General features: G+C 42.3%; 1 protein-coding gene across 1 annotated transcript; it reads left to right on the top strand.

The window, feature by feature from the left end:
- The first annotated feature begins 35426 nt into the window (after positions 1-35426).
- On the top strand, positions 35427-133638 carry LOC126195336 (origin recognition complex subunit 6). The gene is made up of 7 exons (XM_049933910.1): positions 35427-35564; positions 36438-36576; positions 72325-72488; positions 79104-79178; positions 106656-106825; positions 121091-121269; positions 133330-133638. Exons 1-6 carry the CDS (start codon positions 35494-35496, stop codon positions 121204-121206), a joined length of 735 nt encoding a protein of 244 aa, XP_049789867.1. The 5' UTR covers positions 35427-35493; the 3' UTR covers positions 121207-121269; positions 133330-133638.
- Positions 133639-144179: the final 10541 nt, after the last annotated feature.

The raw sequence follows: 144179 nt of genomic DNA, 5'->3' as shown, positions 1-144179 counted from the left end.
ACTATAGTACCATGTTCAAACTCACTTAAATCTTGATAATCTGCCATTGTAGCAGCAGTAACCGATCCAACAACTGGGCCAGACACTTGTTGTCTCATATGGGCGTTGCCGACAGCAGCTCCGTATTCTTCCTGTTTATATATCTCTGTATTTGAATACGCATACCTATACTAGTTTCTTTGGCGCTTCAGTATTTGATTATTGATCGCTCTTAGAGGCCCCATGTGCCACGTCAGTTTGTCCATGTTTTCTTGAGTCGCCCTGTGCATACTCTATGGTCTGTGTCCGGTGTGGCTGCTGCCCCCCGACCGCACGCGGCGCGTGGTCTGTGACATCCGGCAGGCAGGACGCCAGAAGAGTATAGCCGACCTCTGTGTTGACGTGGTCCGGCTGCTCGACAATTTCAGTCGGCTCTCGAATTTTGCGTTGCCGCTTCCACGACTCTTTCGCCAGCACGAGGGCTTCCTGGAACAAGACATGCTGTCCACAGCCACGGTGGCGTTGTGCTATGGCTGATTTATTACGCTGTGCTATTCGCACATAGCGGTCATGTTACGCTATTCGTGTGCCAACTGGACTACCTGTTTCCCCTATGTAGCTCCGCACTCACAACATAGTTCATGTACTCCTGCAGTATTTAGCTTGTTGACTGCACCCTAAGTGGAACCTTCCATATTATAGATCCTGTGGCTGCTGCGGAAATCGGTTTCAAACCTTGTCGGCGGAGGACGTTGCCTAGACGTTCACTGACGGCCTTCACATACGGTATCCGCACGAGCGGAACCTTCTCTTCCTTGTCCGCTTGTTTTATTTCTGTCGGCCCTGGTGGCCTACTCCACCACACCAGACGCAGCCGTCTGTGTTGTGGCGTTAACAGTAGCCCATACGTCGGACGGTAATTCCACTGTCCAGCTGCTGTTAGACTCCAACCAACAGCGCAGGATGAGGCAGAACGTTGCAGGGAGTCTGTTACTTGTTTCCGTATGACAGGTGCTGATATGACAGTGCTGCGATGTGTGTGGTGCACAGTATGATGATCCTCCCTTGTGGCCGTCACATATGGTCGACCAGAAAACTGCTGACGAGTACGTGTGCCCTCGAGTCAATATGCAGTCTAACATCGGGCCACTGCCACATCCGAATGCCCCACAAATCTGGATACTGATGATCTGACCGGTCGGCCAAATGAAGATCCACAATGAGGCCGCTTTCAAACTCTACCAGGGCAATATCGAATGGCGCAAAGCGTTCCAAATTCTGAGAAAAGTAGGGCTAACCTACAGACAAAGGCGCCAACGGGCCTGCCGCAGTGGTAACACAGGTTCCCGTCAGATCACCGAAGTTAAGCGCTGTCGGGCTGGGCTAGCACTTGGATGGGTGACCATCCGGTCTGCTGACCGCTGTTGGCAAGCAGGGTGCACTCAGCCCTTTGATCGAAAACTAGCGGCTCCGGTCTCGGAAACCGACGTACGGCAGGGAGAGCGGTGTGCTGACCCCGTGCCCCTCCGTATCCGCATCCAGTGACGCCTATGATCTGAGGATGACACGGCGGCCGGTCAGTAGCGTTGGACCTTCATGGACTGTTCCGGAGCAGTTTAGTTTTTTGTAGACAAAGACGGGAAAAATATAATATGTACAAGGACCGAGGGGGAAGAATAAGTTTGGAAGACGAAGAACAAAGAGGCCGATTAAAAAGGACATAAGAATTGGATGCAATCTTTCGCCCATATTGTTCTGTCTACACATCGAAGAAGCAGTGACGAAAATTAAAAAAAGGTTCAAGAATGGGACTACAATTCAGTGTTAAAGAATATCTATGTTAAGACCCGCTGATGATATTGCTATCCTCAGTGAAAGTGAAGAAGGCTTCAGGAACAGTAAAGGGAATGAAGAATCTAATGAGTGCAGAATGTGAAATGAGGGTAAACTGGAAAAAGGAAAAGATACGGGAAGTAGAAGAAACGGAAGAGCGAGAAACTTAACGTCAGAGTTTGTGATCACGAAGTAGACGACGTTAAGAAATTGTGCTTCCTGGGAAGCAAAATAACTTATGACGGACAAACCAAGGAGAACATAGAAAGTGGGCTATAACAAGCAAAGAGGGCATTCCTGTTCAAGAGAACTCTACCGGTATCAAACAAAGTCCTTAATTTGAGGAAGAAATTTGTGAGAACGTACTGCGCGTTTCGAGAGCGGATTGTATGGTACTGAATCACGGGCAGTGGGAAAACCGGAGGAGAAGAGAGTCGAAGCGTTTGTGATGTGGTAATGCAGGAGAATTTTGAGAATTAAGTGTCAATAGTATAAGGAGTTAGCAGGTACTTCGAAGAATACGCGAAGAAATAAAGATACGGAAAACACTGACAAGAAGAAGGGACAGGATAACAGGACGTGTGTTGGACATCAGGGAATAATAATTCAGGACGCAGAGTGCAAGTGCTACTCTGAGATGAAGGGGTTGGAACAGAAGAGGAAACCATGGCGTGCCGCAGCGTCAAACCACTCAGAAGACTGACGACAGAGAGAGAGAGAAAAAAAAGTTGACTTTCGTTAGGGGTTGGGTTGTTTTTTGGGGAAGGAGACCAAACAGCGAGGTCATCGGTCTCATCGGATTAGGGAAGAATGTGGAAGGAAGTCGGCCGTGCCCTTTGAAATGAACCATCCCGGCATTTGCCAGGAGCGATTTAAGGAAATCATGGGAAACCTCAATCAGGATGGCCGGACGCGGGATGAACCGTCGTCCTCCCGAATGCGAGTCCAGTGTCTAACCACTGCGCCACCTCGCTCGGTGACTTTCGTTAGGAAACAGAGCTCTGAGAGGGTGTTAAGCGTCACCGAGGATTATGAACATTATAGCATGATATGTATAGTGGAGAATCTTCTACGTTGAGAATGCATGTTTTCTGCTTGCTTATTGTTTTGGCTCTGCCTAATGGCATATTAAAGTTAAGGTATTTAATACTAGACGAAAATGTAGAGAGAAATTAAATTCATTTTATAATTTTATGTGTAATAATGTGAAGTAATGATTTCCATGTTTTCCATGTTTTATAGAACTTGATAATGGCTGCATGTCGTCGCGAAACATCTTCTGTCAGACAGACCACATGTTTGGACAATTGGTGGGTATTACCGATCTCGTGATATTGTCTGCTATGGCTATGTGGGATAAAGCAGCACTACGCAGTTCTTCACAAGGTGTCTTTCGTAATTCAGTAACATTGTACCGGTCTAATACACAAAAATAAGTGGAATTTGGGTTCCTCTCTGATTAGATATGTACCTTGCGGTGAAGATTTTGTCATAGTCAGGGCTGATTTATCAGATATTCGTTTCTCCCTGTAAGTAACGTATTTGATTCCTGTTCGGGAGTAATAGGAAAATGCTTCCATTTCATTTCATCACCTCACCCCATAAGAGCGGGGATCGAGCTGTTGGCCGTACAAACATCCTGCTCTTCACTCACACGTTTTTAAAATACTTGAACATGGTGTAACACAATTTAAAAGCAGGAACAGATTACATGTGGTTCTAAATGTATTAAAAGTGTTTGATTGACTGAGGTCTTTAAAATGAAGTAGAGCACATTCACTATATAAAAAAAAAGAGGAGAAGCTGCATTCCGAACAGCGTTAGGGGAGAAAAGGTCGTAGGTTCTTTAGGACCTGAAAGTAGCAAATGGGGTGTAACGTAAAGAAAATGAGAGTAGATAGTGACAGGTAGCTGTTTTATGACTTCTGGTTCCTTATGTTATTGATACAACCACACTTGGGAGTCGGTCTGGGGTGTTCCTTTGAAAGGGCAGGCCGATTTCCTTCCCCATCCTACCTTAATCCGATGGGATCGATGACCCTGCTGTTTGGTCCCCTCCCCCAAACCGACCAACCAACCCATCCCTTCCCACCCTTCCCTCTGGGCCAAATGAGTGTGAAGCACCCCATCCTCCTCCTGCGCTACAAAATACCCACTTAGAGACAGAGTTGATAAAGCCTGTAGGACATCCAAACCCTCGAAGTTAAACGTATAAGGTGTAACTGCAAACACGACGCTAGCAATGGCCTAGAGAAGACCAGTAATTGTACGTGTTATTATCTCCGTCGTGGTGGCTGACACTGCTCCTGTATTAGTTCTAGTCAGGGATCTCCTGCCTTGGGTAATAACGGCAAACAGATCCAAACATGATGCTTGCCCAACACTACCCACAACTTCTTCCCAGACATGGTAGAGGAATGTACACAATGTGTGCGTAGTCACCTCCAATGTCGTGGATGGCACAAATGAATCTGTCATTCAGGGAAGCAGCACCGCCGGCCGGGGTGGCCGAGCGGTTCTAGGCGCTACAGTCTGGAATCGCGAGACCGCTACGGTCGCAGGTTCGAATCCTGCCTCGGGCATTGATGTGTGTGATGTCCTTAGGTTAGTTAGGTTTAAGTAGTTCTAAGTTCTAGGGGACTGATGACCACAGAAGTTAAGTCCCATAGTGCTCAGAGCCATTTGAACCATGTTTGAGACGGCACCACCACCTATGCAAGCCAGTCGTAACTCGCAGAGAGGTACGCGCTCGCCAGAGGAAAACTGTGGACCCATTCACGAATAGACGTTGCCAGCAGATTAAGTGTCCAGCATTTCCCTCCTCTCCACTCTTTCTCTCTATACCAAACAAATGAAAAATCACCCTCCTCCCCCAACTATCTTGCATTCCAGAGATAGCATGGGTGACGCCGCTTACAACCAGGCAGTACTTGCAGATGGAATGAAGACATCTAATTATAATTCCGATATCTAAACAAAGTAAACCCTGCAATATTATTAGTGTGTGTCAATGCTGTAAGAGTTGTAAGTACAATTTGCTAGAACACTGACTGTCGACGAGATCCTTAAGGATTTCCAGGCAGAATAGAGAGACGTGTAACTCAAGGAACATTAATGTGCAACGTCGATATAAGACTCGTTAACAGGTGTGGAGCTACTCCTAAACATGTACGCCCTCGCCACACACAGACGAGGGTGAGCAGTGGCCACAGTGCAGTAAAAATAAACTCTTACCTACATACAAATTATGGGTGTCACTACACCAATCTCTCTTCGCTATGAAAGACGCGATCTTAGACATTCAGCAGTGTCCGTTGATAAACACATTGTCCAAAGACCAATTAACCTTCCACCAACGTAATTGAAATTCGGAACAACACACGACCAGTGACTGCTGGAAAAACATACTGCACAGGCCTGATAACAGTACAACAGTACAATCATCAATGACGAAATGCTGTGCGTCTTTGTCGACGCTACCGACACCGGACCGCAGGCGGTGACTCCTGGAGTGGAAACCGACAGCGACGTCCATCACCGCTCCTGCTTGTCTCAGGGGAAGAGCCTTCTCATTGGCTCCAAGTATCCACTGGAAAATCACCGAACGGAAACTGATAAATGAGGGAAATCACCGACCTGTGGTCCGGCCAGCTAATTTCCCTTCTCATCTGTGGTCAGGGCAGCCAGAATACTGAGGTGGCAACGTATTCGTAATACCTGAGCAGCGCCCCACTCTAGCGTCGGCGCCCGCAGTCGCCAGAGACCGTTTGGATGAGGCTACCACAGTGTTGGGAGGTGAAACCTGTAACGACAAAAGCATTATAATATTAACCTTGTTACACGTCTTTGAATTGCTGGATTTATCCATACAGACCTACTAACAAAAATGCAATACTTAGTAGCAAAACACATGCTATTTGTATTGGTTGCAATATTATCACCATGTGTATACTGACGCACTTGAAGATTTTACGACGAGTCCCCTTCTCGCCCGGTTCCCATGCATTGTTACAGCTACGACATCATGCCGTAAGTATTGTCGTCGAATATAAATCGCAAAATGAGGTAATATCGGAGTCAAATTCACTATTTGATTCTTGTGAGAGAGGAGCAGACTATAAAAAGTATTTTTCGTTCTCTTCTATGACAGTAAATGCGACAACTCATTTGAAGAAATGCTCATAATCCTTGCTTGTAATGTATTCCTCACATACGACTCTGCTGGATAATTTGTTCGTGCATCATACATTAAACATATGGTGCATGATACATGATAAATTCCACACCTACCAAGCCAATGTGGTAGGGGTCTCAGACTAACGAGGAAATCCCGCAATGTGGTCTTATAACTTGCTCACCACACTTCACAGCAACGAATCGTTTGTAACACACAACTTACTATCTAGAAGACTTTATCCTAAAAAATAAAAAAAAAGAAAGGAAGAAACCAATAACGTAACGCTGGACTTGGTACCAATCAATACACTAGCATCATGTAATCTCTTCGCGAAAAACACTGTTGGCAAGTGACATCTGTAGCCAGTGTAAATTTCGCGCAAGATTAGAGAAATTAGGAGTCGGTGGACGTGTTGCTTTCAAAATCGTTTTTTTTGTCAGTGGCACAAGATCCATACCATGAGCCATCTGAAGAGAGAAATCATGTTCACGTGATCCTCTGATAAGCATAAGCGACCTGGAGTTCAGATAAGCACTTAAAAAACATGACGAATCTGCGTCTAACATTTGTTCAGAATTATACGTATGCAAGTACTCAACCATCAGTAAAATAGGCTTCTACAACAGTAGTTCTCGCGATAATTATAGATGGTACCTGTCCCAGACTATCGATCAAATCTCGTATTTTGTCGTAACAAACCACGAAAATGCTAAACATCTTACGTATGTGGTAAATAATTTTTGATTCCAAGACCACTCGTGGGTATTTATTTACAACACCATACTGATAATAGCATGGCTTATTGGAACCATGAAACATCCGGAAAAACAATGTTTCTGCCATAATAATAGAGCTATTTTGCCAGTCTTGGTTCTGTAGGGAGTGACGTGGGCAGACGATATGATTTCAGCCCTCAGGCGAACTAACTCTGAATTCCACCATCAGATTACGTACAAAATAGGCAGACGTGGGCAGACGAGATGATTTCAGCCCTCAGGCGAACTAACTCTGAATTCCACTATCAGATTACGTACAAAATAGCTACCAGTATCGTTGTATTTGTGTAATTGATTTCCACGTTAAAATTATAGGCGTACGGCTCATAGATTAATAAACTATTATAGGTCCTGATTGTCTCTTTTAAAGTATAGTATCGAGGTATTACATCCTGTCATTACAGAATAATCCATTCAAACTACAGTCTTCCAGAGCACGTACACATCCAACTAAAAATATAACACGTTTTCCAATTTGAGGAGTCATAACTGTAAAAAGATGTCATGATCAACAACATCTCATACAGAGTTACTATCCCAGTAGGCAAGTTGCTGAACGGCCTTAGGATTATATACACGAAAACTTTTATAGGTAATGGTCTAAGTCTGCCAAAAGCACGCTGTATCCTTTACGTATCAGAAAGGCATAATTTATTCCATACCTCTGCCAGCAAAGCAGTCAGACACTATCGAGATGTATTGTTGGCCTCTCCATTCTCATATTTATGGTCACTAGAATTTTTCATGTTCTTGACGCAAAAAAAGAACTCTGGGAAGATATTTATTTTTATTTATTTATTTATTTATTGTTCCGTGGGACCAAATTAAGGAGAAGTCTCCATGGTCATGGAACGAGTCGTTGTTGTTGTTGTGGTCTTCAGTCCTGAGACTGGTTTGATGCAGCTCTCCATGCTACTCTATACTGTACAAGCCTCTTCATCTCCCAGTACCTACCGCAACCTATATCCCTCTGAATCTGCTTAGTGTATTCATCTCTTGGTCTCCCTCACCGATTTTTACCCTCCACGCTGCCCTCCAATACTAAATTGGTGATCCCTTGATGCCTCAGAACATGTCCTACCAACCGATCCCTTTTTCTAGTCAAGTTGTGCCACAAACATCTCTTCTCCCCAATTCTATTCAATACCTCCACATTAGTTATGTGATCTACCCATCTAAACTTCAGCATTCTTCTGTAGCACCACATTTCAAAAGCTTCTATTCTCTTCTTGTCTAAACTATTTATCGTCCATGTTTCACTTCCATACATGGCTACACTCCATACAAATACTTTCAGAAACGACTTCCTGACACTTAAATCTATACTCGATGTTAACAAATTTCTCTTCTTCAGAAACGCTTTCCTTGCCATTGCCAGTCTACATTTTATATCCTCTCTACATTGTCCATCATCAGTTATTTTGCTCCCCAAATAGCAAAACTCCTTTACTACTTTAAGTGTCTCATTTCCTAATCTAATTCCCTCAGCATCACCCGACTTAATTCGACTACATTCCATTATCCTCGTTTTGCCTTTGTTGATGCTCATCCTATATCCCCCCTTCGAGACACTATCCATTCCGTTCAACTGCTCTTCCAAGTCCTTTGCTGTCTCTGACAGAATTACGATGTCATCGGCGAACCTCAAAGCTTTTATTTCTTCTCTATGGATTTTAATACCTACATACATGAAATTATAACACGATAGTAGAAACAGATAAAATGAAATATAAGGACTTTGCTTAATTTCTCAGCTCTTCCAGGACCTCCTCGACAGAATAGAAGGAGTGAGCCATGAGGAAACTCTTCAGTTTAGACTTAAAAGTGTTTGGGCTACCGCTAAGATTTTTGAGTTCTTGTGGTAGCTTATTGAAAATGGATGCGGCAGAATACTGCAGTCCTTTCTGCACAAGAGTCAAGGAAGTGCATTCCATATGCAGATTTGATTTCTGCCTAGTATTAACTGAGTGATAGCTGCTAACTCTTGGGAATAAGCTAATATTGCTACCAACAAACGACATTAAAGAAAATATGTACTGTGAGGGCAATGTCATAATTCCCAGACTATTGAATAGGGGTCGACAAGAGGTTCTCTATCTTACACCACACATAGCTCGAACAGCCCGTTTTTGAGCCAAAAATACCCTTTTTGAATCAGAAGAATTACCTCAAAAAATAATACCATATGACATAAGCGTATGAAAATATGCGAAGTAGACTACTTTTCGTGTTGAACTGTCACTTATTTTAGACACTGTTCTAATGGTAAATAAAGCAGCATTTAGTTTCTGAACAAGATCCTGAAAATGGGCTTTCCACAACAGCTTACTATCTATCCGAACGCCTAGGAACTTGAACTGTTCCGTCTCGCTTATAATATGCCCATTCTGTCTGATCAAAATATCGGTTCTTGCTGAATTGTGAGTTAGAAACTGTAAAAACTGAGCCTTACTGTGATTTAGCTTCAAATTATTTTCCACAAACCACGAACTTATTTCATGAACTACATTATTTGATACTGTTTCAATATTACACACAAGATCCTTCACTACCAAGCTGGTGTCATCAGCAAACAGAAGTATTTTTGAATCACCTGTAATACTAGAAGGCATATAATTTATATAAATAAGACACAGCAGTGGCCCCAGCACTGACCCTTGGGGAATGCCCCACTTAACAGTGCCCCATTGGGACTGAACATCACTACCACTCTCAATATTGCGGGCAATTACCTTCTGCTTTCTGTTCTTAAAGTAAGAGGCGAACCAATTGTAAGCTACTCCCCTTACTCCATAATGGTCCAACTTCTGCAGTAATATTTTGTGGTCAACACAGTCAAAAGCCTTCGTTAAATCAAAGAAGCCTTTTATTTAATCCGTCTAAAACCTCACAGAGAAAAGAGAATATAGCATTTTCAGTTGTTAAACCATTTCTAAAACCAAACTGTACATTTGACAGCAAATTATGTGAATTTAAATGCTCCAGTAACCTTGTATATACAACCCTCTCGATAACTTTAGCAAACACCGATGGTATAGAAATAGGTCTATAATATGTCAACATTATCCCTGTCTCCCTATTTATAAAATGGCTTCACTACCGAGTACTTTAATCGGTCGGAAACCGACCACTCCTAAAGGAAAAGTTACAGATATGGCTAAGTAATGGGCTAACATGGAACAATACTTCAGTATTCTGCTAGATACCCCGTCATATCCATGAGAGTTCTTGGTCTTTAGTGATTTAATTACTAACTCAATCTCCCTCTTGTAAGTATCATGGAGGAGCATTTCAGGTAACAGTCTCGGAACACTTTTTTCTACGAGCGCTATATGATTCCCTGTTGGGACTAGGTTTCTATTTAGTTCACCTGCTATATTCAGAAAGTGATTATTAAATACTGTACATATCGTACGCCATATTGGTTTGCTTATGACGAATGAATCCAGCCTACATACAGACCACAGCAGAACTGTAAGCATCACTGTTTGTTGGCTCATGTAATCAGTTTCCAGGTTCAATAATTATAGTACAGAGCGTAGGTTTAAAATCGATTATCGGACCTCATTACATGGGATGTGTGCGCAACCACACAAGTCCACAGTATTTACTTTAATTCTCCTGCAGATGCCGGTTTAGACCTCACGTCAGTTTACTTTAGCGTTCGTAAAAGTGTAGGACAAACACTGGAGTGCGTCATAGCATGACAGTATGAACACGAACAGCAAATGATTTATGATTGTTGAGTGCAGTAGCAAAAAATAATCATGGGGTAAAGAGCATGATGGCAACACTTCCAGTCACGTGATTGAACTTTCGCTATACTGCATGTGCCGTGATGTGGATACACAGCCAGAGCCATGTGGTGGGGAGCGCTAAGTCCAGCAACGACAAGCAACATACGAGGAGCTTTCAACAAGTAATGCAACATTTTTTTTTCCTCGGCCAATTTCGGTTGAAAATATGCGGAATTTGTTGTGTGACATCGAGGAATATTCCCGTTTCAGCTCCTATACTTTTTTGAAGTCCCGATAGGTGTCGGCGCAATACGTAGCCAGCCTTCAAAACGGCGTCTGTAATGGGGTGGGTTCCAAGCAGAGCGCTGTTATCGAGTTTCTTTTGACGGAAAACCTGAGTATCGCAGTTATTCATAGGCGCTTCCACAATGCCTACGGAGACCTGGCAGTGAACAGAAGCACGGCGAGTCGTTGGGCGAGGTGTCTGCCATCATCGCAACAATGTTGCGCAACCCTGTCCGGTCTGCCGCATGCCGGCAGGCCGCGCACAGCTGTGACACCTACAGCGTTGGAACTGCGGACACTCCCATTCGAGGTGATCGACGGAGCACAATCAAATACCTCAGTGCCCAACTGGACATCTTTGTTGGTAGTGTTGACCCACTCGTCCACCAGCTGGTGTACTCCAATGTGCGTACCCGCTGGGTTCCTCGCCGTCGAACAGAAGACCGTAAAGAGCAACGAAGGAGTTGGATGCGCGTTACGAGGCTATTAGTTTATTGCCGAACATTGTCACGGGCGATGAAATCTGCGTTCATCTCTTCGAACCGGAAACAAAACAGCCATCCGTGGAGTGGCATCTCCTGCGAAAAAAAAGTTCAAACCCTCACCCTCAGCTGGTAATGTCATGGCGACGGTCTTCGGGATTGTTATGTTTGATGTCCTCCCTTACGATGCAATGATCAACTCTGAAGTGTACTGTGCTACCCTCACGAAACTGAAGAAAAGACTTCAAGTGTGTTCGTCACCACAAAAATGCAAAGCAACTTCTCATTCTCCATCACAACGTAAGGCGTCACAGAAGCCTGCACACCCGAGTACAGCTCACAAAACTTCATTGTAATGTTCTTCCTTATCCCCCTACAGCGAGGATATCTCACTTTCTGACTTCCACCGTGTGGTCCAACGAAGGATTCGCCCTGTGACAAGTACTACATGGATGACGGGGAGATTACAGGTGCAGCAAAACGTTGTCTCCGACGTAGACAAGTAGAGTAATAGCATGCGGCCATACGGGCCCTCCCAGTGAGGTGGGGTAACATTTACCGGAGATTATGTTGAAAAATGGGGTTTTGTAGCCAAAAGCATGACGAGTAGTGTGGTTATTGGAATCGTGAATAAAACCAACCTGCTTTCAGAGAAAAAATGTGTTGCCATAGTTACTGATCGCCCCTCGCACATAGTTCAAATGGTTCAAGTGGCTCTGAGCGCTATGGGACTTAACTTCTGAGGTCATCAGTCCCCTAGAACTTAGAACTACTTAAACTTAACTAACCTAAGGACATCACACACATCCATGCCCGAGGCACGATTCGAACCTGCGACCGTAGCGGTCGCGCGGTTCCAGATTGTAGCGCCTAGAACCTCTCGGCCACCCCCGCCGACTCGCACATAGTGCCACTCTGCACACCAAAATCGAACACTTAGCGGTGTACATTTATTAAAGTAGTGGCCCGATGTCAATAAGGAAAGACACATATTTTGATAAAGTAATGTGCATTTCTATACGAAAGTACACCAACATCACGAATTTGCATAACTAATTACGAGCACATGCCAACAGCATGATTTTGCGCAATCGCTTTCCACGGTAAACATATAAAAATTATAAACAGCTACATAATATTTTGCGTTAGATCCTCACTGGTCAAACAAAGTTAAGTTGATGAGGAGCATAAAACATAAGGGTACAGGCGCAACATGACAAAACTTTCGGGTCGTACCTTTCAAATGCGGCTGTATTTATACTATTTTATGCTCATGGCGAGAGATGGATTCTGTAGCGTTGCTCTTGGGGGACGAAAATAAAAAGAATTGTTTTTTTTTTAATGTCGAAAAAGTGGATATTTTGGTGGGCCACTTGGCAACAGAATCAGGGATTGATTACACTATTATAATAACATACGTTGAGCATTAAATACCTGAACGAGAGAAACATTATCATTTCTGTTCATTTTTATATTCGCGATGTAGTCATACCCGGAACAACACTAAGGGACCAGAAGATTTATGGACTTTAAAAGAAATGCAACACTACACAATTTAAAAAAAAATTGGCTCAGAAATAATAGGAAATCGATAATGTTCCTTCTGCCTCATGCTTCGTTCGGTCCATCAGCGTGATCGTAATTTCTGGTGATGAACTTTTCATATTAAATTACAATAGATGACCATTGTGGTTAAATACTTTATACATAACACTCAAAATGTCCTCTTGATGCTGTCTGTTCGTAATGAGTTACAAGAAACTACATGTTTTCTGATTGAAAAAAAAAAAATAACATTTAGCATATTCACTCAATATTTTCACATAAAATATAAAATACAGTTGCGGAACGCAGCAAGTCCGCGTCCGCCTTTCATAGAATACAAACAATAAAAGGTGAGGCGCCAAAAGCCTCATTTGCCTTGAAACAACAGAATTCTTTCTTATACCGTTAATCGATACATGTACATAGAGATATACAGGCACCTCGCAAGAACGGCAAAGATAAAGAATAATAGACTCTGTCGGTGCTATGCGATGGTTCATTTCTTTTACTTTACAATTGTTCGATAACTTTAGGCCATCAGGCGTTTACTATTGAGCGTATATTAATGTTTGTGAGGCGAAAATTACTATTACAATTCCTAGTAAAATCTTAACGTCCAGTACTACACACCTAATGATATTATTGTAATTAAAATGAGTAGAGCGCGTTATTATTACCAAGTATTGCACTTTTTAATAAGACTGTATGGACAAATCCAGCAATTCAAAGACGTGTAACAAGGTTAGTATTAGAATTCTTTTATCGTTACAGTTTCGGACTCGTGACACTGTGGTAGCCTCATCCAAACGGTCTCTGGCGACTGCAGGCGCAGACGCCAGTGTCGGCCGCTGCTCAGGTATCGCTTCTTTACGGACACGTTGCAACCCCAGTATTCTGGATGCCCTGGCCACAGGTGACAAGAGAAATTAGCTGGCTGGACCCAGAGGTCGGTGATTCCCCTCATTTATCAGTTCCCTTTGAGTGATTTTCCCGTGGATACTTGGAGCCAATAAGGCTCTTCCCCTGGGACAAGCGGGAGCCGGCCGCTGTGGTCGAGCGGTTCTAGGTGCTTCAGTCCGGAACCACGTAGCTGCTACGGCCGCAAGTTCGAATCCTGCCTCGGGCATGGATGTGTGTGATGTGCTTAGGTTAGTTAGGCTTAAGTAGTTCTGATGACCTCAGATGTTAAGTACCTTTAGTGCTTAGAGTCATTTGAGCCATTTTGACAAGCAGGAGAGGTGATGGACGTCGCTGTCGGTTTCCACTCCAGGAGTCACCGCCTGCGGTCCGGTGTCGGTAGCGTCGACAAAGACGCACAGCATTTCGTCATTGATGATTGTACTGTTGTACTGTTATCAGGCATGTGCAGTATGTTTTCCAACAGTCATTCTTAGTTTGTTGTTCGGAATTTCAATCACGTTGGTGGAAGGTTAATTGGTCTTTGGAGAATGTGATTATCAACGGACACTGCTGAATGTCTAAGCTCGCATTTTTCATAGCGTAGCGAGGTTGGTGTAGTGACACCGATCATTTGTATGTAGGTAAGAGTTTATTTTTACTGCACTGTGACCACTGCTCACCCTCGTCTGTGTGTGGCGAGGGCGTACATGTTTAGGAGCAGCTCCACACCTGTTAACGAGTCTTATATCGACGTTGCACATTAATGTTCCTTGAGTTACACGTCTCTCTATTCTGCCTGGAAATCCTGAAGGATCTCGTCGACAGGCAGTGTTCTAGCAAATTGAACTTACAAGTCTTACAGCATTGACACACACTAATAATATTGCAGGGTTTACTTTGTTTAGATATCAGAATTCTAATTACATGTCTTCATTTCATCTGCAAATGTTTTTCTTTCCCATCATCTCGTACAGGATTTTGGATGTAAATCGCCCTAGTGGGATGGTGACCGTAATTATTTCCTTTTCGTTCATTAGTGTAACTTTTGGATTCATGTTCAGTGGTACCCCTTTTCCGTCCGGAGTTGTTCGTGAGTGAATGCACAAAATAACTTTCATTTTTCCAAATTGTAGCCCTGTTCGGTTTAATTACTTTTTAATTTTAGTAGACTTTTCCATCAGAAATATCGGTTGTACACTTTCCCCCTACTTGTCGGTATTACTTCTTCGAGAAAGATAGCCTTATCCAATTAGAAAAATTCCAGTAGGTATACACGCGATCCACGGTCATATTTTATATCTCAAGCAGGATAGGCCGATTAGTAAGGGGGAGGTTACACGTGGTGACGCAGGTGACAGGACAATATCAGTTTGGTATTGTTCTGGGCACGAATTTGCATTGTGCAGTTTTGTAGCGAATAATAACTTGTTGCTACAAACAAAGTCGCTCAAGTACAGTAACAGTAAGTGGCAGAAATAAGCCGCACATTTAAATTTCACAGTAATCAGCAAACTGGGCAACATGAATAAATTAGGCGAAACGAGTAATTTGTTTGTACCAAATGCGGAACAATCGGTCGACCAATGAACGACCCAGGAAGCGGGACCATTCAAAATTTGGTGGCTAGCATCACAGACGCTGCTGCTAAAAATTGACGGATGACGGATACGAGGAAGCTATTAAGACAGAACCGGAGTTTCAAACTGTGATTTCCGGAAATGTAAAAGACTTGTTCAGTTTGTTAATCAGTAGAATGGATGACCAGAATAAAGCAATTAAAACTGTTAACGGTAATATTGGAATTGTTAACACAAAGGTAGATAAAACTGGAGCAGAAGTATTAACATTCAGTACCGAAATCGGTAATCTGAAGCATGATATGGAGGAAGCCCAAACAAAGTTAGGAGACATAAATAAGCACAAACAATGTTAGGAGACATATATAGTCGTTTCGAATCTGAAGTAGGGAGGATCGAACAGAACTGGTAGAGACTGTTGGTCCCACAATAGAACAAGGTAGCTGAAAAAGTGAAAGTAGCTCGAGAAGAGGATGTAGGGAAAATAACGAGTTCACAGTCTTTAGTATCAGACATAGGTGCTAAAGTAAATAGAAAATCGGGTGTGTGTAATGAAAAGAAGCAGTATTGAATTAGTTAAAATAGGTGTACCACAGGGATCTGTACTGGGGCCTTGCATGTTTCTAATAATGATTAATGATCTGCCATCATTCATCAAGTCCATGACTGTACTATATGCAGAACATACAACTTTCCTTCATTGTAGTAATTATTTCAGTAGCCTAAAATCTTGTGTTAAAGAGATGATGGCTCAAGCATCCTATTGGTTTAAAGCAAATAGCTTCGTACTGAACGATAACAAAATGCAGCAGATGGTGTTTAGTCTAAAAGACTTGCATTCCACTGTATCGCTACCGTCGGTTTTCTTGAATGATCCCTCTAGATATCTGAAACTCTTGCATGGAAGTGTGAGTGCATCTTGGTGCTGGATGACAATCCTAATGTCATCGTTCTCGTTAAATGTGGTTGAAGCATAAGGTTTATGAGAGAAGTATTCCTGGCGTATAATTCTCTCATCATACTCTACCGGACTGGTTATATTGAGTAAGGAAGTCATTGCACGATTTCAAGCCAACTGATTTAAGAAACTCATAGTTCACACATGTTATCTCTTTGATGTTCTGTAGTGAACTGACATGCTGTGGTTTGTGTGCACTTGTTTTATTCTGTACACCCCTCCTGCCTTAGATGTAATAGTATGTAATTGTATTGGTATGTTGAATTTGTTTCTAACAAACTTAAGAAGATCAGTATTTGTGAGTGGTGGATCTGGTATTACCGCTAATGGGCTTCTTTTTCTTTGTGAATAGACAAAGCCCTTTCCTGTACATTTTCAAGTATAGTCCTTTTCCAATGGCTGCGGCTTCCATCATATGGTTGTCTTCTTACCTCTTCCAACTGCGCTTGGGAATTTTGCGAGTTCTTGACTGTTCGAACGATAACTGCAGCACCACCAGCGAGGGAACCTACCGCCGAGAACGCGGAGAAGGTCGGGATGAGAAATGGAAGAAAACCGTCAGACGTCTTGGGTATTGGTAGAGCTCGAGGTGCTTTAGCCGATCCTCCTCCTATTCTTCTTCTTCCAGTATCTTTCTGCTTCAGTGCGTTTTTAGCTGCATACATCACTTTCAGGATACAGTTCTTCAAACAGCTCTGCTTCCCACCCTTTCCTCCTTGCTTAGTGCACAACGTGCAGCATTCACAATTCGCTTGAAATTCATCACTCCTAAGCCCAACTTAATTTTTCCTCGCATGGTTTTATCAACTGCAAATGCTGCGATGCATTGACTTCCACGACACATGTATATACACAAACATAAAGAAAACTGAGAAAACGCTCCCCAAATGCGGAGGTGGCTGGATACAATTGAGCACAGTGCTATGCTACGCCTCCAGATCAGTGAATCTGGACTGAGCTATACTGGCTATACGTACTATTACTGCCCCTTTAAGTGTATCTTTCTATATATGCCACCTACTTGTCACTACCTGGCGTAGTTAGTATCATGGCAGGATGAGTGAAACATCCTCGTCACAAGGACTTTGTTGTCGGTGACTGGTCGTGTGAAGATGCAAAAGAAGACCTGAAGAAGAAGAAGAATGGAATTCTCCTTTCTGATAATATACGAGCCATTATTGTAGGTCCATCCAATTGCGGAAAGACTGATGTCCTTATGACGCTGGTAACACATGTAGATGGAGTCCGATTTGAACATGTTTTGTATTCTCAAAAACACTGTTTTAACCCAAAAACAGCTATTGAGATATTGTGCGGTGTAGATGGTGTTACATACACGACATTCGGTGAAAGCGGTAATATCCCTCCACCTAGAAAGGCAAAGCCAAACACTGTCTTCATATTTGATGATGTTGCTATGGAAAACCAAGACCAAATTCTAAAATATTTCTTTTTCTGTTGTCATATGGGTACTGATGTATTTTATCTAAGCCAAACATATTCAAGAATCCCGAAACAGTTGGTTAGGGTTAATGCAAACCTAATTATAGCCTTCAAGCAAGACAATCTGAATTTAAAACACATTTACCAGGCACATGTCGGAACTGACATGTCGTTCAATGATTACATGTTCAATGATTTTGTAAAGATATGTGCTGATTGCTGGAATCATTCACAGTATGGGTTTCTGGTTATTGATATAACTAGAAAACTGAGTGATGGTAGGTACAGGCGAAACTTTCGAGAGTTTCTGCATATATAGCACGGTAAGAGAGGATAGTACATCAGTATACACTGCACCATGGACAGATTCGCGCGTATGTCTAGCTCTCAACCCGAGAGAATGGGTGTACACAGACAGAACATTCGCCTGTACACGGATGCGAAATTTCAGGCTATTGTGCATAAAGTTGGAGGTATGCGCAGGGAACTAAAGACGTATTACCAGACTCTTCTGAGAATGATGAATGCGTTAAATGAGTTAGTTAATGAAGTCGGTAAGAAAGTAGCCGACTTAACTGAAAAGGTCGAGGCTGTTGTTGTTGTGGTCTTCAGTCCTGAGACTGGTTTGATGCAGCTCTCCATGCTACTCTATCCTGTGCAAGCTTTTTCATCTCCCAGTACCTACTGCAACCTACATCCTGATGCTAAAATGGAGACTTTCACGGCCGGAAATACCATGTCCATTATTATTATCCGGGCTGTTATGCCGTGGTCGGCTGATGAATTCTGTGTCCATTCCCAACGTTTCGTCTCCGACTGCGGGAAACATCTTCAAGGGGGTCCGTAGCTCGATGGAAGGTGCAACGCACCCACTGGCTCGCTACTGACTGTCAGTCTTCGGAAACCTTGTGAGCTGTGGATGTGCCCGCTTCCTTGGAGGGACACGCTGTTACGGTCTTGCGAAGTGATGGTCTGGCATCTTCGCAGAATCCCTCCGGCATCAAGACATCCAGTTAAGTACTCTAATTACTAAGAGAGCTTAGTTAACTGTGATTGCGACCGCTATTAGTACAGTAAGATGTTGCCGGACACGTGATGTTATGTGTATTCGATTTCATTTGATGCCTCTTATTCAGCGTGTGCTCTGCTTCCGCATAATATTGATGTACTTGCAGAATTTTATTTCACTGGCTGTTATTAGCAAGTGTTTAATTTGCTTACGATATCAGTTAATCCATGTCAATATGTCCTCTGCGGGCAAACTGAGTTTTTATTTCTAAAGGTTACCGTGTTGAGCTTTGCAGGCCCACTTAATGTGGCCAATATGTGTGTCATTAAGTTCTCGTGAGTCAGTTCATTTCCCAATCTTAGCGTTTATCAGGTACTGTTTCAATTTAAGAAAGGATTTGCGAGTGAAGTTAGTGTTGTTGAGCCTTGATTTTATAGTGTTAATTTACTGGTCAATCTTGAAAAAAGTATTTTTGGCTTCCTATTGTCGGGTGTTGTCTGTGTTTCAGTGAGCTGAGGCAGTGGGCAATCTAAGCTCAGGGTTTCCCTTTAGATTACTAGTTTGGCTTACGGGCGGTGGACTTCGCCTGAGCTCGTGTGTTCCTCTTCGGTAGCGTTTGCATGGTTCACACTTCGGTGGCCTACTCGACGTGGGGTTGCAAACGGAGCCACGTCTTGGTTCGAAGTTAAGTATTACGTCCCTCAGTCGGTTCCACTGTTCGTGGTTAAACTTCGGCCTTACAAACTTGGGCCTTACTTCTGTTATTACACATTTGTGATTCTACAAAGTTGTAACTTTATATGCCCTAAAAGCCCATCTTACAAGCCAATGGGCATTTGAATAATTTCGTGGTTCGCTCTTCAAGGTTCTCTAGTCTAGTAATTTGCAAGATTGCCCAAGTTACATTTTAATAAATATGTTCTAAGTATTCGTGTTAAAATTTAAGCTGTGTGTACACTATTATTTTACATGTACCGAGCGAGGTGGCGCAGTGGTTAGCACACTGGACTCGCATTCGGGAGGACGACGGTTCAATCCCGTCTCCAGCCATCCTGATTTAGGTTTTCCGTGATTTCCCTAAATCGTTTCAGGCAAATGCCGGGATGGTTCCTTTGAAAGGGCACGGCCGATTTCCTTCCCAATCCTTCCCTGACCCCGAGCTTGCGCTCCGTCTCTAATGACCTCGTTGTCGACGGGACGTTAAACACTAACCACCACCACTTTTACATGTAATATTAAAGTATTGGAATTGAAAGGATCTTAAATAACGTGTCTTAACTAGAGTTGTTTTGTTAAAGTTATGGTCAAATTCAGCCTTAGTGGCTTCTGTCAATATTTATATGAGATCGTTGCTAATGGTTTATTAGTTTATTAATGATTTTATGCAATGGAAGTTTCTTAAGTATTTTGCCTGAGTGGCGTTTCTCAATGTTTATGGGATATCGTTGGCTAATGATTTATTAACTCGCTTATGATTTTATGTAATGAGTGTTTCGTAAATAATCTTGCCTGAGTGGCGTCTGTCAATTTTTATGTGAGATTGTTTTTGGTAGTTAATAAACACATTGGAATTGAAATGTTCCCTTATTGGGTCAGCCCTTCCACTCTCTTTAGACTGGAAGGTTAAACAAAGCAGGTGTTAAGTAGAAACGTTCGATTGGGTACACATCCTACAACTGTAACTGATGACACAATACAGATTGGTGATAAGTGATTTGAGAGAACACCTTAACGAATCTTATTTTCCTAACCTACGAAAAACCTATAAATTATGCAGTTAATGATAGGGAAACATACTGTGAAATGCTGCACATGACTGATGTACATTAGATCGCGAAAAGCCTGAGCAACAAGAAATATAAAACCATTATAAAACCAATACTTGAAGGTGAAAACATCAACAACGGCGGCGGCAGCGGTGATGGTATTGACATTGAGAATAAAGCAGTGAACAATCGAATCCCTCGGTATATATATCATGGCGACCCCAACGAACTAATAGATCGACTACGGCTGCTCATGGCATCAGCTGCTACAGGTAATACAGCCCATTCGAAGGAGGTTGCTTCCATGATGTCGGAGCTTCGAGAGAGAGGTATGATCGAATAAGTATGGAGACTGCACAAGCCAGCACGCAAAACATACCCTCGTAGGCATGTTATGTTTAAAGGCTTGGATTACTTATGGCAAGCTGATCTTGTAGATATGAGGGAATATTCACATGAGAATAACGGATTCAAATATATATAAATGATTATTGATACATACTCCAAATTTACCTGTCAAAACAAAAACGGGTAGAAATGTCGCGGATGTTTTTGAACGTTTGTTACAGACAGGGACGAATCGATGCCCAGACAACCTCCAAACCGATCACAGCGGAGAGTTTAAAATAGGTATTTCAAGACAGTGATGCAGAGATATGGAATATATCACTACTCAACATTCACTCACCTGAAGGCAAGTATAGTGGAGCGTCTGAACAGAACAATAAAAGGTCGAATGTGGATGCATTATAACTTTCATGGCTCATACGAATGGACAGATATCATCCCAGAAATAATTACTCAGTATAATCGAACCAAACATAACACAATAGAAATTAGACCAATCGATGTTCGTGATAATGGACTGATGAATATGGTGCACTGTCGCACTAAAATGCTGGATCCACGCAGACAGAAATTTAATGTAGGGGATTTGGTGCGTATCTCAAAACACAAGACGTCGTTTGAGAAATCATACCTACCAAACTGGTGAACAGAGATATTTACAGTTTTAAAGGTGCAGAGAACGAATCCTAGAATTTATATATTGAAGGATAGTAAAGGTGAAGAAATTGCAGGCTGATTCTACACCGAGAAGTTGCAGAAAAACTCTGAACTGGACGTTTTCCTCGTGGAGAGAGTCATAAGACGTCGTGGAAATAAAGCACTAGTCAAATGGCTTCGTTTTCCTGCTACACAAAACAGTTGGATTGATGCCGACAATTTGCTATATAATGGGGGCGCATAGTTCACACTAGCATAACATGCATACTAGGAGTCGCATTAGAGGAGGTGGTGGTATTCTAGACAAACTGCCAGTGGAATTATACATCCCTTGGTATAACTACTCTGGACCTGGGACAAAGCTTCAAAAACGCTTGGCACGGGGTGATAAGGGAGATAATCAGCTCGACGAAGAGTGTATGGAACATGGCACTGCATACACTGCAAATAAAGATCTATCAAGTCGTTACATTGCGATAGAATTTTAGCTGATAAGGCTAAGACGATACAGAGAAGAAAGGATATTGCTATAGGTCAACGCAGCACAGCATATGCAGTTGATAAAACCATGCGAGGAAAAGTTAAGTTGGGTTTAGGAGTGATGAATTTCAAGCGAGTTATGAATGCTCCACATTGTGCACTAAACGAGAAGGACAAGGGCGGGAAGCAGAGCTGTTTGAAGAACTGTATCCTGACAGCGGTGTTGTTGTTGTGGTCTTCAGTCTAGAGACTGGTTTGATGCAGCTCTCCATGCTACTCTATCCTGTGGGAGCTTCTTCATCTCCCAGTACCTACTGCAACCTACATCCTTCTGAATCTGTTTAGTGTATTCATCTCTTGGTCTCCTTCTACGATTTTTACCCTCCACACTGCCCTCCAGTACTAAATTGGTGATCCCTTGATGCCTCAGAACATGTTCAACCAACCGATCCCTTCTTCTAGTCAAGTTGTGCCACAAATTTCTCTTCTCCCCAGTTCTAGTCAATACCTCCTCATTAGTTATGTGATCTACCCATCTAATCTTCAGCATTCTTTTGTTGCACCACATTTCGAAAGCTTCTATTCTCTTCTTGTCTAAATTATTATCGTCCATGTTTCACTTCCATACGTGGCTACACCCCATACAAATACTTTCACAAACGACTTCCTAACACTTAAATCTCTACTCGATGTTAACAAATTTCTCTTCTTCAGAAACGCTTTCCTTGCCATTGCCAGTCTACATTTTATATCCTCTCTACTTCGACCATCATCAGTTATTTTGCTCCCCAAATAGCAAAACTCCTTTACTACTTTAAGTGTCTCATTTCCTAATCTAATTCCCTCAGCATCATCCGACTTAATTAGACTACATTCCGTTATCCTCGTTTTGCATTTGTTGATGTTCATCTCATATCCTCCTTTCAAGACACTGTCCATTCCGTTCAACTGCTCTTCCAAGTCCTTTGCTGTCTCTGACAGAATTACAATGTCATCGGCGAACCTCAAAGTTTTTATTTCTTCTCCATGGATTTTAATACCTACTCCGAACTTTTCTTTTGTTTCCTTTACTGCTTGCTCAATATACAGATTGAATAGCATTGGGGAGAGGCTACAACCCTGTCTCACTCCCTTCCTAACTACTGCCTCCCTTTCATGCCCCTCGACTCTTATAACTGCCATCTGCTTTCTGTGCAAATCGTAAATAGCCTTTCGCTCCCTGTATTTTACCCCTGCCACCTTCAGAATTTGAAAGAGAGTATTCCAGTCAACATTGTCAAAAGCTTTCTCTAAGTCTACAAATGCTAGAAACGTAGGTTTGCCTTTCCTTAATCTATCTTCTAAGAAAGTCGTAGGGTCAGTATTGCCTCATGTGTTCCAATATTTTTACGGAATCCAAACTGATCTTCCCTGAGGTCGGCTTCTACCAGTTTTTCCATTCATCTGTAAAGAATTCGCGTTAATATTTTGCAGCTGTGACTTATTAAACTGATAGTTCGGTAATTTTCACATCTGTCATCACCTGCTTTCTTTGGGATTGGAATTATTATATTCTTCTTGAAGTCTGAGGATATTTCGCCTGTTTCATACATCTTGCTCACCAGATGGTAGAGTTTTGTCAGGACTGGCTCTCCCAAGGCTTGTAGTAGTTCTAACGGAATATTGTCTACTGCCGTGGCCTTGTTTCAACTTAGATCTTTCAGTGCTCTGTCAAACTCTTCACGCAGTATCATGTCTCCTATTTCATCTTCATCTACATCCTCTTCCATTTACATAATATTGTCCTCATATACATCGCCGTTGTATGGACCCTCTATATACTCCTTCCACCCTTCTGCAAACCTCTTTGCTTAGAAATGGGTTTCCATCTGAGCTCTTGATATTCGTACAAGTGGTTCTCTTTTCTCCAAAGGTCTCTTTAATTTTCCTGTATGCAGTATCTATCTTACCCCTAGTGATATATTGCGCTACATTCTTACATTTGTCCTTGACCCATCTCTGCTTAGCCACTTTGCACTTCCTGTCGATCTCATTTTTGAGACGTTTCTATTCCTTTTTGCCTGCTTCATTTACTGCATTTTTGTGTTTTCTCCTTTCATTAATTAAATTCAATATTTCTTCTGTTACCCAAGGATTTCTATTAGACATCGTCTTTTTACCTACTTGATCATCTGGAATACAATAAAAACAAACTTTTAGGCATTAACAGTCCCCCATTAAATATTAGGACAGATGGGGAAATGCTGACACCCTGTCGATATTGCCCCATAATGGGATGTTGGCATTACCCTGGAGGGACAAGATGGCGGATACCTTACCCTACAGACTACTACACACTTTGAAATGTTACAACTACTGTACCAACATGCTTGTTAAAATATGTAATATCTAGCTGTATATGTTGTATTTTAGTGACACAAATAATCGGAGTATTACTTTAACTTGTTCAGAAGTCCTTCTTTACACCGAAAACTATAAAATTTTAAGATAAAATACCACAAAACTACTGGCATGCGTAGAAGTCAGAAACACACTGAGCGCTAGTTGTGGTGTCGTCCGCAAGGGCGCAGCACTACGCAGCAGATCAAAATACAACTAAAACATATCGTGTCGATATTGCCCCAGGTGTCGGCATTGCCCTGGTCTACCCTACTAACTTCACTTGTATGTTAGATGCAGTGTTATTCTACATTACAGAATATGTAAACATTTAGGGAAACTATACAGACTGTGATATGTCATTGTACTGTATTTGGAAATAGGATACTACCAAAGGAATAACGCAAAGTGCTACAATGCAGTGCAGAAAGTTTATATGCAGGGGTATCAGAGTACCTGTTGCTAGTTTTCTGATGTCGTAGAGGACAAGCATAGAATATCTTCTATGAAGTCTGTAGTTTCTGGTATTAAAATACATAACATTGTTTTTCTATGAAAGCAGCAAAACACAAATATCCTAATTACAGAACTATCACAAAACATTAAATTTGCTGTCTCTGGCACGTAATTTTTTCTGAGCACATTATATAAAGTTTATAAACAGTGTTTGCAATTGCTTTAATTGTAGGAATCTGTTAACCAGAGGATGTAAAGCACTTCTCTCACTGCAGACAACAAGCCATATTTTGTCATTGTTGGATGAAGCTGAAAAATATGTAAAGAAATTAAGCCTGGGTGTAAATACTCGTCTGTCTTCTAAAGAAATTGGAAAGACTCGTTTTCTTAGTTTTAATGTGTCAATTCTGAGTCTAAGAAGATTATAAGTTTCTCTGATAAACAGCCCTACTCCAAAACTTAAGTTCTTTCTGGCACATTATTTGTTACAAGACCGCATTGAGATGTTTTCCAGTTTGACCAGGATGTATGATGGTGATAACAACAGTCCCACTGCTAATCAGTTCAAAGCTCCCTACAAAATATTACTCTTTCATCAGCAGTTAATAGGTTCAGATTTTGCAACTCATTTGGGCACCAAAGAGTTCAAATGGCTCTGAGCACTATGGGACTTGACTGCTGAGGTCATCAGTCCCCTAGAACTTAGAACTGCTTAAACCTAACTAACCTAAGGACATCACACACATCCATGCCTGAGGCAGGATTCGAACCTGTGACTGTAGCGCCTAGAACCGCTCGGCCACTTCCGCCGGCGCACTAAAGAGTATTATATTCTGAATATATTTTCAGCACTAAGTGTAGTACAGACAAACCCATTTGTTTCGTGTATTAATTTTAATGTTGAAGTTCCAGATGTTAAAACAGTGTCTTATGGTAACTTATAGTATTCTTTCTGTCTAGATTAAAACCGTGTGCCAAATGGAGACAGGAACTTGGGAATTTGAGACTCAACATGGCACACAGTTTTAATCTGCCAGGAAGTTTCATATCATCTCGCACTGCACTGCAGAGTGAAAATTCATTATACAGGGTGGTCCATTGATAGTGACTGGGCCAAATATCTCACGAAATAAGCATCAAACGAAAAAACTACAAAGAACGAAACTCTTCTAGCTTGAAGGGGGAAACCAGATGGCGTTATGGTTGGCCCGCTAGATGAGGCTGCCATAGGTCAAACGGATATCAACTGCATTTTTTTAAATAGGAACCCCCATTTTTTATTACATATTCCTGTAGTATGTAAAGAAATATGAATGTTTTAGTTGGACCACTTTTTTCACTTTGGTGGTGGTGGTGGTTAGTGTTTAACGTCCCGTCGACGAGGTCATTAGAGACGGAGCGCAAGCTCGGGTTAGGGAAGGATTGGGAAGGAAATCGGCCGTGCCCTTTCAAAGGAACCATCCCGGCATTTGCCTGAAACGATTTAGGGAAATCACGGAACACCTAAATCAGGATGGCTGGAGACGGGATTGAACCGTCGTCCTCCCGAATGCGAGTCCAGTGTGCTAACCACTGCGCCACCTCGCTCGGTATGTAATAGTCACAAACGTATAAGTACGTAACATTCCTCCAGTGCGGACGGTATTTACTTCGTGATACATGACCCGTGTTAAAATGAACCGTTTACCAATTGCGGAAAAGGTCGATATCTTGTTGATGTATGGCTATTGTGATCAAAATGCTCAACAGGCGTGTGCTACATATGCTGTTCAGTATCCTGGACGACATCATCCAAGTGCCCGACCGTTCGCCGGATACTTGATGTTATTTAAGGAAACAAGAAGTGTTCAGCCACATGTGAAACGTCAACCACGACCTGCATCAAATGATGATGCCCAAGTAGGTGTTTTAGCTGCTGTAGCGGCTAATCCGCACATCAGTAGCAGACAAATTGCGCGAGAATCGGGAATTTTAAAAACGTCGGTGTTGAGAATAATACATCAACATCGATTGCAGCCGTACCATATTTCTATGCACCAGGAATTGCATGGCGACGACTTTGGACGTCGTGTACAGTTCTGCCACTGGGCACAAGAGAAATTACGGGACGATGACAGATTTTTTGCACGCGTTCTATTTAGCGACGAAGCGTCATTCACCAACAGTGGTAACGTAAACCGGCATAATATGCACTATTGGGCAACGGAAAACCCACGATGGCTGCGACAAGTGGAACATCAGCGACCTTGGCGGGTTAATGTATATTGCGGCATTATGGGAGGAAGAATAATTGGCCTCCATCTAAATGCTGCAATGTAGGCTGATTTCCTACGTAATGTTCTACCGATGTTACTACAAGATGTTTCACTGCATGACATAATGGAGATGTACATCCAGCATGATGGATGTCTGGCACATAGCTCGCGTGCGGTTGAAGCGGTATTGAGTTGCATATTACATGACAGGTGGTTTGGTCGTCGAAGCACCATACGATAGCCCGCACGTTCACCGGATCTGACGTTCCCGGATTTCTTTCTGTGAGGAAAGTTGAAGGATATTTGCTATCGTGATCCACCGACAACGCCTGACAACATGCGTCAGCGCACTGTCAATGCATGTGCGAACATTACGGAAGGCGAACTACTCGCTGTTGAGAGGAATGTCGTTACACGTATTGCCAAATGCATTGAGGTTGACGGATATAATTTTGAGCATTTATTGCATTAATGTGGTATTTACAGGTAATCACACTGTAGCAGCATGCGTTCTCAGAAATGATAAGTTCACAAAGGTACATGTATCACATTGGAACAACCGAAACAAAATGTTCAGACGTACCTACGTTCTGTATTTTAATTAGAAAACCTACCTGTTACCAACTGTTCATCTAAAATTGTGAGCCATATGTTTGTGACTACTACAGCGCCATCTATCACAAAGCGAAAAAAGTGGTCCAACTAAAACATTCATATTTCTTTACGTACTTCACGAATATGTAATAAAAAATTGGGGTTCCTATTTTAAAAAACGCAGTTGATATCCGTTTGAACTATGGCAGCGCCATCTAGTGGGCCAACCATAGCGCCATCTGGTTTCTCCCTTCAAGCTAGACAAGTTTCGTTCTTTGTAATTTTTTCGTTTGATGCTTATTTCGTAAGATATTTGGCCCGGTCACGATCAATGAAGCTTTCGAAATGTGGTGCTACAGAAGAATGCTGAAGATTAGATGGGTAGATCACATAACTAATGAGGAGGTATTGAATAGAATTGGGGAGAAGAGGAGTTTGTGGCACAACTTGACAAGAAGAAGGGATCGGTTGGTAGGACATGTTCTGAAGAATCAAGGGATCACAAATTTAGTACTGGAGGGCAGCGTAGAGGGAGACCAAGAGATGAATACACTAAGCAGATTCAGAAGGATGTAGGCTGCAGTAAGTACTGGGAGATGAAGAAGCTTGCACAGGATAGAGTAGCATGGAGAGCTGCATCAAACCAGTCTCAGGACTGAAGACCACAACAACAACAACGGTCTGCACAGACTTTTTTGTTTGTTTTTCTTTAATCGGATTTTTATGTTGTTCACAAACTGCAACACCTTCTACACTTTTCTTGTTAATTAAGACCAGACGTCAGGATCTTCCTCAAATGTACATCAGGCCAAAAAGCAATTCTGGTAGCTTGAGTACAAGGATTCTGTTAATCATGCCTCTTGCATCCTTGCAGTGATATTTCCATTGCAACTTCCATTCCCTTACACACATTTCTTTATATAGCTTAAAACTTTTTTACTATAACAACATAATTTCTTAATAACGTTCATACACTATTTCACCCCTTAGCGATTAAATTTCCAAAACAGTGGAACACTTTTTTTAAAAAAAAATGTATAACAGAGAAGCCAAATACAAATTTTTATAGATTTATCTTTGAAAATACATTCATACTAAAATAATTTCACAAAACGTTTCATTCCCTAGTGGGCTGAATTTCCAAAACCAATGAAAGACATACGTCTTAATTTCTAATGGAGAAACCAAATACTTTCCAAAGACTTAGATTTAAAAATATTTTCACTAGAACCATTTTCATAAAACATTTCAGCCCCTATTTCAGCTCCTTAGTTGTTGAATTTTAAAAAGCAGTTAAATGCAATTTTTTGTTTCTAACAGGGAAGCCAAATACAAATTTTCATAGCTTTAGCTTCAAAATTGGTTATATAATGAAATATTACCATAAAAACTTTCATTCCCGATTTCACCCTCAAAGAGGTTGAATTTTCACAAAACAGTGAACACATATTTTTTATTTCTAACTGAGAAGCCAAATTCAAATGTTCAGATTTAGCTTTAAAAATGCTTTCATAATGAAACATTTTATTCCCTTTTGCATCCCTTAGGGGTTGAATTTCCAAAAATACTGAAACATGCATTTTTTTATTTGTAACTGAGAAGTCAAATACCAGTATTCATAGATGTAGCTTGAAAAATATGTAGTAGTTCTTTGATAATGAAATATTTCCAAAAAAAGCTTTCGCCCATTATTTCATCCCCATAGGGGTTAAATTCCAAAAATGATGAAACAAGTATTTCTTTATTTTTCATCGACAAACTTAAAGTTTTTGGGGGTCTTGTTTCAAATAGTTTCAAAATTGCCTTAATAGTGACTACTTTTCAGAAAACCTTTCATCCTGTATTTCACTCCAGGGTGAAATTTTGAAAAATCCCTTCTTAAACAACACCTGCAGTGTAAAACAAATGCTGTTTCTAAATTTCAAGTTTCTATCCTTAGCAGTCTGGGCTGGACAATGACGAGTCATTGAGTGAGTCAGGCAGTCGGAACATTGCCTTTTATATGTAGTGGAAATGTATCGACAGGTAATTGCAAAGACAAAGCTGTTTAGAAATGATAACATAATAAGGATGCCAGGCAACAAATCGAAATCTGTGTGGGCTATTGTAAAAAGTGAAACAGGGTTGATACTTGAATAGCAGGAAATTTCTCTTACAAATGTTGTTGATATCAATACTGAAAAAAAAAGACCCTTCCAAATTACATAAAGGATTACATTATAATGGCTTTTTAGAAACTTAGCTTAGATTTCGCTAATCAGGATAAATTTAGGTTTTACACTCCAGCATACAGTATGAGGTTAAGTTCAGCTAGTGAGCATGAAGTAGTAAAGATTATTAAAAGCCTTAGACAATATTCCTGTGTCATTTATAATACAACACATGCTGCTCCACAAATTGCGAAACTCTTAACTCATATTGTTAATTTATTGTTCACTGAGGGTGTGCTCCCCAAAAGATTAAAAATATCAAAAGTGATACCTTTATGTACACAGGAATAAAGTTGAAAATTACTAGCCCATTTCAGTCCTCTTGGCAACTAACTAAGAGATGAATGAAACAACATGTTTCCATGTACTTAGATAACCAGAGCCTACAGAATAACAGCCAGCATAGTTTCTGAACTGGTACCAGTAGAGAAACAGAGATAAATGATTACACCAACAAAATAATCAGAAATTTGGATAACAACAACAGTGTTGCCAGAGTTAATTTAGATCTTTATAAAGCTTTCAATACTGTTAGTCATGAAATCCTTTTAGATAAGTTGGATGCAACAGGGATAAAGGAATAGTAAACAAGTTGGGCCAATCATACATATTTGGAAAATAAGTTACAGGTGTTGCAACTCACATCAGCTCATGCTAATCATAAAATCAGATTAGTATCTGATGCATGAAGAGTTGAGATAGGTGTACCCCAGGGTAATGTGTTATGCCCCTACTGTTTCTTACTTATAAAATGATATATACACCTCTGATACTGCTGCAAAGATCATGGTGTTAACAGATGACACTAGTGTAATAGTGAGTGACATTAGGGAATCTCTGGCCACTACAACTGATGAAGTCGGTTAAGTTCTTGCACTCACAGTTCAATGCCAACAGGTGGACCCTAAATGTGAAGAAAACAAATTATATACAGTTTGGGAAAACAAGTCTAATCCAAGACCTGGGCAGAAATGAGTTAAAAATGGTACTTTTAGGAATGCATGTCAACTATGACTTAAACTGGAAAGACCATGTAACTAATCTCTCCTAGAAACTCAGTTCTGCTTATTTTTGCCTGAGAATTATTTCTAAAGTTTGGTCCCCCGGTGTTGCTAGAGTGACTTTTTGTCTTTACTTCCAGTCCCTTCTACCTTATGGAATAGTTTTCTAGAATAAAATTAATAATCAATTAAATGAATTTTTTACATTACAGAAAAGAGCTATTCAAATTTGTCACAGAGCTCAGCTAGGGCTCACTGCAAGCCCATATTTAAAAAGTTGTGTTTGCCTACTGTCCCCTTCTTGAACATGTACAAATGTATGTTGATGAAAACCAACTCTGACACCACAGTTATAACTGTGCAACAGTTATTCCCTCCATACTGAACAAGTTAGGATAGCCTGCACTCAAAAACATGTGAGCTACTTTAGTGCTATTCTCTATAATGTGCTGCCAACATACATAAAGATTTTGGAGAGGAAAAGGTTTTTAGAGTTCAGTTAAAACCATTTATTGTTGAGAAGTGTTTTTACAACATAAATGAATAAGTTAGCTTACAGGACTACAAGATCCTCATTCATTCTTGGGTTCTTTTGATTCTGTTAATTGATGAAACATCGGTGCTGCATTTGTTTTTGCAAAGAATATTTGTGCTCTTTCAATTAAAACTTCCATGCTGAGAGGCTGTGGAAGAAGTATAAAACTGCTTCCTGACATTCATTTCCAGCTGCAGGTGATATTTTCCAATGTAAAACAGCTACTGCCACAGAAGATGTTCTTGCAGTTGGAGACAAAACATCAGGAAGCAGTTTTATACATTGACCATGGCCTCTTAGTCCTGAAGTTTTAACTGAAAAAGACACTAGCCATGAAAGCCTACATTGAAAGTTTCTTCCATTAGTCAGATGCACTGTGACACACCTCTGCTGAGGAAGGATCCAATGCTAAACCCATCATATGGGTTACAGTTTTGGCAGTTTTTTGCGTGCTTGTGCTTCATACATTACAGCAGTGCTATGTAATATGCTCTTGTGATTTATTTTATGAGGGGTATTTTTAATTAGTTCCATGTTTCACTCACATAATTGACTTATTATCCACATTGAATTTTTCTGCAGTTTCATGGACACACATCAAAAAAAGTTTTGCATAAACCCGTTTCCCAGAAGTCCTGAAGATAGACGTTGACTGTGGATATTGTATCACAGACACAGTTCCTTTGCCTGTTCAGAGATGTCACTAAACCCGCCCAAAGATGTAAACAACCATGCATGAGCAGTGCCTATTAGAGGGAGGGGGTCCGACAGCTGATCAGTTCCATTCATTCCACCAGGAAGGAGGTACATGGCTGATGTTGTCTGTAGTTCAGCCATGCCTAGATGGTCAGTACTGTGGTTCGATTGCGTCCGCATTGTTACTTTGCGTCAGGAAGTGCTCTCAGCATGGAAAGTGTCCAAGCATTTTGGAGTGAATCAAAGCGATGGAGGAGATACAGAGAGACGGGAACTGTCGATGACATGCCTCACTCAGGCTGCCCAAGGGCTACTGCTGCAGTGGATGACCACTACCTACGGATTATGGCTCGGAGGAACACTGACAGCAAAGCAACCATGTTGAATAATGCCTTTTGTGCAGCCACAGGACATCGTGTTACGACTCAAACTGTGTTTGAAGGCAACCCGGTCAGGCTGAGCGCCTTAGACCCACTGTCCAGCGAGTGCAGCAGGGTGGAGGTTCCCTGCTGTTTTGGGGTGGCATTATGTGGGGCCAACATACGCCGCTGGTGCTCACGGAAGGTGCAGTAACGGCGCTACGATACCTGAATGCCATCCTCCGACCGATAGTGCAACCGTATCGGCAGCATATTGGCGAGGCATTCGCCTTCATGGACGACAATCCGGGCCTCCGTCGTGCACATCTTGTGAATGGCGTCCTTCGATATAGCGACATCGTTCAACTAGTTCTCCAGACATGAAACCTATCGAACAAGCCTGGGATAGATTGAAAAGAGCTGTTTATGGAGGACGTGACTCACCAACCACTCTGAGGGATCTATGCTGAATCCCATTTAGGAGTGGGACAATCTGGACCAACAGTGCCTTGATGAACTTGTGAACAGTATGCCACGACGAATACAGGCATGCATCAATGCAAGAGGACATGCTGCTGGGTATTAGAGGTACCGGTGTGTACAGCAGTCTGGACCACCACCTCTGAAGGTCTCGCTGTATGGTGGTACAACATGCTGTGTGTGGTTTTCATGTGTAATAAAACTGTTGGAAATGATGTTTATGTTGATCTCTACTCCAATTAAATGTACAGGTTCTGGAACTCTCGAAACCGAAGTGATCCAAAAATTTTTTGATTTGTTAATTTAGACACATGTTTTCACTTTTTCAGTAGTGTTATTATTTTTCATTTATTTACTTATTGAGTATGTTGCATTCAGAATGTAGATGATGTATTTTGTTATTCCCCTTATAATCATATATGAGCAAAGTTGACTACTCCAGTCTTAATATAGGGGACTCGTCTTTTGAAGATTGTTGCTTAAGCCGGGTTCACACAAGCAACAAAAGTATCGCCACTGCTAATGGCGAACTGCAGTTGCTTTGTAGCTGCATGTGTGAACTCCTAGTTTTCGGTAGCGCCATTTAAGAAGCGCAACTTCTGTCACGCCACAAAAAGTTGAACTTGGTTCTACTTTGTTGCGCCATTTTGCCTTCTCCCCAATCGGATAACGTCATTCGATTGCTACCTCGCGGCTGGATTCGAACTCTTCTAGTGCGTATTCGTTCGCAGATAGTGCTTTTGTTTCTGCATTTGTTATTAATATGTCGAAAAGGTGGTCAACAGCGACAATTATGAGATTCTTTGAGGTGTATCTAGAACGAGAATGCCTTTGGAACCACAAAAACGAATCATACAGAGACAGAAATTTGAGAGATGCTGCATTAATTGAAATAGTAAACAGTATGCGTGAATATGTACCTGGAATTGATGTAGCTACAACAAACTTAAAAATTCGAAGCATTCGAAATGCTTACATGAATGAACATAAAAAAAGTACTGAAATCACTCAAGAGTGGTGCGTCTACAGACGGTATTTATAAACCCAGCCTTGCTTGGTTTGAAGCTGCAGACCGGTTCTTAAAACATGTAGTCGAGACAAGAGAGACGAGAAACACTTTGGTAAGTAATATTTTACATTTATTATGTTTCCAAAACATCTTATTTAGTAATATGTACAGCCGTTTAATCAGGTGAGGCAGTTGACCTTATTTTGCAAACTGCGCAACTACGAAGAATTTGTGGCGTCCTGTGTGAACGGTAGCTCACGGCGCCACTTCAGAATGACTTGACTTGTGGCGATACTTTCGTTGCGTGTGTGAACCCAGCTTTAGGTAAATTCTGTGATGGTTCCTTTATTTCGGCCATGGTCGATTTCCTGCTCTATCGTCACCTTATCATGTCCTATTTTTGAAATGTTTTTTACTTTATTTTTATTTATTGATCAGCTTATGATGTACACCTATGAAGCATGTCCAAATACATATTTGCATCGTCAGTTTTACATTACAAAACATTACTTCTACTGAATCAAACTGCTTTGCTTAGATAACTTATAAATTTTAGCCACAATACTTCTGTAAATTTACATAATTGTTGAGCAATTGTAGATGAAGTAAGAAAAATAGATTTTATGAGGCAGGCATATTTTCAGTACATAAATGAATGGACATTTAATTGCAGTAATTTGATACCATATCATTTTATATATAATTCGTAAGACAGTCACATAGCTCATACATATTTTAGCTCCAGTTTTGCTTAAATTAATACAAAAATTTAAAAGCAATACCGGTAATACTTGTACTGAAGTTATATTTAGATACTATAATGTTGTTAAGAGGTTATCTCTTTTTACTTTTACTGTTTCTCTCTTCCTGAATACTTTTTTTATACTACGGCTGGTTACTGCTGTTATTTTCGTGTGAAAGAAATTCTGTGACTGAATATAAAGGAGTTTCTAATAGCAGCTGTTTGATCAAATGTTTAAATTTTACTTTCGATTTGACATTAGTGATACGTGTTGGTAAAAAGTTGTACAACTCTACTGTTATGTAATCAATGCTTCCCTCAGCTTGAGTTCTGTTATCTTGTGGAATTCTTAATTTCATGCATTTTTTAGTGTGGTACTTTCGTATATCCTCATTTTCGTTGAATTGGTCTTCATGATCCCAAGCAAGGAGCTGTAATTTGCACTCGTGCAAACTGTAGAAAGTTATAAACTTATATTTTACATGTTGTCTTCTTTGTTTATCTGCCTCCTTTTTTAGCAGTTGCAGGAATACAGGCTGTGTAGGTTAATTAACTTATACTTTTCTGAATAGAGGATTGCAGCTGTCTCTGTATATATTATACCTGTATGTTTCTGTCAAGTCCGATAGTATTGTAACAAATGGTACACGGATGAATAAATAAATAAATACGCCTAATATTTAGGTATCGATGGCCGAATGACTGACATGACATATAGAGAAATTTTCGCATTCGCTTACATTACTAGAGTCTTGAGAGTGGAAAGACTTTGGAATGCGCGGGAAATAAAGTTTGTTTACTTTCTTGGATAATGAGAAATTACTAATGGCTTTCCAAAACGCGTTTTTGAAGTCGTTACTTCCGAAACTCGGAATAGAAGACGATAAAGTTCTTAAGTAAGTAGCGAATTATTTATGAGTAGTTGGCATCGCAAGAAGAGTAATTCATGGCAAAAAGAAACCTGGTGTCTAACTAGAGCGACGTGGACCATCGGTTTTGAGTGATTTTCCAAAATGATCCTTACCCAAGAAACTGTTTTCGTCATGTATAAGGAAAAGCCATATAGAAACTCAGATAATCGTGAATGTTTTTTTATGTTAGTGTGTCAGTACCAAGTGAAAGGAAACTTTACGTACCCCATTCAGCAACTCATTGTAGTAGGTCATCCAAGCAAGAACGAAATAAGGTGTAACGAATGTGTGTGCCATGATGTTTTAAATGTTGATAATTGCATGGCGGATTTAGTTCGCAGACAACGGAAACTGAAAACTGAGTTCCGTGATACCGTGCTGCAGTGCTGCACGCAACTGTTATTGCCACGACACTCTTGCCGAGGAAGAATTAGATGACTTTTTTTTCCCTTGACCCTTATTTAATCAGAATTGTTTAAGTTCCTTACTGAAATAGTCCAGTCAGTGTAATTTTTTTTATAAGTATTCAGTAAATAATTTTCTTGATTTTGTGGCACCATTTATATGCTTCTATGTTTATGTAGACATTGATGTAGTGTTTTGCCCAAGAGTTAGATTTGTTCGCTGAAAGAATAATGGGCCGTTATAAGTAGCGATATTGTCTTGGTTACTAAAAGTGTATTACCAAAATCTGAGGTTTTCTTAGCAACCCCTTTCTTTCATATACCTTGTACATTGTGCTGTAAAGCAATAGGCTGCTGTAATCAATAAAATCCACTCTTTCATTTCAAACAGAAGTACAATCAAAATTAAAAACAAGAACATCATATGCTTTACAAATATTTTTGTATCTTTCAGGAAGGCTTCAGAGCTGCAGCGCATACTAGACTTGAAAATATCATCTGGAGGTGCCAAAAATTTAAAACTAAGTGAAAGCGCAAAGGCAGTGATGTGTGCTGATCTAGCAGCTGTACATTTTGGCATAACTTGTGAAAGGGTATAGTATTTCTGAGACATTTCTTCAATAGGCATGTGTTAGTACTTCTTTAGAGCATACTGATATACTCTCAGAGCTGTAACCAACTGTTCTTAATGTTCATTCTTACTTCTTCAGCACTATTGGAACATTGGTTTATTATTATTTTACTGCGAGTTGAACAATCAGATGTCAGCATTGACCTGTGATGAAATGATGATACAGTGTGTTGTAATACATGCACATATAGTTACAGAACAGAAAACTGACAACCTAATTGGTGATTCTGTATTACTTTTGGGAATGAAGATTTCAGGGTTTTGTTGAGAGATTTGTCTGTAGTGTAGCTCATGGTCTATTTGAAGCTGGTGATGCATTGATCTGTAGCTTAGTGTGAGGTCTACATGTGGTAGGATGACAGTTTAGTTGTGCATTGGTAAACCAACAAAAGTGATAGGCCTATCAGAAGAATAAATATAATTCATGTTATGGTGGGATTTTACTTAGATTTATTTAACTGTATCAGATTCAACTTTCTCTTACATTTGTTTATCTATCTATCTATGTATTTATTCATATATGTGCCATCCATGTAACTATAAGTTTTTGGACATTGATATAAGTTAAACATTTACACACACACACACACACAAGCTGGTCACCCGCTGCTTCAATCGCGTACACTGTATGTCCTGCAGAATTTTTTGTTTGTTTTTAATCGATTTTATATTGTTCACAAATTTCAACACCTTCTAAGCTTGTAGTGCTAACTAAAGCCAAATAAGCATGGTCTTTTCTGAATGTGCTTCTGACCATAAAGCTGTTCTGGTAGCTGTGGCCCAAAGTTTTTATTAATCATGTCTTTTGCGTTCTTGTGGAGATATTTCCATAGTAACTTTCATCCCCTAACGACTGTTTCTTTATATCTAACTGAGAAGTGAAATACCAATTTTCATAAATTTACCTTTAATTTTTCTATAATTTAACAAAATATTTTCTTAAAAATTTTCATCCCCTATTCCATTCCCTCTTGGGCTGAATTTTCAGAAACAAAGAAACATGTATTCTTTTTTTAATTTCTGACTGAGAAGTCAAATACCAACTGTCATAGATGTAGCCTTAAAAATCCTTTAGCACTTTTTATTTTTGAAAAAAAATTCACCCTTTTTTTTTACCCCTTAGTGGTTGAATTTCCAAAAAGGCTGAAACACGTATGTTTCATTTTGTGACTTAGAAACCAAATACCAGTTTGCGTAGTTCTAGCTTGAAAATGCCCTTAATATTGACATACTTTCAAAAAACCTTTCATTCCGTATTTCACCCCCTTAGGAGCAGAATTTCGTCCAATCTCTTCAATGATGGCTACAGTATAAGGTCCACACACTCTCCAAACTTCAAGTTTCTTTCCATAGCGGGGGGCCTCACAATGTGGAAGAACTCATCCAACTGCAGGGAAGACGTACTACTAAAGGCATGATAATGAACATCGTGAGATAAAGATTTTCATTGTTTTTGTTTTCAAAATGTACACTTACAAAAGAGCCTGCTTTGTTTTGTAATGATTTTTTGTAACGAAACAAATTAATTCTTGTTTTCAGAAGGAATTATGTTTATTTCATTAATAAGGTATTACAAACTTCAATGGGTGTGCTATAAGAAATCATTGTTGTAAACTCTATGATATTCCAAACTTTTGTTGAGGTGTATATACACACACACACACACACACACACACACACACACACACACACACGAGCGAAAGAAACTGGTACATCTGCCTAATATTGTATAGGGCCCCGGCGAGAACGTAGAAGTGCTGCAACATGACGTGACATGGACTCAACTAATGTCTGCAGTAGTGCTGGAGGGAATTGACACCATGAATCCTGCAGGGCTGGCCGTAAATCTGTTAGAGTACAAGTGCGTGGAGATCTCTTCTGAACAGCATGTTGCAATGCTTCCCAGATGTGCTCAATAAGGTTCATGTCTGGGGAGTTTGGTCGCCAGCAGGAATGTTTAAACTCACGAGAGCCACTTGTAGCAATTCTGGGCATGTGGGGTGTCACATTTTCTGCTGGAATTGCCCAAGTCTGTTGGAATGTACAATGGACATGAGTGGCTGCAGGTGATCAGACAGGATGCTGACACCTGTCAAAGTCATATTTAGATGTATCGGAGGTCCCATAACTCTACAACTGCACATGCTCCACACCATTACAGAGTCTCCACCAGCTTTAACAGTCCCCTGCTGACATGCAGGGTCCATGGATTCATGAGGTTGTCTCCATACCCGTACACATTCATCTGCTCGATACAATTTGACAAGAGACTTGTCTGACCAGGCAACATGTTTCCAATCATAAACAGTCCAATGTTAGTGTTTAGAGGCCCAGGCGAGGTGTAAAGCTTTGTGTCATGCAGTCATCAAGGGTACATGAGTGTGCCTTTGGCTCTGAAAGCCCATATTGATGATGATCCGTTGAATGGTTTGCACGCTGACACTTGTTGATGGTCCAGCATTGAAATCTGCAGCAATTTATGGAAGGGCTGCACTTCTGTCATGTTGAACGATTCTCTTCAGTAGTCATGGACCCATTCTTGCAGGTTCTTTCTCTGGCCTCAGTGAGGTCAGAGATTTGATGTTTTACTGGATTCCTGATATTTATGGTACACTCATGAAATGGACATAAAGGAAAATCCCCACTTCGTCACTACCTAGGAGATGCTGTGTCCCAGCACTTGTTCACCGACTATAACACCACATTCAAACTTACTTAAATCTTGATAACCTACCATTGTAGCAGCAGTAACCGATCTAACAACTACACCAGACACTTGGCATCTTATACAGGCTGAGGCATTTAAAACTGTTTGTAGGAATATTTGTCGAAATAAACATCAGGTCAAAAAAAGTGGTAATAAACATTGTTCATCTCGAAGAGGGACATTCATTAACATGATGCTCGGCCCCTCTGCAGCACCCCTGGAAGTGGGAGGGGAGGTGACTTTGAAATCTTAAATAGGATCACCTATTTTTTCTTGAAGATTTGGATTCTCTGTGAAAAAACTTTTGTAGGAAACATTTCTTTTGTTTCATTATAGGTGGCACTGTAATCAGCAGACATGGAAGTGAAGTGACAGTTGTTGCAAAATGGTACAATCTCAAATGAATACACATCCGATAAAGACATTTGAAGTACTTTTTTGATATTTTTGATGATGCTATCATGTGACACCTCCCACAGTCAAATGAAGCACAGACCATGATCATTTGCTCAGTCCACAGTCAGACTGTGAATGTTACTTCAATGATTCAGACTGTACACATCTCGTCAGAAATTTTGACGAAACTCTTCAAAGGTATGCTACTCTGTTCTTCGATAGGAATGATCTGTCTGTAACTTCATTTCGCTGTATTTCCCACCTGTTTCCTGAAATGATAAGTGCTAAACCTAGAGAAAGAGTCTGACCACAGCCTGTGGCAAACGAAAATAACACATTGAATGTTTTAGCTGCGGTTGCTGCAAATCCTCACATTAGTTCTCGGCAAAAATGCATACCGCATGCACACAAATTGCATCCATTTCATTTATCACTGCAACAAGCACTGCATGGTGACAATTTTCACAGACACTATAATTTCTGCAACTGTATACAGGAACAACAGGAAGTCATTGATAATATCATTTCACAGATACTTTTCTCCAGTGAAACAAATTTTATGAATTGTGGTCAAGTGAATCGACATAATATGCATTATTGGTCAGTTGAGAATCCCCATTGGATAAGGGAAGTTGAACATGAATGCCTGTGGGGTGTTTGGTATTTCAGGTATGCAGGTAATTGGCCCTTACTTCATAGGAGGTTATGTCACTGGTCAAATGTATAGTGGCATCGTGGATAATGTTTTTCATATACTAATGGATGATGTTCCACTCTAAAGAAGACTGGATATGTGGTTTCAGCATGATGGATGCCCAGTACATTAATCGTGACTAGCTCAAGAAGTTTTGAATCGAAACTATCCGGTTTGAAGGATTGGACGAGGAGAGGAGGTGGTCCTCAAATGTGGCCCACACGAGAGTTTACGTGGATGTATGGCAACGAATTTGCAATGATGTGGAAATGTTAGTGCAGAGACACTAATCTGTGTCGTATTATCATTCAGACACAGAGTTGCAATGTGGATTACAAACAACTGACAGCATTTCCAACATTTGCTGCAGTGAAACACTTTTGAGAGACAAGGGGACTCACAGTAATCAAGCACCCTTGCATAGTGAGAGGCAAGGGGACTCCCAAAATCAAGCACGCTGAAGGGAACATGTTGCTACTGCGTCCACGTCATCGTTCTTGGGTAATGCTAAATGTTGTCTAAGAATGCATTGCAGAAGGGTAATGGTGTCATATGATAGCATTTTCCCAAATATCAAATAATGTACTTTGATTTTCCTAACCGGATGTGTATTTTTGTGAGATATTACTGTTTTGCAACAATTGTCATCCCATATTAATGTGTATCAGTTACAGCACCTTCTATCATGAAACTAAAGAAATGTTTCATATAAAAGTTACATGTTTTTTCACAGAGATAATTTGCAATGAAAATAGGGGTTTCTATTTAAGATTTTAAAGTCACCCACCTCCGTGGTGGTGCAGGGGGATCGAGCGTTATGTTAATGGATGTCCCTCTTCAAGGTGAACAACATTTGTTATCACTTCTTTTAATCCAATGTGTATTTTGCCAAATATTCTAACAAACAGTTTTAAATGCTTCATCCTATATAGGCGTTGCCAATCGCAGTGCTACATTGTCTGTCTGTTTACATATATCTGTATTTGAATACGCATACCTGTACCAGTTTCTTTGGCACTTCAGTGTGCTATATTGTATATTTTTATGTGCTGTACTTGTTTTTATCAGAAATTATGTATTTTACATTTTTGACTAAAAGTTAAATAATGTGTGTTTGAGAATGATGTATTGATTAGCAAATAGAGTAAGTGAGTAAATAAAATTGTTAATGTGAACAATTACATTCTTAAAAAAATGTGGATCACCTTGTATAAGAGATGTGTTATTGAATGATGCAATATGTGCTTTTTGATCTGTTACATTGTCTCCGTGATGTTCTGCCTTCAGGGACTCATAACTCTTTTGTGAGTATGCACATGGGGAGCATGGGCCCCCTAGCCATTGCAGTACTTCTTCCTTTCCTGTGCTGCAGTTTTTCTCCAGCGTATCTTTTTTGTGACTTATTCTCTAGAACAGATTCCTTACTGACAACATAGCTCACCAATCGGATGTTGATTCTCACCCACTTTGTTCTCTTCTTTTACATCACATACTTCTGTTAACTTATTTCAGTCCCCCCCATCTGGCTTGGAATTTCACTTTTCCCCAAATTTCTATAAATTTTGCAGGCCATGTGGGGAAGTTTGCCCGATACCCAATATGGTAGCCAGTCCATATTTGGGAGGGGGTGGGGGGTGCTAGTGAGATACCCATACCCATATGGTAGTAGGCCCCTCACCATGCAGAGATTGCACTATTAATGCTTGAACTGTCATCTCCCCATGGACGCTAAGGATTCAGAGCCTTTCCATAAGGGCATTTGGACCCTGGACCCTTGGACCCTGGCTATCACATCAGATGGTCTTTGCTCTGGCTGTGTAGCACCCAGAGTCCTCATAGGTGGCTTCGTGGTGGATATTTGGTACCATGAAGTGACCAAAGTTATCAGACTGTGGCTGTGAGGTCCCGAAAGGGCTCTTCAGGCAGACAGCAATTTGCTCCCAATCACAATGACCCGCGCAGTTATTCCCCCCAGTTCCTGGTTTGCAACCAAACAGATTGCATGTTCTTTTTCTCTACTAAACCAATGGTGTTTTTTTTTTTTTTTGTGAAGAATATTGGAAACACGCAAACTCTTCCCTTTCTTCCCTGCTCATCTTAATTAGGATGGCATATTGTATCCACTCCTGGTTGTTACTCTCTTGCAAATTAGTTGGTGGTGTACATGTTACCATCACACTTCAATATCCCCCCCCCCCCCCCCCCCCCCCCCCCCCCCCCCCCCAGGGGATCCACAACTCTTTTGTGGATACATGCGTAGCGAGCACGGGACCCCGAGCTAATGCGGCCTTCCTTCCTTTCCGGGTTGCATACCTTTCCTTTCCGCATCCTTCCCCATCCCCATCCCCATCTTCACCCCCCCCCCCCCCCCCTCCCTCTCACCTCCGCCTCTTTCCTTCTCTTTCTCCCCCTCTGGGAGTATGTTTTGTGCCTACGTCTGGAGACGGACGCTCGGAACTGTAACACATTCTTTGCTTTCTCCGCTTGCAAGTCTTCGTCCTTCCTTTGTCATTCTCTTTTCCTTACCTCTTCTCTTTGCCCTTTTCTCCGCTGTGGCATTTGAGACCTCTCTTCCTTCCTTTCCCTTTGTTTTTTTCCTTTCTCTTTTTTCCTCCCTGTGAGTGTCTGAATGCCGACCCACGCATTTCCATGCGTAGCCGGTGACAGGGTACCGCGTAATTCCCCGCCCCGGGTAGACAGGTAGGACACATACGTACCCTGTGGTAACGGCCAGGCCCAGGGAGGGGTGATTACCCGACCTGATATCTTCCGAAAGTGCCGATTGGTCCCTCCGTCCGTTTGTCGGGAGGTGTGACCTGAGGTGTGAACAATCACCTAAGGCGGGAGTGCCCTCAGAGAGGGCCCCCACAAGGGAGGAGCGCGCCATCGGAGACGCCGGTAATCATGGGGGATACTTTCGCAATGGTTTCCTCTTCTTCTACTATGTCTGCTCACAAGCGTAAGTTCAATGAGTCTCAGCCACAGACAGTCCTTCCATCATTGCCACAGTTCCTTGTTGTTTCTCGGTCTGACGAAGGTCACGACTTCTCCACGGTCAACCCTTTCATTATTCAGAAAGGTGTCTACGCAATTGCAGGTCCTGTAAAAGTCTTGTTCCAGATTACGAAATGGTACCTTGTTGTTAGAAATAGTCAGTGCCCTCCAGGCACAAGAATTGCTGCGTTCTTCACTGCTACACACCTCCCCTGTCCGTGTGGAACCGCACTGTACTTTAAATTCATCACGTGGGGTCGTTTATACACGCTCCCTCGACAGATTGTCCGACGAGGAAATTCAACACTACCTGTCTGACCAGGGCGTAACGGCTGTTCATAGAGTCATGAAAAGGGTTGACACGAACATCATTCCTATACGTACTGTCTCCTTGACATTTGACAAAGTTCAACTCCCATCGAAAATCAAAGCAGGCTATGAGATAATTTCCGTTCACCCTTACATCCCAAACCCTTGCTATCGGTGTCAGCGGTTCAATCACACCAGCCAGTCCTGTTCCAATCCGGCCAAATGTGTTCGTGTGGCAAGGATGCCCATTAGGGTGCTTGTCCACCTCCATCCCCTCGTTGCATCAACTGTATGGGTGACCACGCTGCTTCCTCTGGAGATTGCCCCATTTTTAAGGACGAAAAGCTCATTCAGGAAATCAGAGTGAAGGAAAAGGTGTCGACCTTTGCTGCTCGAAAATTATTCGCCAGTCGACAGCCCACCGTGCCTCAGACAGGAGAATACAGCACTGTCCTTGCCTCTCCTCGGCCAACGAAGGAGGCGGCCACACAGACTTGTGACCTCACCTTTAGTGCCACGGTCGTCAGATCAGCCAGCGCAAAGATCGCCCGTCCAACCTCCCCACTTTCGCCTGCCCCTCTCTGTGGCTCACCCTTCATTGGGTTCTGCTAAATCTCTAGCCCAAAAGTCAGACAGCAAGACTTCGAAAAAAGAGAATACTCATGAAGATTTTTTACGTGCCCCAACTTCACAACCATCCGTTCCTCCTTCATCTAAACATCATGTTTCCAAGAAGGCTAATAAGAAACCCACTTCATCTCCTTCTCCGCCAAGGCGTGTCTCATCTACAGCACCACCTGGCGGTAATCGCCCTCGGCAGTCTTCTGTGTCGCCGAGGCGCACTGCTGGCAGCCGATCAACCGGCCGATCGCTGGTGGCAGGAGCTGCTCCTGAACAACCTATGGATCAGGATCTTCTGCCTTCGGCTGAATGCCATTCCATGCTGTCAGTCGCAAGCTTTGAGCAGTCGTTGAGTTGACGACAACCTTGGTCACATTCCTCCATTTTCTGTTCACCCTATGTCCATTACCCACTGGAATGTCTGCGGCATTCGAGCCAATCGGGGTGAATTGTCGATCCTCTTACGATCCTACTCGCCGGTCATCTTCTGTCTTCAGGAAACAAAGCTGCGTCCCCATGACCGCTTTGTTCACCCCCCTTTTCGGTCCGTCTGATTTGATCTCCCCTCTGTTGAAGGCACTCCAGCACATGGAGGACTCACAATTCTTCTCCATGATACTCTCCATTATCACCCAATCCCCTTAAACAATTCCTTCCAAGCTGTCGCTGTCCGTCTTTCCCTTTCTGGATATACCTTTTCTCTTTGTACTGTATATATTCCATTGTCCACACCAATGACACGAGCTGATCTCCTTCATCTTCTTGGTCAGCTTCCACCCCCCTATTTGCTGGTTGGGGACTTCAATGCCCACCACCCGCTTTGGGGATCTCCACATCCTTGTCCACATGGCTCACTATTCCTTGGCATCTTTCACCAAGTGGATCTAGTTTGCCTCAACACTGGGGACCCTACATTTTTGTCTGCCTCCACGACAAATTTCTCTCATTTGGACCTTTCAGTCGGTACTGTTCCGCTAGCTCGGCGCTTCGAATGGTTCGCCCTTGATGATACACACTCGAGTGACCACTTTCCATGTGTCCTTAGACTGCAGCCTCAACTGCCATATATGCGCCCGCGACGCTGGAAGTTTGCCCATGCCGATTGGACACTTTTTTCGTCTCTAAAGACATTCGATGAGTGTCACTTTCCTAGCGTCGACGATGAGGTCACACATATTACAGACGTTATTCTTACAGCTGTGGAACGTTCAATACGACGCACCTCCGAATTGCCCCGGCGCCCCCCAGTTCCTTGGTGGAACGAGGCATGCCGTGACGCAATATGTGAGCGGTGACGTGCTCTTCGCGTTTTCCACCACCATCCTACTTTAGCCAGCTGTATCCGCTATAAGCAGCTCCGTGCGCGATGCCGTCGCGTCATCCGCGATAGCAAGAAGGCAAGCTGGCAATTCTTTATTAGCTCCTTTAACACCTTCACTCCCTCCTCGGAAGTTTGGAGTCGGCTTCGACGGTTCTCAGGCGCGCCTAGTTTCTCCCCGGTCTCTGGGCTCACTGTCGCGCATGATACCTTAGTGGACCCCGTCGCAATTTCTAACTCATTGGGTCAGCACTTTGCTGAGGTCTCGAGCTCTTCAAATTACCCGCCAGCGTTTCTCCCGAAGAAACGTGCAGCGGAAGTGCGACATCTTGCTTTCTCCTCTCAAAATCACGAACGCTACAATGCTGTTTTCTCCATGCGGGAACTCCAACATGCCCTTTCTTCTTCTCGCTCCTCCGCCCCAGGATCGGATGGTATCCATGTCCAAATGTTGATGCATTTATCAACCCATAGTCTGCGTTACCTCCTTCGCCTTTATAATCGAATTTGGACCGACAGTACTTTTCCCAGACGATGGCGGGAAGCTATCGTCGTTCCCATTCCGAAACCTGGAAAGGTCAAACATCTCCCCTCTAGCTATCGCCCCATTTCTCTTACGAGTAGTGTCTGTAAGATTTTGGAGCACATGGTGAATTACCGTTTAGCTTGGTGGCTGGAATCACGCGATCTTTTAACACCTGCCCAATGCGGATTCCGAAAGCATCGCTCTGCAGTTGACCATCTTGTTGCTCTCTCCACTTATATCATGAACAATTTTCTCCGGAAACGCCAAACGGTAGCAATATTTTTTGATCTGGAGAGAGCATACGATACCTGTTGGAGGACAGGCATCCTCCACACACTGTTCTCTTGGGGCTTTCGAGGCCGGCTGCCCCTTTTTCTTCGCGAATTTATGGCAGAGCGAACATTTAGGGTGCGGGTGAACACTACTCTCTCCCGTACTTTCTCTCAAGAAAACGGGGTACCCCAGGGCTCCGTGCTGAGTGTTGTCCTGTTTGCCATCGCTATAAATCCAATTATGGATTGTCTCCTTCCTGACGTCTCGGGCTCCCTCTTTGTGGACGATTTTGCGATCTACTACAGCTCTCAACGGACCAGCCTTCTTGAACGACGTCTTCAAGGATGTCTCGATCGCCTCCACTCTTGGAGCCTCGAAACCGGCTTCCGTTTTTCTCCCAGTAAGACCGTTTGTATTAATTTTTGGCGACGTAAGGAGTTTAATCCGCCCTCCTTACATCTAGGTCCTGTCAACCTTCCGTTTTCAGACGTCACTAAATTCTTGGGTCTTATGTTTGACAGAAAACTGTGCTGGTCCTCCCACGTTTCCTATCTTTCGGCTCGCTGTCTGCGAACGCTCAACACCCTCCGTGTCCTGAATGGTACCTCCTGGGGAGCGGACCGAGTGGTCCTTCTCCGCCTCTATCGCGCCTTAGTGCGCTCGAAATTGGACTATGGAAGCATAGTCTACTCCTCTGCTCGGCCGTCTATTCTTCGGCGTCTTGACTCTATCCACCACCGTGGATTACGTTTAGCGTCTGGAGCTTTTTACACTAGCCCTGTGGAAAGCCTTTATGCTGAGACTGCTGAACCTCCGCTGTCCAATCGGCGAGCGGTCCTTCTGAGCCGTTATGCTAGCCATCTGTCTTCCATGCCTGCTAATCCAGCCCATGACCCTTTTTTCGACGCCTCCTTTGATGTAGGGTATGCAGGCCGCTCCTCCTCCCTACTACCCCCGGGAGTCCGCTTCCGTCAACTGCTCCATTCTCTTTCCTTCCGCTTTCCTAAAACCTTCTTGACAACTTGGGGTACAGCACCGCCCTGGCTCCGTCCCCGGATCTGTCTGCTCCGTGATCTTTGTCAATTTCCCAAGGATGGTGCACCTTCACTTGTTTATCGTCGGGCATTTGCTGCTCTATGTGCACAACTGACGGACGCCACCTTTATTTACACCGACGGCTCGAAAACATCGTTGGGTGTAGGGAGTGCCTATATTGTTGGCGACGCCCCAAATCACTTTCGGCTTCCCGACCAGTGTTCGGTTTATACTGCGGAGCTTTTCGCTGTTCTCCAGGCTGTCCACTACATCCGCCGCCATCAGCGGATACAGTACGTAATCTGCTCAGATTCTCTCAGCTCTCTCCTCAGTCTCAAAGCTCTTTACCCTGTGCACCCTCTGGTCCACCGGATTCAGGACTGTCTGCGCTTGCTCCACCTGGGGGCGTCTCGGTGGCGTTCCTCTGGCTCCCGGGACACGCTGGTATCTGTGGGAATGAGGCGGCTGATATAGCAGCCAAGGCTGCAGTTTCTCTTCCTCGGCCAGCTATTCAGTCGCTTCCCTTCACCGATCTACGGAGCGATTTATGTCGCAAAGTTGCTCATTTATGGCATGCGCATTGGTCAACACTTCCCCGCAATAAATTGCGGGAAGTGAAAGCCCTTCCTTGCGCTTGGACCTCTTCCTCCCGAACGCGTCGTCGGGAGGAGGTAATTTTAGCTAGACTCCGGATAGGGCACTGTCTTTTTAGCCATCGACATATTTTAAGCGGCGATCCTCCCCCACTCTGTCCCCACTGCTCTCAGCTGTGGACGGTCAGACACCTTTTAATTGAATGCCCCTATTTTAATCCGTTACGCTCCCGTCTACAGCTATCGCCTGATCTATCGTTGATTTTAGCAGATGACACGCGCTCAGCCGACCGCGTTCTCCAGTTTATTAGTGACAGTGAAATGACGTCAGTCATTTGAAGTTTTATCGGGGGACCATCAAGCCCTCTCTGTAGTGGACTTTTAAGCCTTGTTTCTGCTTTTAGTGTCTCCAATTCTTTGAGTTTGGTTCCCATTTTTGCTGTTTTCCATTTTCGGCTTTTATTATTTCCTCAGTCACGGACCGGGCGCTAATGACCATAGCAGTTTTGCGCCCTAAAACCACAAAAAAAAAAAAAAAAAAAAAAAAAAAACATATTACAGACGTTATTCTTACAGCTGTGGAACGTTCAATACGACGCACCTCCGAATTGCCCCGGCGCCCCCCAGTTCCTTGGTGGAACGAGGCATGCCGTGACGCAATACGTGAGCGGTGACGTGCTCTTCGCGTTTTCCGCCACCATCCTACTTTAGCCAGCTGTATCTGCTATAAGCAGTTCCGTGCGCGATGCCGTCACATCATCCGCGATAGTAAGAAGGCAAGCTGGAAATTCTTTACTAGCTCATTTAACACCTTCACTCCCTCCTCGGAAGTTTGGAGTCGGCTTCGACGGTTCTCAGGCGCGCCTAGTTTCTCCCCGGTCTCTGGGCTCACTGTCGCGCATGATACATTAGTGGACCCCGTCGCAATTTCTAACTCATTGGGTCAACACTTTCCTGAGATTTCGAGCTCTTCAAATTACCCGCCAGTGTTTCTCCTGAAGAAACGTGCAGCGGAAGTGCAACCTCTTGCTTTCTCCTCTCAAAATCACGAAAGCTATAATACTGTTTTCTCCATGCGGGAACTCCAACATGCACTCTCTTCTTCTCGCTCCTCCGCCCCAGGACCGGATGGTACCCACATCCAAATGTTGCTGCATTTATCAACCCATAGTATGCGTTACCTCCTTCGCCTTTATAATCGAATTTGGACCAACAGTACTTTTCCCAGACGATGGCGGGAAGCTATCGTCGTTCCTGTTCCGAAACCTGGAAAGGACAAACATCTCCCCACTAGCTATCGCCCCATTTCTCTCACGAGTAGTGTCTGTAAGGTTTTGGAGCGTATGATGAATTGCCGTTTAGCTTGGTGGCTGGAGTCCCGCAGTCTTTTAACACCTGCCCAATGTGGTTTCCGAAAGCATCGCTCTGCAGTTGACCATCTTGTTGCTCTCTCCACTTATATCATGAACAATTTTCTCCGGAAACGCCAAACGGTAGCAATATTTTTTGATCTGGAGAGAGCATACGATACCTGTTGGAGGACAGGCATCCTCCGCACACTGTTCTCTTGGGGCTTTCGAGGTCGGCTGCCCCTTTTTCTTCGCGAATTTATGGCAGAGCACACATTTAGAGTGCGGGTGAACACTACTCTCTCCCGTACTTTCTCCCAAGAAAACGGGGTACCCCAGGGCTCCGTGTTAAGTGTTGTACTGTTTGCCATTGCCATCAATCCAATTATGGATTGTCTCCTTCCTGATGTCTCGGGCTCCCTCTTTGTGGCCGATTTTGTGATCTACCACAGCTCTCAACGGGCCAGCCTTCTTGAACGATGTCTTCAAGGATGTCTCGATCGCCTCCACTCTTGGAGCATTGAAACCGGCTTCCGTTTTTCTCCCAGTAAGATCGTTTGTGTTAATTTTTGGCGACGTAAGGTGTTTCTTCCATCCTCCTTACATCTAGGACCTGTCAACCTTCCGTTTTCGGATGTCGCTAAATTCTTGGGTCTTATGTTTGACAGAAAACTATGCTGGTCCTCCCACGTTTCCTATCTTTCGGCTCGCTGTCTGCGATCCCTCAACACCCTCCGTGTCCTGAATGGTACCTCCTGGGGAGCAGACCGAGTGGTCCTTCTTCGCCTCTATCGCGCCTTAGTGCGCTCGAAATTGGACTATGGAAGCATAGTTTACTACTCTGCTCGGCCGTCTATTCTTCGGCGTATCGACTCTATCCACCACCGTGGATTACGTTTAGTGTCTGGAGCTTTATACGCTAGCCCTGTGGAAAGCCTTTATGCTGAGACTGCTGAACCTCTGCTGTCCAATCGGCGAACTGTCCTTCTGAGTCGTTATGCTAGCCATCTGTCTTCCATGCCTGCTAATCCGGCCCATGACATTTTTTTTGACGCCTCCTCTGATGTAGGGTATGCAGGCCGCCCTTCCTCCCTACTACCACCGGGAGTCCGCTTCCGTCAACTGCTCCATTCTCTTTCCTTCCGCTTTCCTAAAACCTTCTTGACAACTTGGGGTACAGCACCCCCTTGGCTCTGTCCCCGGATCTGCCTGCTCCGTAACATTTGTCAATTTGCCAAGGATGGTACCCCTTCACTTGTTTATCGTCGGGCATTTGCTGCTGTATGTGCACAAATGAAGGAAGCCAAATTTATTTTCACTGATGGCTCGAAAACATCGTTAGCTGTAGGGACTACCTATATTTTTGGCGACACCACAAATCAATTTCGGCTTCCCGGCCAGTGTTTGGTTTATACTGCGGAGCTTTACGCTGTTCTCTAGGCTGTCCACTACATCCGCCGCCATCAGCGGGTACAGTATGTTATCTGCTCAGATTCTCTCAGCTCTCTCCTCAGTCTCCAAGCTCTCTACCCTGTCCACCCTCTGGTCCACCGGATTCAGGACTGTCTGCGCTTGCTCCATTTGGGGGGCGTCTCGGTGGCGTTCCTCTGGCTCCCAGGACACATTGGTATCTGTGGAAATGAGGCGGCCGATATAGCGGCCAAGGCAGCAGTCTCTCTTCTTCGGCCAACTGTTCGCATGATTCCCTTCGCCGATCTACGGAGTGTTTTATGTCGTCGTGTTGTTCTTTTATGGCACGCACATTGGTCGACACTTCCCCATAATAAATTGCGGCACGTGAAAGCTCTTCCCTGTGCTTGGACCTCTTCCTCCCGAACGCGTCGTCGGGAGGAGGTAATTTTAACTAGACTCCGGATAGGGCACTGTCTTTTTAGCCATTGACATCTTTTAAGCGGCGATCTTCCCCCACTCTGTCCCCACTGCTCTCAGCTGTGGATGGTAAGTCACCTTTTAATTGAGTGTCCCTATTTTACTCCGTTATGCGCCTGTCTACAGCTGACACCTGATATATCGTCCATTTTAGCAGGTGACACGCGCTCGGCCGATCGCGTTCTCGAGTTTATTAGTGCCAGTGAGATGATGTCACTCATTTGAAGCTCTTTTTGGGGACAACCAACCCCTTTCTGTAGTGTATTTTTAAGCTTTCCTTCTGCTTTTAGTTTCTCCAATTTTTTGAATTTCATTCCCATTGCTGCTGGTTTCCATTTTCGTTCTTTACCGTTTCCTAAGTCACAGTCCAATGGCCATAGAAGTTTTGCACCCCTTGTATGTCATTTATGCTATGGACCACCAGACAAGAAGGTAGATACTGGTGTATTAGCTTCTAGAAAAGGAAGCTACGTGATGATGTGTTTCTCACACCCTAGCGATGTTTTAAATTCCAGCACTTGTGGCATATCTGTTCACAGGTTCACATTGTACATGTTGATCGATTTGTGGAGGTGCTGGCCATCTCAGATGAAAATCTACTTTGTGTGCTAGTCGTGTCTGTGTCAACTGCAGGAATGACCACCCTCCCCAAAGTGTGCTAACCTACTCACGGACTACAAAATCCACGAGCTGAAGGTTGCGAACTCAAAAATGTAGTTATACGCAGTACACATACTCAAAAATAGATGCCAAAATTGTTAGCACATTTATCCCATTGCGACACTAGCCTATTGATTCCATCCTCGAAGAAGCTAGTAGGCTGCTGTCGGATCCAGGCCTAGAACCAGTCACACACTTCGTCATCTCTTGCGAATCGATGTTTGTGAATAGCTTGTTTTAGAGGTCCAAGCACGTGAGTCACATGATGAAAGGTCGGGCCTGCATGGTGGATGTTCCAGTGTTTCCCACCGAAACTGCTGAAATGTCGTCTTCACCACATTGGCCGTGTGGGCAGGCATTATCATGCAGGAGGATAACGCCATTGTACAACATGCCTCAGGGTTTCAACTTGATGGCTCATCTGTAAAGTGGATTGATAATGCTGGGCATTGATGGTGGTTTCCTGTTCCAGGAACTCAATAAGCAGTGGGCCCTTGTGGTAGAAAAAGGAAGATATTGTGACCTTATCAGAATTGATGTGCACGGCCTTTGATTTCTTTGGTTGGTGAAGTTGCACGTTTCCACTGCTTGCTCTAACACTTGCTTTCCGCTTCAAATTGGTGACACCATGTTTCGTCACCTATAACAATACGCAACAGAAAGCCATATTCCTCCTCATGATAATGTTGCAGATGACTCGGACTGTACCATTAGTGTATTGCACTGGTCGGCGGCGATCAGTTGGTGGGGAACCAACTGTGCACAGATTTTTCGAAAGTTCAAGTGTTGATGCATTATGGTGTGTGGGTGCCCATGCTAATACCCAGTAACTAATGGATCTCGTCCACGGTGATTCTGCGGTTATCCAAGATTAAAGCATTCACTTCCACAGCCATTTTCGGTGTGATGACATGATGAGCTTGTCTAGGATGAACATCGTCTTCCAGTGACTTGCAACCCTCAAGGAATTGTTTGCGCCATTCCACAACACTTGAACGACTCAGACAGTACTCACCGTACACAGCCTTCATCCACCGATACATTTCATGGCCTCCAACTGCCTCCGCCGCCAAAGACCAAATCACTCCTCGTTGTTCCTGCTTACTCGACTGCATGTTCAGCAGTGGACAATAACTTGTGTGACCATCTTCTCTTCGGCGTGAAATCACTCTGGCACTATGCATCATTAAATGGTGTGTACGTGTCAGCCTCTCTACCAATAAATGGCGCCACCAAACCTGCAGAAGTTGTGCAAATAGACTTGCCCGTGGAGTTGATAGGTCTTCTGTTCTCCTGGTTCCTGTGACACTGTCTTTGGGAACCACTCTCCGCACCTGGTTGGAGGGACTGATGACCTTGCTGTTTGGTCCCCTCCCCAGAATTAAGCAACTAACCAACATGAACAGAGAAGCAGCGTCGTCCCACATTGTCAATCAGTGACAAGGTTCCTTCTCAAGAACCCTCTCCCTGAAAATCCACCGTCAGAGACCTGAAACCAGCCAGTGGCTGAAGGAGTCATGGACTGCGAGTGCATGGGCTGCCTGTTCTTCTGTTCCTACACCAACAGCAGATAAGTCCTCATAAGAATCTTGACCACCAAAGGTTGTGAATGGAAAGAAGAAAAAAACTCAGGAAGTGTCTACTCTGGTGACCACAGAGGTGCCAGATCTCACCTTGCCATTGGACTCCGAACTAATGTTTGTTAATGATGTTCCACCCTTCTGGTGACAGTGATCCTGAGGGATGATCTGTCCCCCTGGACCTGCGTACTGAACTGGGACATGCTCAATGTGATGATTCAGTAAAACTGCACTAGACATTACTGTCACTTGCCAGGACATCAACAAATTTCCTCTTGTTCTCAAGCCTGTGTTGTTCTCCAAGAAACACACTTCATTGGTAATCATTCCCCAACCCTTTGAAGTTACTGTGTTTTTTGTCAGAGCTGTATTGCTCCAAGACAGCATCAGAAGGGGTCTGTACATTGATCTGCACACATATCATCAGTGTATGGATTCCTCTTCATACCACTTTGGAAGCAACAGCACTGTAAGTGCAAACGGCCCCAGAGATGTTGGTGATGTTTGTTTACCTTCAGGCTGTGCACTTATGTTGAGATGGCCACCTTAATCCAATAACTCAGACCCTTCTTCCTACTTGGGGATCTGAGCGCACACCACCCACTTTGGTGACATACCATTTTGTCTGGTAGGGGCCTTCTGATTGACCAGCATCTTTCCAATCATGCTCAGTCTCCCTCAGTGATGTTATTCTTACCCACTTCGATGCTGCTTGTAGCATCTTTTTGGCTACAGATCTTAGTCTCTTCCTCCAATCTCGCAGCTTCAGTGCAGTGGTCACTACACAACAATTTTTATGACAGTGGACACTTTGAACTTAGATTAGATTTGTTTTTCATTCCACAGACCAAAAAGTGAGATGATTCAGAAAGTATAACATAAAAAACATAGAACATTTGAGTATAATACTCACTTCCCTGATTATTTGTCAGGAGATTGTCAAGATACGTGAATATATTACAGTAAACTGGAAAAGCTAATATTTATGGAATTAATACACTGCCAGAATGAAACATAGTTATGCCATTTTAATAAATTTATGATACACAGAATACCTAATCTTGACTGTTGTGACCAAATGCTGTCAAAACCGAAATCTAACATATATTTTTACTTAAGCTTGTCTAACAGTCCCTGCTAAGATATTCATTCATCTATAGAGTAGGAGTTACTTACCTTAAAGCCTTTCAAACTCTATTTAAACTGTGCTTTATCTAAAACCAAGTTTTTAATGGTGATACTGTCACTTCCTTGTCACCATCTGACATGCCAGTTGCCATGTTGGGCTCTTTGAAGAACCAACCAGCAGTTGTGGGATACCTCTGTTGTTAGCTGCACCCTGTGTCATATTGCATCTATGAGGTTGTGGAAGTTGTCTTCAACACCATCATCCATGCCGTTGAAACTGCTGTCCCCCTTTCTACGACCCCCTTCGCCTCCTAGTGGTGCCTTGGTGGACAAAAGACATTACAACATTTATTCAGGATCATTGAAGATCTGTGCAGTGTCCCAAGTGACACCCATTCACAGTCCTTCCCCCCTTCCACTTTTAGGTGGTTTGGTGCTAAGGCTCACTGTGCAATTAACACGGTAAGGAATGCTGGAGCACTATATCTCCCCCTTGGGAACATGTGCCTCTTCATCTCAGATGTGGGCCAAGCTCTGTAGTCTTCTGGGCCACCAAAGATCAACCACCATTCCTGGTCTGTTCCTTCAAGGTGGTTTTTGTTCCAAGTCCCAGTTCTTGCTGAACACCTTGCAACCTACTTTGTTACAGTGTCTGCTTCTTCTTCTTCTTCTTACTCTGCTACCTTTTGAACATATAAAAACCAAGTTGAAGAGCTCTGCCTATTGCCCATCACCTGTTGCCAAATTACGTGATGAATCTTATGCTGACTGGGAACTGCTTCAGGCTCTTCACTTGGCACACGACACAGCTCCAGGACCTGATTCAATTTATAATCCAGTGATCCAACATGTGACTGTTAACTCAGGTGTGCCATATCCTTAAAGTCTTCAACTATTTTGGCTTTTCAGTATTACCATCATCCTAATTCTTAAACCAGGCAAAAACCCTACATCCATCTGCAGCTGCTGACAGATTAGTCTTGCCAACGTGCTCTACAAAATGCTTGAAATGATGATAACATGATGAATGTCGTTGAATCATGAGCCTTTTGTCCGCCCTATCAGTTCAGTTCCTGGGATGGGTGATCCTCAACAAGCTATCTGTTGAGGCTGGAAATAGCAATCTGACAGGCTTCTTCATGACATTTTACTTACCCTCTATGACTGGGGCTTTTGAGGCTCTCGACAGATTTTTGTTTGTCAGTTTCTTCCCCACCAGTTGTTTCGGGTTAGAGTTGGTACATTACTAGGCTTTCCAAGAGAACAATATCGTGCAATCCTGCTTATAAGTGTTACTTCCTCATCAGCATCAATGGGCTCGTGATCTCTGTTGGACTGCTGCTCACCCCTGCAGTATATGTCAATGACTTTTGCATTTGGTATAGTGCCCAAACTGTGACATTGGCTGAATGCCAGGACCAAGGTGCCATCCAAAGGGCCTCCATATTGACCCTTTTCCATGGCTTCTGGTTCTCTCGCATGAAAATGCGAATTGTGCATTTCTGTCATCATATGACAGTCCATCCTGACCTAGAATTCTAATTGTCTACCCTGCACTGGGATGTTGTCGCACAGTCTCAGATTTTGGGTCTCCCTTTTGATAAAAAGCTTATTTGGCTGTCCCATCTTTGTCAACTAAAGATTAGGTGCATGCGGAAGTGTAATGCTCTCTGCTTCCTTTCCCGTGTCTTGGGGTGCAGATCATTCTACTATTCTCCACATTTACTGGGCGCTGGTCTAATCTTGACAGGGCTGTGGTTGTCAGTTTTATGGATCAGCAGCACCAGTCTGTCATTATGAGGCTGATAGCTGGAACATTCTGGACTAGAGCTGTAGATTGTCTGCTTGTTGAAGTGTTGATATTCCCTCTTCAGTTCACTGGTATCATTGACCGATACCATGCTCATGGGCATCTCACTTTTGGCAATGCAAACACGTGCTGCAGGGGTCGCTCAGAGACCTGGCAGATTCAGTGATGCACACTTGCTGGGCCACACCTTCAGTTGCTACAACTATGAGCGCCCTCTGCCACTGCAGTGTAGGATGGCCGGCAGCAGCTACACACAGCCCAGTCTCAGTCGCAGTCTGTGACAGTCTTCAGCCTTAGTCAACAATGGATAGTTTGCTCGTGCACGAGTGGCAGTAGCCTCACACTGTATGATGCTTTAGTTTGCTTCTTGTAATAGCTGGTCTTGATTGCTGTTTGTTCTTTTGTAAAGCTTCTTCTCAATGCTGGAAGAAAGCTACAAGTCAATTAAAACTTCTTTTTACTGTATTTGTGTGTTTGCTAATCATTTGATCTCCTGTCCAGCTTCTGTATGACGACAACTGTTGCACACCTCTCTAGCCCACACTTCCTTATCATTGTGTATAAAGTAGTACACAACAAGTTCTTATGGCACCAACTTTTACTCGCTTGCGAAATCATTATCTGAAAATTTCCTAATCTTCCAATTTACAAAATTCTTCTTGCATACCATGGGCATTGATTCCGACACCCACCCTCATGTGGGATTATCAGCTGAGTGCACCTTGAAGCCCTCTGCCAGGAGCTCCACTGAACCTCCGTAGTATGTGCTCCCCGTTTCCCTGCACACTCTCCCCTCGGGTAATACCAAGACAACGACATTGGCCGAATGCCAGCACCAAGGCTTGGCGACCCCGGGTTCCTGAGCTGGGGACTGGTCAGCGCCGCCAGTCTCCTGTCACCGTAACCCCCGGACATGCTTCAGCGACCACTGCATGGCGCGGCGGTGGAATGTTGTGTGCTGCGGGGAATGGTAATCTTGGCTTGACCGCCTGGATTGCGAGGAAGGTAAACCTCTATAAAAACCCCTCAATCTTCCGGTGTGCTCCGCGCCTATGAGATGCATGGCTGTTGGGGTGGAACAGTCGCAGGCGGGCAACCTCTGGGGCACCTGCCGCACCCCAGTTGTATACGGCTTACTCAGGCACGCGGGGCTCTGTCTGAGCGGACCTTTAGTTCCCTAGCTGCTCGTGGGACCGCAATGGACCCTTCGACCTCTACATTTCCCCCTACCATTGGCTTGGGTGGGCCACTGGTAGGAAAACACACCCAATCGAAGAAGCGCCTTCGTGCTGCGAGTCCTCCAGCGCCTAGTGTTGATCGAGATTTATCAGACTGTCGTAACAGAGCACATGCTGATAATCAGAATGTGTTTTTGATTATTAAACGGAAGGAGGGTAGCTTTGAGAGGGTTTCTCCCTTTTACATCCACAAGGGTCTTGAGGGTATTGCAGGAACACTGAAATCTGTGAAGCGACTGCGCAATGGGACTCTGTTAGTTGAGACTTCTAGTTCCCGTCAAGTCGCTTCTCTTCAGAAAGCAACCTGTCTCGGAGAGTACGTTATCGAGACCGAGCTCCACTCCACTTTGAATTATAGTAAGGGTGTTGTGACATGTAGGGACTTGATGGATATCTCCACAGACGAGTTAAAATCTGTGTGGGCTGACGAAGGTATTGTTGACGTGCAGCATATTATGAAACGAGTCGATGGGGATCTCGTCAAATCCGACTCGTTTATTCTCACGTTCAGTTGCCCGAGACTCCCAGAGCATGTTAAAGCGGGGTTCTTACGTTTGCCAGTACGACCATATTTCCCCAACCCAATGCGCTGTTTTAAATGTCAGCGCTTTGGGCATACTACGTTGGGGTGCAATGGGATAGCCACTTGCGGTAAATGTGGTCAGCCTGCCCATGAAGGAGCCAATTGTTCATCGCCTGTGAAGTGCGTGAATTGCTCTGGGAGTCACCCTGTCTGGAGCCGGGTCTGCCCCATCTATCTCGAAGAACGGAAGATACAGGAGATCAAAACATCCAAGCGCATCCCCTATGATGAGGCCAAGAAGCTCTTTAAGGCCATGCAACCTCCTGTGTTTATGACATCTTTCGCTTCCGCTCTGAAAAAACCGGTACAAATGGCCACTGTTGCTACGCAAACGGAGGTTGCTAGTGTTAGCACTAATACCTGCGTTTGCCAGTGCACTTGTGCTGCTGCGGTTGTTTTGAAACCTGCGGCTCTCCCCGCAAAGTCGGACAAGGCCGTGGTTCCTGACATTGGGGTACTTCCTGCCTCTTCCCATATGGCACCTTCTGCCCAGGCGAGTAAAGCTCCAACTGCTGACAAGGCTCTGCATTCTAAGCCTCCCAAGACAAAGATGCCGAAGGTGAAGGTTTTGCCACCTGAGGAGACTGATCAGGGTCGGTCCGATGACGAGGCCATTGTACTGTCTGACAGCTCCCGTGGGTCGTCATCGGAGCTGATGGACATTGATGTCGACCGGGGGCGATCTTCTCGCCCCAGGAATAAATCTCCGGCCAGTACAGGCTCTCCTCCAAAACACAGAGGCAGGGTGAAAGTTCAGCCACCCTGATCACTGGCTCCCATATTACAGTGGAACCTGAATGGGTTCAGGACGCATGTGTCCGAATTACAACTCCTTGTACGAGAGTGCCCTTTGTGCTTATGTCTCCAAGAGACACATTTTCGGGCCACTGATGCTCCTTCTTTACGGGGCTATACCGTATATCGGAAAGATGATCTGACGGGGGAAAGGGCAAAGGGTGGTGTTGCGGTTTTTGTCCGTGACATGCACCCCTCATCTGAGCTCCCTCTTGTTACAGACTTGCAAGCAGTTGCAGTTGACCTTCTTGTGGGTCGGAGGCTCACAGTCTGTTCACTTTACTTACCACCTCAGGATGCGATAGACTCTGAGGCTCTCAGAGACCTTATTAGCCAACTCCCCCGCCCATTTCTTCTTCTGGGGGACTTCAATGCTCATAATGTCTTATGGGGCTCTTCGACTACTTGCCCCAGGGGTCGCATTCTGGAAAGCCTCATGATGTCTGAAGAACTGTGCATCCTCAACTCTGGTGCTCCCACTCATTTCTGTACTGCTTCTGGGTTGTCATCAGCTATTGGCCTTTCCTTTTGCTCTCCAGCACTCGCAGATTCTGCTCTGTGGGAGGTTGCTGCTGACCTCCATTATAGTGACCACTTCCCCCTTTGGATTCGTCTCCTGGATGAGGCTATGGCATTACCAGTGCCGCCCCGGTGGCACCTCTGCGGAGCTGACTGGACGCTTTTCAGCCAACTGGCTGTTTTGGAACACCGTGCCAGCGTCCATGAATGGGTAGACCATGTTACAGCCGTGATCTCCCATGCTGCTGAATTGTCAATCCCACGGTCATCCGGTCATCCCAAGAGGCGTTCTGTCCCTTGGTGGACCACTGAGTGCCGCTCAGCCATCTGAGCCCGCCGTGAAGCTCTGCGCCGCTTCAAGTGCCGTCCCTCAGCTGACAATCTTGCGGCCTTTCGGGTGGCAAGGGCCAAAGTGCGGCGAGTGATTAAAGAGAGCAAACGACGGTCATGGCAATCGTTCTTGAACTCCATCTCCCGCTCCACTAGTTCTACGAAAGTATGGGAAGCCATCAGGAGGATTTCCGGGAAACTCGGCCAGCTACCTGTCACGGCATTGCTGCATCAGGGAAGTCTTCTCACGGCGCCAAGAGACATTGCCCAGACACTGGCCATGCATTTTGTGGCGTCTACCGCCACTATTAACTGTGATCCAGATTTCTGCCGCTACCGCACTGCCATCGAGAGGGGTCACTTGGACTTCCGGTCTCCAAATTCTGAACCCTACAACTGCCCCTTCACAATGTGGGAACTGGATTTGGCGCTGTCTGTGGCTCATGATACTGCGCCTGGTCATGATCAAATCCGGTACAGCATGCTGCAGCACTTGTTACTGCCTTCCAAGGAAGTTCTCCTGAATTGTTTTAATATGATATGGTTATCCGGCACGTACCCTGACTCGTGGAGGGAGGCGATTTTGATTCCCCTCCTCAAACCGGGGAAGGACCGAACACATCCCAGTAGTTATCGGAGTATTGCTTTGACGAGCTGTGTCGGGAACACGTTGGAACGCATGGTCAACCGCCGCCTGGTTTGGCTGCTCGAGACCAGGCAGCTCCTTAGCCCCTCTCAGTGTGGCTTTCGGAGATGTCGTTCCACTATAGATAACTTGACACTGCTTGAGGCGGCCATCCAGCAGGCCTTCCTACGTAACCAGCATTGTCTAGGTGTATTCTTTGATATTAATAAGGCGTATGACACTACTTGGCGCTGCCTCATCCTCAATCAACTCCATCGGTGGGGCTTTCGTGGCCGTCTCCCCATCTTCATTCGGTCCTTTCTTTCCCACTGCCTCTTTCGATATCGGGTTAGTACTGTGTTTTCTGATTTGTACGTGCAGGAGAATGGTGTTCCTCAGGGAAGCGTTTTAAGTGTCACCCTCTTTGCCGTCGCCATTAACAGTATCGCGTCCACTATCCGGAGTCCTGCCCAATGCTCCTTGTTTGTGGACGACTTTGCTGTTTTCTCTTCTTCCTCTAGTCTTGTCACTGCTAGTCGGCAGTTGCAGCTTACGATAAAGCGATTAGAGGCATGCACTGCGAAGACGGGTTTTTACCTTTTCTGCAGACCAATGTGTGTGTGTTCATTTTAATCATTTTCGACGTCTTTTTACCTCCCCTGAATTGCGTCAGAGGGACACCATTCTTCCTTTTAGAGACACTGTGAGGTTCCTGAGCCTCACTTTTAATTCCAAGTTGTCGTGGTTGCCTCACCTTAAAGACCTCAAGGTACGGGCCCTGAAGGCACTGAATATTTTGAAGTGTCTGAGCCATCGGTCCTGGGGAGCAGATCGGGTGCGTCTGCTGCAATTTTATAGGGCTTTCGTCCAATCGTGTCTTGACTATGGTTGCACTGTGTATGGGTCAGCAAGGCCTTCGTATCTGAAGATTCTTGACGCAGTACACCATGAGGGTATCAGGCTGGCCACTGGTGCCTTCCGTACCAGTCCCATCCCCAGCCTGTGTGCTGAGGCAGAGGAACCGCCGCTCGCCATCCGGCGGAAACTCCTCATGGTGCGACGGGTGTGTCAATTCCTTGCCTGTCCTACCTCCCCTGTGTACACTACCGTTGCCCGACCGCCTATGGAACATCTCTTTTTCCAGTCGTCCCAGGGCAACGAGACCATTTGGGATTCGTGCCAAGCATTTGCTTGAGTCCCTTGGTGTGGAGCGTGTGGCCCCCCAATGACAAGGTTTTACCCGCCTGCCTCCCTGGTTGCTCCAGAGGCCCGGCGTCCTTTTAGACTTGTCGGAGTACCGGAGGAGCTGCACTCCTGCATTTGTTTTTACCTCCTTATTTTCCGATATTTTACACCAGCATCCCGACCATGTACCAGTATTTATGGATGGCTCTAAACAGGGGGACTCTGTTGGTTGTGCTGTTGTTTTCCCTGATCGAGTCGTCAAGTTAAGACTTCCTGCGGCGTTTACCATCTTTGATGCCAAATTGTTTGCGATCTTGCGGGCTTTGGAGCAGATGAGATGTGTTCGCAGTCTTAAGTTCCTCATCTGTTCTGACTCCCTGAGTGCCCTTCAGACCATGCAACACTTGTACTCAGCAGATACGGTCGTCCAGAACATCCATGATGCCCTACTGCACCTGCAACGGCAGGGGAAGGAGGTTTCTTTCTGCTGGGTGGCGGGGCACGTGGGTATTAGGGGAAACGAACTGGCGGATGTGGCTGCCAAAGATGCATGTTCCCTCCCTCATGTTGTTGAATGTGCTGTCCCCCTCCATGCTGTTACCTCCCTTTTGCGTTTTCGTGTTATGCATCAATGGGAAGGGGAGTGGCTGGCAGTCGGTGAAAATAAGCTGCGTCTCGTCAAGGCCACCACGCGGCCATGGCGTACGTCCTACCAGTCATGCAGGCGGGATGAGGTTCTCCTCACTCGCCCCTGCATCGGGCACAGTCCCTTAACGCACGGTTTTTTACTCCGGCGGGAGGACCCACCAATCTGCAGTGCTTGTGGCGTCCAGATTACTGTCCGCCACATTTTACTTGACTGTCCTTTATTCCCTGACCAGAGGGCAGTGGTTTTCTTGCCACGGGATTTGCCGTCTATTTTGCAAGACGACGCAACGACTGTGGTTAAGGTCTTACGGTTTTGTGTCCTGTCCAATTTGTTGCCTCGGATTTTAGGGAGAGGATTTTAATGTGCTGCTGGGTGACTGGCTCACCCAGGCTTTAGGTAAGAGGTCCGCCAGTCACGATTACCTACTTTTTCACTTCGATTTCTGTTCTCTTTTCCTTGTGTTTCCTTTCCTTTTTTAGTGCGTTTCTTCTCCTCTTGTATGTGAGGATTTGTAACTGCGTCAGGTCTGTGTCTTTTAGCCGCTCTCCTTGTTCGCTGTCCGTCTTCGTCCCTTCACTGCATGTGTTCCTGTTTTTATGCGTTTCGGCGCTGATGACCATGCTGTTTAGCGCCCGAAAACCTCAAATGCACACAACACTAAACACAGCCTTCCGAAATGCCTTCACAAAAGAAGACGAAGTAAATATTCCAGAAATCGAATCGGGGACAGCTGCCAACATGAGTAACGTAGAAGTAAATATTCTCGGAGTAGTGAAGCAACTTAAATCACTTAATGATAGCAAGTCTTCTGGTCCAGACTGTATACCAATTAGGTTCCTTTCAGAGTATGCTGATGCGTTAGCTCCATACTTATCATATACAACCGTTTGCTCGACGAAAGATTTGTACCCAAAGACTGGAAAGTTGCACGGGTCACACCAATATTCAAGAAAGGTAGTAGGAGTAATGCACTAAATTACAGGTCCATATTGTTAATGTCGATATGCAGCAGGATTTTAGAACATATATTGTGTTCGAACATTATGAATTACCTCGAAGAAAACGGTGTATTGATACACAGTCAACATGGGTTTAGAAAACATCTTTCCTGTGAAACACAACTAGCTCTTTATTCACATGAAGTGTTGAGTGCTGTTGACAAGGGATATCAGATCGATTCCGTATTTCTGGATTTCCGGAAGGCTTTTGACACTGTACCACACAAGCAGCCCGTAGTGAAATTGCGTGCTTATGGACTATCGTCTCAGTTATGTGACTGGGTTTGTGATTTCCTGTCAGAGAGGTCACAGTTCATGGTAATTGAGAGAAAGTCATTGAGTAAAACAAGTGATTTCTAGCATTCCCCAAGGTAGTGTTATAGACCCTTTGCTGTTCCTTATCTATATAAACTATTTTGGAGACAATCTGAGTAGCCGTCTTCGGTTGTTTGCAGATGACGCTGTCGTTTATCGACTAATAAAGTCATCAGAAGATCAAAACAAACTGCAAAACGATTTAGAAAAGATATCTGAATGGTGCAGAAAGTGACAGTTGACCCCAAATAACAAGAAGTGTGAGGTCATCCACATGAGTGCTAAAAGCAACTCGTTAAACTTTGGTTACACAATAAATCAGTCTAATCTAAAAGCTATAAATTCAACTAAATACCTAGGTATTACAATTACAAACAACTTAAATTGGAAGGAACACATAGCAAATGTTTTGGGAAAGGCTAATCAAAGACTGCGTTTTATTGGCAGACTCATAGAAAATGTAACAGACTTACTAAGGAGACTGCCTACACTACACTTGTCCGTCCTCTTTTAGAATACTGCTGCACGGTGTGGGATCCTTACCAGATAGGGCTGACAGAGTACATTGAAAAAGTTCAAAGAAAGGCAACACGTTTTTTATTATCGCAAAATATGGGAGAGAGTGTCACAAAAATGATACAGGATTTGGGCTGGAAATTATTAAAAGAAAGGCGTTTTTCGTTGCGACGGAATCTTTTTACAAAATTCCTATCACCAATTTTCTCCTCCAAATGCGAAAACATTTTGTTGACACTGACCTACATAAGGAGGAACGATCACCACGATAAAATAAGGGAAATCAGAGCTCGTACGGAAAGATATAGATGTTCATTCTTTCCGTACGCTATAGGAGATTGGAATAATAGAGAATTGTGAAGGTGGTTCAATGAACCCTCTGACAGGCACTTGAATGTGATTTTCGGAGTATCCGTGTAGACGCAGACGTAGATGTAGATGGGATAAACTGTTACATCCCCTGCCTGTCAAGAACAACATTTGTTGCCGAGAACATGTAGTGTGTTGCAGCAGAGCTCAGAGCCACTAACAGAACCCCACATTTTATGAAACACACCTCTCTTGACTGTGATTTAATTTGTAGTGACTCCATGAGCAGTCTCCCAGTTATTGATTGATGTGACTCTAGTCACCTTGTGATACTCGTATCTGCTATTTGTGACCTTTTTTCTGACCTGAGCCATACTGCATGCTCCGTCGTCTTTCTCTGGTTGCATGCGTATGCTGGGAAATGAAATGGCTATTTGACAAGAGATGAAGTTACATGTCCAACATTCACTTCATGATCTCAAGTGCATTTTCATGGGCTGAAATAAGACTTTTCATCACTCCAAGAGCAACATCTGGTGAACTACTACCTCATCTAATAAAATCCGCTTTGTTGAGGAGACTTCTATTGCATGGTGCTCTTCCTTTCATTCCTCCCAGAAGGAATCCAGTGTCCTACGTTACTTCTACATCAGTCGTACCAGATTATTCCATAGTTTTAATTTATTTAATGAGCAACACCTCCCGGCCCCCCTCCCTCCCACACATCCTGGTGTAATGTTGCCCCCCTGGCTCTCCATGCTGAACATTTCAAATTCTTTGCCTTTATTGTTGGCAGATGACTTGTAGACACTTGGACTGGTTCTCCATCTTTTCTGTGAAAGTGAACCGTCGATTTGATTCTCTGTTTTCTCCATGGAAGATATAATGTTTTAAGCAATTTTGAGGCTGATGCTGGGATGAGTGGTTGGGGTTGAGGCATCTCCTGCTACATGCTGGGTCTGGAGGACCCTTGTCCTTGCCTCCTTCTCCAACTGCCTTGGCCATGCCTTTTTTAACCTGTTACAAAACAGTCAGTCAGTTGCTAGCTGTTGACGACTGAACACGCGTAAGTTGTAGCCATCAGATTTTGTATTGCGGACAAAATGACAGAAAAATTGGAACAACATTATTGCATCAAATTTTGTTTTAAGCTTGGCATTCCCATGTATAAACAAACAATATGCAAGATTCAACAAGTGTTCGGGGGTGGAGTAATGGGTACCACACAGATAAAGCATTGGTACAGCTGTTTCAAAGATGACTACTCTTAAGTGAAGCTTAAGCATATTCAGATAGGCTCTTAACATCTGCAAACGAGGTTGTAATTGATCCTGTAATTACCCTGGAATGCAGGATAGATGAATGATGTTCAGAGAACTTGCAGATCAGATTAAAATGAGTATTGGGTCTGTTCGTTCCATTTCAACAGAACATTTAGACCGCAGGAGGATCTCAGCAAAATTTGTGCCAAAGTTGCTAACAACTGAGCAGAAGCAAATTCGTTCGGAGATCACACAGGACGTGCTGAATATTGTGAATACTAATCTCAATATTCTTAACACAGTGATCACTGGTGATGAGTGCTCAGCATATGGATATTACCCAGAAACAAAGTACCATTTATTGCATTGGAAACATTCATGATGCCAAACACCGAAAAAAGTAAGGCCGGACTGCAGCAGTGTTAAAGTTATGTTGACTGTCTTCTTTGAGCCCAGTGGTGGTCTGTCTCAAGGACACCACAGAAGGTACTAACGTTAATGAGGAATTCTTTCAAGAAGGTCTGTGTCGTCTTCATGAAGCAGTGACATACAAACAACCAGATGCTAATTAGCAGGCAGCTCGCACCTCCACCATGATAATAGACCCGCTCATTACTCACAATTAATTCAGAGTTTTGTGGCCAAACACAACACTGTTGCACTGTTGTGGTTTGTCTTCCAACCTATTCCCCTCATGTAGCACTTAGTGACTTCTGGGGTTTCCCAAGTCTCTAAAACAGACCACATTTCAGAGCAGGGAGGACATTATGCAGAATCCAATGGAGCAGCTGTGTGCCATACCAAGAGAGGCTTTCCAGCGATGCTTCCAGCAGTAGCAGCACATTGGAAGGCTGTGGAGAAGCTGAAGGGGACTACTTTGAAAGCGATTAGTGTCAAACAATTGCATCTGAGTAAATCAAACAATGGAAAACCCAGGATGGCATGTAACGAGTAGCTACTCACCATATAGCAGAGGTACTGAGTCGCAGATAGGCACAACAAAAAGGCAGTATTTTTGTTGTGCCTGTCTGTGACTCAGCATCTCTGCTATATAGTGAGTAGCAACTTTTCTTTTCAAAATATTGTATATGAATAAAGATTGACTGTATAAAGGAAATTCAGATACTCTTTGAACAGCCCTCATATTAATATTGTCTACAAAGCCAGCTGTAAACTTGAGTTCCATGCCACGCACCACCTGAAAAAACTATCCACAGTGCTAGTGCAACACCTAAGAAGTGAGGTCCCTCTCCCTATCCCTCACAAACACCAACCACAACAGCACCTTCAACAAACCCCCCTCATAGTCAACAAACCTAGCCTAGCCACCCTACTCAATCTCCCAATCCCAGCACATACCCCACACATACCACATCTCAACTATAACCACAGTCACATGCCACATATCACCAGTCCCAATTCAGTTCTAAACCTGTCATCCAGATCCCTCTCACCTTCAGAGACATCTGTTCTATCAAAAGGCTTAACCTTTATCCCCATGCCTAAATTCAACCGCACTGCTCTGGTTAAAGATCTCCTCTCATTCACCCGGAACCTCAACTGGAAATATCACTTCACCACCCAAACACAGCCCCCAAATACTAAACCCAGTGTTGAACCCTGTCTAGAACAGTTTCGACCGCCTTCCCAAAGGGATCATCCACTCCTCCCCCGAAACCATCCCTTGCAGACATTTCAGGAATTCCTCACATCCAGTGTTACCTCCCAGTCCTCCTTGAAGAACATCCCGACAACCCCCAACATCACCCCAGCTGAACCCCGTGCCTTAAGGAGCTGAAAACAGACCGCTCTATTGTCATCCTCCCGGCGGATAAAGGCTCCACAACTGTGGTACTTGACCTTGTGGAGTATGTGGCAGAAGGACTGTGTCAACTCTCCGAGACCTCAACCTACAAAGCTGTTACCCAGAATCCCATTCCTTCCATCCAGACTGAGCTGCAGAAAATCCTAAAAATCCAAGGTCCCTCACAAGGCCGCACAACGGCTTCTATAGACCTACTTACTCCACCTGAGCCACGTACCCCTACCTTCTACCTATTACCCAAAATCCACAAAGAGAACCATCCTGGCCGTCCAATTGTGGCAGGCTTCAAAGCCCCAACAGAACGTATCTCAGCTCTGGTAGACCAACACTTCCAACCTATCACCTGCAGACTCCCATCCTACATCAAAGACACAAACCACTTCCTAGAATGCCTCAAATCCATTCCCACTCCCCTCCCACCTGAAACCTTTCTTGTCACCATAGATGCTACATCCCTTTACACAAACATCTCACATACCCATGGTCTCTCTGCCCTTGAACACTACCTCTCCCAACACCCACCCGAAGATCTTCCAAAAACCTTGTTCCTCATCACACTTACCAACTTCATCCTCACCCATAATTACTTCACTTTTGAAGGCCAGACCTACAAACAAATCAAAGGAACGGCCATGGGAACCAGGATGGCTCCGTCCTATGCCAACCTCTTTGTGGGCCGCATGGAGGAGGCTTTCCTGAAGATCCAACAGCTGCTTCCCCTGGCCTGGTATAGGTTTATAGATGACATCTTTGTGGTCTGGACTCATGGTGAAGAAACGCTCCTTAATTTCCTCCATAACCTCAACTCCTTTTCGAATCTGAATTTCACCTGGTCCTTCTCCAAAACCCAAGCCACTTTCCTGGATGTTGACCTTCATCTTGTTGAAGCTCACATGCACACCTCTGTCCACATCAAACCCACAAGCAAACAACAGTACCTTCACTTTGATAGCTGCCATCCATTCCACATCAAACGCTCCCTTCCCTACAGCCTAGGTATCCGTGGCAAACGTATCTGCTCCAGTGACGAATCCCTCAACAATTACACCAATAACCTGACCAGTGCTTTCCTCTCCCGCAACTATCCTGCAGACCTTGTCCACAAACAGATCTCCCGAGCAATACATTCCTCCCCGTCCAACAACAATGTTCCTACCCCCAGACCACACCGAAGCATCCCCCTTGCCACCCACTATTATCCTGGCCTCAAATACATCAACAAATTACTCCGCCAGGGATATGACTTTCTCAAGTCAAGCCCTGAAATGAGATTATCCCTTAATAATATTCTCCCTACACCACCCATAGTTGCCTTTCGCCCCCCCCCCCCCCCCCCCCCCAAACCTCCGTAACATCCTTGTCAAACCCTACAATATTCCCAGACCACCTTCTCTACCCAGCGGTTCCTACCCCTGTAACCGACCCCGCTGAAAAACCTGCCCCATGCATCCCCCCCACAACCACGTACTCCAGTCCTGCTACTGGTAAAACATACACAATTCAAGGCAGGGCCACATGTGAAACAACACACGTCATTTATCAGCTGACATGCCTTCACTGCACAGCCTTTTACATCGGTATGACGACAACTAAACTGGCTGAGCACATGAACGGGCACAGATGAACTGTCCACCTAGGAGATGTCCAATACCCAGTAGCAGAGCATGCCGTCCAGCATAATTCTAGGGACCTAGGAACCTGCTACAACGTACGTGCCATTTGGCTTCTCCCGCCCAACACCACTCCCTCGGAACTGTGGAGATGGGAACTTGCACTCTAACACATCCTTTCATCGCGCCATCCCCCTGGACTGAACCTACGTTAACCAACCTCACTCCAATTTATTCTTCAGTCTTCTCCTTTTTCCCTCTCCTCTTTAGCCATTCATGCATCTTTTCATCCTACATAGTTGTGTTTATCTTTATACTATATACCTCTTTACTTCTGTATGCATCCTCTTTGGTTTGAAGCTGGCACAGTACTTAACAGTAGAATATCTTTGGCTTCCCTCTGACAACCATGCCTCCATCCTTGCTACCCTCCCGGTTTACCTTTCCCTGTTGCTTCATAACCTGGGTTGTGAGTAACTGAATCCACTTTCCCTTCTTCCCTTTTTTCCCCTCTCCCCTTCCTGATGAAGGAACAAAGTTATGAAAGCTAGGAATGTAAATTTTCTGTTCTGTTTTGTGAATCTATTGGCTGTACTGAGCTAAGTACTGGCCAGCCCCTCTATCTCTTTGTTAGTATTTGTTTCACATCTTAATATGAGATTTTCCATTAATAATTTAAGTCATTAACATACAACATCAACAGTAAGGGTTGAGAAATTAAGGAAATAGAATGGCTTGGCATTAAACCTTACAATGATAAGGTGAAATTCCAGCACTACTCATAGACCCTGTTAAAACTGAAAATGTTTATACATGGTTTGCTTCCTAAGAGTTGTCAGGCACTTGTTCTCTGGTGTTTGAGTAGATATTTGCAATTTTGTTTTCAGATTGTGTAGCTGTAGTAAGCCGAAACAAACAGTTCTCATGACATATTTCAAGTGATGCCCATTGTTGACAGAAAATGTTGGTTTGTTTCCAGTTACAAGCAAAATGATTTTTAAAGTGGAATTTTGCATGCCCATTCCATTAATTGACCCTGATTAATCTATTAGAATATTTATTTTATTGATATGTATAAAAAGGGGCAGTGGAATGCGAAGAAGAAACAGCAATTTTGCCTCATTTGCCAGGGAGGAAAGAAGGAAAGGCTGTGGAAAGTTAGAAATGAAAGGCAGGTCACTCAGACTCCATGATGAGAGAGACCGCTTCTTGAGAGAACAAGGGGGAAACTCAAAGGAATCATCCTTCTGATAAAATTAGTAAAATAGACAAAAATCTAAGAAAAACCAGACAAATTACGGAAGATGGTAAAGGGATGGAACATTACAAATTTCCAAAATTCAAACTAATACAGATAAATAACTGATTGCACACACAATTCTTAGTTTAGAATTTCAGTTGCAACAGTAATATTATAATTTTTAACTTGGCCTGCTTTGGTTTACAGAGTGGATTGGCATTCTGTAGTCAGTTCCCTCTCATAGCCTTTCCACAGTGTGAAGTGATGCTGCTAGTTGCATGAATAAATGGTTCAAATGGCTCTGAGCACTATGGGACTCAACTGCTGTGGTGATCAGTCCCCTAGAACTTAGAACTACTTAAACCTAACTAACCTAAGGACATCACACACATCCATGCCCGAGGCAGGATTCGAACCTGCGACCATAGCAGTCGCACGGTTCCGGACTGCGCGCCTAGAACTGCGAGGCCACCGCGGCCGGCAGTTTCATGAATACTGTGGGGTGTTGAGGATCTGTACTTTAGGGATATAAACCCAGTACTTAATTAAATCCAAAAGAAGCAGTTGAGCTACGTGAAATGAGGTGACCATGTCAGGGTCTATCTTGTCCCCTATACTGCTGTGGAAATTTTTCTTTGAGTATTCTGTTATGTGGATATTCTGAAACCCATACCCAGAAGTTACACATATTTGTTGTTCCTGCAATATGACATTTAGATTACACACTGTGTTTGACATGGAAAATTTTAAGATACTGCGAAGACTTTGTTGTGCCAAATTACAATGCTATGTTGGGCATTGCATCGTAATTGAATAACACAAGCACTGCAGTACCCTATTTATCCGCTGACACTGGGCAAGCAACTTTCAAGTAAAATATCTGCCATGTATGGGAATATACATAGTAGATGTATGCGTACAGGTTAAGGACACCTGGTTAACAACATATGGAAGTTTGGGTCTGGCCATGAGTCATGCTCGCATAGCCAAATGGTAAGGCGGCCACTTGCAATAAGCGGTAAGTCCGGGATCGTGTCCTGGTCTGGCACAAATTTTCATTGTCATCATTCTATTATACAGCTGATGGCTGTCCATATTCGGAATTGTGAATACTTTTAACGTGTTTCAGAAAATTGTTGTCTGGCAATATGATTTAAAATGTTGCATGTGGAGCGGCATTGTTGAAGCTTATATATTGACAGTGACCTCTGTAGGATCTGGGCTTTCTATGTATGCAGTCTCAGTTGCTTTTTAGGGATGTTATGCACAATTGTTTCAGAGATCTGAAGTTATTGTGCAGTCCGTGAAATTTACTTCAATTACCTGCACAGTAACTTTTGGCAAATATCCTTTACTGGTTCATTGGAAATGTGTTGTCATCCATCACAAATTTTCCATGTGTATTTTTATTACGTGATGTGTGTTATTGATTTGTAGTGTACACAATGAAAAACTATATATGCAATTATAATAGAAGAAAACTTGACATACCACAGCGTGACTAGTGCATTCCCACAAGCAGGCATTGTGTTAGTACTTTCAGCACCTGAACTTACCCTACTCAGTAGAAATGAAGCAACTAAAGTGGAAAACACAATTAAATCATCTTTGAGTTAAATGTGCAAATTGGAAATCTTGTTAGTGTTATACAACTGTTAATTAGGTCTGTTTAACATTAGGTAAGTAATTTTCTTTGATGATTTAGACATTGTATTATATGTTATGTGCAGGATGCTAGAAATGTCCAGTAACAAAGAACATTTTCTTTTGATTGATGATAATATGTCACTCCTCTGATTTAAATTATTTGAATGTTGTCTATTTCCAGGATGACTTTGTAAGACTTTCTGGAATGAAGAATAGATTATACATAACAAATCGCAGCATAATAGAAAAGCTTGTAGGAATGGAGGAGACACTAGATGTGAATAAAATTTGTGTACAACTTGGAATTTCTGAAATAAGCAACTTTGCTCAGACAATTTTGGATCAGTAAGTGAACTTCAAAATCTCATTAATATTTCTTTAAAATTTTTCATAGTGGCAACAGTGCTATCATCCATAGCAAAATTTTCCATGTGTTTGTGTATCCATAAATTATCTACTTAATGTGTAATATGTGTTATAACCATATGTATGATGTGTTATAACCATAACTATTTCATTTTGATTTTCAGTTTAGTTTAGTATTTTTTCCTTGTGCCATGGTTCTTATTAGTGACAACTTACCACAATGTGGAACATGTCAGCAGGTTACATTTTATCAGTGTAAACATGGCTATGCTAGCCATTTATGTAATTCAATCTTTTCGTTAAGATCTCAGTCAATGACAAAATTTGATGAATGTAGCCCAACCATGTGCATACTGCCTACTCAGAAAGTAATCTGTGGAGTAGTAGTTATCAAGTAAAAATCATTTCAGTTTGTTTTTGAAACTTAAACTATCTGCCGTCACCTTTTATTCACTAGGGAGTTGTCATAGATTTTTATGGCTGCTTACTTTATGTGACTAAGATGCGAATAGTGGAGGCTATTTTTGTTTAATGTGTTATATTTATTAACCTAAAATTATTTTCAAATAGTGCCAGATTGTTAACAACAAACTTCAAAAAAGAATAAATGTATTGTGAAGCAGTTGCTAGTAGCACTGCCTGTTTTTGTGAAACAGTTGGTGACATATAAGTTCAGGATTGTAACTAGATGGCACATTGCACATTGCTGTGCAATGAATTCTGTGTGTTTCTGTGTAGAATTGCTCCAGAAAATTATTCTGTATTTTATCAGTGATTTGACATATACAAATTAAGCTAATTTTGTAATCTTTTCATCACAAAGTCAGCAATCAGACATGAAAATGTTACTATAATCAAGCATTTGGCAGGATCTATAATGTGTGAATTCCATGCTCTGCAAACTGCTGTGAAGTGTAGGTAGCAAGTACTTAGCATGGTAGCACATGTTAGGGTTTCTTCTCATTCCAGTTACATATGAAACATGGGAAGAATGAGTACGTAAATGCCTCTGCATACCACAGTTAGTCTAATTTTGTCATCACAGACTCTACAGGAACGATGTCTAGGGGTCTGGGAGTGGTGATTAAGATGTTGTTGTGCACCCAGCCTAAGATATTATAATCGTCATCATGTATGGGTGTGAAGTATATCTCTAGATTTTTCACTTAATACTGGTTCTTGAAAGTTTGTGAGTAGATTTTTGCAGGATAATTTATGTCTATCTTTCTGAGTCTGCTAATTCAGGTTTTTTGACATATGTTCCATGTGTCCAATCTGACACAGATTCCACACTCGAGAGCAATTTTCTAAGATAGGACATACAAATAATTCATAAGCTGTCTCCTTTGTAGACTGGCTGCATTTCCCTAGTATCCTGTTGATCGAGCCAAGTCTGCCAGTACTGTACTCCCAATTGAAATTATGGGACTATTCCATTTCATATCCCGAAAACAGTCACATCCAGATATTTGTAGAAGTTGACTGATTCTAACTGTGAATCATTGATACTGTAACAACGAGATATTAAGCTTTTATGTATTGCAAAGTGCATAATTTCTGTATATTTAAAGCTGGTTATCAGTCTGTACACTTCTTTCTAACCTTATCCAAGACAGATAGACTATTTGCACAGCTATTTCAGACAGTACTTCATTGTAGGTAACTCCATCGTGTTCAAAATGTCTGAGGTTGCTATTAATATTATATGTCTAGTCTGTAATACGCAACATGAACAAGAAGGGTCCCAACACACTAACCTGTGATACACCCACTGTTACTTCTATATTTTTTATGACTCTCCATATGAGTCTCTACAAAAGATAGCATGCTGCATCCTCCCTAGCAAGAAACCATCAACCTAGTCATAAATATTGTTCGATGCTGTGTATAATTGTACTTACATTAATATACATTGCTATGTTACCAAGTCATACGCCTTTTCTCAGGATGCCATAAGAAAAAAGCCCATGTTGGGTCTTGTACGATCAGTATTTTTGGAATGCATGATGGGTCAGCTTGAAGGAGGTTATTTTTTCTGGATCACTTCTGTTACCCTTTTTGAAAACTGATGTGACCTATAGTTTCTTTCCAAACTCTGTGCACAGTTTTTTGTTCAAGGGATCTGTGAGTTCAGGTGTATATGACGCAGGACAACCGGGAAATCCGGGAAAAACCCGGGAATTTTTTCATCCAGGAGAAAACCGGGAAAAACCTGGGAATTTTTCATTGCTTTAGATTTCGGTTAAATTTTTGTAGTTTTGACTGCAGAATTGATTCTCTAGTAAAGAATGTTATTGTATCCTGCTACTGGAGAATGATACTGCAGCAATAAAATATAAACGAGAGGGAAAAGGTAAAACTTTAGTGGCAAAGAAAATGTCCAATTTACAACAACAAAAAACCGTGTACGCAAAAGCGTCTGCAAATAGCAAAAATATGTCAAAGGCTGTAGGACGCAGAGTGTAACAATAAACTGCTTGCTATGAGCATGACATCACAACTGTTCACATTAGGTTTGTTTGACCAATTGCCAGCAGTCTGTTGCGCATGCGCATTTGACTCGTGTATAAGCAGTACCTTCTCCCGCTTCCCGCTAATTGAAGTTTGGCTGTTAGCTGTATCGGTAGTAGCAGCAAGCAGCCAGATGCAAACGAGAAAAATTTATCTCGCGCGCCCTAGCTGCCAGATTTACGCTTGCACAGAGTTGTCTGAGTTGTAGTGGGGAGGGGGTTAGTCTCCATGTGACCCGTGTTTACGTTAAGTGATTTCGCTGCTTCTCTTTGTGTACAGCTCCCACGTCAAATGAAAACAAATCGGATTTCTGTGGCCGGGAGCTATCAAGTGAATTAAAATACATTCACATAATTACGGAGGGCAAAAATATATTATTAATTTCAGTTTTCTGATTTTATTTTATTTCCAAGTTAGTAGCAGAACAGTGAAGCTATTTTTGCAAGTTTGGCTTTATTAATCTTTCCGCCGAGGCAATCATTTTATTTGAAACGAAGTGTTTCATTCTACAGTATTGGCTAGTTCCAACTGTTCGCTGAATTTCAAGTGCACGATATTATCTTCTGCCATATATGGCATTATGCCATAATAAAGAACCAAAAATGAGATCGTAGAGTACTGGTACTCCAAGAACATTTACATCCCAAAAACCACACTTAAAAGCTTAATATCATATGGGACCTACTTCATTGTGAATCTGGAAAAAGCCAATTTGCACTTCCAAGCCGAATTATGCATTTTAGTATGGTTTACGAAATTCCGATGCTCTTTGGAGTATCCTCTGATGCACTGTTTCTTTTATGGTGTAATGTAAGCTCTCGTAGTGCTTTATACACACGAACATACGGGCTTCCTACACCACTGCAGTTGCACACGCACAATAATGCCTGTTTTCTGGCGCTCTCTGGCAACTGGAAAATCGAACCTATTTCTAACAGTCTCCGGCTAGTATTGCAAACGGTGGTTAGAAACGCGTTACTTTCACAGTAAATTTCTTTTTACGCAAGATGAATTATGTTGTGCGTGAGAAAGTGGGATGGATCTCTAAATCACAGAGCGTTCGGAACTGAACAGTTTGAGGACCAGCCACTTACAAGAATTTCGAGCCGAGACATTTATGTCATAATTTTAAATTTACTGATGTATCTTAAAGTATAACACACGCAAAAAAAGATCAATATTACATGTGAAAGCTTAGCTTCTGTTGTAGCTTGTTAATCTTGGAGACCAAAATTATATGTGAAAGCTTAACTTTTCTTGTAGATATGCGGTACTGTGTACATTAACGTAAACCGTTAACTTTTCCTCTTGTGTGTTCGCGCTATGTAACCAGTGATCTTGCTGTTGGGTGACTATAACACGTGTCCTATGCTCTGAATAGCTGCTGTCATCGGCTGGCGAGATCTCGTGGCTTGAGATATGGCTCGCTTAAAAAAGGACATCGCAACCTCGGTTTCAACGCTCCGGAAACTAACGCGCTGTGTTTGGTGCAATGTGAATTTATACTTTCGTAATATGAAAATATGCAGCGTATATGTTGCTGCAAATCAAAGGTCTTTCCAAAACTTCTCTCTCTCTCTTTTTTTTATTAAAAGTCTCTCCAAAACTTCTTTGCCCCGTCTTTTCTTTTTTTTCCGGGAAGTTCCATGCGATTGTATAAAACGTTAACCATTCAAAGGATTGATACGTTTTACAGTTCTGAGGGAAATTCTACGGAAAACCTACTGTCACTTAACACAGAAAAAGTTTATTTTCGCCTGGGAAAAAGCATATTTTTTATACGAGATATCCGGGAACAATCCGGGAATTTTTTTTTCCTTGTCCGCGTATACACCCTGGAGTTATTATGGTTTAAATAGGAACTACTTTGCTACAGATTCTGTATCAAATCTGACAGGGTTTCCATTGGACCCTGGAGCCTACTTTAATTATACCAATTTTGGCTGTTTCTCAATGCTGCTGACACTAACATCTATGTCACTCATCTTTGCATTGGCAATGGGGCTGTACATCTGTGACTTCCCTAGTAAAAGAACATTTGAAAACCGATTTCAGTATTTCTGCTTTTGTTTTTCTACCCTCCATCTCAGTTTCTGTGTCATCCATGAGTGTCTGGACACTTATAAAATTTACATATGAGCAGAATTTCTTTGGGTTTCGACATTTTGTGAGAGATCTTTCCACAAGATTCTGCTAGCGCAGTCATTTAATGTTTCATGCTTTGTCCTCTTCACAGCTAAATGCATTTCATTCAGCATCTCTCCACACCTCTGCGCTTTGTCTTTCACATATCATGCAGAGGTCGTTGTTTCTTTAGAAGTGACTGAATACCCCGGAGGGTCCCACCCGTCATTAGCTATGTACTCTGTACAAACTGTCCAGTGTTTGGTCAACTATTCTTTTAAACTTTAGCCACAGTTCTTCTACATGTTCTTGCCTCTGGGTAAATGTTTTAAGTGTCTATTTGAGGTGTGGCACTACTGCATCTTCATCTAACTTCCCAAACATGTAAATCTTCCTACTTGTTTCAGCTGCCTTTTTACTTTAGTGCTAATCATTATGCACAAATGAGAATGTTGAAAAATCAGTTTTACATATTTTCTTCCTCGCGTGCTGTATTGTTGTTGATTATGATATACCTGGCCTTGCTTAGAATTGAATGTACTGTGTACCCTTGATTATGAGGCTTTTATAATCTGCAAAGAGCACAACTTCTGCTTTATCAGTGTAAGGTGGAATGTTATTCATATATAGCAAGAACAACAGTGGTCCAGTATAACGTAACACTTGGCTTTCTATCAGTTAAATATTAAGTGATCCACTTACTCATTATATCTCAAAAGCTATAGAGTTGTAAGTTTCTCCAAACTAAAATTTATTTGCACTGTCAGATGCCTCAGACAAAAAATTGCAGTAGGTGAAATCTTGTCATTCACATATTTTAATACACTGTCAGTGAAATAGTAAATATCATGATCAGTGGAGAAGCCCTTCTACAATTCAAATTGTGACTGGCCCAGGATTTTCTATTTGCAGGTATGCTCAATGATTAAATGCATTATCTCTTCCAAAACTTTTGAGGAGGAGATTAACAGTCAAACAATTAGGTACTTACTAATACTTTTCCTAATGCTTGCTGAAATAAAGTTCTAACAATGTGTTACTTTTATGTGTCTAGAAAGATACATTATTATGTATAAAAGGTACAGCTGACCACAATAGCTATATCAGAAGAATACAACTTTAGTATTCTGCTTGAAATGTTATTAATCCATGAGAATTTTTGTTCTTAAGGGACTTAATTATTTTTCTGGCTTAATTGGAAGTGATCTCAAATTGATTGAATGCTTGTGGTGCTGACTATCACGTGTACTGCAATGCTTTTTGTTGTAAGCTGACTGTCCCTAGTTTCTCGTTTACATTTAGAAAGTGACTGTTAAAGAGGTTTGTTACATGTTTGGCATCATGTACTGTTTGGTCATTATCTTTAATTACTAAGATAATTTTGTCTCTTGATTTACCATTGCCCTTCTCTCTACATTTTATATTGTTTTACTTTTACTTTCAGTGTATTAAGCTTTTACATGACATGCAAGTGGTTTGATATTGTTATAACTCTTTCAATAAAAAACAATACTTCAAACTTCAGTGGTGCAGTGAGGTGCATATCACACGTTTGTTAAACTTCTAAAGCTCTAACCGTGAGCGAGCTAATCTTGAGTTGTTGTTTATTAATACTTTCTCTTTACTTTTTTACTATGTCACTGATACTACAGTCCATTGTTATGAATATATTACTTTTAGCTTTTGAATTATTCTGTGTAATTTTTGTAGCCAGTGAAGAGAGAGAATCTGCTACTAAATATGCGGACAGTATTTATGTTAGAAAACTAGAGTGTAATTAGTTACAGCTGTGAAATTTGTGTGAAAGGTGTTTTATCTTACCTCATAATTATTACATGTGTCACTTCGATGAAGTCAAATTTTTGTGCATTAAGTTATATGGTGACTATAGCAAGAGTAAGGTAGTGCACTTCACCCTCAATTTACTTCTGTCTTATGAATCTTTGCCTTTCTTGCCAGATATTTGGAACAAAATGCTGTTGCAGAAAAAAATGACAAGATGTACGGTATAATTGCAGTATATGTAGCTTGCAGGTAAGCCTCATCACAAAACTGTTTTTGCTATTTCAGATTTGTTGTAAAGTTAATTCTGTTATACAATAATACGAATTTTCTTTTCATTGGAACCTCACATTTTCAAAATTATTCATATTACAAAAATCCTGTTACAGGTATACATTATTTGAAGTCATATTCCACTTTTGTCTCTTCATATTTGTAGCTTTCACATAAAGACTTCTTCCTTAAAATCTGTCACTTTCTAGAACTATATTGTAGTTTGCATTTTGATATCTCTGAAATAAGAATTGTCAGTAATTAATTACAGACTTTAGAGAGCAGGAGTCAGGAATGCCACACGGAGTACCTTGTTGGATCACACAGCTCTGCAGTTCAGTTTTAGCGTAGGCTTGCTTCACCATTTTCCTAATTTTGTCAGTTTTTAGCTTTCTCATTCCTATCTTATGCATTCATTGCTACCAGATACTATATAACATCATGTAAACATTTTCATTTTGGTCTATTCCTTTTTCTGTTATAATATATCAATTTCCATAATATCTTATACCCATTTCCATAATTTCTTTTAAAAGTCACATATCATTCCTTATTCATATACTAGCCATCTTAGTCTGTGTGATGTTATAAATGTGGCAGTGTCCTCATTTTCTAAAATATTTATTTATTTATTTACCTGCACAGATGCCAAATGGGCTATAGTTTTTCCATTTATTTTCCTTTAGAAAATTTGTAAGCATCATTTATTGGCTTTTGTTAGCATCCAGACATTTGTTGCATAGGTAAGAACTGATCTGATGAGTATCTTACATATACTACATTTCATCCAACAGGGTGTATACGACCTGGGACAATCGGAAGATCTGGGAAACACCCGGGAATTTTTTCATCTGGGAGAAAACCGGGAAAAACCCGGGAATTGTTTAGAATTCCGGGAATTTTTCATTGTTTTGGTTTTCAGTTAAATTTTTGTGATTTTCACTGGTAAGAACAAATAATCTAACAAAGGATATTACTGTATCCCGCTACTGCAGAATAATACTGCAGCAACAAAACATGAACGAGAGAAAAAAAAACGAAAATAAAACGTAAGTAGCAAAGGAAATGCGCCGTATACAACAACAAAACACAGTGCTTATACAAGCGTCTGCCAACAGCACAATGTGTCGAAGGCTTAGGAAGACTATGAAGTGCTTCATGACAACGAATTGCCTTCGACGAGCTTGACGTGACAACTGTTTAAATTAGAGTTGTTCGAGTAGTTGTGGGCAGGCTCTTGCACATGCGCAGGTTAGTCGCGTATGAGTAGTACCTTCTCCCGCTTCTGGTTACAGAAGGGTGGCTGGACGACTATCTAATATTGCCCCGGTTCGGAAATATAGTAAATCTGGGGCTGATACACAGAGCAGTCCGAGTTGTGGTGGAGAGGTGGGTCGTCTCCACGTGACCTGTGTTTACGTTGAGTGATTTAGTTGTTTCGTCTTCGTTTATTGCCCTCACGTTAAATGATAAAGAAACGGATTTTTGTGGCCGGGAACTATCAAATGAACACAAATACGTTCGCTTAGTAACGGAAGGCTAAAATACGTTATTAGTTTCAGATTTTATTTTCACTTTTCTGACAGTCAAGCATTAATCGTCTTGCAGAACAATGAAGTTATTTTTGTCAGTTTGCTAAAGAGATTTGGCTTTTATTATTCTTTTCTGCTGAGGCAGTCAATTTATTTGAAACGAAGTGTTTAATTTCACACTCTTGGCTGATTTCAACTGTTTGCTGCATTTCAAGTGCATGTATGGCATTATACCATAATAAAGAAGCAAACATGAGAATACTGCACTGGTACTCCAAGAAAATTTACACCCGAATATGGACATACGAATGTGCAGTTTAAGCCAAATTATTCATCTTAGTGTGGTTCACGAAATTCCGATGCTCTTGAAGTATCCTCATGTTTTGTTTCTTTTATGACCTAATATCTTTTAATGTTTTACACGTACGAACATGGGGGTTTCCTGCGTCGTCGTAACTGCGCAAGCTCTGTGACGCCTGTTATCTGGCGCTGTCTTGCAACTGCTGAAACGAACCTATTTCTAACTGGTCGCGGGAAAATATTGCGAATGGTGGTTTGAAAAGCGTTACATTCAAAGCAAATTTCCTTTTGCGCAAGATGAACTAAGTGCGAAAACGTACGATGAATTTCTTAAATCGCAAAGCGTTTGACTCTCATTTAAAAATCAATTCTTTGAGGTCGACCATTTAGAAGAATTTCGAGCCCAGATCAGACATTTGCGTCGTTATTAAAAATTTTACTGGCACATTTGTGTGATGTATCTTAATTTAAACCATGAACTTTTCTTATTTGTGTGTTCGCGCTACTTAAGAGTGATCTTGCTATTGGCTGACTACATCACGTGACCTATGCTGTCAGCAGCGAGCGAGATCAAGTGACATGAGCCATGACAGGCTTACAAAAGCGCATCGCAATCTCGATTTCAGTGCTTCGGAAAGTGACATGCGGTGTTTGGTGGAATTCAAATTTATACCATCGTAATACGAAAATATGCAGCGTACATGCCCACCGCCCCGGGAGTTTCATTTTATAAAAGTGCCTGGAAATTCTACGTCGGTATATAAAACCATAAACATTCAAAGGATTGATGAGTTTTACATTGCCGAGGAAGAGTATACTGTCACTTAACACGGAAAAAGCGAATTTTCACCCGGGAGAACGTGTATTTTTAATCGGGAAATCCGGGAATTTTTTTTCTTTGTCCACGTATACACCCTGTCCAGCTAATAATTATTTTGCTCTTTAACCATTTGCCTGATGTTTACAAGTTAAATTGTAATGAAACGCCAGTCTACAGGCACTGTTGATGAGATGAAGCACTTTCTCTGTGTTTTCCTTGAGCACTGTTGATGAATTAACTCGTGCCACCTTGCTGTACTCGTGAGTGCTAATGATGAGTATAGTTGCACCGCTCCTCGGATACCTGTGTGTTGTTAACGAGTTTACCCATACAGTGGATTTTCTTTCCCTTACCTCAGTAGCTTTTCACTCTTTTGGCTGATTGTGTTCAGCTGCATTCCCATTTTTATGCATTCAGTTTCACATGGTGTGTTACTGTTTACCAAGATAGGTATCACAATGTTTCGGTCATCAGCTATTTTCATAGGAACAGATAACAGAGATACAAAGAGCAACAGTGGGGATAAATTATTCAATGTCAGCGTAACTGATAACTCCTCTACAGATATTGAAAGCACAGGCTTAAGCTGTCAACATAGAAGGTCTCAACAAGGAATATAATGGATAGTGAAATGCTTGTGATACAAGCATGGTATGGTGTCACATTTGATTGGAAAGGATTGTGCACTTAGTTGTGCATTTGATTATTTGCCTTTGGGGCAAAACTGTCAGCTAGAGAATGATCCAAGCAGTTTTGTTATTTTTCATTTTATCCTTGACAGAAGATACTATTTTGACAAATACACAGACTTGAGGTGTGAAGTACTGTAATATCTATTTTGTATGTCAAGTGCATAAAAGTAAATATTTAGCATACAGTGCTTCAGGAAGACAAGAATAATAAACAGTTATCTGTTTATATACTGGAGCACACATATATAAATAAAAATATTGATACGCTGAGATTTCTGTAGCCTTGAAAATTTTGTTGCAGATGCCTGTACAAAGGTACCATTTTTGCACATTTCCATTAACTGTTTGGGCCCAAACACAACTGGTCCTTTGTGACTGTCCACAGGTGAATTATTTTGCCAGAAAACACAGGAAAAGATGAACATTTTGGACTATGTACACTTGATTTCCAGCGTTACATTTCAGTTACAAAATATTACTAACTATCTGACATTTCTGACCAACAAGAAATCATTGAAAATTTCAGAAACAAATTGGCAAATCTCCTAATGGGGTGAAAACTGTGCAGTAGATGCTCTGTTTCCATAGTGTATGTAGTATAGAAAGGCAGTTTGTCCTCCTCTAACGATTAACCCATTGGCTTATACAGTAGGCTCACAGGCTTCAAGTCCATTATTATGTCGCTGACTGTGAGACAGGCCAAGCCACTATAGCTTCTTATTACTGTTTTGTCTTTGTTAATAGAGTGCATGACATGTTACATACCATTGGTAAGCTGAGAAATACAGTGAAACTGCTGTTTCACGATTTCATGTGGTCCACACTTCAAAAATGTAAAAGTGAGGAAAATTCAGACTCGAGGAAAACATTAAAACCTCCAAAACATGAACAAAAATATTTGTGAATAGCGTATGTGATTAAAAATCGTAATCCTCTCCAATTCATGGCAATAAATCTGTAGAAGTCAAGGAAATTAAATCTACAATACAATAGTTATACAATAATTTGTGGTAATGAATTTCATCAGTTCTTAAAAAATCACAGGTATATAACAGCAAGCGAAAATTCGTCAGAAAATTGAAATTGGTATCTGGGTACAAGGTAATCAAGCTATTTTCTGACCTGCTATGACCACAAATTATACGTCAAAACGTGTGTTTGAGATATCTTTCCTTTGTGCTCACTCAGAAAAAAGCAAAAATTGATGAAAATGGTGAATAAAACTGAAAACTGTGAAATACAGTGAAAGGCATTGGAATTAACGTGTGTGTGTGTGTGTGTGTGTGTGTGTGTGTGTGTGTGTGTGTGTTCTGTAGCTAATGGCAGTGCAGCATATTCTGGTGATGCGAGCACAGTGACCTCTAGTGTATTGCTTGTAAACATCCAGAAGGGGAGCTCATTTTATGTCTGTGGATCGAGTAATTTTGACACTACTTTTTGCATGACCTGACATAATCCTAATGTAGTGATGCTATAAAGGTGATGAGAAACGAGGCTTTTGATTTGTTGATTGCTATAGTGCAAAGTTGATGTTTATGAATGCGTAAGTGACAGGAGAATCTCAGTTGTAGTGAGGACTCTTTACAGGAAAGTGTTTGTAGTTGTGCAACATTCTAAGTATTTGTGACAAGGGAGAATATGAATGTTACTGCTCATCGTTTCACTTGCAACAATTAAGGTGTCCTCCTTAGTTCCTGCCTAACCGCACACTTGGAAATAGTCACATATTTGGAAACAAAGAGCCAAATATTTGTGAGAAGGAAGAATATGAATTTTATCATTACTTGTTTGTCTCGGCAATTAAAGCTGTCCTCTTTGGCTCTTGCCTAACCACTCACTCTGAAATGGCTGCATATTTGGGAAATAAACAGTGAGGTATTTGTGAAAAGGAAGATGTTCTCTTAGGTTCCTGCCTAGCCAAACACTCTGAAATCACCAAATATTTGGAAATGGACAGCCAATTATTTATTTCATCCTTTGTTCTCTTATCAGATGTAAATGTTTCAGGAACGAATTTTGCAGAACATACTTGTATTACATTCATAACTAAGTCCCAGAATGTGTTAACAATGCTAATATGGACAAAAAATGTTAGCATATAGCAGGATGTGAATTTGTCGCACCCAAATCTCTAAACCACAATGTTATTCATTACACTACGGATAAGTCATATGAGTTTTCTCCCTTTACAGTGCGAGTTGGCACAGTGGTTAGCACACTGGACTCGTATTTAGGTGGACAACAGTTCAAACTGTTATGGTGACGACGAACGAGTCGTCACCAGTGTTGACTGGTGGCCAATGCTAAATAGAAACATATAAGTCACAGCAGCTTTGTCAGTAATGTCGATAAGGTGCTGGCTGCATGGTCTGGATCTGCAACGACTAAAATAATTAGAAGTTGTTGGTAAAAAATAATATATATTGTACTTAACTGGTTGTACAGGATTCTTCTTGGCTGCATACATATAATTATAAAGAGATAGCTAGTGAGGCCTCACTTAGGCCATACGTTACTAAGCGCCTTGTTAGAGGTTGCTTCCTATCAACAAGTTGCACAAATGCATGCCGCACATGCTCATTGACTGGTAGGGCAGTTGTGTGCAACCCAGTGTCCTCGTAAAAACTAGGCTTTAGTGTGGTGTGGTGAGTGCACTGGCTGTTGGGTGACGTAACAAGATGTCAGCCAATAAGCGCTCACTAGCTGGAAATGGCGGATGTTTCCTTGATTCTGACCGGGAATATTCTTCTAAACTCAGTGTTTGAATTTGAAGGTTAACAATCGATGTTGCTGAATACAGTACATCGGAAATACAGCCAAAAAGAGGAAACTGAGTTATGAGAAAAGGTGGCGGCTGGGTCCCTTCATCACATTTTGCCTCACTCCAGAATACTTCATGCCGACTGTCCTGTTTTTCCATTGCTGCCACAGTGTAGCAGTAGTTGTGTCACAAGTGCACGGTGAAGCTGAACATTGCAAGTTGGTTTGGCAATGCCGATTGTGGATTACGTCAGCATTTCCTCTCTCACATCTCCCCTCTCTGCACTGGCTTAAAATGTTCCCTTAAATTTGGCACCACTGGTGGGTAAACTGTCTGTTTTTGGTGCCACTAAAGTCTTGTTCAGTCACATTAAGTGTCAATAGGAAGAAAACGGTATGAAGTGAAGCAAAACGTCAAGTAAGAATGTAGAATGGAGTTAAACCTGACTATGAAGAAAAATAAAATCAGATAATTTTTAGCATTGATGTTATGTGTTTTTCGCAGGAGCTATGAATTTATGGCATAGAACTGGGAAAAATGTAAGATCAGATTGTAGATCTATTTAGTGATGTAGAATGTACTTGATTGCTTTTGATATTTTGTGTGCTTATAGCTCACAAAATATCAAAAGCAGTCAAGTACATTCTACATCACTAAATAGATCTACAATGAAACTTTGATTTTTTTAAGTTCTTTGATCTTACATTTTTCCCAGTTCTATGCCATAAATTCATAGCTCCTGTGAAAAACACATAACATCAATGCTAAAAATTATCTGATTTTATTTTTCTTCATAGTCAGGTTTAACTCCATTCTACGTTTTCAGGTTTTGTTCGGTTTATCCCTCCCAATCCCATCGAGAAAGGACCCTCCAGGAATTGTGTAGCATGCAAAGCAGCGAAGAAGAAAAGTGATACACAGTATGAGAGCTTCTAAAACAATATTGTCCTCACTCTCATCGCTTCAGTAAATAGTAAAGATAGGTGTATAAAGAATTCCAGTAAAAATTATATGATTTTGTTAAAAATGTGTAAGACAAAATATGCTAGTTTTCATGAATTTAAATAATAAATATAGTGTCAACTATGGGAAAAAATTTTAGGAAGTCAGTGCGATAACCATTCAAGTAGTCCATCAAAAGTCATTCATAATGCTGCCAAGTAAGTCTTGTGATACAGTTCCTCAGGATAAAGCTACCGCCGTACCAAATTTCATTGAAATCAATTTTGTGATTTAGCCATGAAAACATAACAGACAGAGTTACTTTCCCATTTATAATATTAGTATGTGAATATAAATTAAACAATTTGAGGATCGTATAAGCATTGTATCCATTATGTTGAATTGTATTATCTAGAACATAATCTACTAATAAAAACGTTTTCACAAATATAAAGTTCAAAAGTCAAAGAGTGAATAGCTTTTTCAAAGAGTAAATATTGCCCAATTCACATAATATTGTTCAAATCAATAAATATCTTGTCCTACACACATTCTAAAGTAGCTTATGCTCTTTTTCAGTGTTTAAACTATCTCCATACCAGATTTCATCTACAAAATCTGTTCAGTGGTTCAGTCATGAAAACGTAAGACAGAGTTACTTTTGCTTTTATAGTATGAGTATGACTTTAGTATATTGAAGATTACATACAGTACAGTAGGTATTACTGGCTTATAACTATGGAGGACACTGAACTACTGGTGTGTATTGAAAGCAACACTAAATTATTGGAATTGGTAAGCAAAATTGTATCAGAAAACATGGATTTGTAATAACAGTTAATTCACAGTCAGGCTTCAATTCTTACATCTACAGTAATGTGCCTCTCAGCACAGATTCTGGAACAACAGAAGGAGACATTGTAGAAAGTACTTCCGAAATATTCAGCACAAAGTGAGACAGGCCGCTTGGGTAGCTTCAGCCCAGGTTGAAGCCCCGATGCTGACTGTTAGACAATCACATGGTGCTTAGCTCTGTGTTTAACAACCATGTCTGCAGCAGCCAAAAGATTAAGGTTTTAGAAATTTGTATAGTATGCTCCAATTCGAGCTTGGGTTCTTTCTTTAATTATGTTTGTTTTATTGTTCTGCATTGTCCCTTACTGGATCCAAATATTGAAATATATTTACATGTTCTAGTTTTTCTTTTGTCACCACTTAATACGTTAGCTATCTGTGTGTGTGTGTGTGTGTGTGTGTGTGTGTGTGTGTGTGTTTAGCTATCTGTGTGTGTGTGTGTGTGTGTGTGTGTGAGAGAGAGAGAGAGAGAGAGAGAGAGAGAGAGTCTTGCTATATCCATGTCATTCAATAAGAAACCACAAGTGCCTTCCGGGTCAAGCCAAAAGAAGTGCAGCCTGGTTTGGTTTGGTACAGGTCTGGCTAACCTGAGATTCCTAAGTTCAGGTTTTGACCAATGCGAACAGTCTTCTGGAACTGTAAGGCCCTGGTGTTCATCAGTGACTCCCATTTGTCATGATGATGCATTGTATAGACTGATCAAGGATAGAGCCATTCACTACCTTCATTACGAAAGATGCCCAGAGTAATTTTAAAGCTATCGACATTACAAAAAGTCCTGTATTCCAGACTGTTTTTATGTCAGCATTTTATAGCATTTTATCTGAGCACAATAACAATGCAACAGTGTTGTCGTATGTATATGTGGATACTCCATCAACTGTTCTATGATATTCTCTGAATCAGTCCTCATGATTTTCCTACCAGTGAATTCATAGTTCTCAGTATAGAGATATATGTGATGTAAAGGATATTAAGTCAATGAGACACATTCAAAGCTATGGTAGTCTTCATCTAAATTCATTCTGTTTATGCCCAAGATCCCTTTCTTTACCTACAGACAAAAGAAAGGTTGTGTCATTTTACTGGGAGTTACAAAAAGTCAGAATTCAGGAAATGAGGCTGCAGAGTAGTTTGCCGAGGATGAATACATGGTACACACAATGAAAAAATTGCTGTCCTTGCATGTAATCACTTAGCTGATGATATTAACACACTTCCAAACAGTCAGTTGTGCTATGTGTGGGCTTCTCTTCCAGTGAGAGCACTCACCATTGTGCAGTGGTGGAGGTGAACAAATGTCTGTACACAACATTTTAGCTGAATTTGTTTTTTTTTTTTTTTTTTTTTTTTATATTAGCATTCAGCGAATTACAGTATCCTGAGTTATTGTTTCAGCTTCTTCTGTGTTTGTTTTGGTATTGGTATAACATATTTTAAGTACTTTAGTGCTCCTTCATAGTAATAACTCAGTAATGCCTACTGTACTGTATGTAATCTTCGATATACTAAATCCATACTCATAAATGCAAAAGTAACTCTGTCTTATGTTTTCATGACAAAAATTGCTGAACCAATTTACAGGGTGTCTGACAAGTTTGTAGTTGTAGGTTGTATGCACATGTTAATATGTGGGAAATGAGTGATTGAGATTTTAAGGAAGATTTTATGGAATCTGTTTCTCACTCTTAAACTCTTTAGCCACACTTTCCTTGGAATATTTTAGTTTGGGTACTGATACAGCTACATGCGCATCTACAGCCTCCACAAGCCACTGTACAGTGTGTCGCAGAGGGCACACTGTATCACTACTAGTCATTTCCTTTGTTGTTCCACTCACAAATAGAGCAAGAAAAAAATAACTGTCTATTTGGCTTCGTTTGAGTCATAATCTCTTGCGTATTATTTTTGTTGTCCTTATGTGAAATGTATGTTGGTGGCATTAGAATCATTTCAGTTGTTTCTCAATGCCAGGGATGATTATTATTATGTCGTCCATACAGGATTGTGTGAGTTGGTCAAATGACCGTATGATTGTACTATACTCCTGCATGAACGATTACTTAAATGTGAAATTTTAAACTTTGGCTTTTGTTTTGCTATCTTCCACTGCCACACCAAATGTGTCAATGAGTGACTAAATGGACCTGCTTTGGAATTTTACTAAGAAGCAGAATTTTCTCAGGTTGTCAGCCAGATCTTTTGCTAATGTATGATGGTGCTAGTCATTGCACGTTTCACACATGGATCATTTCAGAGATGCACGAATCTCTGCTAACCTATGCCTGTCATCATTTGTGCGTTCTCTTTTGAACCGAGAGTGCAACAGTGTTTACTTTGTCAGCATTTTCCAGATTCTGTTGTTAAACCACAGTGGGTCTTCTCCAAACCATAATCCACATAGTGGGCACATTCTTGTTCAGTGCACAATTTACCATCTGTTTAAAGTTTGCTTGTAATTCCTCTATGTCTATCATACTGGAACTAAATGATGTCAGTTCATTGTCTAAATGAGATGCTAACAACTGCTTATCTGCTTTTTCTAGCAGAAACACTCTCCTAGCCTTCTTGACTGAGTTATTAACTTTCATAACAATAGCAGCTATGATGACTTACTGTCACCAACCCCCGTCTCTATACTGACACCATCGATAAGGTCCAGCCTATTTGTCACTGCAAGGTCTAAGATATTTCCATTGTATATGGGCTGATGAATTAGCTGCTCAAGACAGTTTTCAGAAAATGTGTTCAAAAGTACTTCACAAGACTACCTGTCTGTATCCCTGCAATGAATCCATAGACATACCTGTCTATACTTGGTAGGTTAAAGTTGCTTCTAATTAGAATTGCATGAGCTGGGTATTTACTCGCTACTGGCCATAAATTTTCTTTGAATGACTATAACTGTCACGACAACAATTAATTCGTTTCACCTAAACCTGTTATACGTGACTCGATAACTTTACTGTCACATTCAATTTCGACCTCAGCAGTGACAATATTTTAGTCAACTGCAATGGACACTCCCCATGCTTGGTGTCTAACCTGTCTTACTGTGTATGTTCCATTACTCACTAAGTATCTCAGAGCTTTCAACTTCGGGTTTCAGCCATCTGTCAGCCCTGAGAATAATTTGAGTGCGAGAACTTTCCTGGAGTGTAATAAAATTCGAGAACTTTGTCACAAATACTTCGACAATTTACTGATAAAATTTTGACAGTCTCAGTGTCTTAACTCTGCAGTCTGAATTCGCAATCTGTGCATTGACTGGCGAGTGTTCACCAGAGTACCTCAAACTAATGTCTAGCCTAAAAAGACCATTTGCACTCCACAAGTACTCTGCTACCCAAGTAGATGCTTCCTTTGTGCATCCCTACAGTGGGAATCCTATAATTCTGTACTTTATCATGCAGGTCTAGAAATCTGCAACCAAGACCATCATAGTGAAAGGCTTTTGTTGGTACCCTCGACACAGCTCCAAACTGTAGAACCCTGATAAAAACTGGGAAGAGTGGTGCAAATTGCGAGCTCTACTTGCACCCCGTGCATGAGGCCAGCAGTCTTCACCACCTCTGCCAGATGCCTGTGAATCCGTGTGACGTGCACCATTAATCCAGACGTGAGCCACAAGTTGCAGATGGCTGCACCCTGCATTCTCAGTTGCTGCAGGCAAGTCCACCGCCGCGTCTTGGATGAGGCCCTGTGGCAGACGTACTGAATGCACTCTGGCTTTCTTTCCAGCCATGAACACTATCTTCCTAAGGGGCTCCATAACACACCTAATGTTGGAGATCCTGATAACTAACAAACTCTTCCCCCAGGGGGTCCACAACTTTTTTGTGGATAAATGCGTGGCGAGCACGGGACCCGCTAGTGCGGCTCTTTCCTTTCCAGGCTGCATACCGTCCTTTTCCACATCCTACCTCATCCCCCATCTTTCCTCCCCCCTCCCCCCCCCCACCTCTTCCCTTCCCCTTCTCCCATACTTTGGGAGTATGTTTCATGACTATGTCCAGAGACAGATGCTTGTAACTGTAAGACATAGTTTCTCTTCTTTGCTCTCTATGCTGGAAAGTCTCTGTCCACCCTTTGTCCTCCTGTTTCCTTGCCTCTTCTCTTTACCCTCTTCTCTAATGCGCCATTTGAGACCTCTCTTCTTTCCTTTTCATTGTTCCTCCCTTTCTCTTGCTTTCCTCTGTGCGTGTATGAAGGCTGACCCACATGTTGCCACATGTAGCTGGTGACGGGGTAACGCATAAATCCCCACCCCGGGTAGACTGGTAGGACACTTACGTAGCCCCTGGTAAATGCCAGGCCCAGGGAGGGTTTATTACCTGAGCTGGTACCTTCCGAACATGCCGATTGGTCCCTCCGTCCGTTTCTCGGGAGGTGTGACCTGAGGTGTGAACAATCACCTAAGGCAGAAGTGTCCTCAGAGAGGGCCCCAACGAGAAAGGAGCTCACCATCGGAGATGCTGTTAATTATGGGGGATACTTTTGCAACGGTTTTCTCTAGGTCTACAACTTCTGCTCACAAGCGAAAATTAGATAGGTCTCAGCCACAGACAATTCTTCCATCAGTGCCACAATTCCTAGTTGTTTCTCGGCCTGACGGAGGTCAAGACTTCTCCACAGTCAATCCTTTCATTATTCAGAAAGGTGTCGACACAACTGCAGGTCCTGTAATGTATTGTTCCCAATTAACAGATGGCACCTTGTGCTGTTAGAAACAGTCAGTGCCCTCCAGGCACAAAAATTTCTGTGAACTACACTGCTGCACACCTTCCCTGTTTGGGTGGAAGCACACCACACTTTAAATTCATCATGCGGTGTGGTTTATACACGCTCACTTGACAGAGTGTCCAATGAGGACATTCAAAACTACCTGTCTGACCAGGGCATAACAGCTGTACAAGTCATGAAAAGGGTTGACAAGGACAACCTGTACTCTCTTCTTGATGTTCGACAGAGTTCAACTTCCATCGAACATTCATGCAGGATATGAGATAATTTCAGTTTGCCCTTACTTCCCTGACCCTACACATTGCTACTGGTGTCAGCGGTTTAATCATATCAGCCAGTCGTGTTCCAATCCGGCCAAATGTGTTACATGTGGCAGGGATGCCCATGAGGGTGATTGTCCACCTCCATCCCTTTGTTGCATCTACAGCATGGGCAACCATGCTGCTTCATCTAGAGATTGCCCTACTTTCAAAGATGAACGAATTATTCAGGAAATCCGAGTGAAGGAATAGGTGTCTTCTTTTGCTGCTCGTATGTTATTTACCAGTCAAAAGCCCACTGTGCCTCTGGCAGGTAAATATAGCACTGTCCTTGCATCTTCTCAGCCTACAAAGGAGGTATCCACGCAGACTTGCGATATCACCTTTAGTGCCACAGTCATCAGATCAGCCAGCTCAAAGATCGCCCATTCAACCTCCCCACTATCACCTGCTCTCTCTATGGTTCACCCTTCATCGGCTCCTGCTAAATCACGAGCCCCAAAATCGGATGCCCAGACTTCCAAAAAAGAGCCTACTCGCGAAGATTTTTTACATACCCTGACTTCACAACCATCGATTCCTCCCTCATCTCAATGTCCTGCTTCCAAGAAGGCTCATAAGAAACGAAGTTCCTCTCCTTCTCTGCCACGGTGTGTCTCATTTACAGCGCCACCTGGCGGTAACCGCCCTCAGCCGTCTTCCGTGTCGCCAAGGCTGGTGGCTGATCAACCAGCCAATCGTTGGTGGCAGGAGCTGGCCCCTAACAACCTATGGATCAGGATCTTCTGCCTTTGGCTGAATGCTGTTCCACACTGTCTGCTGCCGGCTCACAGTGGTTGTTGAGTTGACAGCAACCGTGGTGAGATTCTTCCCTTTTCTGTCCACCCTATGTCAATTATCAATTAGAATATCCACGGCATTCGAGCCAATTGGGATGAATTGTCGATCCACATATTATTCTACTCCCTGGTCATCTTCTGTCTTCAGGAAACAAAGTTGCATCCCCACAATCACTTTGTTTTCCCTCATTTCCAATCAGTCAGGTTTGATCTCCCCTGTTGATGGCACTCCTGCACATGGAGGACTTAAGATTCTTCTCCATGGTACTGTCCATTATCATCCAATCCCCTTAAACGGTTCCTTCCAAGCTGTCATTGTCTGTCTTTTCCTTTCTGGATGCACCTTCTCTCTTTTTACCGTATACATTCCATCGTCCACACCGATGGCAATAGCTGATCTCCTTCATCTCCTTGGTCAGCCCTCGCCCCCCCCCCCCCCTATTTGCTGGTTGGGGACTTCAATGCCCACCACCCACTTTGGGGACCTCTGCGTCCTTGTCCGCGATGCTCTCTATTGATTGCCCGCTTCCACCAAGCGAATCTTGTTTGCCTCAACACTGGGGAACCTACATTTTTGTCTGCCTCCACAACAAATTTCTCTTATTTGGACCTTTTGGTCTTTACTGTTCACCTAGCTCGGTGCTTTGAATGGTTTGATCTTGCTGATACACACTCGATTGACCATTTTCCATGTGTCCTTAGATTACAGCCACAACTGCCATCTATGCTACCAAGATGCTGGAAGTTTTCACAAGCCAATTGGACGCTTTTCTCCTCTCTAGTGACATTCAATGTCCCTCACATTCCTAGCATTGACGATCAGGTCACTCATGTTATGGAAGTTATTCTTAAAACCGCAGAATGTTCAATACCTTGCACCTCAGATTTGCCCTGGCGCCCCCCCCCCCCCCCCCCCCCGCCCCCTCCAGTTCCTTGATGGAACGAAGCATGCCATGATGCAATACGCGTGCGGAGACATGCTCTTCGTGTTTTCCACCACAATCCTACATTGGGCAACTGTATCTGCTATAAGCAGTTATGTGCGCAATGCCGTCATATCATCCGTGATAGCAAGAAACCAAGCTGGGACTTCTTTACCAGCTCCTTTAACACCTTCACTCCCTCATCAGTAGTTTGGAGTCGAATTAAATGGTTACCGGGCACGTCTAGTTTCTCCCCAATCTCTGGGTTCACTGTTGCGCATGATACCTTGGTGGACCCAGTCACAATTTCTAACTCATAGGGTCAACACTTTACTGAGATTTCAAGCTCTTCAAATGACCAGCCGGCCTTTCTCCAGAAGAAACTAGCAGCTGAAGTGCGACCTCTTGCTTTCTCCTCTCAAAATAGTAAAAGCTATAGTACTGTTTTCTCTATGTGAGAACTCCAACACACACTGTCTTCTTCGCGCTCTTCTGCCCCAGGACCGGATGACGTCCACTTTCAGATGTTGCTGCATTTATCATACCATAGTCTGCGTTACCTCTTTCGCCTTTATAACTGAATTTGGACCGACAGTACCTTTCCCAGAAGATGGCGGGAATATTGTCATTCCTGTTCTGAAACCTGGAAAGGACAGACATCTCGCCTCTAGCTATTGCTCCATATCCCTCACGAGTAGTATATGCAAGGTTTTGGAGCGTATGGTGAATTGCTGTTTAGCCTGGTGGCTGGAGTTCCGACACCTTTTAACACCTGTCCAACGCAGTTTCTGAAAGCTTCATTCTGTAGTTGACCATCGTGTTGCTCTCTCCACTTATATAGTGAACAATTTTTTCAGGAAACGCTAAATGGTAGCAGTGTTTTTTGATCTGGAGAGACCATATGATACCTGTTAGAGGACAGGCATCCTCCACACACTGTTTTCTTGGGGCTTTCGAGGTCGGCTACCCCTTTTTATTCATAAATTTATGACAGCGCGTACATTTAAGGTGTGGGTGAACACTACTTTCTCCCAAGATAATGGGGTGCCCCAGGGCTCAGTGCTAAGTGTTGTACTTTTTACCATCATCATAAATCCAATTATGGATTGTCTCCTTCCCGATGTCTCGGGGTCCCTCTTTGTCGACAATTTTGCGATCTGCTACAGCTCTCAACGGAACAGCCCTCTTGAACGATGTCTTCAAGGATGTCTTGATCGCCTCCACTCATATAGCATCAAAACCGGTTTCCGCTTTTCTCCCAGTAAGACTGTCTGTGTAAATTTTTGCCGTTGTACAGAGTTTCCTCCACCTTCCTTACATCTAGGCTTTGTCGACCTTCCGTTCGCGGATGTCGCTAAATTCTTGGAACTTATGTTTGACAGAAAACTGTGCTGGTCCTCGCATGTTTCATATCTTTCGGATCGCTGTCTGTGATCCATCAACACCCTCCATGTTCTGAATGGTACCTCCTGGGGAGCGGACTGAGTGGTCCTTCTCCGCCTATATGGACTATGGAAGGATAGTTTTCTCCTCTGCACGACCGTCTAGTCTTCAGCGTGTCAACTGTGTCCACCACCGTGGATTGCGTTTAGCACCTGGAGCTTTTTACACCAGCCCTGTGGAAAGCTTTCATGCTGATACTGCTGAACCTCTACTGTCCAATCGGCGAGCTGTCCTTCTGAGTAGTCATCTGTCTTCCATGGCTGTTCATCCAGTCCATGCCTTTTTTTCGATGCCTCCTTAGTTTTAGGGTATGCAGGCCACCCTTCCTCTCAGGAGTTCTCTTTCGCCTCCACTTTCTTAAAACTGGGGGTACGGTGCTGCCTTGGCTTTGCCTCTGGACCTGCCTGCTCTGTGACCATTGTCAGCTTCCCAGGGATAATACCCCTCCTCTCGTTTATCGTCAGGCATTTGCTGCTCTATGTGCACAAATGGAGGATGCCACATTTATTTACACTGATGGCTCAAGAACATTTGGTGTTGGTAGTGCCTATATTGTTGGTTACACCTCCAATAGATTTCGGCTTCCCGACCACTGTTCGGTGTTTACTGCGGAGCTTTACGCTGTTCTCCAGGCTGTCCAATACATCTGTCGCCATAAGCGGATCCAGTATATTATATGCTCGGATTCGCTCAGCTCTCTCCTCAGCCTCCAAGCTCTTTATCCTATCCACCCTCTGGTCCACCGGATTCAGGACTGCCTCCACTTGTTCCACTTGGGGGTCGTCTCTGTGGCATTCCTCTGGATCCCAGGGCACGTTGGTATCTGCGGAAACGAGGCAGCCGATATAGCGGCCAAAGCTGCAGTCTCTCTTCCTCGACCCGCTGTTCGCATGGTTCCCTTAGCCGATCTACAAGAGCATTTTATGTCGTTGTGTTGCTCTTTTATGGCACGCACATTGGTCTACACTTCCCAAAAATAAATTACGGGAAGTGAAACCTCTTCCCTGTGCTTGGACCTCTTCCTCCCGACCTCGTCCTTAGGAGGAGATAATTTTAACTAGACTACAGATAGGGCACTGTCTTTTTAGCCATCGTCATCTTTTAAGTGGTGATCCTCTCCCGCTTTGTCCCCATTTCTCTCAACCGTCGACGGTAAGACACCTTTTACTTCAGAGCCCCTATTTTAATCCGCTACGCGCCCGTTTACAGCTGTCGCCTGATATATCTTCCATTTTAGCAGATGACATGCACTCAGTCGATCGCGTCCTGAAGTTTATCAGTGTCAGTGAGATGACTTCGGTCATTTGAAGCTCTTTTTCGGGAAAAACAACCCCCCCCCTCCCCCCCTCTTCTATGGTAGTTTTCTAAGATTTCCTTCTGTTTTTAGTTTCCCCTCTGTTTGAGTTTCAATCCCATTGCTGCTGATTTCCCATTTGGTTTTTTACCCTTCCCTAAGCCACAGAACGGTTGCTTAAGCCCTTAAAAAAAAAAAAAAAAAAAACCTAGCAAACTCCTGCCCACGTGAGCCTGCTCGAACCCTGGTTTGAAGGAGTGGTCATCTGTTCACTCACAGGGTGAATGGGCAAGGCCCGATGGACAGCCTTCACATTGGCCCTCCACCTCAAGTGACATGACTGCATTACCATCCGCCACTCATCCGGCTGTGAGGGCTGATCCACCGCTATGGATACACTAGGGAGGTGCCTCAGCAGCTGAGCCTGTGGACGAAACAAGTGCAAGGTGCCCCATGTGACTTTCCAGGTTCTCTGCCACCACCAATACATCCCCAGGCAACAGCCATGAAGGTAACAGATCATAGACAAAAATGCATTCCATTGTTTGTGAACTGAGGCCAGCTCCTCCTGTGTCTGCACACATCCTAGCAAGACTACATGAAGCAGTAAACGTAAAAGAAGAAAGAAAGGTAGATATGCAACTTACTACTGTGCTGACAAGTCACCAATGGACAATGATGCCTTAATGTGCTGTGTAGCTGGCTATTCAGAAGAAATGGAAACTGCAGTACAGACTGCCTGAATTTACACTCGCGATTAAAAACGCAAGATGATACCTCTTAAATAGAAAAACACACACAATATTTAGGAAATATACTACTAAGAAAACACAGGAAAAGCTAAATAGTTACCTTGCCACTGTGGAGATTTAAACAGGTGTCAGCTGGGACCTGACCGTGATGTTGGACATTCTAAACTAACATTCATTCCTTCTATGTTTTAGGTGTTACACTCAAATATTTTTTCCTTCTGCATTATATGGAGTCTGAGCTATTAATTTCTTCTTCTAGGCTTTCTTGTTCTTGCTGCTATGGCTATGTCATACATATATCCTCAGATTTGTCGCGGATAACCCATTGTGTTGTTTGTTTTCTTTACTATAACATAACTTTTCTCCAATCAGTTGCTCTGGGTTTATTTTATTGTGGAAACTAACAATTTATTTTTTGAAGTCCAGATTATCTTAATGTTTGTGTCAGCTACTCCCAGGTAATGCTATATGATTGTTGCTTGTGATCAATAAACAGTACATCTTTGTGTTAGTGTTCCTCAATTATCGTCTCATTACAAATAACTCTCTCTCTTCAGAATATGTGTTGTAATTCACTGATTATTTTCTCTGCATAACCTTCGATTTATTTGTTGATTTTTCTCACTAGCCCTCAAGTCTCTCAGGCCAGTACTGTTTTTTGTCTTGTGGTATTTCACTTACAGCAAGCTACACGTGCCTAACTCTTACACTGTCACTGCACTTTATTTCTTCTTTTAGGATGTTGAGAAGCCTTACAGATATACCACATTGCTGGCATGTCGTGTTGTTCAGTGTTACTGTTTATCCATAACAGAGAAAATTGGACCTTCTATGCAACATGTTTAACATGAGACAGAGGTGGATCTTCAAGGATGACACAGTATATTCTCAGGTGAAGACTTATAACAGTGATAATGACTCCAATTTCGAGATATTTAGTTTTCATGACACTAGTTTGGAACACAAAAGGAAAAGTGATGAAGTTGTGACACCTGGTAATGATGAAGAATCTTACTTCTTTGGTATTAACATATGTTTTCAATGGAGAAAACAGGAGCTACCATCTAACCTAAAATAAGACAGCACAGCATTGTCTTCCAGCTACTGGAAGCTTTAGTACTTGACTGAAGCGCAAAATAATTATTCGTGCAATACACAAATTTATTCTGACAAAAACAGTAATGGTCACATATCAGACCAAGAGAAGGTGACAGTGTTCCCACACAGGCTCTTCTTTGGTTGGTGAAACCTCTACTGAAAACATACGCAGCAACTGGTTATCAGTAGACCTAGTCAAAGAACTTTCAAAAAGAGGTCTCAAATATGTTGCTGTGCTGAAAAAAGCAAAAAGAAAAGAAGTTCTACAGCAGTTTCTAACCAATAAGAATCGAGGTGTGAAAACAACTGTTTATGGTTTTACTAAAGACATGGCACTGGTTTCCTTTGTGCCCAAAAGCCCAAAGCTGCAATACTACTCTTCTATGCACCACTCAGTTAATAATGATCCTGATTTGGATAAACCCTGAATTATCATTTTTTTTAACATGACAGAAGATGGGGACTGTCTTGACCAAAAATGTGTAAGTTATTCGTCAGGTCACAAGAAAAGGTGACAACTTTTGCCCATTTTCTTTACATTAGTGGATGTTGCTTGTGATTTGAACACTTGGGTGTTGTATGAGGCTTATCCAAGGGTAAAAGGAATGACAAGATTGTTCTTCATGGAGCAAGAGACCTTGTTGAGTGTCATATGAAGTGCAAACTTCCTACTGGGTGCGTGCCATGAGATTTGACACCATCGGAAGAATACTAAATCTTTAAGAAGAACCTCAAATAGAAAAATAATAGTTTGAAAATGAAAAATGTATGCCTTTTGCGCAGCATGTTTGAAGTGGAAAAACAAGATATCTGCATTAACAGTGTGGTATTTCAGTTTGTTTGGAGTGTTTTCGGAAGGTCTACTAGGAATTCGTGCAAGCTGAAATTGATTAAAACATGATTCAGTGTTTCGTAAGAGCACATGGTTCATCTTTTATAGTTAAAATATGGCCAAGTTTCTCCATTCATAGAATTATGGAGTGTAATAGTTGCTCTACATTGATACGCTAAGTGGTAAACTCAAAGTTGATTTCACACATAAGTTCTCATAACTGTAATTGTTTTTCCAAGTCTTTATATTGCAATTTGATAATATTGTTTCCCTTACGATAATCTGTGAGTGAGTAGACAGGTTACCAGCTGTTGTTATTTTAGCAATATATAAAATAAAAGTATACTGCAAATTTTGTTGTATTTTAGTTGGGTAAGTATTTTAAATCATGCATTGTTTAAAAACATCCCATTTCCCTCAAGGACTACGTTGAGAAGTGTAATGAACAAGAAGTCATGTAAACATATGTATTCACCAAATATTTTATATATAAAAAATAAAAAGGAGGCCGAGATACCCGTCCATGGTAATTGTATTCCTATAACATACAAAGTACTTAAGGGTTGACATGTTGTAGACTGCTTTCAGAAGCATATCCCAGTAATTTGTAAAATTTGTTTTGTGTCCTTGTTAGTGCAGTGAGTATAGTCTTCACATTCTTCATTCTGAAGTTATTTTCACTCCCCTCCACATTAGTTTGATTAAGTTATGTATTCTTTTGTTTCATTATCCATATGTTTCATTAAGCCATAAATATTATAAAGATATATGTACGTACACATGTTTGTATGTTCCACATCTCCTCCTAAACTGTTGGACCTATTTCAACTGAACTTACTGCACGTATCACTTACTGACTGGGAAGAATCACTCTGGTGATGGGAACCACATACCTACAAAGGGATGAGAGTGGGGGTGGGGGCAAAAAAAGCAGTGCAGCCAATGACGCATGCATACTCATACTTAGAATGAGAGCACTTAGTGATTTGGAGCAAACGTTACACATAATTTCAAACCTTTACGGAACTTTTTCACATTGACAGCTCTCATAAAATACTGAAAGGAAGAAAGTTTATTGCTTACTGCATTTTTGCTGTTCGTGCAGGAAAACTTCCACATGAAGCGTGACATTTTAATTTATTACTTATTTACAACTAACCCTATTCACAACACTTTTCACTTGCAGTAGCCACATATGTTGTTCAACGTAGCTACAAAATTATGTCATTGTACGACACACAGTTCAGGAGATATGATGTCAAATACTGTGATGCTTGGGAGGAGGAGGGGGGGGGGGAGTCAGTGAAGCAGCTGAGAATCTAGCATGAAAGTGATAGAGACTTCCTAGAATGTTCCTTCTAGGATGTTCAAGAATGTTCCATTATCCTGTTGTGGGGATACAGTGCAGCTCAGAGGAGTAGATATAAGCGATGGTGAGACACATGTGTCACTGTACTTTCAGAACTTGATTATAGTAGATGAAAGAAAAATGGAAGTGATAGGAAGTTAAATAAATATAAGTCAAAGTGAATTGCTAAAGCTAGTGAACAGAGTATTAAGTGGAATTTTATTATATTAAGTAACAAAGAGATCTTGCCAGTGGTGAAATTAAAAGAAGGGAACAGAAAAAACAGCAAAGAAATGAATAGATGAAGTATGAGGAGCATGTTTAACTTCACAATAGAAGAAAATGAATAGGTTGAGAGAAAACTTTAACAGATGAAAAACGAGATGAATTGGAGAAGATGATTGAATGAGACACTCAGTAAGCAGACAGACAGAAATTGATGAAGAAACAAGATTACAAAATAAATCAATTAGTGAATTTTATCAAAGAATACAATCACAAGCACATGAACAAAACATTAGTATAAGAGAAGTGCAAAGCAGAAGTAGTAGAAATTACAGTTTCACAGGAGAAGCATTCCGTTATGATCGCAATAGAGACTAGAACAGACACAAACATGTTGTCTCTGGCAAAATGGATCATGTGTGCCAGTTCTATGGTGCCAAGAGATTCAGCAGAGAAACACCAGGAATGTGTTGCATGAGTGGAAAAATGTGATTAGCACTACTGTAAATTTCTCCACCAGAATTATTTAACTACATGAGTGGAAAAACTGGAACCAGAACATTTCCTACAAAATATCAGACCATACAATACTTACTTTCAAATGACCAAATTTGGTGAACATCAGTTCAGTCCTGTGTTTTCAATAAAAGAGCAGATATAGAATTGGATCATTGTCACCATTTCCAAATAAGTCTTATAAATGTTTGCAGGTTTATTTCAGTGGTAATGAACAAATGACAGTTAATTAACATCATGCAAATACAAATATAGAGCACTGGATCAAATAGTGTAAGTGTGAAACTAATTTGAGCCGACAAAAGACTAGTTGGAGAACATGATCAGCAGTTCACTGCAACTCAAGAAAAGAGGGCTACATTTCAAATTAGGGTGCTGTTGAATAGGTAGTGTTGAATACTGTAATGGATATAAGAGTATTTTTGAGCATTCCAGAGTATTTCTGAGTGTCAAACACTAACATTTTTATGATTTCTTTAATTATTTATTTGTTCAATGTTCTTGAGTGATCTGGAATGTTGTATAATGTTCTTGAGTGATCTGTAATGTTCTAAGAAAACAAATGAAGACTAAGTGAAGCAGATCTTTCTCAGCTAGTTCAGTTATAATTCCTTCTTCTCATGAAGCTTTTTTAGTCTTTAATCCTTGTATACTTTCCCCATTACTTCTTTGGATAGAGTTTTTTCCTTATATTCGTATATATCATCTTATATCTCTTGTTTCACATTGAATTTAAAACATTTATTAAAAAATTGTTTCCATAAATGAATGCAGCTGAGTTGGGTACTTGAGCAGTGTTTGCACATTCTTACTGGCCTGGCATACTATTTAAATGATGTGGTGTGTCCAGGTGGTCACTGCTGCTTCCACTAATGCTACATATTCCACGTAGGATGTATCACAGGATTTAAAAAACTCTGATGAGTAACTGGTAGCAATGCTTCCACTTAGCATAGTACCCTTGGCCAGTGCTGTTGTTCTCTTGACTTCATTAAAGACATCTATTGTTTTTCTCCACATTGCTATCGAGATACCAATTTAGTAATTTCCTCGTCTCTTAATTTTCAACACTTCTGTTGCCAGATTAACATTCATGTGTGTATATAACTGCTGTCATGCCCGTACACCCCCCCCCCCCCTCCCTCCCCAATTCCATGTCCAACCCCAGCATTCAGCTTGGCTTTAGACTAAAGCAAGTCATTTACCTCTAGGGGGAACCCAAACTAGAAAAAAAAAACCACTCTTTGCTTGAAAAAGTCAATAAAAAACCCAACTGTATTCTCACCCCTACAGTCTGAATTGTTGACTACCTTCCATGCTGCTTGTGGCTTCTCAGGTGTACAAAACCTATTTGTGGCTTACATTTCATTGTTGATTTCCTTCTTGCACTATCCTATAGTTCAATTCTTTTATCTTGGCAGCTCGCGCATGCCCGCCCAGACGCGGGAGATTGCTGCGTTGCCAGTTGCACACGACGCACGCGCCAATAGAAGCAGCGCCATAGTATAGCATAGTTCGCAAGCTTACGTGTTGGGGGGAGCGCGCAGTTCATGAAGTAAAGCCACCACGGCCGCATTAACCCTTTCGCTGCTACAAAGACGTGCTCCCTGCATTCTGCGCTGTGCGCGATTTTGTCACTGCACTGCTTGCCTGTGCAGACACATCATGTACCGACTGCTTTGACACTCTTATCAATCAATTCCACAAAAACTATTTGGCCCAAAAATTAGATTTTTACACATCTTCTTGACTGATACCTTCCTCCCATAAATGACTTAATTTTGTTTCGATGTTCAACGCAGTTATTATGCAGCATTAAATATAGTAAACCATTGCACGAAATTTTGAAGAGTTTGCAGAGGTAAAAGTCCATAGAGTATACTTTCCGTATGGTCGATTTTAGTTGCCACAATGTTGAGAATGAAATGTGGACAAGATACCTAAATTTCATATAAAATTTACTGTATAACAATAGCTCATTTAAGTACCACATAGGTGTCGTATGTAATATTGAGAAATATTCTGTCTTTCGCGACTGTAACAAAAGTTTTATTTACACTGAGCACGTTTGGCTTTATTTTAAAGCACTTCAATCAATCAAAAGGAAGTAGACAAAATACATTAAACAAAACTGTGGACTTACAAAAACATTAGGACTTGAATATACCGTCTATCAGTGAAGTGCTCTGAGCTATGTCAAATATAATTTTTGTGTGTGGCACACACAAACATCATTTATTTGCTAAAACACTGATCTGCCAACACAAACGTTGAATATTGTGTTACCGCACCACAAAACTACGAAAGGTGACTTGGCAATGGAGGAGACAAAATACGAGGGCCGTTCAGAAAGTAACCTCCGGTTGATTTAAAAAAATACACCAAGTTAAATAAAAATATTTTAATATATACATCTTACAACTACATCTTTGCACTATTTTTCTACATAGTCTCCATAGCGATTGAGGCACTTATCGTATCTCTTCACAAGCTTTGAAATTCCTTCTGCATAAAAATCACCCGCTTGTGCCTGGAGCCAGCCTGTGACCGCATCTTTGAGCTCTTCGTCGTCATCAAACCGCTGTGACCCGAACCATTTCTTCAAATGCATGAAGAGGTGATAATCACTTGGCACCAGGTCTGGGCTGTAAGGTGGATGGTTGATAACGTCCCACTTGAAGGACTCAAGAAGGGCCGTTGTTCTGCGAGCAGAGTGAGGACGGGCGTTATCGTGCAAAAAAACAATACCGGAAGCCAGCATACCACGGCGTTTGTTCTGTATAGCCCGTCGTAACTTATTTATTGTTTCACAGTACACGTCTTGATTAATGGTCGTACCACGTTCCATGAATTCAACCAACAACACCCCTTTGGCATCCCAAAACACCGTTGCCATCAGTTTTCTGGCAGAAAAATCTTGCGAGGCTTTTCTTGGTTTGGTAGGCGAATTTGAATGTGCCCACATCTTTGATTGTTCTTTTGTCTCAGGGTTCACGTACTTAATCCAGGTTTCGTCACCGGTCACGATTCTGTTTAACAATGGTTCTCCTTCGTCCTCATAACGTGACAGAAAGTCTAATGCAGAGGCCATTCTTTGAGTTTTGTGGTGGTCGGTAAGAATTTTGGGCACGCATCGTGCACAGAACTTACGGTAGCCCAATCTTGCTGTCACTATCACGTACAAGAGAGTCTTAGAAATCTGTGGAAAACCAGTAGACAACTCCGACATTGAGAAACGTCGATTTTCACGAACTTTTGCATCAACTGTCTGAACGAGTTCGTCAGTCACCAATGATGGTCTACCACTCCTCTCTTCATCATGAACGTTTTCTCGTCCACTTTTAAATAAACGTACCCATTCACGGACAACTCCTTCACTCATAACTCTTGGTCCGTACACGGCACAAAGCTCACGATGAATAGCTGCTGCAGAATATCCTTTGGCTGTAAAAAAACCTTATGACAGCACGCACTTCACATTTGGCGGGGTTTTCTATTGCAGCACACATTTCAAACTGCCACAAAAACTAAACTAGCGCAGGTATGACGTTCACTCGACCACGGCTTGATGCCGACTGACCTGTTGAGTGCGTGAACGCACAGATGGCGTCGCTACTCCCCCCACAACCCGCACTGTGACCAATCGGAGGTTACTTTCTGAACCGCCCTCGTACTGTCCACTGAAGATGCTTCAAAAGAGAGAAACGCGTCTGGTCTAAATATAAGTCCCTTATTACAGTTGCAGAAGAGGAATATATTTCAGTACCATTGGTAAAACTGCGACTGTGGAACAAAAACAAGAAAGAGAACATCAGTACCATTGTGTATTTCCTTGATTGAAGTGCTTTAAAATAAAGCCAAACGCGTCAGGTGTAAATAATACTTTTATTACAGTCGCGAAAGACGGAATATTTCTCAATATTACATACGACACCTACGTCGTACTTAAATTAAATGAGCTATTGTTATACAGTAAATTTTATATGAAATTTAGGTATCTTGTCCACATTTCATTCTCAACATTGTGGCAACTAAAATCGACCATACGGAAAGTATACTCTATGGACTTTTACCTCTGCAAACTCTTCAAAATTTCGTGCAATGGTTTACTATATTTAATGCTGCATAATAACTGCGTTGAACATCGAAACAAAATTAAGTCATTTATGGGGGGAAGGTATCAGTCAAAAAGACGTGTAAAAAATCAAATTTTTGGGCCAAATAGTTTTTGTGAAATCGAATGATAAGTGTGTCAAAGCAGTGGGAACACCATGTGTCTGCACAGGCGAGCAGTGCAGTGATGAGAAAATCGCACACAGCGCGGAATGCGGGGAGCATGTGTCTGCAGCAGCGAAAGGGTTAATGAAGAGACAAAGCACTAGAAATTTCAAAAAATTGCATTCAAACGAATATAATTTGCGAAGTAAAATAATGAAAATATTAAGCACCGCACAAGGTTTGAACTCATAACCTTTCACGTAGCAGCCCAACACCTTAACCGTTACGCCAACGCACCTCGTCTGACTACATAACGTCATGAGGACTATAACACGTCACGCAAAATACTGACAAACACTGTTGGTATGACTATGAATTACTCACACTTCGTCGAAGTACAATAGGAAATAAACAATTACCGCTGTTCTTTATTGCAAAAAAGCGGTTCGTGAGAGTGATACAAACACCTTTCCTTGCTATCGCCTGAAGCTTGTTTGGTTTAATTAATTAATAGAATATGAAGCAATTGGTATAAAGAATGCTTTTTCCAAACTTTCTATAAAAGAATGTCTGCTATCAAGACATTGCTTTTGTTCTATTACTTTATTTATGACTGAACATTTCTAAAACTGAAGATACTCGTCCATGCTCTGCACTGCAGTCGAGATGTGGCAATGTCGTTCTCTGTTCATTGGCTGACTGTGTTTTGTGACGTCAGATGCGCAGAACGAACCTAAACTCGGCCGCCAACATAAATGACTCGCACTTTAGTGATTATAATTTAATATGAAATGGTGGGCGACTTCAAACGTTATCTAACAATCTCCCTATTTCGTGCAACATTCTCCATAATTTTTCATTAAGAAGGAATCTTTGGTCCTGAAAGCTAATGTCTATGCCTTGCCTTCTGCTATTTTGTAAAGTATAGTTTTCCACCTTTACTGTAATTTAGTTTCTGAGATCATTATAAATGTACAACTTTCATGGCGGTGGCGCCGTTTGATCCATTAGTATTGCACAGCAGTCCAGCTTTTCTCATGACATTCAATCTTAATCTTTTCAGGGAAAGAAAAGTAAAGCTTCAGATGCGTAAATTCATGGAAATGTGTAATCTAAAAAAAAGTGGGTTTGTTCAGTTAGTTGCTGATTTTGACAAATCTATTCCGTCTATGAGAAGACAAAAAGAAGAACCGGCAGAACATGCACCATTATCAAAAGAAGTCAATCTGAATGGTAAGGAACAGGGTCTGATCGTTACTTTTCGTCATACGTGGAGTTTAAATCATTGAGTCTCAATTTTTTATAATGTAATTTTGCTTACAAAATGTCATAAATGAACATCTGAAGTGTTAAATCAGGGGCTCTGTATAACTTGCCTTCATTTTGTAGTAATAATCTTGAGAAATCCAGAAAGAGATTTTTGTGGAATTTAAAGGAATTGTGATTATGGAAAAGAAATGTTGGCAGCTGCTTTATTCATTAGTAATAATGTTTTGGAACATAAATCTTGATGTGATATGCCATTTAATTCCAGGTAGACATCCTGAGACAGCCTTAATCAGTAAAAGAGACACTCATATGCACTATGCATGCACTCGCATACACATATAAGCACACGTGTACACACACACACACACACACACACACACACACACACACACACACACACACACACAAAATCAAGCACACCTCATGCAAACACAACCACCAACTCCAACATCTCAGGCCAGAATGCCATTACTCACGAAGGTTTTGGACAAAAGCTATATGTGAGCATCTTTTAAGCATGCCTGACTGCAACATGATGTATCTTCTTCATGGTAAGAAGCAGTCTGTCTTTCCCTACATTGTTGATTCATTATTTTCATAGCTTTTCCTAAGTCATTACTGGAGTATGCCGAGATTGTTTCGTGGGTGGGAAAGAGCAAATTCAAACATCTCCACAACATTTTAAAAGCTACGTCTGTTCTGTGTGTGATGCCAAAGGCAAACATGTCACGCAGTTTGGCCAGCCTTTACTGTGTGTGTGTGTTTGGCAAAGCTGGTATGCTTGAACTGGGGGCTGGACAGCGGTAATAATTCTCTGTAAACATACACTCTTTGCATACCCTGGTGAAGACCACTGAGTGCAATAATGGAATACACTGATTCACAGGAAATTGGGATCTTAGTTCAACTCTAAACAGTAACGATGTTACAAACCCTATATGAAGCCCCCCCCCCCCCCCCTTCAATCTCAGTGTTGGGTACATGATGATTTGTTGGCTGCATACTGATGGGGTGGTGGCTATTGAAATTTTGTTATCAAAGCAGCTTTTTTAGAACCAAATACATTTCAGTTGTTTTAGGCTTTCTCAGGTTTACGAAACAGGGACAGAATTCACTTTAAATTTCACTGTTGCTTGGGGGAGCACACCATTTACCATTGTATCAAATGAAAACACTTCTTACAAATAGTTGTGCCATCTGTGACCAGTAACACCAACTGGTGAAAGAGGGCTTTTGATAATCAATAGAGCTCCACTCAGAATGTATTTCTAACAGTTACAAAGAAGCGGGTGTTGTCAATAATGTTTTTACAACCATAAAAATAGTACAAGATTTCATTTGAATAGGTTTTATTCCTTCTTTGTAGAAAAAGAGGACTTCCAGTGCATGGCCAATAGTCTGAAGTTGGTGAATTTTCTAAGAACACAGATCCAGAGCATAAAATGCCAAGTGCGCTGCTGCAGTGGTTAGGACTCTTGACTTGCATTCTGGAGGATGGCACTTCATATATTCATCCAGCTGTTTAGATTGTCCATTGTTTTTGTAAATCAGCTAAAAGTTCCAGGATTGGTACCTTTGAAAATGACACAACTCATTTTCTTCCCTACCCATCCTCCAACTTGAGTGTGTACTTCTGTGTAGTGCTCTCATCAGTTACAGGATGTTAAACCAGCTCCTCCTCCTCCTCCTCCTCCTCCTCCTCTTCCTCCTCCTGCCAGAGCACAGAGTAATATGCGAGTATGCAGCATTGATGGAGCTTCATCAAATTATCATCTATAGCAGCAATGTTGTCTCATGCATAGATTTAATATGCATTGATATTAAAGAGCTAAAAGAAGAAAGTAAAAGGGACTGTATTGCTGATTTGTAGGATAAAATGAAGAAGATTGGCAACAAGCTTTGCTGAATGGCTACAGTTGTGTGGCTGGTTTCAAATAATTTATGATGAAGCTGTCCATTCCAAGTCCAATGCACTACTTCAAATGCTAGCACCAAGGAGAGATAGCATTATCATTTCAAGGGTTGGCTATCTGTGGGAAATACAAACTAATCACCAACTAGTCAACTACCCCTTGCACATGACCAAACAAGAGCATAATATTTTTGGTTGGACACTTTATCTGGAGTCTAACAACATTTGAAGAAAAAAAAAAAAAATACCAAAAATGACTCGAAGCAAATTACATATTCAGAAGTAAAGACAGGTTATCATATTAAAAAGTTCTCTCTGTGTTTTGCTACATATTTTGCTTCTGTGATAAACCCATCTTAGGGGAAAGATTCCTCAACTCAGACCCTGTCAACACAAACTAGCATGAACACATGCACCTGAAATTTTTCATGCAAATGTGGATCTTTGCTAATGTCGGCAGTCCCCTTCACTCCACCTTCAAAAGTGACAGTCATAGCTGCAGTAGGACTCATTGTCTCAGCCATACAGGCTTATTGAGAGCAAATGAGCCTACTTGAACCATCTCAAAAGACTCCCTCATTTCAACCAAGGAAATATCAGATGAAAGCGACAGAACACAAAAATGCCAGGTCCAATGGCATGAGACCATAGTTTTCTTTTTTTCTTTTTGAGTAAAAAATAGAGCACCTTACAGATAATAGTGACACTGAAGTCAGCTAGAGAGAACCAGTAGTAGAAAAGCTAACAAGAATTAAAGGATTTGGAAATGCGGCAGCCTGTTGCCCATGTTATTTGATCTTTATGTGAATAATTTAGGAGTAAAGGGGACCACTTACCAAATCGTAGAAATGTTGAGTCATCGATGTTCTCACAAAAGAGAAAAGTAAAGAAAACTTTGCTGGCTTTTGGACAAATCCTTTAACAAGCTAGGGTATGGAAGGGTTGATGGACTGCCCCCCCCCCCCCCCCCCCTCCTTACACACACACACACACACACACACACACACACACACACACACACACCTGCGCAGCTACAGTGTGTCATCTGAACACACTATGCTGCGATGGTTGCAGTTCATTGTGTGGACTGGGATGGAATGCGGGAGGGAGAGGCAGCGAGGTGCAAGGGTTAGGAATGCGACGCGCTGTCACTGTACCCAGTGAGTTCATGTGACACAAGATGACAGTAATGATATGGTGGTATGGATTGGGAGGGGGTAAAAGGACAGAGGAAGGGGCGACTGGACTGCTCTGTAGGAGATGTGGGTGCAGTGGATTAGCAGAGATTGTGACCAGGAGGTTTACAGGAGTGAAGGATGTGTTGCAAAGATAACTCTAGACTGTGTAACTCATAAAATCTGGTATTGTGCCATTCAGATGGTACAGTTTGTAATGCAACTGTTGAACGTGTTGCGGTGAGCAGCATGTTCCACTACTGAATGATCAGCTCTTTTCTTGGCTATATTTTGGCAATGCCTATTCATCTTGGTGGACAGCTGGCTGGTGGTCATGCTGACACAGTGCTGTGCAGAAACTACAGCAGAGGTGGTGTATGACATAACTGCTTTCAGAAGTGGTTCTGCCTCTTATGGGATAGGATAAGCCTTTGAAGGGATTAGAGCGGGATGGGCTGGGTAAACCAGGCAGATCTCATTTGGCCTTCCACAAGGTAAGGTTGTGGGAGAGGCATATGGACCAGGATGTTGTATAGGTTGGATGGATAGTGGAATGCCATTTTAGGAAGGGTGGAAAGGATCTTGATGGGATGGTCCTCTTTCTTGGGCATGATGATCGGTAGTCGAAGCCCTGGCAAAGGACATGATTGAGTTGCTGTAGTCCAGGATGATGATGTGTGGTCAGGAGCGCATTCTACAGATGGTTTGTAAGGGTAATGTGAGGATGAGGAATGTGTGAGGATATGGCACAGGAAATCTGTTTGCAGACTAGGTTTGGGGGTTAGTGCCTGTCTGTGAAGGCTTTTGTGAGACCTTCAGCATACTGGGCAGCAGTATTCTCATCATTGTAGACATGCTGTCTACAGGTGGCCAGACTAAATGGGAGCAATTATTTGGTGTGGAATAGGTGACAGCTGTCAAAATGCAGTTCGAGTCTGCTGTTGGTGGTTAGTCGGCTTGATATGGATAGAGGTATGTGTGGAGCCATGAAAGAGGTTGAGGTCAAGTGTTGAGGTTGCAGAAGAATGAGGATAAGGTACAGATCTTGAAGATATCAATTAATCTGAACCACACAAGGGAATTGGTGTTTTGGGAGGCCAGGAAGGTTCCTTCTAGATGGCCCATAAACAAGTCAGCATAGGAGGTCCTATGGAGGTGCCCATGACTGTACACCACAGATTTATTTATATATCTTCCCATCTAAGGAGAAATAGCTGTGTGTGAGAATGTAATTGAAAGGAGTTTAAGGAATGAGATAGAGGGTTTGGAGTTGGAAGGGTATTAGGAGAGCTAGTGTACATAGCAGCAAGGTTATGGACTTGAGGGATGTTGGTGTGTAGAAAGATTGCATCAGCAGTGACGAGTAGGGATCCAGGTGGTTATGGGGCGGGGATGGAAGAGTGTCGATGAAGGATGTGGTTGTATCTTTGATATGAGAGACTAATTAGTTAAGAGCCAAGATTCTTTCAGTGGGAACACAGGGAACCTATTGAGACATCCTGCATTGTTGGGGCTGTGAATTTTGTGAGCCTGTAGAATGTGGGTGTGTGAGGGATTGTTTAGATGACAACTATAGTCGAGAACAGAGTTGACCACCCAGTGGCGGAATGCACTGCTGAGTACAACGTGCTTGAGTTCAGTGGCTGCTTCAAATCCATGCCGTCTGGATCCTTCCCTTCAACACCAGCTTTTCTGAACTACACGGATGGGAGTTACATTTGCAACACATCCTTCAGTCCTGTAATACTGCTGGCCTCAATGTCCACTAACACACTGCACCCAGACCCTGTTCCGTCTCTCCTTTCTCTGCCTGTCTTCCCTCCAAGCGCACATCTCCATGTCATCATCATCATCATCATCATCATCATCACCACCATCACCATCACCATCACCGTGCTACATGTGCCTCATGTCCTGTGTGTGTGTGTGTGTGTGTGTGTGTGTGTGATTATTATTTTTTATCCATATTTGCTTTTAGTAGTTTAGTACATGTGCTGAAGACTGTGATCTTGGTCCCCTAAAATAGTTCTGTCATAATCAAGATCGTACTTGGATTCCTTATTGCATTTTGTGTGAGCTGATATGCCACCTCCACCAATCTCAGTGTCAGTTGAATTCTATGTTTCAACCATTTTCCATCAGTTTATCAGAACAGGGTGGAAATCAGTTTGAACATACTTGATGGAAAAGCTGATGTAAGATTTCAAATATGCTCTAAGTAATCCACTAAGGGGAATTGTGCTTTGTTTACTGCAGTACCAATACATTTAATTTTATGATACTTAATTGTGCTTTATTGTTTCCTGTAGCCGAGGACAAGATTTTAAATGTATCAGCCAATATAGAATTCCTTATGTTAAAATAGCTTTTTAAGCACACATTTAAGTAACTTCCTGGCAGATTAAAACTGTGTGCTCAGGTTCGAGTCTCGGTCCGGCACACAGTGTTAATCTACCAGTAAGTTTCATATCAGTGCACACACTGCTGCAGAGTGAAATCTCATTCTGGACACATTTAAGTACATTTCACAGAAAATTAGAAAAATTCATTCAGGTAAAGCTACTTCCTTTCAGCAGAATCTGATGCTATGTAACTTCTTAGCAGTGAATCCAAACACCTTTAGACTAAGATTTCAGACTAGTTCCTATACGCAGATCTTACCCTGTACAATTCATTGTCAATTCCAGAATGAGCATAATATATAGGATAGTAAAAAAGTTGCTTGATATGCTTACCACCTATTATGCGGTAGTTATTTGAGTAAGATCATTTAAGAGTTCATAAGCAATGTTAAAGGTGTCATCCAACTGTAGAGCTGGGAGCCATTTTTCATTATATTGAACTAGTCAGTCTATATACAGGTTGAAGTGAAATTCGTGCATTCGGGCTTCACAGCATGAATCCTCACATGCCAGCAATAAAAAAAAAAAAAAAAAAAAAAAAAAAAAACACCTCTCGGGCGAGTACATCTGGCAGAAAAAGGACGTTAAAGAGTGGCAATCTGGCAGCACTGTAACCACATGTAAGGTAACTACCTCTTGTCAGCACACATTAGTCGTGCTGTACAGTTGGTGTAATGGATAGTTTTCGGTTAACATGCAGTAATCGTCACCATGCCAAATGAAGCAATGATTCCTTTTATAGCCAGCAATAGCTTTGCTCATTCACTGTGACAAAGTAAATCTGTGACGCCAACACATCAGCCCTCCTGTTTTTTGGAACTGGGTGCACCGGGTATTTGAGGGACCTTGCACTGTACTTGTCTGGAAGTTCTTGTAAAGGTTGCTGGTGCAGGAATGAGCTGCTCCTGTTCTGCAGATGTCACTTGGTGTCCTCTATGTTCCAGTGCAGTGATGTGAGATTAGTGAGGAGTGCACCTGTAGGTGTATGCAAGTTTGAGCTGCTCTGTAGGAACTATATCCTTCTTGCTGCCATTATCAATTTTGAAATTGTGGTTTTCTGTTGAAACTACCCGATATGATCCAGAGTACGGAGAAATGAGTGATTTGAGTGATTTGCACACTGCACCATCACTGAGCCACACGTGGTACTTTTGTACAGGTCTGTGCTGAATGTTCCTCATTCTGGCACTGAGTTGTTGTGCGAATTGTGTACATAGCTCTGGAACAACTGAGTGGGAGGAAACTGGCATGATTAATTCTCCCAAAACCAGCGGCTGCTCCCCATTGACTAATTGTGCAGAGGATTATTGTATGCCTTCCTTCACCCTCAGTCTCAGTCCGACCATGACCAGAGGCAGTTCTTTGGTCCACAATTTTGCATTACACGTTAGGACAGTTTTGAGCATGTGGTAGAATTACTCTTGTTTGCAGCTGCACAGCAGTAAAAGTTTGTGGAAAAGTTGACTTTCAAATTGCCTCCCACAATCTGTGATCACGTTTTGAGGAAGCCAAACCTGGAGAACTGTATATGCACTAACGCCCTTGCAACCATCCCAGCAGATATGTCCTGGATTGTGATGACATCTCACCACCAGGTGAAATGATTAATGATAGTGAGTAAATAACATTGTCCCAAAGTGTATGGGAGCAGATCCATGACGTCCACATGTATATGCGAAAGTCCTGTTGGTGGCATTGGAAAGTGAGTGATTGGCAGGAAGACATTCCTGCTAATCTTATTACACTGTCATAAAAGGCCACATCAATTTGTCGAATACTATCTTGGCTGTAGATCAGATTCTTGGGTGTACCAAGTTATGACAATATTATTCTGGTATCTAGGGTTGTTGCCTCCCCTTTGCTACATCACATCAAATTCTGTCGGGCACATTCGGAGCTGACAGATGCCAGAGCCATTCACTGCTCCTCCATATGACAGCATAAGAGAGGATTTTCCTGTTGTTTAGATGCCAGCTCTACCCAATGAATGTAGTTTAAAGTGGCACAGTTCTGAGGTAGGCAGTCTGTGACAGTATTGTTTTTCCTGTTATGTGACGCACATCAATTGTAAACTGTGTGATCGCTCTTCCTGCCTACACTGTCGCAGTGAGCTGAGGTGTGTGGCTCACTGAAAGATAGCTGCTAGCAGCTTGAGGTCTGTAAAAATTGCAAAATGGCCAGAAATGCTTGATAGCTAAATAAATAACAAGTAACTCACAGTCGATAACACTTCATTTTTGCTACTCGTGTGTTAAATTCTTAGAAACAAATGCGAACAGCTGCCATTTGCCATCTACTTTTTGTTGAAGAGTTGCACCCACTGCTGTTTGCCTTGCATCAATCACAAGCACCAAAGGGGTGCTCCATCTTGGGTGTTCCAGTGGTGTTTCCTGTACCAGATGCTTCTTGAAGAAAGCTGCTTCAGCCTCTGGTCTCCACATTAAGTCCATGATGCTGGCACACTGTCTTGTATTTGGCAGACATAACTGAAAATGATATTGTGACCATTTTATTGTTGCTATATTATTTCTTTTAATAATAATAAGCAATAATACCAAGCAACAAAATTAGGAACCAACACAACTGGATACAGATCACAAGTATACATAATATTTATTACCAGATACGCAGAATTAAAATTTTTAACAGAACGACGACTAGCTGATCAGATCGTGTAATAATCGAAAATAACAGGATACCCAGTCAGAAACATCAAACAACAAGTACAACAAATACTAGAACAAAATAATGTGCAATCAGAAGAAAAAGAAGAAAATACAGTAATGGACTCAAACATCCCAGAGCAAACAAACAAAGAACAACATGCATCAATTAAACAATCAGAGGAAAATGAAATCTTAAGACAGCCACCAGAACAAGCACAAATAGAACACGACGTGACACACGTTAGATATAGAAGAAAAATTTCAGCTGCCATATATAGAATACAAAGACACAAATACAGACATTAGACCATTCTTGCATAGACCACCAAATAACCCACAAATCGAAACAACAATAACAACTATCAACACAATCATACACAACAAAATAAATGAAAATACAACTATGGAAGAGTTACAACTACTGGTTTATATAGGAGCACTCACTACATTAAATATACACACTAGGCAGAGATCAGAACCAACCAACACACAGAAGAAACCCACAAAACCAGCATGGGAACACAGGCTACAGATCAGAATAGAAAAGCTGAGAAAAGACATCGGACAGCTAACACAATTTATAAGAAATGGAATGCCAGAAAAAAAAAAACGAAAAAGGTTAAGTAAAATCTCACAACAAGAAGCGATAGAGCAATTAGATGAAAACAAGCAGAAATTACAAGCATTGGCCAAACGATTTAGAAGATACAAAAAAAGTGAAAATACACTCCTGGAAATGGAAAAAAGAACACATTGACACGGGTGTGTCAGACCCACCATACTTGCTCCGGACACTGCGAGAGGGCTGTACAAGCAATGATCACACGCACGGCACAGCGGACACACCAGGAACCGCGGTGTTGGCCGTCGAATGGCGCTAGCTGCGCAGCATTTGTGCACCGCCGCCATCAGTGTCAGCCAGTTTGCCGTGGCATACGGAGCTCCATCACAGTCTTTAACACTGGTAGCATGCCGCGACAGCGTGGACGTGAACCGTATGTGCAGTTGACGGACTTTGAGCGAGGGCGTATAGTGGGCATGCGGGAGGCCGGGTGGACGTACCGCCGAATTGCTCAACACGTGAGGCGTGAGGTCTCCACAGTACATCGATGTTGTCGCCAGTGGTCGGCGGAAGGTGCACATGCCCGTCGACCTGGGACCGGACCGCAGCGACGCACGGATGCACGCCAAGACCGTAGGATCCTACGCAGTGCCGTAGGGGACCGCACCGCCACTTCCAGGCAAATTAGGGACACTGTTGCTCCTGGGGTATCGGCGAGGACCATTCGCAACCGTCTCCATGAAGCTGGGCTACGGTCCCGCACACCGTTAGGCCGTCTTCCGCTCACGCCCCAACATCGTGCGACAGGCGTGAATGGAGGGACGAATGGAGACGTGTCGTCTTCAGCGATGAGAGTCGCTTCTGCCTTGGTGCCAATGATGGTCGTATGTGTGTTTGGCGCCGTGCAGGTGAGCGCCACAATCAGGACTGCATACGACCGAGGCACACAGGGCCAACACCCGGCATCATGGTGTGGGGAGTGATCTCCTACACTGGCCGTACACCACTGGTGATCGTCGAGGGGACACTGAATAGTGCACGGTACATCCAAACCGTCATCGAACCCATCGTTCTACCATTCCTAGACCGGCAAGGGAACTTGCTGTTCCAACAGGACAATGCACGTCCACATGTATCCCGTGCCACCCAACGTGCTCTAGAAGGTGTAAGTCAATTACCCTGGCCAGCAAGATCTCCGGATCTGTCCCCCATTGAGCATGTTTGGGACTGGATGAAGTGTCGTCTCACGCGGTCTGCACGTCCAGCACGAACGCTGGTCCAACTGAGGCGCCAGGTGGAAATGGCATGGCAAGCCGTTCTACAGGACTACATCCAGCATCTCTACGATCGTCTCCATGGGAGAATAGCAGCCTGCATTGTTGCGAAAGGTGGATATACACTGTACTAGTGCCGACATTGTGCATGCTCTGTTGCCTGTGTCTATGTGCCTGTGGTTCTGTCAGTGTGCTCATGTGATGTATCTGACCCCAGGAATGTGTCAATAAAGTTTCCCCTTCCTGGGACAATGAATTCACGGTGTTCTTATTTCAATTTCCAGGAGTGTAGAAGGAAACAAAACCAAACATTCAACAAAGACCAAAAGAAATTTTACCAGACAATAGATAACACACACATTAAAATAGACAATCCACCAAACATAACAGACATGGAACACTTCTGGAGCAACGTATGGTCATACCCAGTACAACATAACAGGCATGCACGGTGGATACAAGCAGAAACAGACACATACAAGATGATACCACAAATGCCTGAAGTTATAATTTTGCAACATGAAGTCACCCAAGCAATTAATTCTACTCACAACTGGAAAGCCCCTGGAAAAGATTATAGCAAATTTCTGGCTAAAGAAGTTCACCTCAACACATGCACATCCAACTAAATTATTTAACATATCTAAAAACAAAGATCATGTGACTTACCAAACGAAAGCACTGGCACGTCGATAGACACACAAACAAACACAAACATACACACAAAATTCTAACTTTCGCAACCAACGGTTGCCTCGCCAGGAAAGAGGGAAGGAGAGGGAAAGACGAAAGGATTTGGGTTTTAAGGGAGAGGGTAAGGAGTCATTCCAATCCCGGGAGTGGAAGGACTTACCTTAGGGGGAAAAAAGGACGGATATACACTCGCGCGCGCACACACACACATATCCATCCACACATATACAGACACAAGCAGACATATACAGAGGCAAAGAGTTTGGGCAGAGATGTCAGTCGAGGCGGAAGTGCAGAGGCAAAGATGTTGAATGACAGGTGAGGTATGAGTGACGGCAACTTGAAATTAGCGGAGATTGAGGCCTGGTGGATAATGGGAAGAGAAGATATATTGAAGAGCAAGTTCCCATCTCCGGAGTTCGGTTAGGTTGGTGTTAGTGGAAAGTATCCAGATAACCCGGACGGTGTAACACTGTGCCAAGATGTGTTGGCCGTGCACCAAGGCATGTTTAGCCACAGGGTGATCCTCATTACCAACAAACACTGTCTGCCTGTGTCCATTCATGCGAATGGACAGTTTGTTGCTGGTCATTCCCACATAGAATGCATCACAGTGTAGGCAGGTCAGTTGGTAGATCACGTGGGTGCTTTCACACGTGGCTCTGCCTTTGATCGTGTACACCCTCCGGGTTACAGGACTGGAGTAGGTGGTGGTGGGAGGGTGCATGGGGCAGGTTTTACACCGGGGGCGGTGTCCCATGCACCCTCCCACCACCACCTACTCCAGTACGCAGAACAAAATTATAAATGAAGAACAAAAAGTCTGTTGCAAAGGAGCACGAGGATGTAAAGAGCAACTGATAATAGATGCAGAGGTGACATATCAAGCTAAAATTAAACAAAGGTCGCTACACTACGCATACATTGATTACCAAAAAGCTTTTGATAGTGTACCCCACTCATGGTTACTACAAATATTGGAAATATACAAAGTAGATCCTAAATTGATACAGTTCCTAAACATAGTAATGAAAAATTGGAAAACCACACTTTAATACCCAAACAAATTCAAATAATATCACATCACAGCCAATACAGATTAAGCGTGGAATATATCAAGGAGACTCATTAAGTCCTTTCTGGTTCTGCCTTGCTCTGAACCCACTATCCAACATGCTAAATAATTCAAATTATGGATACAATATTACTGGAACATACCCACACAAAATCACACATTTGCTATACATGGATGATCTAAAACTACTGGCAGCAACAAATCAACAACTCAGCCAATTACTAAAGATAACAGAAGTATTCAGCAATGATATAAATATGGCTTTTGGAACAGACAGATGTAAGAAAAACAGCATAGTCAAGGGAAAACACACTAAACAAGAAGATTACATATTGGATAACCACAGCGACTGCATAGAAGCGATGGAAAAAACATGCCTATAAATATCTAGGATACAGACAAAAAATAGGAATAGATAATACAAATATCAAAGAAGAACTAAAAGAAAAATATAGGCAAAGACTAACAAAAATACTGAAAACAGAATTGACAGCCAGAAACAAGACAAAAGCTATAAATACTTATGCTATACCAATATTGACCTACTCATTTGGAGTAGTGAAATGGAGTAACACAGACCTAGAAGCAATCGATACACTTACACGATCACAATGCCACAAATATAGAATAAATCACATACATTCAGCAACAGAAAAATTCACATTAAGCAGAAAGGAAGGAGGAAGGGGATTTATCGACATAAAAAACCTACATTATGAACAGGTAGACAATTTAAGAAAATTCTTTCTAGAACGAGCGGAAACTAGCAAAATACACAAAGCAATCACTCATATAAATACATCGGCTACACCACTGCAATTTCATAACCACTTCTACAACCCTTTAGATCACACAACCTCAACAGATACAAAGAAAGTAAATTGGAAAAAGAAAACACTACATGGCAAGCACCCGTATCATCTAACACAGCCACCCGTATCATCTAACACAGCCACACATCGATCAAGATGCATCCAACACATGGCTAAGAAAAGGCAATATATACAGTGAGACGGAAGGATTCATGATTGCAATACAGGATCAAACAATAAACACCAGATATTACAGCAAGCATATTATTAAAGATCTCAATACCACAACAAAAGGAAGTCACACTTGATCAAGGTCTGCGTCACTTTCCATTTTTGACCAGACATAACGTCTGAGAAAAGAAAGAAATAATAATAATAATAATTATTATTATTATTATTATTATTATTGTTATTATTATTAGCATCATCATCATTATTGTTATTATTTACATACTGAAGGTGGTTGAAAAAGTAGTGGTGATGAAGCAGTCTGTTGGAATAATGAAAAAATTTCAGAAGTATTAGTCACATAGAGATTAATTCGCTTTAGACATCTTTCACGGAATGAGTGGGAACAGGTTAATAAAGGTAATGTGCCCAGAATTCTGGAAACATCCCCTAGGCTGTGGCTAAGCCATGTCTCCGCAATATCCTTTCTTTCAGGAGTGCTAGTTCTGCAAGGTTTGCAGGAGAGCTTCTGTAAAGTTTGGAAGGTAGGAGACGAGGTACTGGCAGAAGTAAAGCTGTGAGGATGGGGCGTGAGTCATGCTTGGGTAGCTCAGTTGGTAGAGCACTTGTCCGCAAAAGGCAAAGGTCCCGAGTTCGAGTCTCGGTCCGGCACACGGTTTTAATCTGCCAGGAAGTTTCAAAGGTAATGTGCATTTTAATCCGATAAAAGAAATAAACTATAGTCCAGAGCAAAGGAGCAAAAAAGATCTGAAAAGAGATAATATTCGTTAGTCACAAATAAAGAAAAAAATTCCTTAAAGAAGGTGGTAAACTTAGAATAAACAATAGAAACTACAGGTTGCAATATCAGACCAGAATTCTGCTCTGAGCTGCCAGAGTTGGTGATTTCGTGCATGAGGTGTGCTTGTTCATGTGAATGAGTGGTGTGTGCTTCTCCTTCTTTTTTAGACGAAGACTGTGGCCGAAAGCTTACGTGTAAGTGTCTTTTAATTGCCACTGTCTGCAACTTAACATGTAATCTTTACAGTAAGCCACAATCTGTCTTTTCCTACAGTGTTGTTATTAAAATTAGAATAATTTCAACATAGGAAAACGAATATAACAGGAGTTATATGGACATCAGAAAGAAAACAATGTGCAGAGAGGATAAGAGAATATTGAAAGAGCCAGAACCAACAAAGAAAGAAAGTGAATTGACGGTATTCGATTGAAAGTACTCGTTAAATGTAGAACTGAGTTTAAAAGTGTTGTCTGTAGTTTCCTTGATCATTAACATTTAATTCTCTTCCACCTACATCTATGAGCTCTGTGCTCCTTGTCTTTCCACCCACACCCTCACATATCCTTTACCTTCTCACTCTGTTGTGGTATTATTGTGTGCTTTTAATAGAGGTCAGTAGGAAACTACATATGCCTGTTATATTTTGCAAAAACTGGTACCCTTTTAGCAGTCAATTCACTTCTTTCAGATTTGCAGAAAGCAGTGAAAAGAAGAAGTCAGTCACCTCCAAAAGAAGAGGAAAGCTATTCTGACTGGAAGAGAAGAATGCTACAGGAAATAAATGAATCATCAGAAGACTGCTGATGTATTCATAGGAAGAACAAGGAAGATGAACATATTGTCAGTTGCTTGTTTGTGTTCAGAAAGGTATTTGTGCATGCAGTTAATAATAAGCTAACTTTCTTTGTATATTTTTTATGTACAGTGATTCCATGTGCAACTAATGTATTTTATTATTGTTTATGTCCTGAAATTATGATAAATAGAGCACTTTCCTTATTATTTCTTTAGTTACTTTCTTCTCAACCTGATATCCAGTTTATTTTCTTGGGATGTTCTGTATGATTTCCTCTAATACAAACAGTTGTTGTACCACCTGTACATCACTGATTCATACCCATGCACTGTTGTGACAGTGCCACGACATTTAACAGTGCCGCCACGACAGTACGCGCAAACGGCGATAGAGGCGCTCCGCAACTCGGCTGAGCGCGGGAGCGCCACCTAGCTACAAACGGCGCCGGCCGCATGTCACGGTACGGCAGTCGAATGAGAGATACTGAGTTGTTATCATGTAATCAGCTATTGTTTCTAAGTGAGTGTGTTTGAATTTCCACGCAATATTGGTGATTAAAGGTTATAACACTTTTTGGCGACGAGGTCGGATATTTTCACTGCGTTGTGGATTTGTGTGTTCGTGACGGGGCAGACATGGAACAGCTTATGCAAGCGCTCATTGAACAACAAACACAGCTGACGGCTGCTATTCAGCCACAACAAACACAGCTGACGGCTGCTATTCAGGCGTTGTCGACGTCGCTTACTCACCGTTTGTCTTCCTCTTCTCCGCCTCCATTCCCTCCTTGCAACGAGGCCGCTGAAGACTGGGAGGATTATGAGAAGCGTATGCAGCAACACTTCTTGGCTTTCGGCGTTGTCAACGCTCCTATGTGTAAGTCGTTATTTCTATCTTGGATTTCCCCACGGATCTATCAGCTGCTATCTCAGTTAGCCCCTCTGCGGGAACCTGCCTCCCTGTCCTTCCAAGAAATGTGTGACTTACTGTGTAACTATTACCGCAAAAACACCCATGTCATTGCCGCCCGGGTGGCGTTCTACTGGTGTTGTAAACAGCCCCATCAATCTTACCGGGCTTGGGCGGCGCAACTACACGGTCTGAGTAGAAAATGTCAGTTTCTCACGTACACTCATCATGAATCTTATGCTGATTCAATGGTTAGGGATGCTATTCTACGGCTTGCTCCTGATAAAGAAGTTCGGCAACGTGCCCTCCAACTGCCAAACCCGTCGTTGTCGGAAGTTCTAAGCATCGCTCAATCCTTTGAAGTGTCTCACGCTGCTGGCGAGCAAATAGACGCGTGGTGTGATGTAGGTGCTGTACAGTCAACTTTCGACACGGACAATTTGCCTGTTTCACAGGAGAACGAAGATGTGGCGGCGGTTCACTCACCTAAACAACGTCGCGTTGGGCCGCAACGCTCGCAGCGAAAACAGCAACCACAGAAGCAGGTTCGTTCCACACTTCCTTCTTGTCCACGTTGTTTCATACAGCATGACAGGGCCGAGTGTCCAAAACGTTGGGCCACGTGTAATTCATGTAGGAAAAAAGGCCACATTGCTTCTGTGTGTCAGTCCCCTAAAGTTCCTGTCGACGAGGACGAGGCTTCGGACATGGATGTTAACTGTGTGCTTTCTCAAACAAATAAGTTGTTTGTTACTGTTCGTGTTCTGGATAAAGACATTCGCATGCAAGTGGACACGGGCTCTGCTGTAACTCTCATTAATTCTCGCACCTATTTGGAGTTGGGCTCCCCTCCCTTGTCTCCAGTTACGCGAAATCTGAGAACTTATAATAAACAGAAAATTCCTATCATTGGCCAGTTTGATGCTTCCACTGCCTAAAAGTCTGTTGTTAGGCCCCTCACGTTTTATGTGGTGGATCATGCGGGCACTGAAAACCTGTTCGGTTATGATGCTTTCCAGTTGTTCGGGTTTTCCATTGATGATGATGTGCACCTCATATCTGAGGATATTCCATGTCAACAGCTGGATGGATTGTGTTCTGAATTTTCGTCCGTGTTCTCTGCTGGTCTGGGTCGTGCCAAGGATTTTGAGACCCACATTACACTTAAACCTACAGCTCGCCCTAAGTTTTTCCGGGCACGCCCTATTCCGGTGGCGTTGCGTGCACCTGTCAAGGCTGAGATAAGACAGGTTAACAGCTTCAGGGATTCTCCTTCCTGTTACCTCCAGCGAATGGGCATCGCCAATTGTGGTGGTTTCTAAACCAAACGGGAGTCTGCAATTGTGTGGTGATTTTAAAGCCAACGTCAACACTCAGAGCCTCATTGACACTTATCCTCTTCCCCGTCCTGAGGAGTTATTTACCAAGCTCGCTGGGGGCCAGTTCTTTTCCAAACTTGACTTATCGGAGGCGTACCATCAGTTGCCATTGGATGCTTCTTCCAAGGAATTTCTCGTCATCAACACTCCTTGTGGGTTGTATCAGTACCAGCTAGCGCGCCGGCCATTTTTCGGCGGTTTTTGGAACGGCTCACGGCTTCCGTTCCCGGCTGCATCAACTATCTGGATGACATTGTTGTCACAGGGGCCTCCACTGAGGAGCACTTGCGCAATTTGCGTTCACTGTTTCGGATTATGCATTCGGCTAGGTTAAGTGCAATCTGGACAAGTCACAGTTCTTCCAACCCTCCATTGTGTATCTTGGTTTCCACTTGTCCCGTGAGGGTATACGTCCTCTATGTCAGCACGTTGCGGCCATTAACGCTCTACCCTGGCTGTCTACGGTCAACGAACTTCAGGCGTTTCTAGGCAAGATTGCTTATTATCACAAATTCATTCCATCCGCGGCAGCGGTAGCTCATCCTCTGCATCAGCTGTTATGCAAAAACGTCCCTTTCTGTTGGTCCGACGAGTGTGAGCAGGCTTTTGTCTGCCTGAAGGCTCATTTGCAGTCGGCGCCTTGTCTTGCCACATTCCGTCCGGGTCACCACTTGGCTCTGGTGACTGACGCGTCACAGTATGGCCTAGGGGCTGTTCTCGCCCATCGGTATGAGGATGGGTCGGAACGACCCATCGCCTATGCTTCCAAGACCCTCGACGATGCGCAACGGCGTTACTCTCAAATCGAAAAGGAGGCGCTCGCTATCATTTATGCTCTAAAAATGTTCAGCGTTTTTTTGTATGGTTCCAAGTTTCACCTCATCACCGACCACAAGCCGCTGGTCTCTCTGTTCGAGCACCTTGTCCGCACTTTCAAAAGCCAGATGAAAAAATTCCTTAGTGATTTTTCCACAGATGACTCTCTGCTGCAATTTCTGAGTTCTTATCGCTTCACGCCTCTGGGTGATCGCAGCCCTGCTGAACTCTTGCATGGCCGCCAACCGCGCACTCTACTGCACCTGCTTCACCCTGTCAGGCCTTGTGCTGTGTTCCCTAGTACGGGAAAATACTCTGTGGGCGCCGACGTGTGGGCACGAGGGTATGGATCTCGCCCTAAATGGATTCCGGGGGTGGTCAAGACTCTTCGCGGCCGCCGGCTTTGTGAAATACGTACGGACGACGGCATGGTTGTTCGCCATTACGACCAGATGCACCCACGAGTGGTGGCCACGTCGGTGCCACCGCCCCTTCCTTCGCCTCCACCAGCCCGAGAAGCCAGTCCTGTCGCTGCTGCCGATCTACCGTACGTGTTGGTGCAGCCGACGTCGCTACCGCTTCCGAGTACACCGGAACCGGCCCCAGTCGCGACGCCGCCTTCTCCGGGACCCATCTCGCTGGAGCACACCCCCAGGTCCACGACACCTATGGATGCTGCTCCGGAGTTTTCACCCATCATCTCGTCCAGGAGGCACGTTCCACGCACGAGCCTCCGTCCTGGACATTTTCGACCGTACTCTCGTGTCTCTTCGCGGGATCTTCTCGGGGCCTCACAAGACGCCATGGATGTCTCCGCACTGTCCGTGTCTCCAAGGAAGTGAGTGTTTTTTTTTTTTCAAGGGGGGAAAAGTGTTGTGACAGTGCCACGACATTTAACAGTGCCGCCATGACAGTACGCGCAAACGGCGATAGAGGCACTCCGCAACTCGGCTGAGCACGGGAGTGCCACCTAGCTACGAACGGCGCCGTCCGCATGTCACGGCACGGCAGTCGAATGAGAGATACTGAGTTGTTATCATGTAACCAGCTATTGTTTCTAAGTGAGTGTGTTTGAATATCCACGCAATTATTGGTGATTAAACCTCCTGTTTCTAACGTGTTGTGATATTGTTCATTACCATACGAAAGGTCCACATGCCAAGACTTAAAAAAAGCACCCATCCACCATATCTTTGTGCAGTCCTTTCGCTTAGTATCAGTATTCTTGTGAATGTTTTTACAGGGTTTTTCGTATGTGTTGTTCTGGTCATATGTAATCTGGTCAGGCTAAATAAGCAATAAACATACATCCTATGCCATCAGTGTCAATTGTGAAAATAGCCATGGCATATGAGGTTTCACCCCCTCCCCTCCACCTCTCCCGAGAGAGGAGGGGAGGGCTTCCCCCCCACCCCCACCCCATCAGGCTTATGGCTGGTATGTTGTGGCCTGCAACAGCTTCCCCATCTGTGTCTGCATCTCAGAGTTGCATTTACATCCAGTGTCCTTGACTATCTGTTGGATCTACGTCTACATCTATACCCTGCAGACCACCATGAGGTGTATGGCAGAGGGTACATCCAAATGTACCAGTTATTTGCGTTTCTTGCTGTTCCATTCATGTATGTAGCATGGGAAGAATGATTGTTTGAATGCGTCTGTGTGTGCTGTAATTATTCTAATCTTGTCCTCGTGATCCCTATGTGAGCAATATGTAGAGGGCTGTAGTATATCCCTAGAGTCATTTAAAGCCAGTTCTTGAAACTTTGTTAGTAGACTTTCTTGGGATAGTTTATGTCTATCTTCAAGAGAATACCAGTTCACTTCCTTCAGTATCTCTTGACACTTTCCTATGGGTCAAAAAACCTGTGACCATTCATGCGGCCCTTCTCTGTATACATTCAACATCCCCTGTTCTATTTGATGTGTGTCCCACACATTTGAGCAATATTCTAGAACTGGTTGCACAAGTAATTTGTAAGCAATCTCCTTTGTAAACGATTGCACTTCCCCAGTATTCTATCAATAAACCAAAATCTACTACCTGCTTTACCTGCAACTGAGCCTATGTGGTCATTCCGTTTCATGTCCCTAAAAAGCATTACACCCAGGTATGATTCCATCAGTGACTCCGTGATATTGTAGTCAAAGGATACTATATTTTTTCTTTGTGTGATGTGCACAATTTTATGTTTTTGAATATTTAAAGCAAGTTGACAATCTTTGCATCACTTCAAAATCTTATCACAATCTGACTTAATACTTGAAGAACCAACGGGAAAAATGGTGGATGTCACTTTTTTGTTGGAAATGAGTTAGGTGTGTCAATGCAGAACTGAAGACACAGAATGCACATACAGTGTTATACAGCAAGGACACTGATAGTGATTGTGTATTAATGATCTGAAAGTTACCTATGAGTGGAAACAATTCTAGATGTCAATTGTGGCATAGGAAAAAATGATGACTGTCATTCCAGCATGTTTCCGAATCTGTTTCTTTTATTCTGTTTTCCTTGCAAACTCTGCTGGCAGCCCCGCTGTTATTGTTCTCAGTCTTTTGTTTTTATAACTATTACCCTATGGACGTTATTTATTTGCAAGACGATAACATGGGAAATGTAGAAGATGACATAGATGACTCTCAAAATGTGTGTAACACAGAGAAGTCTTTTAAGAAGAGAAGAAGCTATGGCAGAATGTTCAAGCTAATGATGACACTGTGTTTATCATCTCATGTCTCTGACCAAGACTATAAGTGTAAGACATTAAAATGTTTTGAAAATGTGTGTGTTGAAGAGATATCACAAATTCTTAAAGAATTTTATCAAATGAGATGCTACGATGAGCAAAATTTTTCCTTATTTGGACTGATGTGTATAAACCCAATAAAACAGCATAACCTAGACAAGATTTGCATCACTTCTCAGATCTTGGACCTGTTTTTTATCACTTCTGTTCAAGAAGAAGTGCTCTTTTGAATTCAGTCGGTGAAGAAGCTGTTGTTACAACAAGAGATGAGAACTCTATGAAGTTGAGGATACAGCTAATGAGCTAAATCTTTGAGAATTCTTCCTTCTGGATTACGAGGGTGGTTTGAAAAGTTCTCGGAATCACCACGGGAGGTCAGCGCTAATGCAATGAGTGATATTCATTGGGCTGTTGCCTGTAAACAGATGCCACATCAGTGCTCTTGGAAGAGAGCTGTGGCAATGATGTGGTTCTGTTGTTGTTCCTGTGTAGTGATTTGCAAAGATGGAAAAAAACCTAGATTCAAGCAGTGATTAACACGTTCGCTGCGGCTGACGCTTATAAGCGTTTCCGCGATCAACACGCCAGAGCGGCTGACGCTCATAAGCGTTTCCGCGATCAACACGCCAGAGCGGCTGACGCTCATAAGCGTTGCCGCGATCAGCAAGCCAGTGCGGGTAACACTTATAAGCGGTGCGCTCGCTAGCTGAGTTCTCACTAGGGGAGGTCGCCAACTGGGACACGCCGATTTCGTCCGAATTGTTTCTAGAAAGAGGTGGGACTCCACGTAACGTGCCCGAAATATTTCACCTGAGTTGGCCATAGGAAAGGAGAACATGCTCTCGAAAGTTGTTCCGATAGCACTATAGGAGGCTATACCCTATTTAGCGCTCTGTTCGTCGTTATTGGCGTAGAGTAATGGTCAAGCGCATTGCTCACGAAACAGGCGACTTGGGATCAATCCCAGGTCCGTCCTGATTTTTTTTTTCTCATTTTTATTTTACTTCGTATCTTCAGAGTGTTCGGTTATTTACGGTAGATGTATATTTCTATCGTCAAGTCAAAAATCTAATTAAAAGATTACAAAGTGCCCCTGAATAACTCCAACAACAGCGAGAGGTATCATCAAGAGAAGATGCAATTAAAATACATTCGACCGTGCTGCATCAATTCAGTGCTCTTGTGGACACCCCTATGATCTAGTACGCTTGGTTTGCATCCAAACTATTAGAGGAAACACCTTAGTTTTAAAACTTGAATTAAGTGTGCTTTCCAATGAAGCATGTTGCAGAGAAATGTAACTGCTCAAACAATGCCTTCATAAAATGTGCCTAGAGTGAAACATATATGTTTCACATGTTTCTATGATATGTCACCATAAAAATGGCAAAACTTCTACTGTCGTAATGAATAAAAAGTAGCGCACGTAATCACAAGAATCTTTAAAATCTTTATTTTCATTAAAACTTTCGCCTAGTTATATAAATATACTACTTGAATGTATTTAAATTCTACGGTAAATAGTTGAAAAATCTGACGAAACCAAGGAAAATAAGAATGAAAACAATTGAAAAAAATTAGGAAGCACCTGGGATTGATTCCAGGTCGACTGTTTCGTGAGCAATGCGCTTGACCATTACGCTACGCCGTCAACATGTTTGCTGCGGCTGACGCATATAAGCGGCGTGTTCACTAGCAGAGTTCTCAGTTTAGTTTGTTCGGCTGTGCACTCGTGTTAGTTCAAGTAACCAACGACATATCACGTAACGTGTTCCTGTCTGCAGTTGTGTGTTTTCGTTTTTTGTCGTCTGTGTTGTGCATTGTTTGCAATGGCGGCGACTGAACCGACACCGGGGCCTTCGAACGCGAAAAAGTGTAGGAAGAGTGACCAATATACTGACCATGAGTTACTACGTGTGTTAGAAGATAGTGATGTAGAGTTCAGAGAGGACGAACCAGATGAGGGTGACTGGCATTTGGAGACTGCAGAAACAGACCACAGTGATGACAGTGTGGAAGCAGAACTGTCCAGTATGTTTCGTGACAGTTCGGAATCGGACGATACGGGCGACGATGATGAGGAAATCGCCGACGATAAAGAACCAGCGCTCGCAGAGGTAAGCAAACCAGGTGTTACGTGGCATGAAGAACCACATGGGATGCAGTATCACCCGTTTACGAAAGCAGAATGTTTGCTGATGAAGCCTGCTGGCAATACGCCAATGGATTTCTTTAGGCTACTGGTTACAGATGACATACTGCAGCTCATAGTTGACGAAACAAATGATAACGCACGGAATATATTTGCGAGCGCAAATACACAAGAGGGCTCTAGAATTAGTAATTGGAAACCCGTAAGTATAGAAGAAATACTTGTCTTCCTGGGGATTTCATTACATATGGGTAATGTCAAATGTGCCCGACTACAAGACTACTGGAAGAGGGATCCGCTGTTCGAAAATAAAGGAATAACGATGAGTATGAGCAGAGACAGATATTTGCTGATCTTACGCGCATTGCATTTTGCAAAAAATCCAGAGTCAGGAGAACCGAAACCAAATGATCGACTGTATAAGATACGCCCTATATTGAATTATTTCAACAACAAAATGTGTAATGTGTATTATCCAGGTAGGGATCTCTCTTTAGATGAATCAATGATTCTTTGGAGGGGACGATTGTCATTTAGACAATACATAAAAAACAAAAGAAATAAGTATGGCATCAAATTGTACATGCTAAATAACCCAGACGGCTTCATCAATAAATGCGCTGTGTACACGGGGATGCGTGGTGATATGGGGGGAAAAGGGCATGCTGAAAAGATAGTATTGCATTTGTTAGAAGAGAAGGTGAATGTTGGCCATCACATTTACATGGACAATTTTTACAACAGCTTTGCCTTAGCTAAAACCCTGTTGAATGCAAAAACACATTGCACCGGGACACTAAGGGTAAATAGGAAAAATACCCCTAAAGACGTGGTATGCGCCAAGCTGGGGAAAGGGGACACCATAGCACGATATTCGGACGGGGTAATGATCGGCAAATGGAAGGATAGACGAGAGGTCTCCTATATTTCCACAGAATACCCCAATACAATGGAACGTGTGCAGAATGCACGCCAGCAAATAGTCGCGAAACCACTGCCAATTATCAGATATAATAGTTGTATGTCTGGGACCGATAGGCAGGACCAGATGTTGTCTTATTATTTATGTGAACGAAAGACAATCCGCTGGCCAAAGAAACTATTCTTCCATGTAGTTGACATGCTAATGTTCAATGCACATTACCTATATAATAAATACTCAGGGCATAATATGACTTTGTATGATTATAGAATACAAATAATAAAGGGACTACTTCCACCAATGGACGTTACAAAAGGTGTGCGTAACAAATGTAAAGACACACATGTTGTGCAAAAGCGGGACGCAACGGAAGGGACGAAGCAAGTTATGCGGAAGCGATGTAAAACGTGCGCGGCACGGGGCAAGCGTACGGATACACCATACGTGTGTATAACGTGTCCAAACCAACCTGGATTCTGTTTGAACTGCTGCACAATTACACATCCATAATGTAATGGGACGTCGTATCTACAGAGGAAGATCTGTTTGTGTTTGATTTGTAAAGTGTTTGCTTTATTTGATAGCCATGTAAATATAGTTACATTGGTTGCTCAGAATATGATGTTTCTGTACAGTACCGTATGTGGACTTATTTGTGGTTTGCTATAAAAACATCACCTCTACACCTTGAAAACGTATTTGTTACTAGCTGCAGTGCCCGGCGTTGCCCGGGTGTGTATTCATTCCTGTCTTATTTTAGTCCATCTGCTTCTTCTCTCTCTGTCCATCGCCTCCTGTTCTATCGCTATCTATTTTCCATTCATCTCAGTTCCGTTTTCACACAGGTCAATCTTCATGACATAATATTTCCTGTACTATGTGTCCCACAAGAATATAATTTTCCATGTTCCCCGGGAAGAATATTAGGAAACTGCAAAATGAGTTGCGAATGGAGTTGGTATTACAGACGTAATACATTACAACCACATGCATAGTGGGACGGATTTTCGTGCGTTTCATAGCTTTGATGTCATATCTCCTGTACTACGTGTCATACTATGATATAATTTCAAAGCTACATTTAGTGGTATATATGCATATCCTCTGCAAAATTCGTCGCGAATAGCTTTAGTAGTAATGACATAATAAATAGAAATCACAAACCTGATGTTGCGGTTATTCAAGAACAGAATTGTTTATGACGTCATATCTCCTGAACTATATATCGTAAGTAGTTTTTGCTACCATAGCAAATGATTCATTACCTTAGAGAAGATTTGTACCAAATTTGATTGAAATCGGTGTACTAGTTTAGGAGCAGATGTGGAATATCGTCACATGATGCGGCCGTTTTTGACGAATTACATTGTTCATGACGTCATATCTCCTGACGTATGTGTCGTATGTGGTTCTTACCCCTACAGTGATAGTTTTCCGATAATAGGAATATGTGTACCAAGTTTCGTTGAAATCGGTCCAGTAGGAGGAGATGTGGAACATACATACATACACATACAGTCATTTTTATAATATGTATATATTTGTGATTGGGTTTCCATAGCACCACATTGCAGACGAGTCCTGTTTCTTTTTCTTCGTTTTATAAATCTTTTGGTGTTTTCCGACTAATTCTTTTTCAATGGAGTGGATTTGTCACTTGTGTGAATTGCATTTTCTGTCCAGTTAGCAATACAATAAATAAATAAGGGGCTTTGTTAGAATTGTTTGCAATAAATGCATGTAACGCTTATAAGCGACAGACAGCAGGCAGCATTTATCACATGATCGGCATGCAGCTAAAGTGTACTTGTATTTCTATATCTAGCACCTCTTCCGCAGACGTTATATTCGTTGCCAATATTACGTTCGTGCACAACATGAATTTGTCGCAAAACTAGACATTAGTCTTGCGATCAAAATTTAGGCGTGTTCATAATTTGTATTCAGCCAGGTATGGATTACGAAATATAAATTCCAGCAGTATCTTATTATAACTTGAAACTGCTGACTTCCCTTGCAGAACAAAGTTTTATTCATCCATAAGAATTATGAAAAGATACAGTGGCGAGCTAAGTCGGTAACTATGTAAAGTTATTTCCTCGAAATAAAAATCATAGAAGGCCGTGCGGCTGCAAAGAGAAGTGATTGCAGCGCTCCTGGCAGCTAGCCCCGAACTGTTTTGACTGAGTGGAACGCTGCGCCTCTGGTAGCCAGCGTACGAACTCCAAACGAATCAGCTGGCGGCATCTAGTTTATTCGCCACAAACTTACAGGTTTCGCAGGGCTATGATTTCATCTCTCAGCGCACGTGCGCTTACAAGCGTCCGCCTCGCGCGTTAGCGGCTCGCACTGGCGACCGCAGCGAACGTGTTAAGTATTTTGTAAAGAAAGGTATGAAAGCAAAGGACATTCATGCCGATTTCCAGAATACACTGGGGGACTCTGCTCCTTCATATTCAGCTGTTGCCAAGTGGACAAATGAATTTAAATTTGGTCGGGAGAGCTTAGATAATGATCCGCGCAGTGGTTGGCCAATCATTGCAAAAGTGCACAAAATGGTCATGGAGGATCGCCGATTGAAAGTGCGTGAAATTGCTCACGCTTTCCAGATGTCATCTGAAGGGTATATCATATTTTAACTGAAGAATTAGGAATGAAAAAATTATCTGCATGATGGGTGCCGCGACTCTTGATGCGAGCTTGCACACATGTGCGTCACCATGGCAAAATTACACGAACTAAGGTATGAATTGTTGCCACACATGCCATGTTCACCTGATATGGCACTGTCAGACTTCCATCTCTTCCCAAAACTGAAAATTTTTCTTGATGGATGAAGATTCAGCTTCAAACGAAGAATTGATAGCTGGAGTTGACAACTATTTTGTAGGCCTGGAGGAAACTCATTTTTGAGATGGGATCAAGGCACTGGAATGTCGTTGGAATAAGTGCATTAACCTACAAGGAGACTACATTGAAAAATGTAAAAAGTTTGAGTGATGTAAGTACTCTTTTGCTATTGCATTCCGAGAACTCATCAAACCATCCTCGTATTTGTACAACTGTAAGATGGTTACTCTCATTTAATGTTCTTAAAATAAAACAAAATATCTGGCACTGTGGTTTTAGTATTAATCTTTCATTACAAGAAATCAATTTCTGCAGTTATGAAGGAAAATAATATCCTTTACGCTCTGTTGCAGATCTCATCCCACTCTTACTTGAAAAGTTTCGGGACCTCCAACACTTGATGCGGTTTTGCAGCCCAGCAGCAAGGGCGTGCTAAATGAAAACAGCCATTTTATGAGACGAAAAAAATCAACGAGCAAGTGTCAGAAAACAGCAAAGTATTCGGTGCAGCAGTGAGAACTAAAGACATTGCCTTAAATGTATTATTTCAGTGTCACATATCTGACATTCATTGTTGTTTCTGATAATAGTGTGTAGTAAAATTTGAAAATTGGGTGTAGTGACTGTAATATTAAAATAAAAATTATAAAATTTATTAACAACATGAGACAATAAAGTACTCCCAAGTATTAGTGCACATAGCTTCACACTACACACCCAAGCTTTGATCGTAAAGTGTTTCAAACTTTAAATTGCATCTCCTGAAAAGCTTATTCCAATTGACGTCCATCATTTTTTCCATTGCCTCTTCTTTCAGACAGCACTTCATTACAGATAACTGCATCATCTACAAAAAGTGTATGGTTACTGTTAATATTCTCTGTAAAGTCATTAATATACAATATGAACAGCAAGGGTCCCAACACAGTTCTCCGGGACACATTCGAAGTTACTTCTACATCTGATGGTGACTTTCCATACAAGATAACATGCTGCATTTTCTCCTTACCAAAAAGTCCTCAATCCAGTCACAAATTTCACTTGATACCCAATTTGATCATACTTTTGACTATCTGCGTAGGTGTGGTACTGAGTCAAATGCTTTTCGGAAATCAGGAAATACTGCATCCACCTGCCTGCCTTCATCCAAATCTTCAGTATGTCATGTGAGAAAAGTGTGATTTGGGTTTCACATCATTGATATTTATGGAATCCATGCTGGTTGGCAAGGAGGTGGTCATTCTGTTCAAGCTACCTCATTATGGCAGGTCAGAATATGTTCTACGATTCTACAGCAAATCTATGCCAAGGATACTGGATGGTAGTTTTGTGGATCACTTTTGCTATCCTTCTTGTAGACAGGTGTGACCTGTGCTTTTTGCCAAGAACTGTGCTCGGTGTTTTGATCGAGGGATCTACAATAGATTATAGATAGAAGAGCAGCTAATTCAGCTACAAAGCCATTATATAATCTGATAGGGATTCGATTGTGTCCTGGAGCTCTTTTCAATTTTAACAATTCCAGCTGTTTCTCAACATCACTGACACTAATACTTATTTCAGTCATCTTTTCAGGGGTACAAGGATTAAATTGGGGGCAATTCTTATGGATTTTTCATTGCAAAGGAACATTTGAAAATTGAATTAGGCATTTCAGCTGTTGCTTTGCTATTCTGTTCCAATTCCTGCCTCATTCACTAGGGACTGGACACTTTACTGTGGTGCCACTAACAGCCTTTACATACGAACAGAATTTATTTGGGTTTTGTGAAAGATCATTTGACAGTATTAAGCTACAGTAGTCATTGAAGGCTTCGTTCTCTTGATGGCCAAACACGTTTCATTTAGATTCTCTGTATCTAGAGCCCTGTGGTTTGTTTTACACCTATTATCAAGTAATCTCTGTTTCTACAGTGACTCTTTACCATGGAAGGTCCCTCCCATTATGAATTGTTCTACTGGGTACATATCTATCCAGTGTATGCTCAGTTATTCTTTTAAACCTGAGTCACAGTTTCTCTAAATGCTCCTGACCTGTGCTGAAAGTTTCAAGCTCCTCATTGAGATATGACACTACTGATTTTTTATCTGGTTTACTGAACATCTTTCTGCTTATTAACATGTTTCTGTTTGTTGTAGTTTTCCTTTGTACTTTGGTAATCATCGTTGCCACAACCGCACCACGGTCACTGATACCAGTTTTGACGTGGACGCCCTCGAGGAGATAAAGTCTATTTCTTGGCATTAGATCCAATATGTTTCCATCACGAGTGGGGTTCTGAACTATCTTTTCCAGGTAGACATTTCTTAATGACACCTACCACTAACAAAACTGTAATTTTCTCACTTGATTGTTGGATGTTTAAAATCTCCACTGATGATTACAGTGTGACGGGGGAACTTGCGTACAAGTGAACTGAGGTTTTCTGTAAGCATTGGGTTACATTGAGAGATGAGTGTGGTGGGTGGTAGAAAAATCCAGTCATCATTTTATGCCCAAGACTGATACCCAGTGAGCCCATCAATCTCACACGAAGCTTCAGTTTCTATCTTGATGAAAACGAGTTTCACGTTTACTGCGACAGATGCGTCATCTCCATTTCCCATTTGCCTAGCCGTTCGTTTACCCATAAATTTCCCCCCCAAATCTCACTGCTATCAGTTTCAGATTTCAACCAGCTTTCTGTACCTAGTATTGTGTGAGCTTCACTGCTTTTCAGGAGCTCTTCAAATTCTGGCACTTTGTTGTGAATGTTTTGGCAATTAACAACCTGTATGAGACTTTTCTTTCAATCCTACATTAATACTTCTGGGTTTCCTACAGCTATCATTATCTGAACTGGATGGAAGGTTGCCTAATTTAAAAACACCTTCGTCTCTACCCCACACACAGTCAGCTACCCGAGTAGCAGCCTCTGATGCGTAGTGTGTACCTCACTCATTTAGTGAGACCCTAAAGTTCTCAACCCTGTGGTGCAAAGTTCAGGAAGTCACAGAGCCTTCGAAGTCTCCGGTTCAGTTCTTCCACTCGACTCAGAACCGAAGGGCCACAATCGGTTCCGGGCAATATGCTGCAAATTGTGAGTCCATTAAAACTCCGTGCGCAAGGCTGGTCTTCTCATCTTGTCTGCCAGTCACTGGATTGGCACAAGTACGACCTCTGAGCCCAGATGACAGGCCTCATTTGTTCCAATGTGTGCCACAGTCTGCAGTCGGATGCACCCTTTTCCCTCAATGGCCGCAGGTATAGCCTCTTCGACATGCTGTATGAGGCCACCGGGCTACACACTGAGTGCACCAGGTGTCCTTTCATGTCCCTCGCTTCCATTTCCGTAATGCATTTGTCATACATTTGAACTGCCAACAATTAATCCATGTAGTCCCTGTCCTTTTGTGTTTGCATCCTCTTGATATTGGACAAACAGGTTTCCCCAAAACAGGTGAAGCGTGTCCCAAAGGCTTAGTTTCAGTGAAAGACAGCACCTGAAATTTGTCGATTAGGGGGGATCGGTGCAACGCTGTGAGTCCCTGGTCCCTGTCCACCCTGTACAGGAGGTCTAGCTCTCCTGTTGAGATGCCTCTGGCAGTCAAGTGGATGAGTACTGACAGATCCCATACTTACTGCAGAGGACAAGGGATCCACAGGAGCGGATAGTACTTGAGGTACCTTTGGTACTGGTATCACAGGTACACGACTTTCGGAAGCTCTTCCAACGTGACGACTCACGGCAGCTGCCAGTCATTTGACAGTAGTAGAGAGATTTCCAGCTCCTTGCAAATGTCGACCAACTCACTCCGTTTTTGAGAACAGCGTTCACAGTGGGGCTGCATTTTAGCTGGTGTAATGTATTACAGGGCAGTGAATAAATAACTTTAAAGTAAGCTTGCTGATTATCTTTTAATCTGTTGAGCTAAAAATTTACTAATTCCCTGTAAGAATTGAAGCAAATACACAAAACAAGATTTCTATTAAGGCAAAAGAAGAATGTATGGTAAAAATTACTAGATTCCCAAAACATTATGAGGTTAGTTATAGTTGTCAGCAAACTTGAAAATAGAGTTAATATATGGTAAATGTATATAACATATTACTCCTCTATTAGAGGAGAACTAGATCCAACACAATATGTCAGAATATCTGCTACAGTAACAAAATCACAAACACTGATTTACTACAAATTAGACTATGCATAGAACAATGGAAGCTTCCAAAAATTGTCAAAAATGCTCATTTGTTTGCATTTATATGCAGCGAAATTTAGTGGACATCTAGTCTTTGGCAGCAATTGTGAATCACAAACTCTAATTTGCTGTGAAACATATTACATATACAAAACACTGATACCAGCAATTTTGAAAATATAGTTTTGTAAGTGTCCGAAAATTCTTAGACATCACCTATTTCTCATGTAATTGTATAATGAAATTAGAAAGTGATTGTTTTGAATGAGGATAGGGCTAATAAATTTGAGTCCACAATTGACAATAACAGTATAAGTTTATCGTGGCACTCACAAATGCTTGATATTTCAAAATATATTAATAAAAATTGATATTGATACAGTCATTGAAAGACTATGCAGAAGTGACATGAACACTAAAATACACAAACCTAGAATTTCAAATCGGCCCATGAATCCTGTACACGCGGTATCACACAAGGAAAATTCCAAAATTGCACAGATGTTTCACATAGCTGTTTCTATGTCAACTTCTTCAACAGTGTGTGAAGAACAACAATGCAGTGTTCGTTTATCTCGGTCAGAATCACTAAAATGTGCAGCTCCAGCAAAGCACGTCTTCTTCCTGTTGCAGCTACTCTGTCTCTTTTCATATAGTTTTTGCTCTTCACAGCACTGTGTAGTGATGTGTGTCTTAACATATGTTATCTTTATGTCTCCTCTTCCAATCAGTTTTCTTCACACATTATTTTCCTCATAAATTACGCCAGAACCTTTTCATTTCTTATCTTATTGATATGCTTAATTACCAACACCCCGTATAAAACCATATCTCAAATGCTTTGGATGTCTTCTTCAAGGGTTTTGCACTGCACGATACACTTACAGTCCAAAAAGTTTTGAGACTGCATTAATAAAAAGTAGGGAAACATTGAGATGCTGATTTTAATGCTTGAGATGCCTTTTGTATAGCTTACTCTCACTTGAGTACAATGCTCAGAATGTTTGTACAATCTTATGAAACGGTGACAAACTTCCTTCCTTGGGATGTGCAACTCCCTGGCCACACTGACTTAATGTCTGTTATTTCACCAAAACATTGACGCCCTCATTTGACTAACTGCACTTTGTTGTTTTGTGGTAGGTTTGTATTGTCATCGTGTTTGGTCAGTAGTTGAGATGTGCAGGGCAAACCTTGCAAACATCTTTTTCTTCTTCAAAACATTCCAAAGAATGTCTTGAGCACAGGATGTAGAGATGTCGCTCCATTGTGATTTGTGACACAATAGCGTTGACACACTGTGGCCGCATGCCCACTGCTGCAGCTGGTCACATCTGGCTTGTCAAATGCACATCTGTTGTTTACAGTTGTCCGACCTGCACGATAGTTACTGTACTTTTTGGGCTGATGGTGTACATTCTCAAACAACAGAAACTCCAAATAGGAATATCAACAATGTAGAAAAAGACAGATTGCTGCTTATTGTAAAGAAGAAACATCAAATTGCAGACAGGCACAATGAAAATACAATTACATAAAGCTTTCACCCCCCAGCCTTCCTCAGTAACACACACACACACACACACACACACACACACACACACAAACACACAAACGCGCGCGTGCACATGACCACCAACTCCAGCTCTTGGGCCAGAATGTGTGGAGTGTGCAGGTACTAGATTGCCAACAGGCATAGCGTCAGGTGGCTGCGGGGAAGGGTAGGTGGGGAAAAAAGGAGAGGTGTGGGGAAAGATAGACGGATGTGTTGGCAGAGGACTGCAAATAAAGAGGGTGGGACATAAGAGTGGGGAGGAGATGATAGTACGGAGGGGGTGGATGGTGTGTGGACAGTATGTTACTGTGGGTTGAGGCCGGGATAGTTACAGGAGTGGAGTATGTGTTGTAAGGATAATTCCCATCTGTACCGTTCAGAAAAGCTGATGGTGGAAGGAAGGATCCAGAAGACTCGGGTAGTGAAGCAGCCACTGAAATCAGCCTTGTTATATTCAGCTGCATGTTGTGCCACAGAGTGGTCTACTTTGCTCTTGCCCACAGTTTGGCCGTGGCCGTTCATCTGGACAGCTGGTTGGTTGTCATACCAATATAAAAAGCTGCACAATGATTGCAATGGTGCTGGTAAATGACACGGGTGCTTTTGCAGGTTGCCTGGACGCTGATGGGTAGGATAAACCTGTGACAGGACTGGAATAGAAAGTTCTGGGTGAGTGAACTGGGCTGGTTTTGCACTTGGGTCTTCCGCAGGGATATGATCCTGGTGGAAAGGGGTTGGGATCAGGAGTGGCATAAGGGATGGACTAGGATGTTGCGGAGGTTGGGTGGACAATGGAACACCACTTTAGGATAGCTAGGAAGTATCTTGAATAGGATGTCCCTCATTTCACAGCACAATGGTAGGTAATAAAAGCTCTGGTGGCGGATGTGGTTCAGTTGTTCCAGTCTGGGGTGGTACTGGTTGATGAAAGGGACACTCCTTCATGGCTGGTTTTTGGGGGTGGTGGGAGGATTGGGGTTGTGAGGGGAAATGGCATGGGAGATCTGTTCATGGACTAGGTTTGGGAGTAGTCCCTGTCGGTGAAGGCCTTGGTGAGACCCTCAGCATACTGAGCAAGGGAGTTTTTGTTACTGCTGATATGCCATCTCATGGTGGCAAGGCTTTATGGGAGGGATTTTTTAGTGTGAAAGGATGACAGCTGTCAAAATGTAGGTACTGTTTGTGGTTACGGGGTTTAATGTGGACTGAGGTGCAGATGGAGCTATTAGAGAGGTGAAGGTCAACATCTAGGAAGGTGGCATGCTGGGTTAAGGAGGACCATGTGAAGCAGATGGGGGAGAAGGTGTTGAGGTTGTGAAGGAACAGTTTTCTCCTACCATCAGGTGCCAGGCCTCTTCTAAAATAACCATCACATTTATCAGCTCTGCTGCAATTATTTTGCAGCTTCTTATGTTGGTATGACGACCAGCCAACCAGCTGTCCATCAGGATGAACGGCCACTGCTAAACTGCGACCAAGAGCAAGGTAGATTGCCCTGTGATGCAACGTGTGGCTGAACATGACATACTTGATTTCAATGGCTGCTTCACTACCCGAGCCATCTGGATCCTTCCCTCCACCATCGGCTTTTCTGAACTGGGCAGATGTGAGTTATCCTTACAACACATTCTCCGCTTCTGTAATTATCTCAGCCTCAGTGTACAGTGACATACTGTCCCCACACCCTCCACCCAACAGTTTCCACCCCTTTTGTCCTATTGTCTCCTCCCCATTCTCATCTCCCACTTAGTTTATTTGCAGGCCCTCTGCCAATGCAACCGCCTGTCTTTCCCCACGCCTCCCCTCTTTTGCTCCTGCTTTTCCCCACCTCCCTGCCCTACAACCCCCTGACACTGCACCTCTCTCTAGGCAGTCTAGTCCCTGCACACTTCACCAGACAGCACCGTCTCTCTCTCCACCCGTACACTACTAGCCCTTCCTCTCCCTCGCCCCATCCACATTGCTGCTTGCATCCCACACGATGGTAGCATTCCGACCCAAGATGCTGGAGTTGACAGTCGTGTGTGCGTGAAGTGTGCTTGCTTTTGTGTGTGAATGGAGTATATCTCTCTTTTATTGATGAAGGCTCTGACGGAAAGGTTTATGTAACTGTCTTTTCATTGTGCCTTTCTGCAATTTGAGGTGTCTTCTTTGCAGTAAGTAGCAATCTGTCTTTAACTACATTGTTGGTGTACAGTCGTGCTCAAAAGTATCCGAACGACCTGAATTGCATTTCGCCTGATTCGCATGCAACCCGCATAACGCAGCTGTCTAGCAGGTCATCTAATCGCTCCTCGGTGTAGTCGTTGGACTATTGAAAATCGTTCCAACAAGTCACCACTAGAAAACACTGCTCTGTATCGCAATAACTCAAGATGTAAAAGATGTATTTAACACAAAATGACATTAAAAATTTAAGTTATTCACGAGCAGCTAATTGAGAATACGTATGAACTTCAAGTGACACGACGAACCATCTCGTTCTGCACATGCATTCAAACCCAGATCATGAAGACTAAGCAAAGATTTTGTGACTGACGGAAACTAAGTCATTCCTGACTAGGCATACAGAGAGTGATATACCTCGAATTTAGACAGTATCAGTTAGGAAATATCAACTTTAAATTACATAACAGAAACATCTTTAACGTACGCGAATTGCTACCCAGCATCTACTATCCCTGTTACCGAATTACGAGAGACGTTAAATGTTGCTTCTTCACAAGTGACTTACTTGAAATGCCGTGAGGTAAAGCTTTGTGTTGGACAGGGAATCGAACCCAGAACCTATTCGGATTGATATCGAAGCATAATCAACTGTTATTTTCTCGGCAGTAGCTAGATGTTTTAACTGAAATGACGAGATCAAACATTAATATTTCCTTCCCAGGACTCCAACCCGGCACGTATCGCTGTTATATTCTAGAGAAAACGAACGATTAATACGGGTTTGTTACACCAGCAGCGACATGTGAGCATGTTTGAAATAGAAATAATATGACAAAGAGTTTAGTGCTGACTGGGAATCGAATCCCACACATATGGTTGTTGACTACACACAGAGAAACATCAGCTATCGAATTTTTCTCCACCAGCTACTCGGAATAACATCCTCGAACTTACAATGAACTCGAAAATAGATCTGTGTCTCACTGGGAGTCAAAAACGTCAGATATCGTTAGTGTTGACAACGAATGAAAATACATTAAAAATTAAAATTATTATCCACCAGCAGATAGGTGTTCTCATGCTAGAGCTTGATAATACATAATGAAATCTTTAGTGCCGGTCCAGGATTCGAACCCATTCACGCGCGATATGTGGAGATGCTGAAGAATCTGCAGTTTGGAACAGAGAACAAATTGTAGTTGAGCTGTATTGTCACGAAGAGGTCAATTTCCGCGTTAAGGGCGGTCTGAGATGCATTCCCAGTTCAGAACCAATTTTATCGACATACAGAAGCTCAAATAAAAGATGTTCAACATAACGTATACTCGATAGAGAATGAATATCATGTTTAATGTGAATTTCAGACCACAATGCCATTATACCTTCTTCACTTGGCATAGCCAGAACAGAATAGAATCTGTCTCCCCCTATCAAAAATCACCGGCAGAAGTTGGAATTAAACCCAGACCATAAGTATATGAACGTATCATCAATCCAACAGACCACCAAATCCTCTTCTCGGTGACTTATTTTTCTATCATAACGCCGTTGCGCCACCCTGGATTAGAATTCTGACACACAGGCTCCCTGTAGTTGTTCGCAGCATGTTCAGTACATTCATTTACTTGGTTAACTGAAGGTTAACTGAATCGCCATGAACTAGCTGCCTCGGCTACCCAGTGCATACATTCGACTCTATCTTGTAATGGCCCAAAATAAAACCACGTAATTGCCACCTACACAGAACTACCAACACTGTAGGATGCAGAAATTTAAATGGGAAGTGTTCCTTTCCACTTGAGCTACTCTATTACGCTACCTGTTTGTTGAAAACGTCGTGCAGTGCAAACGAAAATGTGTAGCTGTCTGTCTCTCAGAAGTCTAGATCCGTCCATATGCATTTTCTCACAGCACTGTGGAATGCAGAAGTTCTGGAGGAATTGTTGTTGACTTCTGGAGCTGCTGTAGCTATGTGTCAGCTGGTAGCGTCATGGTAAGTGTCGCGAGTTCGAATACATTCACTGCTGCATTTTTTTAAACGCAATTCTGCTGTCTGCTGAAGTTATCAATCTAATGGAACTTTGAACAGAATTTCCCTTCACTTATAAATCCAAAATAGCCGCATGTGGATAAAGGGATAACTTCTGCGACATTTTGTTCTTTACATGTTTAATAGACGGCCAGGCAGCAGATACATCTCGAAACTTTTGTATTATGTATGGGGACAGCGCATCGTTCCAAAATACGCCAGGAAAGTATTTCCTGCATTAGCTGTCGTGTGGTAGTGGCATTGTAATCTTCTTCAAACCTTGTTTACAGCTTTAACTCAGAGCAAATTTTCTACATGCACGTAATCAATAAACCGCATGTGCATTGTCAGACTGTTATAGATAACATCAGAGAAATCGCATATATTGTTGATGATTAATTTGTCTCTCATGTTTACTATTGTTTTAAAACACTGAAGGAACCTTACAAAAACTGTGCACTGTGGCATTTCATAAACAAAGGTATGTAATCCTGGAAACCCAAAATTTGATTGTCAGTAGCGGGAAGAGGCGTTACCTGTTGTGCAGCATTGTAAGTTTTTCACCATTGTACTATGAGCCGAAAGTATTTCCTTAAGATTTCCTTATCGATGTTTGATCTGACTGCTTGTAGATATTTCACGGAAGGGGTAAAAACTTTACAGTCAGTGTGACTGGAACCAGGAACCATAACAGAAAAATTCTCACACGTCAGTATGTTACCACAGAGCTAGCAAAGAGGTATGTGTCTCAACTTCCTCTTACGAGGCCAGTACTGTCTAGAACTTGTAAACCGCTATTTAAAAGACGAGATAAGTTGCGATTTCAGAGTGCAGCGACTTTAGTGGACTGAAAACCGTAAATTTACAATCTTTTGTTACACCTCAAGCAATAATAACACAGATTATTCAATGGATATGACAGGGATAATCAAGTGAAATTTGAGGCTTTATTCCGTGCACACCAGGAAGTAACTCTTCGATCACAGAGTCGCCAAACATACCTTGCTTTGTTGCCAAATCTCAGTTACAGTACCAGCAGGAAGAGGACGAACAGATGTGTTCCTACAGCGGTCTGGGAAGTGACCATAGCCGGCGTCTCAAAGACGCGGCTGCCATGGGCTGGAATACGTAATGCGTCTGAATCGCATTTCTGTAACTAGTTTTAGGGACTGGAGTAGAGTTACTAACAACACTCAGAACTGACTGCAAACTAAGCATCATAAATCAGTAACTCTCAGAGATATTTTTATATTTCTTTCATAAGTGAA

The sequence above is a fragment of the Schistocerca nitens genome, chromosome 7 (genome assembly GCF_023898315.1).
Source record: "Schistocerca nitens isolate TAMUIC-IGC-003100 chromosome 7, iqSchNite1.1, whole genome shotgun sequence".
Taxonomy (NCBI): Eukaryota; Metazoa; Arthropoda; class Insecta; order Orthoptera; family Acrididae; genus Schistocerca; species Schistocerca nitens.
Note: the sequence above shows the minus strand (reverse complement) of the source record. Positions and strands in the feature narration are given on the sequence as shown.

Excerpts from the sequence above, each read along its gene's own strand:
- LOC126195336 (XM_049933910.1), top strand. The coding sequence starts at position 35,494 with ATGGCTTTCCAAAACGCGTTTTTGAAGTCGTTACTTCCGAAACTCGGA. Across the intron at positions 72,489-79,103 it reads GCTCAGACAATTTTGGATCA|ATATTTGGAACAAAATGCTG; the intron begins GTAAGTGAACTT and ends CTTTCTTGCCAG. Across the intron at positions 79,179-106,655 it reads GCAGTATATGTAGCTTGCAG|GGAAAGAAAAGTAAAGCTTC; the intron begins GTAAGCCTCATC and ends TAATCTTTTCAG.